The sequence below is a fragment of the Ananas comosus genome, linkage group 4, assembly GCF_001540865.1.
Source record: "Ananas comosus cultivar F153 linkage group 4, ASM154086v1, whole genome shotgun sequence".
Taxonomy (NCBI): Eukaryota; Viridiplantae; Streptophyta; class Magnoliopsida; order Poales; family Bromeliaceae; genus Ananas; species Ananas comosus.
Window position 1 is genome coordinate 1,773,513 of NC_033624.1, and position 121,896 is coordinate 1,895,408.

At 36.7% G+C, this 121,896-nt stretch overlaps 22 protein-coding genes and 2 non-coding genes across 32 annotated transcripts; 9 read left to right on the top strand and 15 right to left on the bottom strand.

Moving 5' to 3' along the window:
• Window positions 1,313-1,810, bottom strand: LOC109708724. The gene is made up of 2 exons (XM_020230543.1): window positions 1,432-1,810; window positions 1,313-1,335 (listed from the first exon to the last, which is right to left on the bottom strand). Exons 1-2 carry the CDS (start codon window positions 1,808-1,810, stop codon window positions 1,313-1,315), a joined length of 402 nt encoding a protein of 133 aa, XP_020086132.1.
• On the bottom strand, window positions 3,623-4,122 carry LOC109708725. Its single transcript, XM_020230544.1, has 2 exons — window positions 3,759-4,122; window positions 3,623-3,645 (listed from the first exon to the last, which is right to left on the bottom strand). Exons 1-2 carry the CDS (start codon window positions 4,120-4,122, stop codon window positions 3,623-3,625), a joined length of 387 nt encoding a protein of 128 aa, XP_020086133.1.
• On the bottom strand, window positions 5,639-10,776 carry LOC109709567 (vesicle-associated protein 2-2-like). Of its 2 annotated transcripts, none has more exons than XR_002216139.1 (8): window positions 10,464-10,776; window positions 8,897-8,967; window positions 8,400-8,481; window positions 7,534-7,649; window positions 7,115-7,450; window positions 6,810-6,872; window positions 6,378-6,511; window positions 5,639-5,987 (listed from the first exon to the last, which is right to left on the bottom strand). XR_002216139.1 is itself a non-coding variant. In XM_020231864.1 (8 exons), exons 1-8 carry the CDS (start codon window positions 10,510-10,512, stop codon window positions 5,877-5,879), a joined length of 906 nt encoding a protein of 301 aa, XP_020087453.1. In that variant the 5' UTR covers window positions 10,513-10,770; the 3' UTR covers window positions 5,639-5,876. The 2 variants fall into 2 exon arrangements, 1 of the variants encoding a protein (XP_020087453.1); XM_020231864.1 differs by having other exon boundaries at window positions 6,378-6,455; window positions 10,464-10,770.
• On the bottom strand, window positions 14,063-15,659 carry LOC109708726 (basic 7S globulin 2-like). Its single transcript, XM_020230545.1, has 2 exons — window positions 14,683-15,659; window positions 14,063-14,508 (listed from the first exon to the last, which is right to left on the bottom strand). The coding sequence occupies exons 1-2, from the start codon at window positions 15,657-15,659 to the stop codon at window positions 14,235-14,237; spliced, it is 1,251 nt and encodes a 416-aa protein (XP_020086134.1). The 3' UTR covers window positions 14,063-14,234.
• On the top strand, window positions 20,214-21,922 carry LOC109708503 (basic 7S globulin 2-like). Its single transcript, XM_020230276.1, has one exon. The coding sequence runs from the start codon at window positions 20,288-20,290 to the stop codon at window positions 21,554-21,556; it is 1,269 nt and encodes a 422-aa protein (XP_020085865.1). The 5' UTR covers window positions 20,214-20,287; the 3' UTR covers window positions 21,557-21,922.
• On the top strand, window positions 25,834-28,989 carry LOC109708436 (acyl carrier protein 1, chloroplastic-like). Its single transcript, XM_020230181.1, has 4 exons — window positions 25,834-26,045; window positions 27,014-27,124; window positions 28,046-28,168; window positions 28,614-28,989. The coding sequence occupies exons 1-4, from the start codon at window positions 25,857-25,859 to the stop codon at window positions 28,740-28,742; spliced, it is 552 nt and encodes a 183-aa protein (XP_020085770.1). The 5' UTR covers window positions 25,834-25,856; the 3' UTR covers window positions 28,743-28,989.
• On the top strand, window positions 29,764-32,998 carry LOC109709550 (protein NETWORKED 3A-like). Its single transcript, XM_020231835.1, has 3 exons — window positions 29,764-29,828; window positions 31,243-31,344; window positions 32,271-32,998. Exons 2-3 carry the CDS (start codon window positions 31,254-31,256, stop codon window positions 32,837-32,839), a joined length of 660 nt encoding a protein of 219 aa, XP_020087424.1. The 5' UTR covers window positions 29,764-29,828; window positions 31,243-31,253; the 3' UTR covers window positions 32,840-32,998.
• LOC109708727 lies at window positions 34,874-37,030 on the top strand. The gene is made up of 2 exons (XM_020230546.1): window positions 34,874-34,894; window positions 36,111-37,030. The coding sequence occupies exons 1-2, from the start codon at window positions 34,874-34,876 to the stop codon at window positions 36,810-36,812; spliced, it is 723 nt and encodes a 240-aa protein (XP_020086135.1). The 3' UTR covers window positions 36,813-37,030.
• Window positions 41,475-63,671, bottom strand: LOC109709430 (serine/threonine-protein kinase RUNKEL). Of its 2 annotated transcripts, XM_020231674.1 has the most exons (11): window positions 63,535-63,671; window positions 62,782-62,965; window positions 48,526-48,615; window positions 48,123-48,175; window positions 47,583-47,658; window positions 46,734-46,795; window positions 46,576-46,654; window positions 46,417-46,476; window positions 44,736-46,337; window positions 43,287-44,156; window positions 41,475-43,124 (listed from the first exon to the last, which is right to left on the bottom strand). In XM_020231674.1, the coding sequence occupies exons 4-11, from the start codon at window positions 48,167-48,169 to the stop codon at window positions 42,003-42,005; spliced, it is 3,918 nt and encodes a 1,305-aa protein (XP_020087263.1). In that variant the 5' UTR covers window positions 48,170-48,175; window positions 48,526-48,615; window positions 62,782-62,965; window positions 63,535-63,671; the 3' UTR covers window positions 41,475-42,002. The 2 variants fall into 2 exon arrangements, with proteins under 2 accessions (XP_020087263.1, XP_020087261.1); XM_020231672.1 differs by lacking the exons at window positions 62,782-62,965; window positions 63,535-63,671 and adding an exon at window positions 48,759-49,161.
• On the bottom strand, window positions 53,416-55,683 carry LOC109708728 (probable indole-3-pyruvate monooxygenase YUCCA10). The gene is made up of 4 exons (XM_020230547.1): window positions 55,621-55,683; window positions 54,302-54,535; window positions 54,038-54,160; window positions 53,416-53,589 (listed from the first exon to the last, which is right to left on the bottom strand). The coding sequence occupies exons 1-4, from the start codon at window positions 55,681-55,683 to the stop codon at window positions 53,416-53,418; spliced, it is 594 nt and encodes a 197-aa protein (XP_020086136.1).
• Window positions 55,841-58,424, top strand: LOC109709432 (probable indole-3-pyruvate monooxygenase YUCCA10; the record flags this gene model as incomplete). Its single annotated transcript, XM_020231676.1, is given in 4 exon segments — window positions 55,841-56,099; window positions 57,185-57,418; window positions 57,560-57,682; window positions 58,131-58,424. Coding segments are annotated over 4 exon segments (594 nt in total). The 3' UTR covers window positions 58,305-58,424.
• On the top strand, window positions 58,872-61,966 carry LOC109709433 (superoxide dismutase [Cu-Zn]-like). Of its 2 annotated transcripts, none has more exons than XM_020231678.1 (8): window positions 58,872-59,004; window positions 60,139-60,226; window positions 60,355-60,456; window positions 60,550-60,645; window positions 60,769-60,800; window positions 60,883-60,958; window positions 61,498-61,551; window positions 61,686-61,966. In XM_020231678.1, the coding sequence occupies exons 2-8, from the start codon at window positions 60,151-60,153 to the stop codon at window positions 61,706-61,708; spliced, it is 459 nt and encodes a 152-aa protein (XP_020087267.1). In that variant the 5' UTR covers window positions 58,872-59,004; window positions 60,139-60,150; the 3' UTR covers window positions 61,709-61,966. The 2 variants fall into 2 exon arrangements, with proteins under 2 accessions (XP_020087267.1, XP_020087266.1); XM_020231677.1 differs by having other exon boundaries at window positions 58,915-59,071.
• On the top strand, window positions 62,963-65,121 carry LOC109709431 (pentatricopeptide repeat-containing protein At1g07740, mitochondrial-like). Its single transcript, XM_020231675.1, has one exon. It carries the CDS (start codon window positions 63,492-63,494, stop codon window positions 64,983-64,985), a length of 1,494 nt encoding a protein of 497 aa, XP_020087264.1. The 5' UTR covers window positions 62,963-63,491; the 3' UTR covers window positions 64,986-65,121.
• Window positions 65,757-69,157, bottom strand: LOC109709648 (SAC3 family protein C). Of its 5 annotated transcripts, XM_020231959.1 has the most exons (9): window positions 68,750-69,157; window positions 68,485-68,585; window positions 67,755-67,976; window positions 67,216-67,431; window positions 67,049-67,134; window positions 66,783-66,879; window positions 66,418-66,510; window positions 66,155-66,309; window positions 65,757-66,069 (listed from the first exon to the last, which is right to left on the bottom strand). In XM_020231959.1, the coding sequence occupies exons 1-8, from the start codon at window positions 68,889-68,891 to the stop codon at window positions 66,157-66,159; spliced, it is 1,110 nt and encodes a 369-aa protein (XP_020087548.1). In that variant the 5' UTR covers window positions 68,892-69,157; the 3' UTR covers window positions 65,757-66,069; window positions 66,155-66,156. The 5 variants fall into 5 exon arrangements, with proteins under 5 accessions (XP_020087548.1, XP_020087547.1, XP_020087550.1 ...); XM_020231958.1 differs by having other exon boundaries at window positions 65,757-66,309; window positions 68,750-69,153; XM_020231961.1 differs by having other exon boundaries at window positions 65,757-66,309; window positions 67,755-67,968; window positions 68,750-68,891.
• Window positions 72,840-81,280, bottom strand: LOC109709175 (zinc finger protein AEBP2-like). The gene is made up of 4 exons (XM_020231261.1): window positions 80,918-81,280; window positions 80,184-80,282; window positions 79,872-80,065; window positions 72,840-73,705 (listed from the first exon to the last, which is right to left on the bottom strand). Exon 4 carries the CDS (start codon window positions 73,483-73,485, stop codon window positions 73,048-73,050), a length of 438 nt encoding a protein of 145 aa, XP_020086850.1. The 5' UTR covers window positions 73,486-73,705; window positions 79,872-80,065; window positions 80,184-80,282; window positions 80,918-81,280; the 3' UTR covers window positions 72,840-73,047.
• Window positions 78,695-79,551, top strand: LOC109709173. The gene has a single exon (XM_020231260.1). It carries the CDS (start codon window positions 78,897-78,899, stop codon window positions 79,350-79,352), a length of 456 nt encoding a protein of 151 aa, XP_020086849.1. The 5' UTR covers window positions 78,695-78,896; the 3' UTR covers window positions 79,353-79,551.
• Window positions 83,400-90,015, bottom strand: LOC109709172 (RNA-binding protein BRN1-like). Its single transcript, XM_020231259.1, has 9 exons — window positions 89,651-90,015; window positions 89,429-89,511; window positions 88,176-88,227; window positions 87,918-88,043; window positions 87,761-87,840; window positions 85,750-85,932; window positions 84,901-85,249; window positions 84,311-84,454; window positions 83,400-83,848 (listed from the first exon to the last, which is right to left on the bottom strand). Exons 1-9 carry the CDS (start codon window positions 89,895-89,897, stop codon window positions 83,721-83,723), a joined length of 1,392 nt encoding a protein of 463 aa, XP_020086848.1. The 5' UTR covers window positions 89,898-90,015; the 3' UTR covers window positions 83,400-83,720.
• On the bottom strand, window positions 93,337-100,084 carry LOC109709486 (protein BONZAI 3-like). The gene is given in 17 exon segments (XM_020231744.1): window positions 93,337-93,753; window positions 94,306-94,402; window positions 94,611-94,724; window positions 94,824-94,988; window positions 95,155-95,292; window positions 95,418-95,494; window positions 95,602-95,716; window positions 95,818-95,917; window positions 96,010-96,071; window positions 96,159-96,293; window positions 96,677-96,847; window positions 97,060-97,116; window positions 98,078-98,126; window positions 98,219-98,367; window positions 99,187-99,234; window positions 99,940-100,021; window positions 100,023-100,084. Coding segments are annotated over 17 exon segments (1,725 nt in total). The 5' UTR covers window positions 100,070-100,084; the 3' UTR covers window positions 93,337-93,634.
• LOC109708731 lies at window positions 101,170-105,598 on the bottom strand. The gene is made up of 7 exons (XM_020230550.1): window positions 105,319-105,598; window positions 103,125-104,710; window positions 102,756-103,025; window positions 102,576-102,656; window positions 102,116-102,227; window positions 101,960-102,026; window positions 101,170-101,508 (listed from the first exon to the last, which is right to left on the bottom strand). The coding sequence occupies exons 1-7, from the start codon at window positions 105,470-105,472 to the stop codon at window positions 101,466-101,468; spliced, it is 2,313 nt and encodes a 770-aa protein (XP_020086139.1). The 5' UTR covers window positions 105,473-105,598; the 3' UTR covers window positions 101,170-101,465.
• TRNAP-UGG lies at window positions 105,790-105,861 on the top strand. The gene has a single exon. It is a non-coding gene; the product is annotated as a tRNA-Pro (tRNA).
• TRNAP-AGG lies at window positions 106,907-106,978 on the bottom strand. The gene has a single exon. It is a non-coding gene; the product is annotated as a tRNA-Pro (tRNA).
• On the bottom strand, window positions 107,129-110,139 carry LOC109708608 (pentatricopeptide repeat-containing protein At4g19220, mitochondrial). 2 transcript variants are annotated; one of them, XM_020230415.1, is made up of 2 exons: window positions 109,060-110,139; window positions 107,129-108,972 (listed from the first exon to the last, which is right to left on the bottom strand). In XM_020230415.1, exons 1-2 carry the CDS (start codon window positions 109,928-109,930, stop codon window positions 107,156-107,158), a joined length of 2,688 nt encoding a protein of 895 aa, XP_020086004.1. In that variant the 5' UTR covers window positions 109,931-110,139; the 3' UTR covers window positions 107,129-107,155. The 2 variants fall into 2 exon arrangements, with proteins under 2 accessions (XP_020086004.1, XP_020086003.1); XM_020230414.1 differs by having other exon boundaries at window positions 107,129-110,139.
• LOC109708732 (pentatricopeptide repeat-containing protein At1g07740, mitochondrial-like) lies at window positions 110,380-111,762 on the bottom strand (the record flags this gene model as incomplete). The annotated part of the gene is made up of 1 exon (XM_020230552.1): window positions 110,380-111,762. A coding segment is annotated over one exon (873 nt), but the record flags the coding sequence as incomplete, so codon positions are not given.
• On the bottom strand, window positions 113,398-114,595 carry LOC109708733 (the record flags this gene model as incomplete). Its single annotated transcript, XM_020230553.1, has 2 exons — window positions 113,398-113,545; window positions 114,506-114,595. Coding segments are annotated over 2 exons (183 nt in total), but the record flags the coding sequence as incomplete, so codon positions are not given.

Below are 121,896 nucleotides of genomic sequence, written 5' to 3' on the forward strand. Positions count from 1 at the left end.
ATAAAAATATGAAGCACTTAGATTTCAAATTTAAAATATTAGAACTAATCGTCAAATTCTTAGCTAAATATGTTAGGTACACTAAGTAATACTTCTAATTTAATGAAGATATACATACACAAGTACATAAGTTCATGAATAATAATAATAATACTATATATACTGTAACTCCCCTACTAGTCTCACATCGGATGGTATATTGATTCCGATCAGTTTATATGAGGTATCGCACGCTAGTAATAATAGCTGGACTTAAGCATTTTGAGCCGGTTGTTTGGGTCTAACCAGTTATTATCGATGGCAGGTTGGATCGTTACATTTGGTATCAGAGTCGAATATTAGCCGGAAGTGTGAGAGCTAAATGCTATACGGGGTAAAGTGCTATACTAACGGATTTGGTGGGAGCCACCTCTTGAACCTGTAGGAGCCACCTCTAGAATCTCACATCGTCTGATAATTATGGTCCTGATCTATTTATCTGTCTGGGTTTAGACCTGACGAGGACGTCAGGGTCTAAACAGAAAGAGTTTGTAACGCCTCCCAATAATCCCACATCGGGTGGGATACTGATGTAAATGACAGAGGGAAGTGAAAAATTGGATTTTGTCGGAAAAGTTTTATATAATTTAGCCATATACTTTTATATAAAATTGAAATGTATTCAAATGGATTGATATTGACGGCTATCTAGCGATATTAGATTAAACTTTTTTTTTTAGAGAGATAGGTACGTAGCACGCTACCCACTTCATTTATTTCATTTAGAAATAAACTTAGCTGGAAATATGAATCAACTAGGATTCGAACTTGGAACCTTAGATACCAACTAGATCTTTGTCACTTGCTTTAGGGATTGTGGATGATATTAGATTAAACATTCTAGAAAAAGAAATATGTAGTTAAATATTTCTCCGTATTCTCATTAAGACCGTACAACTTGTATTGTAGTTGTATTATTAGAAAAATAAAATATTTTTTTGTTGTACTTTTTCTCTGTACGTAATGCTCCCTTTGTGTAATTCCAAACTAATTAAGGGATAGAGAGAGAGAGAGAGAGAGAGATGATTTCGCCAATCCATTGTTCTAACGAAGAAGATTATAGAAACTTTAGGAAACCACCCATACATATATATAAAGATCATCAATCCCAAAATAACATCACAACTTCATAAAAAGCAGGAAGGAAAAAACCAACAATTAAGATTACAACTGTTGATTGAATTTATACTTTAAAAGCCACAGTAAATTATTCTGAATTATAAAAGGCCTCTCTCTCTCTCTCTCTCTGTGTGCCAACCAACTTGATTGATACTCAAATCATGGGAACCGTATAACCTGAAACACAGGCAGTGATATCATTAGTAATACCAAAAAAAGAAACAACACTACTTTAATTGTGTTTAGTAGAAGTTATTGAGTAACTAATCTTACTTCCGCATTTGGTTTTGCTTCGAATAGGCTTTGCGCACTTCGCCGCGACGTACGCGAGCTTCGCCATATCGATCTTCTTCTCGAAGCGCGGGGGGATACTTTGGCAGATGCACAGCATATCTATCGTCTGAATGGTGCGGCAGCAAGGGGCTGCAGGATCGACATGCTGATCCGTGCCCTTCTTTATGCACTTCTTGCAACTGGACGCAAGGTTTTTCAGATCTCCTTTGCAAAGCATCGACTTCTCCGGATCATCATACGACGACGATAACTCCGCTGCAGCAGCAGCAGCAGCAGCAGCTCGGTGACTGTGAAGCTGCAAGACTGAAACGACTAATGCCAATGCCAAGAACAAGCACTCAATCTTCACTTTTCTCATCTTCACACTTATTTCTACTTTTTTAAAGAAAACAATGGACCTTGTTGTTAGTGATTTTTTGTGTGTGTGTGTATTTGGATGTGTGATATGAATGAGGAGGAGTTTTATGTGTATTTATAGGTGTTATTGGCGGCAAAGAGGGAAATATATATCTGGGAATTGTAACTGTATCTGAGATTTGGCCTCATTGAATGAAGTGGAGGAGAGAATATATAGTAGAGCAAAGGATATTTGCCCAAGGAGCTGTCGCCAAATGGTGGAAAAAATAGATTTGTGCAAATGAAGCGTGGATTGTGTGAATCTCATTCAATTAAAATCGCATATTTTTTTTGCCTTAAGAATTAATATTATATATATTTCTGAGCGTAAATGAAAGTAGAATTAATACGATTGAACAATAAACTATATTATCAAGAGATCATTTAAACAACTTAATTAATTATAGAATGATATATGTAAACCCCAAACATAGTAACTACGTACTCTCATATATTCTTAAAAATGGGTTGGACATAGCATTTTTCTTTATTTAGTGAACGTGTGGAGAATATAAGTTCATGAAGGAGTTTGTTTTAGATGTGGAAACAGATTATTTGGTGATAGCTTGTATTGTATGTGGTTAATTTTGTATTAGTCAACACGACATAAAGATTGGAAATAATCTGCTCTCCAAGGAGCTGATTGGAGCCATGATTAATCACTGCATTAAAATTAAAATTTAGAGCTTTGGATTTGAGACTACAAATTAGCCAATCTCTACCTTATTCACAAACAAATTTTGGACTACAATCAGGGGAAAAAATAAAAGCAACTTTTCTTTTTCAATCTGGGTGCTAGGATTGAGTATGGATCTCTCCGAAGTGATCACAAGTGGATAAACTAGTGATTTATCAACATATATGACTTGTTCTTACGAATTATATCGACCATCTAATAAAAACCTTCATATGTTAAGTGAATTGAGCTTAGTCAAGAGAATTTTGACCCACTAGTAGTAGGGTCAGATTTAACTTGTTCTTACATATTTTGAGGGGTTTGCATGCTATTTTGCATTATGTTTCTTAATATTATCTCCAAAAACTTTCTTTTTTTTTTGATTTTTTTGATTAAACAGGGATATATCGTATTTGAAAGCATAAATAGGTACATAGGCGAGATTACACGGGTCCAAAAACTTTTGTAATCACATTTTCTTTTCTTTTTTTTATTTTTGGCATAGATGCCCCTTCGAAATTCAAATGCGTGTGTTCACGTGTACACCTCGAATTTGCATCTACTAATTAGCCTATACAAGACATATATACTTTTATATAAAACTAAAATGTATGTATTCAAATGGATTGATATTGACGGCGATCTAAGATATTGGGTTAAATAGAGTTGGAAAAGAAATATATAGTTAAATACTTTTCCGTTATATTCCATGCAAGAGGACCGTACAAATTGCATCGTAATTATATTATCCTGCAATAGAATACCTTTTATCGTACGTAATGCAGATCCTCTTATAATTCCAATCTAATTAAGGAAGAGGGAGAAAGAGATAGAGAGAGATGATTTTGCCATCCATTAATTGCTCTAATTAAGAAGAATATAGAAAGTTTAGGAAACCACCCACACATACATATATAAAGATCACTTATAATCCCAAAGTAACAGCACAACTTCATGATAAAACAACTTCATGAAAAGCATTTAGGAAAAACTAACAATTAAGATTACAACTGTTGATTGAATTAGTACTTTCTAAGCCATAGTAAATTATTTCTGAACTAAGGCCTATCTCTCTCTCAGCCAATTCTTGATTGATGCTCAAATCATCGGAACCGTATAACCTGAAACACAGGCAATATTGATATCATTAGTAAAACCACAAAAAAATAAAAACAACAAACTATGCTAAGTAATGGTGTTTAGTAGAAGAAAATGAGTAGCTAGCTAGGCTTACTTCCGCATTTAGTTCCGCTTGGAATCGGCTTTTCGCACTTCTCCGCGATGTACACGACTTTCTCCATATCGATCTTCTTCTCGAAGCGCGGGGGGATACTTTGGCAAATACACAGCAAATCTATCTTCTTAACGGTGCGACAGCACGCGGGCTTGGGATCGACCTGGTCTGTGCCCTTCTTTATGCACTTCTTGCAACTGGACAACAGTTTCTTCAAATCTCCGTTGCAAACCACCTCCTTCGCCAGTTCCTCGTCGTCCGATAACTCCGCTGCAGCAGCAGCAGCTTGGTGACTGTGCAGCAGCAAGAATGTAACAACAATTGCCAAGGCCAAGAACAGGCACTGAATCCTCATTTTTCCCATATCCACTTGTTAATTAGTGCTTGAAATTTTTTTCTTTTTGGAAACTTGGTATGAGTGATTTCTTTGTTTTCTCCCTTTTTGTTTGTTTGGTTTGTGTGATGTGAATGAGGAGTTCTATATATGGGTATTTATAGGTGTTATTAGTGGCATAGAGGAAAATATCTGCATGGGAAGTATAACTGTATCTGAGATTCGGCCTCATTGAATGAGGTGGAGGAGAGTAGTAGAGGATGGAGACAAAAGCCAAGGATTTTTGCCCATGGAGCTGTTGCCAAATGGTGTAAAAAATAGATATGTGAAAATGAAGCTTGGATTGTGTGAATCTCATTCAATTAAAACCGCATCTTTTTTAATTTCTAACTTAAGAATTAATATTATATATATTTTTTAGAGAGTAAATGAAAGTAGAATTAATACGACTGATAAACCATATTATCAAGAGATGATTTATATAACTTACATAATGGTGTGCATGTAACGCTCAAAAATAGTAACTACTCTCATATATTCTTAAAAATGGGCTGGACATAGCATTATTCTTTATTTAGCGAGCTTGTCAAGAATATAAGTTCATGAAGGAGTTTGTTTTAGATGTTGAAACAGATTATTTGGCGATAGCTTCTGTTGTATGTGGTTAATTTTGTATTAGTCAATATGAAATAAAAGTCGAGAAATTCTGAACAATGATTAATTAGGAATGTCAATCGATATGGATATTCGAAATATTATTCGAATCCGAAACCGAAATATTATTTACCAATCCCGAACGCGAACCTGATCCGAACCCGAACCCAAACCCGAATAAATTATATATATACATAATTTATTTTTATTTATCTATATAATATATAAAATTTTTAATAATTTTTATTTCTTAGATTTTCATTCAACGGTATGAATTTTTAAAACCCGCCGGATTCAAGTACCGATACAGGTTTTAATTTGGTTTTCGGGTTCGGATTCGAATTTTTAAAAATCCGACCCAATGCAGACCCAGTTGACATTGTTAGTTCAAGAAGCCGCCAAAGCCTGGTCCCAAAATTGGAGCCCAACCAGGCAAAGGCCCACGATCCATCTATCTAACTTCTCCTGTCACAATGCTACAGGAAATTTAAAGAAGAAAAGGCAAACAAAATGTGGCATGGCATGCATGAAGAGAGAGTCAAAGCTGTTTCTAGCGTAAGTGACAAAAAGTTTAATAGTTAGTATCTACATTAGCGTAGGCAACTACTGCTTATTTCTGAAATCTCCTTCAACTTAGAACTATTTTTGTTTAATTGATTTTAATCAACTAACATAGAAATCTTTTTAAATCCAACAGTAATCAATCTAAATTTAATAAATTAATTATTTTTATCAAATTAACAAAAATAGAATCGAGTTTAGTTTTCAAAGGCATCAGAGGTCTCGAGAGGAATTGAAGCTTTTATAAAAGTTGGTGTACAACGCAAGATAAGCCCAGATTTTAAAAAAAAAGATCCGAAGTTCAGAAAAAGCGAAAAAAAAAAATCCGAAGTTAGGGTGCCAAAACATGAACTACTGAATTCTCCCTCTATACAAAATGAAAGGTATTCTTTACATGCAAATGACCAAAACACATGTTCTTCCATCTGATGCAAAACCATCAGAAGTATTAAGATAAAACATGCCCCGATTAGTCGGGGCCGTCGCAGGAGACCACTTAACAATCTCAACTACTGTAGCATAATGCACTGTCCAGATCGGAGTCAACCAGAATCATGTTTCGGCGTTATTTATAACTGCAATAGGAATCCAAGTGTCATGCCGACAAGTGCCATGAATATTGCAAACGATAAAGGAAAGCCGACTTGAGCCCGTGCTGCACACTTCCTTTTCAGAAATACCTGAACGAATTGGGGATGGTATAAGAGACCAAGAGTATAAAACAAGAGAAAAAGAATGAACTGGAAGTAAGAAGAACGTAAATTGTAAGACATTTTTAAGTAAATACTATGTCTACAATCAATCATATTGTGGATCAGAGGCTGATTGACAAGACTGGCTTTCATGTCTTTTTCTTGTGTGTGTGTGTGTGCGCGCACGCGCACGCGCTCGGGGTGATTCAGCAATGTCCTCTTTTAGTCTTCTCATTGTTTGTTTAGGACCCATTGCTGCAAAGCATCATACCTTGACATCCTTATACTTTGACCAGAGTTCCTTTTATACCATGTTTCACTCTTAACCATAGGAAGGTGACACTCTTTAACTTTTTAACACTACATAGAATAACTCACCATATCTCGTTGCAACTTATCCCTCTCCTGAATGGTTGATTTGTTCTCTTCCCTCAGCCTAAAGATCATCTGCTCAGCCTGCAAAGATGGGCAAGTACCTTAGATTGTGCAGATCTTGTTTCAAGATGTCTTCTCTGAAGTGATCACAAGGAGATAAAAGGAGAAATAATTGGGTAAAAATAATCAACTAAGCAGTTGAATAGCTTTGTTAATTGCTTAGATGCCCCGCCCATGCATATCTCACATTACCTGCTCTAACTGATGACATATATGTATTATTCCTAAGCATGAATCCTTACTAAAAGTAACTAAACCACGATATTTACCAGATTTCAAGGTTGGCAACAAGGAATAATACTACCTATTTAATATCAAGGCCGTTGTTGCATTAGAACAAAAAAGAAAACATAAACCGCCGCTTGATCAACTGACCTCATCTAGCTTTGATTCAAGATTGTTAAGCTTTGCCTTCATATTCTGAACATCTTCTGTAACCTGCAAAGGAAAACAGCAAGTTGAAGAGATAAGCAAAAGAACCACATTTATAATTTGTTCAAACTGAATCTTTACCACAAATGGATTTTCAGCTTGAATTCATGCAATCAAGCACAACAATTACCTTCATACTAATTTAACAGAATTGAGGTAACATGCAATTATCACGCTGAAATGAAGCTTGAATTTTTCCCATATAAAGAGAACAAAAGAATGAGAAAAACAAAGAGAAGAGATCTTACATGTGACAGGTGAAAGTTCTCAACTTTGCTCAATGCTTTATCAGTTGAAACAGAAGTTTCTTTCGAAACAGGACTCTCCTTCAAAACAACAGAACTTTGTTTTAAAACAGTAGGAATTTCTTCTGGAATAATTGGAGTTTCTCTAGTTTGAGTTTCTTGAGTTTCTATAGCTGGAGTTTCTTTCACAACAGGAGTTTCTTTCAATACAGGAACTTCAAAAGCTGGCTCCTGATTCAAAGCTCCATTAATAGGTTGTAATACTGGAGAGTGTGGTGGGCTAATAAGGACAACCCTCAATTTACTCTCTTCAATATATCTGCCAGTTTCTTTGGAGAACTGCAAAATGAAAACCAGTGAGATTCATAAGAGGGAAGAGAAAGGAAAAAGAAACGATTTGAAACAATGATCTATGCACTTACGAAAGCAGGTACAATGTCCTCATCTTTACTACCGTATGGGACAACAGTGCACTGAACCAGGAACTTATCTTTCAACTGCATATCAGGTGGAGCTGTCCGCTGCGCTTGCATAGTAACTAGATTGAAATGAATGAACAAATTATGAACAAGCAATGAAGCAACCATGAAGAAGGAGGTCCATTCTGCTTGAATAATAACTTGAGAGAGTTAACAAGAGAAAGCACAACAAATATGGTAACGTTCCCAGAGAAAGAAATAAATTATAAGTTTATTTTGAGGGCAACAATGAGAGCTGACAGTAATGCGAGGAATTATTTACTGGCATTAACTACTCAATAAGAAATTTGGAACAGACGCTTCGTGAACCGTATGACATAATCTTCTTTTGTTTTCTTCCTCCGATGGCAAACACATTTTTGTTGTTTAATCATTTTTCTAGTTCAACTCCTCATCATTGCACCATAGATACAAATCATTTTTGAGGGTTTATGTAACACTAGATACCTTTCACCCAAAACAAAACAAAAGAATGATAGAGACTTTTTTGGTGCCTCATAGTTTTTTGTACTGCAGTGCAAGAAGTCCAGTCAAACCAGTTAAAATATAAATTAGAATGAGGTAAGAACCGCATGGATTAACTACGAGGGTCATGGAAGACAAAGTCAAAAATAAGATATCTTAAAGCTACAAGATTATATGATCAGCACAACATAAAGTAGCTATCATATTATCTGAATGTATTGAGAGTAAATGGGACATCTCCAACTGATCAAGATGCCTTCCAATTAGCAAGAAGTTTCAGCTTCTTTAACAGGAGTCTCCAGTTAAAGTACAAGAGTGAAAACAGTAATACAAGTAGATTCTACCTGTAAAATCACATGTCGACCTCGGAAATATGATCCCTGTATTTGGCCGCACGCAATACCTCTTGGGAGATGTAGTTTTAACCTGGACAATGTAAGATTAATTAGATCCCGAATTCACGATGCTACAAGCAAAATACAAAATTGCACTATATGATTGTGATGATAAAAATTATTGATGAACATTGCATAGACTAAATTCAATCATAAGCCAATGCTAATAAGACAGTAATTTTTAATGCGAAGAGAAAGACAACAGAAACTATAAGAAACATGATGATTGAGCAATTACAGCTGAAAGAAAATCAGGAAGAGTGGTAAATTAGAACTTCAGATTTTGAAATACAAAAATTGAGAAGTTTGCAATAATCATAAGGTTTTACAAGGGACGGCTCAAACTACAAAACAAAACATATAACATATGGACTTCTGCAGGTCCTTCCAGTTGTATGTTCTAAAATGTAAATGTGAAGAGAAGGCAAAGAGAGAGAAACATGAACCTTGAATGCAACATATTCATTGGATTTATTAGAAAGCTGGATAGAACACGAACTTTGCTTCTTCAATTCAACTAGCAACAAAAAAAGCACTATTTTTGTCAGTCATAAATCAAGTTATAAAATGGACACCGAATCCTGATTCCTTGAATAGAAAAAAGATTCGGAAGAAAAGCACATTAAGATAAAATGTTCATGATCTCTGGATTCTCGGCTGATACAACAAGTAAATAAGCATACGACCTGAGAGGATAGCAGAAAAAAATTAGCACCAAGTGAACAGCACTTCCGTAATATTGGCTAAACCACTTGACATAGTATCCATGGGTGAGTAAAAAGCTATTAATAAAGCAAGATTTTTAACAAGTGCAAGCTTCTGCAGCATATCCATTACCGCTAACAAAAGTCTCAAAATTTCCTAAATTGAGTTAAAAAGGACTCTTCCCCTGTTTTCCATATCTAGAATGTGGAACGGATACTGATTATAATTTGTCAGCATGAAATACTGATACGCAAAGTTATGGGATAGGTATCAGAGTCAACTGGATACGAAAGCATCAGAGTGTCTTCCTCAAGCAAGCAAAGAGCAACTCATTCTTGCCCATGCTTACCCTTTTAGCTCGCTGCACACTTTTATTCTTTTCTGACAAAATCTATTTCCATTTTGAATGCACTTCCTTTGCTACTCTCTTTTTTTTCCCATTCAAATACATGCTTCAATATTATAAACGTATATATCTTACTTGCAACATTTATTACGACTGTTTAATTGCTATTCGCGACCAGCATGTGTCAAGACAGTTTGACCTCTCCAAATGGAAAACCAAAGCAAGTAGACCAAGGACGCCCAAGCAAAGAGAAAAATAACGAAAAATTATATAGTTGCTCTGATTTCAAAACTCTGACCCACAGAATATGAATGGTTAAGGAAACAAAGAGATGTTACAATTGCAACAAAGAAAACGCTTTTTGTTAAGCAATTGGTGAAAAATATTACAACTTTTTGATGTAGGATATATGATACTTGGATGGAAGTTTTAAATGAGTAGTCGAAAGATAAAGAGTACAGCTCTTTCTTCACCACTAATGGATTTCTTCTTTCTCCAACGTAATATGTAAACGTCGTCAAAATCGGCTGTATATTTCCAAAAAGGCACAATTTATCATTTACTAATACAATCCTTAATATGTCCAAATTCCTCTCCCAATCACCCCTCTGATACAGAAGAACAATAAATCTTACAAAAAAAATTTAAACAGTTGTAACAAATCATCAATATATCAATCCTAAAGCATTTACTTTAACAAATTTTACTCCTAATATTCAATCAACTCACACTACGCAAATTGCAAAGTGATTCGAGAACAATCCTACAAAATTAACCCAACTATATACCATTATCACCATAAATTCCCAAAACCAAATCAAATAACAACAACAGCCTAACACCACAAGAATCAGCTCCACTCCTCAATCCCCAATCCCCCCCCGAAGCGTTCGCTCACATAAAACACAACTAAATCACCGATCGCTATTAAAAAAAAAACACAGAATCTCGCACCAACTTACAAGTAAACTTGAGTTCCCGAGGTTGGATCTCCACGAGATCTTGCCCCATCTCTACGCTCGACAAACACCTCGTTTGATCCCGATCCAGAGGCCAGCAGAAACGGAAGTGAACGTCTCTTGACTAGTAAGCGAAGGGGATCGATCACGACCTCCCGGCCATGGAAATGTCTACCCTAAATAGTGCTCGAGATGGGGAGAGGAGGAGGAAGGAGACGAAGAGGAAGGAGACGAAAATGGCGAAAGGGGTGAGAATCCCCCAAATTGGAACTGAATTTGAGAGAAACGATGATGCTTCCGACACTTTTATTGCTCTCGGAAATTAGAGAGGATGGGGGGGCGGGATCGAAGTGAATTTTACTGCACGACTTGCCGTTACGGCGTTACCACAGTAAAACAGGATCCGGAGATTTGGCGCTTCGGTGAAACACGGTAGAAATCAAATGAATATTCGACACGTGTAATGAAGGTGGGACCCACATCTGGGTTTTGAATTTTCGTTCGGTGAGAAAGATCGGACGGTAGGGAGAGGCCGGGCACCGGATGGTCCGTTTCTTTACTATTACGTTAGTTTTCGTGTTTTTTTTTAACACCGTAATTTTGTTTTGTCACAGAAATTTTAGCTTAAATTTAAATTTTTTAATTTGAATTGGGCGGTGGGAAAATTACTTGTGTCGTAGGGACTGGTGGAGGCGGTTGCACCAGTCGCCTGTTCCGGACGAGAAGCGACCGGTGACCGGCACGTGTCCTTTTCGTCCCCGTCAAATGACGATTTTGCCCTCCGTGATTCGGGATACGTACCGTCATTTGAAGGGTAAAACGGTAATAGCAGCGATATATGGGTTTGGTGAGCACGTCGTTGTAGGTTGCTCCATCGTCGTATGTAGGAATTGAAGTGTGGTGGTTGGGGGTTTAGACGACCAGAGAGAGAGAGAGAGAGAGAGAGAGAGAGAGGTTGTTTTCTTACGGGTGAGAAAGAGAGAGAGAGAGAGAGAGAGAGAGGTTGTTTTCTTACGGGTGAGAAAGATTTCAATGATGTGGACTACAAAAATTGACGTGTGGACTACAATATGTGGATTGGAAAAATATTAAGCTCCAGCACCGGTTGTGGAAAAATTGCTATAACCTTAGATACCGTTTGGTTCGGATATAAGTAAGAACTAATTATTACAGGTATAGGTACAAGTATGGGGATAAAAAAAATAGTATTTGGATGAAAATTAGGTTGTTCCCGGGAATAAGAACAATTTTAGATAATTTTATATAAAAAATGAAAATGTTGGTAGGGATAACCGAGAATTACTATTCTCAAGTAAAAAAATTAGTGTTTGGATATAAAAAGGGGGATAAGGGCCTATTCCTATCCCTATCCCCTAACCAAACGCTGCCTTAGTCTTTCACACTCACTCATCATCGCTTACTCTAGTTGATTATTATTTATTAAGAATTTATATTTAACTTCACTTTTGAAACATAGAATCAGAAATAACAATTTAATAGAGAACATCCTTGATATATACAAAACTGTTTTATTTGCTGTTCATGACAGTAGCTTCAGAATTATATGAACAATGAATGAAATGCTTTCACGTCAAGAATCATCTCTGTAGCTAGATGGAGAGATTTCACGACCTGTATTTATAAGTCTCTGTAGCCTGCAATTATAGAAAAATAAACAAATAATTAAAAATAACAACATATTCCTCCATTTAACCAACTTATTGCAAACTCAAAAATTGAACATACTAGTGGCAACCACAAAAAAAAAGAAAATGCACCTAAAGTATTGTTTAATTAAGTATTAATTTGGCACAAATTTAGAAAACACTAAATTGAAATCCTTTTAACAACTTTTTCAGGTCTGCAGTGAGGTTCGAAATTCAGAAGTTAAGCTTCTTTTTCAATCTAATAAATATCATTTTTTTTTTCCCTCCGAGGCTCTAACTGCTTTGTCTCTGTAGCTTAGTTTATCAATTCAATAAATGAAGTGGGTAGCGTGCTACCTTTTTTCTTAAAAAAAAATTAAATATCATATTTTTTTTATTTTTTACTGAGCAAATTTTTGGCATTTTTTATTACCAAGTTTAGTGTTAAAAAGACTGCAGGTAGGAGCAAAAGCAAAGGTTTTTTTTGGGAACTAAACATGTTTTTTATTTTTTTCTTATTTTGTATGTGACCAGGAAGTAGTAAAATTCTACATATTGTCTTGTAGGGGATCTACTAACTATTGCTGATGAAGCCAAAAGCGCCTCTGTGGTTGGATAATTCTGGTTGCGGAGGAGAATCGGCCAATTAGGCAGTTTAATTAAGCGAGTGGTTGGAACTTTAATTTGATTTGGATTAGCTTAACCCAAGTCAACAACAAAGGATTTTGATCAACTACAACATATAGTACTTAATTTCTTTTTGGATTTAGTTGTCTTATAACTGGGACCAAGCTGAAACATTTGTTTATTTTGTTTAAAAATTAAGCAGTTAATTGAATAGCAGTAGTAGGATTCTGCAGTTTGTGTGCAAATTTTCTAACTATAATATTTTATTTCAGAAGCAAAACAAATTAAATCATGGATAATGGCCCAAAATTTATCTCCTTGGTGCTTGTAAAGTCACTTTATCTTTCGATGCTTGCACATTTTTTGACCACCAGATTTTTCTGGTAGTTCATAAAGAATATTTTATGATACACGTATATACACTTATGATGTGCACGCATTAAGGTGCCTACTCAAAAAACTTTCTCCGTGGATCTCAAATTGTTCTTAGATTGATTCCAACACACAAATATGATGTTTTAAAAGGAGAGAAACAAAGACTTCGCACTTTTAGAAGCATCTTTTGTGAGTGTTATCATGGATATTGTATTCTAATTATGAAAAGCAAAGAAAAGACACTTAATTACAGTTAAGATAAAAGCTCAGCTGTAATGTAAAGCTGTCTCCTTTTAATTATTCCACCATCCCAATGTAACCATTTGAAGGTTCCAATTAACCATCAAAAGCTGCAAACAAAGTAGATACTTTTTGACACCATATATTTATAGATCAATTAATTTTCTTTTGGTAGTACTTGGATGTACCTACCGAGTTTGGAGGGAAAGTACTATTTTATGATTATCTAAGAATTGAATATCTTTTTTAGGGCCAGGTTTGGGCCAGACGCAATGTGAAGCCCAAATCCATGCCCATTTACATGGATTCGAAGCCGGATTCGAAAGATAAACCCAAATCCAAATTAACCAGGCCCAAATTGGTCCGAACCCCATTCATCAATCTTTAAAACGCAGATGTTATCCGACGGTAGGAAGTGGCGCGCGCATCCTTAGTAAGACGCGTCTCACAAAATTTTATCTTATTGTATTTTCATTACAAAAAAATTAATATTTAAGAATTTTTTTTAGCGTTTAATGATGTTTAAAGGCGTTTCAAAATAGTTTACCATTAATTTTGAAAGCGTCGGTAAATAAAAAGTCGTCACGTATATACCAACACCAGTAAAATATATTCTGATGTTTAAAAGTGTTCGAATTTTTTGAAGTCCTGATGCCGTAGAGTATCGGAAAATTAAAAATAATTATAAAATTTATTGGTATAACAGATGCTTCATATAATAATATTTTTTTTGAAGTGCGGGTATTTATTATATTGTGGATATGTTTGGAGTGTCAACAAAGAGTTTCTTACTCTTCTTGAACCAATCATACAGCTAAGCACATTCCTAACTTCCACGCAACGGCCACTAATGAAAAACTGCATCTTAGCAATTTTATTTTAAAATTCAAACCCCAACGGTAAAATTGAAGCTGGCGCACCCAGTCCGAATCCCCAGCAAGCTACCAGTGAACCCGAGTCTAGACCTGTCCAGGTCAAACACCAGCAGATGGTCTTCTAGCTGGTATCCCCCGACCACCACCGCCTGCTCCGCCCGCGGCCCGCCGTCTACAAACGCCAGACACGCCGCCTCCGGCCCCGCCTGCACCAGCGAGTTCCGGCCGAATATCGTCCACTTTTCCCCTCCCTTCAGCATCACGTCTATTTGAGCTATACCGTATCTGTAAAATATAAAATGTTAAAATATCGTTCTCTCTGCAATAGTCACTTTTTATTTATGGTATCTGAGTAAAAGTTCCGCATTCGAATCTTTTCAACCGCACCATATAATAAACTTTGTAGAATATAAAATAATATAAGTTTTTGAAGAACAACGGTTGTTTTATCGTACGTACCCCATCCGCGTCGATCCCAGTTTACTACTGTTGAGGCAGAGATCGAACGGCTTCACCTTCGGCACGCACTGGATGCGGCTCGTGGCGCGCACGAACGCCTTGAGGAACGGGCGGTAGACGCGGCTGTGCAGCGTCGTGTACGGCACGGTCGTGCTGATCACGACCCAGCCGTGGCCGAGGCAGTCGAACTCGAGAACACGCTCCAAAAACTGCACGGGCTGGTTATTCACCAAAATGCCCTCGACGTCGAGGTAGTAGCCGTTAGGGTTCTTAGGGTTTTTGATCAACGGAGTGTATGATAAAAGCGTCGTTAGATCCGGAAGATCCGGGGGGAGGAGGCGGAACGGTTTCGTCGATCCGAAGAATGCGACGCCGGGGGCGGCAGTCGTGCTCGGGAGGCAGATGGCGAATTGGTTCTGGATTTTGAGCTGCGCAGAGAGCTGCGACGGAAAATTCAGCTGCGAATTCCCGAGGCCGATAATGCCGGTTGCACCGACCGGTAGGGCGGGGTGGATCGCATTGTTGGTCGAACAAGAGGAGACGACAGACGGGCCGGAGAGAATGATCGGGGTCAAGGTTAGGGTTAAGTAGTCCCCGTAGGGACATTTGTTGGTCGTGGGGGCCGACCGATACGCAGTGCAAGTGCAGGGGTAGTGCCCAGCGTCACCGCCGCCCCCCCGGAGGCGAGTGCATTGACGGGGGGCGGCGGCGGCGCATTGCAGGGAGCTGCAAAGTGTGGTTGGATGGTTGGAAGGACAAGAAGACCATAAGGTGGGGGTGGTGAGGTCAATGACATATTGGCTATTGAAGTTTAGAGTGAGAGTGTAGAGAGAGGAGGGGGAGTGTTTGTGTATGGGGGCTACAAGGGTATTTATGGGAATGGCTTGGGCAAAAGTGGGAGGGAGTGAAGTGGAGATGATAAAAAGGTGGAAGGTGGTAAGGGTGAGTAAGAGAGGAGAGTAATGAGATTGAGACATCTTGATGATAGGGGTGGAAGGAATTAGGGAGTCATATATAGAGGGGAGGATATTAATAGATATGCCCAGTTGAGGGTGGTGAGATTGTTGATGGTGATTAAGTTGTGAAAATGTAAGTATTAAAAAAAATACTGTTTTCAAACAGCTTAAGTTTACGAAAAATATTGAAATGCACGTAGGTGGAACAATCTGGTCTTATCATATTTAACCCTCCAAAATCAGCATTTCATGCATGATAATATAGGGGATATATCTTGTATTGGATGGAAAGAGCTAAATTAACTATACAACTATATATATATATATATATATATATAAAGAAAAACGAAAGTCAAGAGTAATGCATGTGCACAATTTGTAGCTTTTAATCCCCAAGTCATTGACATCTATTAGGGCGGAAACTTGAGTACAGAATATGGGCCTAATTTAATAATATAGTGGTTAAAAGCATAATTAGACAGTCTACAAAATTTAAAAGTACTTATAAATTTTTTATACTATAAAATTACAGTTACAATCGTTGGTGGCGATTCCAACCGTAATTTTAAAATGCTAGAAGAGAGAAAAACTTGTGATCGATTTAAAATTTTTTATAGTATAAAAATAATAGTTTTAACCACTATATTATCAAATAAGGTCAGAAGAGTTTATATTTTGTTTTTTTTAAGAGGAAAAGATAATACGCAACCTGCTTCGCTTATTTTTTAAAAAATAAACTTAGCTGAAAATGAGAATCAATTATAATTCGAACTAGAGATCTCAGATACTAATCATTAAATTTTTNCCGGTAGGGCGGGGTGGATCGCATTGTTGGTCGAACAAGAGGAGACGACAGACGGGCCGGAGAGAATGACGGTAGGGTTTTTCCCGTCGGTGACGAAGATCGTGATCGGGGTCAAGGTTAGGGTTAAGTAGTCCCCGTAGGGACATTTGTCGGTCGTGGGGGCCGACCGATACGCGGTGCACGTGCAGGGGTAGTGCCCAGCGTCACCGCCGCCCCCCGAGAGGCGAGTGCATTGACAGGGGCCGGCGGCGGCGCATTGCAGGGAGCTGCAAAGTGTGGTTGGATGGTTGGAAGGACAAGAAGACCATAAGGTGGGGGTGGTGAGGTCTATGACATATTGGCTATTGAAGTTTAGAGTGAGAGTGTAGAGAGAGGAGGGGGAGTGTTTGTGTATGGGGGCTACAAGGGTATTTATGGGAATGGCATGGGCAAAAGTGGGAGGGAGTGAAGTGGAGATGATAAAAAGGAGGAAGGTGGTAAGGGTGAGTAAGAGAGGAGAGTAATGAGATTGAGACATCTTGATGATAAGGGTGGGAGGAATTAGGGAGTCATATATAGAGGGGAGAATATTAATATTTATGCCTAGATGAGGGTGGTGAGATTGTTGATGGTGATTAAGTTGTGAAAATGTAAATATTAAAAGAATTACTGTTTTCGAACAGCTTAAGTTTACGAAAAATATTGAAAGGTACGTAGGTGGAACAATCTGGTCTTATCACATTTAACCCTCCAAAATCAGCATTTCATGCGTGATAATATAGGGGATATATCTTGTATTGGATGGAAAGAGCCAAATTAACTATACAACTACATATATCTATACATAAAGAAAAACGAAAGTCAAAAGTAATGCATGTGCACAATTTGTAGCTTTTAATCCCCAAGTCATTGACATCTATTAGGGCGGAAACATGAGTACAGAATATGGGCCTACTTTAATAATATAGTGGTTAAAAACATAATTAGACAGTCTAAAAAATTCAAAAGTACTTTTAAATTTTTTATACTATAAAATTACAGTTACAATCGATGGTGGTGATTCCAACCGTAATTTAAAATACTAGAAGAGAGAAAAACTAGTAAGCGATTTAAAATTTTTTAAATTTTTTATAGTATAAAAATAATAGTTTTAACCACTATATTATCAAATAAGGTCAAAAAAGTTTATATTTTGTTTTTTTTTAGAGAGAAAGATAGTACGCAATCTGCTTCGCTTATTTTTTTAGAAATAAATTTAGCTAAAAATATGAATCAATTATAATTTGAACTAAAGATCTCAGATACTAGCCATTAAATTTTGTACTACTTACATTAGGTACGGTCAGTATAAGAGTTTATATTTTGTTAGATCTGCTAGTAAAGGTGCAGAGATGCGTGTATCTAATAATGAATGGCGCGTGCATTGCACTGCACGCATTTGAGCTTGTGCCAGGTTGTATACCGCTATAAGTGGTGGCCATGCACCCATCATGCAACGTGTCCAAATTGCCAACTAATTAAATTACTTAATAATTACTTTCGTACATAATAAACCTGCTAGTATTGTCCACTGAGCTTATCCGATTCTGGAGAATTTATTACTGCAGTTTAAAAATACTTCTTTTACAGCAACATAGAAAATTAGGAAGATCAAATACTTCAACAGTATATTTGTGCGTGCAATACACGACATATTTAATTTTTTATATATTTTTAAAAAAATTTATGCATCACAATCATTTAATTCTGCGGGTAATCTTCAAATTGACGAAAGATTTATAAGCTGGCAAGGCCTACGAATCTCGCTCGTGAGTCTAGTTCACGTTTTCGACCTTGATTTGATAGAGCTAGATAGAAAATTATTTAACATTATTATCTTTTATTGACTTTTGACTTTTTTTTGGATACTTGTGTACTACATTGGAATATTAATGCCAAACTTTGACTGATTCCTATGATTGCATTAATAGAAAAAAGAAAAAAGAAAAAAAAGGTTGATATGATATGCCCCAAGAGAAAATTTTGCTATGTATGTTAATCTTTGTTCCACTCTGTTACTCTAATTATTTTTTTTACAGGTGAAAAAAAATTTACAGTTAAAAGTAACTAAGCTCGTCTAAGTTTGTATGTCAAAATAAGTTATTTGAATAAGCATAATTTGTGCAAAAATAATTCGATTATATGTAATTAAATAGCTTNCTCGGAGCGAGCCGATCTCGAGCTCATATCGAGCCGAACACGAGCTGGGCGAACAGCAAACTGAATTACCACCCCTAGGTACGGTCAGTAAGAGTTTATATTTTGTTAGATCTACTAAGTCAAGGTGCAGAGATTCGTGTATCTAATAATGAATGGCGCGTGCACTGCACGCATTTGAGCTTGTGCCAGGTTGTATACCGCTATAAGTGGTGCCCATGCACCCATCATGCAGCGTGTCCAAATTGCCAACTAATTAAATTACTTAGTAATTACTTTCGTATATAGTAGGCTTGCTAGTATTGTCCACTGAGCTTATCCGATTATGGAGAATTTACCGACAACATAGAAAATTACGATGATATTCAAATACTTCAACAGCACATGTGTGGGTGCGATATACGACACATGTTAACTTTTTTTCATATTTTTTTTAAAAAAAATTGTGCATCACAATCAATTAATTTTGCGTGTAATCTTCATAATTGACGAAAGATTTATAAGCTGGCGAGGCCTACGAATCTTTCTCGTGAGTCTAGTTCACGTTTTGGACCTTGATTTGATAGAGCTAGATAAAAAATTATTTAAATTATTATTTTTTATTGACTTTTGACTTTTGGTTGGATGCGTGTGTGCTACATCGGAGTACTTATGCCAAAGTTTGACTGATTTTCATGATTGCATTAATAAAAAAAAATAAGGAAAAAAAGCTTGATATACCCCCCGAGATGTTACTCTAATTATTTTTTTACGGTTGAAAAAAAAAATTACAGTTAAAATAACTAAGCTGGCCTAAGTTTATATGTCAAAATAAGTTATTCAAATAAGCATAATTTGTGTGAAAATAATTTTATTATATGTAAATAGCTTTACATCTTTATCTCGTCTCCAATTAATCTAAAGCCACATTTTTTCTCAATATGTATTCTTCAAATTTCTTATAGTGATGTCATTGGAGGATGTCCAAGCAGGAGATTTGGCCGAAGATGTGCATATGGTTTGGGATAGACGGAGCGGAAGGATAGGGTCTCAGTCCATGAGCGATGGTTTACCTGAACTAATTGTTTGCTGGTGGGTTAATTATTTGGGAGATCAGGAATGGTATAATCTTTAGGAGGAATCAGACTGATCAAATCCGTGGTTGCTATAAGGTTAAACAGCTGATGTCCCTGTGGGAAAAACTTCGTCCTATGAAGAGACACTGATTTTTTTATTTTTATTTTTATTTTTATTTTTTTATTTATTTTTTTTATTTTTGTTCGGCTTTTCATCTCTTTAGAGGTCTTGTTGCTTCATCCATATAGTTAAGTTTATATCCTGAATGAATGAAGCGGGTAGCATGCTACCTTTTTCTAAAAAAAAATAATAATCTAAAGTCACTAATACATTATTCTTCTTCGCTCCTAGAAGCTTCCGCTCGTAATTATTGACTCCACGCCGCCCATGTTGTGAATCTAAATCCATGGGCTCCGCTTCTCCCACCAGCATTTATCCTGCTGTCTCTTCCTTTTTTTTTTCTTTTTCTTGTGTGTGTGTCTGTGTGTGTTAGATGTTGACATTTATATATGGATTAACATTATCCTTACATAATAAATATATACATGCATGTGTTTCCTATTTCCATCTCCATTTTGCTTTGAACGATTAAGTAATCAAGCTAACATAAAAGATGGCCAAAACCCTATTCTTAATCCTCCCTCATATCCTTTATCTAATAACCATTGATGTTTCCTTTTGTACCCTAACAGCATCATCCCCTCCCCCTTACAAAGCCCTAGTTTCCCCCATAACCAAAGATCCCACCACCTCCCTCTACACCATTCCCATCGACAACCGGCGCCCGTCGGTCGTCGACCTCGCCGGCCCCCTCATCTGGTCTCTCTGCGCCCCCGACCACCCGACCGTCGCCTGCGGATCCAAGACCTGCGCAGCTGCTGCCGAATTCCGCCCTCCCAATTGCAGTAGCAACACTTCTCGCCCTCCATCTGATCTCTACAAACCGCACTGCAACTGCACCGCATACCCGGTAAACCCCGTGACGCGTCTCTGCGCCCCTGCTGACCTAACCCTAACCACTGTCACCGCAAACGCCACCGATGGTAAAAACCCGAAGTATTCGATCGCCTTCTCCGACTTCGTCTCCTCGTGCTCGATCAAAAGCCTACTGCAATCCCTACCGGCCTCAGCCTCCGGAGTAGTCGGCCTTGGCAGGTCGGAACTGTCGCTACCGCAACAGCTATCGACCGAGGCCAAGTACGCAAACAAATTCGCGCTCTGCCTCCCGGGCGGAGGAATCGGCGTGGCCTTCTTCGGGAGTGGCCCTTTCTACCTGCTCCCGCCCATACTGCCAGCGATCAGTGACAATTTACAATACACTCCCTTGATAAAGAACCCTACGAACCCCGGATACTACATCGACGTCGAGCACATCGCGATTGCCCTGAAACAAGTCCCGTTCCCGCCCGACGCACTTGCACTCGATAAGCGCGGGAACGGCGGTGTGGCGCTGAGCACCGTGAAGCCGTACACGGCGCTTCGGAGTGACATATACGAGCCGTTCCTGAAAGCGTACGGCGCGGCCACGACGGGCATCCAGCGGATGCCGGCGACGGAGCCGTTCGATCTCTGCTTCAACAGCAGCGCGCTGGCGTCGACGAGGCTCGGATACGGCGTGCCGGAGATCGACGTGATGCTGAAGGGGGGGAAGAATTGGACGGTTTTCGGGGCGAATTCGATGCAGCAGGTCGGCGCGGAGACGGCGTGCTTGGCGTTCGTCGACGGAGGGGCGGCGGCGGCGGCGGCGGTGGTGATCGGAGGGTTTCAGATGGAGGACAATTTCTTGCTGTTCGACGCTGAGAATTCGAAGTTGGGATACAGCTCGCTCTTGTTTGGGAGGATGACTACGTGTGCCAACTTCAACTTCACTTATGGGGTTTGATTAATAAGTATTTAATTAAGTGCATGGGTGATCACGAGCTCACGTGCTTTTGAAAGTATATCACTATTTGTGTTTGTGATTTTTAACCATGAAATCGTCTCAAATCGTATAGTATTATTAACGTACGGTGTGTGTTTCATTGAGTCTCTTTTAAAAGTGCTATATGAATTTTGAGACGATTCGACAATTAAAAAATTACTAGCACAAATGCTCCTATACTTTTGAAAGCACAGAAGCGCAATTCACTATGGTTTGTATATTTTAATTTTGTTAGTTGGTGTTGTTTGGTAATAATTGGAGATGCATGTTTGTATCATGTATGCAGTTATAAGTAATTAATAATTGAAATTTTGCAGTTATAAGTAATTAATAATTGAAATTTTGTGCTTACGGTTTCCTTTTTTTAATGAAAAATTTATTATTAGAGAGCATTTTGTTTTTTCATAAAAGAAAGAAGAAAATGATAAAAACGTATAAAATTTATTCGAACTATGTATTATTTTAAGCTACTTATTCAATTTTTCAAAATTTTAATTTTGCTATCGGATCTTTTAATTTGTTTCATTTGAGTAAGTTAATAATATTTTGACTTCAAAATTTGAATAGGTTATTTATTTTTGTAGAGTGGTAAAATTAAAATTATTAAAAATTAATTAGTTATTTCAAAATGATCGATAGTTCTATATATTTTCATCAAAAAAAAAAAAATAGTAATTTCACCGACACCAAGTAGACATATAATCAAATGGTCATTATTTCTACCTTGGGGTGCATAAAATTATTAAAATTACAAATTTTCCTTTTATATTAGAATCATAAAGTTTAGTGGAGTTTTGGTTTTTAAGGCTCAAAATCTTATGCTAACTCTAGGGCCTTTCTATTTCCAAATTCTCGGCTACAAAAGTGTGTGTGTGCGCGCGCGCGTGGGCCTTTCTATTTCCAAATTCTCGGCTATAAAAGTGTGTGTGTACAACTAGACTAATATACTATTAATAGTATCAAGTTATTGGTACTACTAAGTTTTTAGCCATTGGATTAAGAAATGTGCGGTTAGAATGACGCGAGCCTCCTAGGGTTGAGTGGATGGTTGGTTGAATAGTATGATCTAACGGATGAAAATAATCAAAAGGGTAAATCTAACGGTGGAAAACTTGGTAGCACCTAGTGTTTCATGCTATTAATAGCATAGCAGCCGGACTTGTATATAAATATATATATATATATACACACACAAACACATGTAGCTTAAATTAAAAGTATATATATATATATATATATATATATATATATATATATATGCACACACACAAACACATGTAGCTTAAATTAAAAGTAAAAATTGGACCAAACATGCATCAACTTAGACTAATTGGAGCTTTCAAAGAGTAAATTGAAAGAATATTTTCTTTTTCTCTTTTTAAATGTTTAAAGCCTTCGTGCATAGCAGATCATAATTAATTTTAGGGAAAGCTTCAAAAAATCCCTATGATTTCACACTTTTTCATTTTAGTAACGTATGGTTTAAAGTGTATCAAGTTAGTATCCGGTGGTTTTTCACTTTATCACTTTAGTACCCTGTGGTTTAAAGTGTATCAAGTTAATATTCTGTGATTTTATTTTTGTATCAAGTTAGTATCATGTGGTTTTATTTTTGTATCAAGTTAGTACCCTATGGTTTTTAAACCATAGGCGAAACCACATGGTACTAACTTGATACACTTTAAACCACAAGATACTAAAGTGAAAAAGTGCAAAACCACATAGTACTAACTTGATACACTTTAAACCACACATACTAAAGTAAGAAAAAGTAAAACTACGGGGGGTATTTGAAGTTTTTCTTTAATTTTATATATATATATATATAGCCGATGAGGCAATGACCTGTTAATGATGGAATTATGATTGTTTATATATATACATATATATGGGTGAAGCTTTAATTTGTTAATTTACATGATCGAGGAAATTAATTAACCCCAATTAACACAACTGGACTAATCCAGTGCACGGATTTCACGAGATAATTTAATAACTAGCTAGCTCCATGGATATGTACCTATCTCAGCTTCTGATCTTCTTGTCCCCTCTCGCATGCATAAAATTTTAAACAAATTAAAAATTAAAATCAAAATTTTAATTTCAGGGTTAGTTACTTACAAAATTAGCTACTATCTAATTTGGAAAGTAACAAATTAAATAAGGAGACAAAGTATTGGAAACTATTAATTTGGTATTTGATTAGCATGTATTTTCCAACATTATCCTTACAATTAATTTTAATTGGTAATTAACCTGCTGAGTAGATTACTAATGTTTAAAAGTCAATCATATTCTCTAAAAATAAACGGTCAGATTTAAATGAGCTGGTGTATTGAAGCATTTTTCTATATATTTTGGTATCAACTACTTGATAAATTCCAGCATTAAAAAAGTATGCAAATTCAGATATATGGAAGTTTGAACACTTTTCATTTTTACAAAAAATTCATTGTATTTTTGAGATATTTTTTTTTTATTTTTTGTGATACAATTTTTTTTTTTAATTCAAAAGACCCTTTTATAAATTAAACAGTGTTTTTTCGCTAGAACAATAAACAGGCCCATAACACAAGGGCCTTGTTTGGATACACGAGTACATATGCTGTCCCACATATGTCTTTGGTTTACCTAAACCAAATAAACATATTGTATTTGCTAAATGATAAGTATGATAAATCATCTGAAATGGAATATCATATTTCATCTAAAAATATTTTTTTTCAACATAAAACAAATTATCTTGTTGGTGAAATATGTTATCTTATAAAATTTTGAATAACAAAACTTTTCAACAAGCAAAAAATTAAACCTCTTAGTTTCTATCATCAAAAAAAAAAAAAAAAAATCATACTAAATAAGTTATCCAAAAAATAACTTATTTCGATATTCAAACTGGAGTCTAAATGATTACAATAGTTAGAACACCAAGTCGTTTACTATTTTGTTAGGTCACTCGAACCTTTGTTATACCAACTTAGACCAGTAACCTAGTGGTTTTGGTGTCCGGATGCCGATGTCTTTTGTGGTTCGACCCTCCTTATAAATTTAAATTTGGGACTCGTATCGTTATAATATAACAAAAAAAAAATCAAAATAAGAATTATGATAATTGAATATTTTACAAGGGTTCGTATGTAAAAAAAGTGTCTCTAAACCAAGCAGGAATGTCAACAGGACAGATTCGGGACGGATTTTCAAAAATCTGAACCCGAACCCGACTCCAAACCAATTATTTCTCTTTTCAATATTTCAAATATATATTATATATTAAATCTAAATTTTTAAAATATAAATTCAAATATAATATTAAATTTTCATATATATATTATATATAATATAAAATAAATTCGGATTTGAGATCGGATCGGGTATAGTCAAATTTCATATCATTATTAATATTCATCGGATTTTAATTTTTGATATCTATATTCGAAATTATATTCATTTAGTACCGAATAAATTTGCTCCGTGCGAATTCGAATTCGGATAAAATTTTAAATATTTGTACGATTGAAATCTCTAAAACCAAACCGTATAAATGAAAGAAGGAAATGAGGGTAATAAATTCCGACCCACCAAGTATTAAAAAGTTGCTCAACGGCTCAACCGCCATTGACACGTGCGCCCCACTCCGCACAATTTACCATCGATGCGTACGAAGCGCCATACCCCCCCCTCTCCCCTTTTTACCCCCATAAACGCTCCAAAATTACCTAAAACTCCCACTCAATCAAACTAAATTACCAAGTCTATAGTGTTTTTACTTAGATTTCTAATTAAATTTCTCCATTTTTTTAAAAAAAAATTAAAATCAAAATTTTAATTTTTTATTATTTATTATAATTAATATTTTATAATAAAAAATTATGGAATAAAAATTATGATAAATATCGTATACCCTATCTGAGAATTTTATAGCGGGAATCAAATGTGATTAATCTCTTAATCAGCAATTCAGAATACCAATCAACTGCACTGAATAATAATAGTTTGATTTTTGTTTTATTTGAATTAACAGTACTTTTAACAAATAGGAGCTTTGATTAAATTAAAATAATAAAAATTACAAATCTAATGGTAAAAAAATTTGAAAGTGAGCAGTTAGTGCTATTTTAGTCATTAATGCTTTGTATGAGGGTATTTTGGTCATTTAACATTCGAGTCGGCGAGACCACTTCGATATTAACAAGGCCCTCGTACGCGCCGTGCGCGCGCTCTCTCTCTCTCTCTCTCTCTCTACAAAAGGAAGCGCTCTCTCATGCAATTCGTGCTTCCCCTCTCTCTCTCTCTAGCTCTACTCCTCTCTCGCTCTCTCTCTCTCTCTCTCGCGCGCGCGATCCATCTCGATCTCTCTCGATTTCGATCCCGATCGATTCGATCGATGGCTTTCGTTGCGAGATCGGGGATCTCGATCGCGGCTCCGCCTCAATTCGCACCGAGGAGAGTGGTAATGATCGATCCCTGTAATCTCTCTCGCCTTTGTAGTTTCCAATTTGATGAGTTTCTGTACGTAATTGATCGAATTTGGAACTTCATCATTCGATTTTTGAGAAATTTGCGCCTATGTTGTATAATTTTGTGGATTCTGTGGATATTGGTTCTTAGAGGTGCTCTGATTGTGGTTAGAATCAAAGGTGAAGCTTGCATGGTGTTTTGGTTCGATGATTTGAAGTGTTTTTTCGTATGTGTGAAATTTGATGGTTTTATCGATATAGTGCGGCGTTCTATGTGGATTGTGTGGATCGTTGAGTAGTTGCTAGTGTCGAGGAGCTTTTACAGCTCTTTCTTACTCAACTATGTAGAATTTGGCTATAACTGGTGTTGATAAAAGAGAAATGATCATCTAGGTGATCATTTTTCTTTTCTTTTTTTTTCAGGGAAATAAATACATGTTCTAAGTTGAAATTTTGGTCTCATTGTTAAGAGAACAATGACAAATTTACATTGGAAATTGGTTTTTGGCTTTTGTTTTGTGTTTGCGTAATTATGAAATATGACCACCTAGGACTCACCTGGAGGTTGAAAATAAATAAATAAATAAATAAAAATAAAGGAAGAAGTATTTGAGCTAGGGATTTATGGACTTAAAATAATTGTTGTTTCTATTTTATGCAAGTATGTGTGAACAAAAGGAATATAAAGTTAGTATTATGAAATGCAGAAAATATATGCGACATGTGCAAGTTAGTCTGAAATGCAAATCTGTATATTGCTGAAATTGCATTTCTCTTCTTTTTGTGTTCCATATTATTGCGAGCCGTATTGTCGAACTGAGACTCTCTTGATGAAAACCATGAAAAAAGAAATTATAGTGGTGACGCCGGATGATCTCTTACTAATGCTCTGTAAAATTTCCTGCCTATCAATTGGTTATTTAATGTTTAAGGTGAGATTTTCTTGTTATTTGTTGAGCAGGAAGTTAATGGAACTAATGGATTGAAATCTCTTTCCTTTTCTACCCAAAGGAAAAGCTTTCCATCAATTCATTTGCGGCAAGCCAACATGCGCTTCCGTGTTTCGTGTGCTGTAAGCTTCTTCTCGTGTGGCTCTTTATATTATTTCATGTTTTGTGCTTATGCTGCTATATTGTCATTTTAGTTCTTTATCTTTTCCAACACTGCTTTTCTTTTTTTTTTGCAATAACTATATATCTTTGGATATGAATATTCGCCCTGTTATATATTTATTCCGAAACTTGCCTATATATATTGTTCTGGATTTGGGAGAGCTCCATTATATATCAGTTTTTAACCTACTTATACAAAGGTCAAACCACTCTTGTATTAGGGGTAAGCTAGGATGCAGGTCCTTAGTTTTAATTCTTGTTACTCTCATCACCTCCACAACTGTCTTTCATTCAACATTGTTTTTTTTTTGTTTTTTTTTGTTTTTTTTGAGAGTTTAGGGTTTAAGATTTAGGGTTTAGGGTTTCATTCAACATTGTTCAGCGGAAAATTTAGCAGATGTTGAAAGGACCTGAATAATGCTAATGTCTCATGAAGTTGTTTACATGAATTTTACTCTCTCATTCTTATCCAAGAAAGATTTGGTAGGCAAGTTCCGTTCCTACGACATTAAAGAACAAAGAGATCTCTCACATTACATTATAGAGTTTTCTTCTGTGTGTTTCAAATGCTTTTTCTTCCAACTGTTCTGTCAATGTTATTAGCAAAACAATCATGTTTAGAGGTCCAAACTAGACAGGCTAAGACCTTTTTGATGCATCCTGAAACACAGGGAATGGTTTATCACTCGAGGATAATAAGTTTGAATGGCCAATTTGATGAAATGAGAGGATGGGGTCATCACCGGAAGCATCCCGGTTATGATTTTGTTCTCAGACTATGACGATCATGATTCACCCTACAAAGCATGTGAATATTTTTGGTTCTCAATTTCTTTTATCATTGGTCAGCGATTTTAAAGGACCTTCCTCTTTTCAAACAGGCAAAGCCCGAGACTGTTACAAAGGTGTGTGAGATAGTAAGGAAGCAGTTGGCTCTGTCTGATGACTCTCCTGTGACTGGCGAATCAAAATTCTCAACACTTGGGGCTGATTCGCTTGACACGGTATCTTTCTGCTCGCTTTCTTCAGCGATGATATCTTTTTTCACCTACACCCTGATGCCAGCTCCAATTAGTCTTGTCATATGAACAAGTGTTTCTGTCGTGAAAATTGACTTGGAGCCCAATCAACTATAGGCTGTTTTGAAATAGACACCCCCCGAACACTAAAACAATCAACTGAGTTGGAGATTTGTTATAGTAAATGGCTCTCTGTTCAGCTGACAAAATTGTCGATTTCCTCATGATGGCTAACAGGTAAAAGAGCTCTCTTCACTTTCACAGTATCCCTAGTTCAAATGACAGATACTTCAAAACCAAAAGGAACAAAAGTTGCGGGGGTGTTAATAGGGAAACAATAATTATAAACAAGGTAGGTTTATTACATCTCTACTCAAAAATCACAAGATCTAACCGATCAACTCTATGGGAACTCTATTTCTTGGTGTAGGTTGAGATTGTTATGGGTCTCGAGGAAGCATTTGGGGTGAGCGTGGAAGAAGAGAATGCTCAGGGAATCACTACGGTGCAAGACGCTGCAGATCTCATCGAGAGGCTCGTCGAAGGGAAATCTAGTTAGATCTGTAATGCGGTCGAATAAATTAGAAGGTTTTCTATTTACTATTTCTGCTATTCCAGTGTTCTTTTAGTCATTTGATCTGCTAGCTACGGAAAAAACCTAATGGATGTTGGTGTAATTCCGCGAGATCTTCTTTATATATATGCATGAAATTTGACTCTTGAAGTTGATGTAATATGTTCAGGTGCATTGATTCCTTTTGAATCTGCAAAAGAATAAATATTATGATCATATTACTTGTGACGAATGATTTGGATAGTTAACTAATCACTGCGTTGTTGTAAGTTTCCTTGTCTGCGACGATTACAAATTTATCTTGATATTTGAAATGATTTGGTTTTTTTTAGCTGATTTTTCCATTCTGCTAGTTGATTTGTTCGTTCACTGTTCAATGAGTTTTCTTTTTCCTGCTGCTCTATTAAGTGCTCTGTTGCACTCAATATGCAAAGGCGACTAAAATGTTGATGAGCGAAAATAAATACACACAGGTTTGAATATCTGATCTTATGCTCGTCTACTAAATATCGTACTACCAATTTTGTTTTTTTGTTTTTTTGAGAGATAGGTAGCACGCTACCCGCTTCGTTTATTTTATTTATAAATAAACTTAGCTAAAAATATGAATCAACTAGGATTTTAACTTGGGATCTCGAGTACCAACCACCGAGTCCTCTGGCACTTGCTCTACGGACAGTCGGTGTACTAACGATTTTGTTAAGAAAATTTTTTTCTTAAATCGCGTGATTGCTTTCACGAAAAGAAATACACTCAAACGGGTAAAAGCTCATTACAATTAACAGGCAGAAAAATTGAAAGAAAGGAAAATTGGAGCTCCATCAATATATATAATAATAAGTAGATGAGAAATGCTGATATAAGTGGATTTAGACGAAGGAAACAGGGTATTAACTGCGTCTTAATTTACTCTACACGTGTCTTGTTCCTATTGGCTAGAAGGAGATCCACAAACCGGGTATTTTTGCAGCAAAGCCCTTGTTTCTTTCCGCGCGTTCAAGTGAGGGTTCGCCGTTCTCATTTTCTCTGCTTCCCGGAGAAGCAGCGGAGTTGGAGAAGCCACCGCGCAAGGTGATCCCTCTCTCCATCTCTCTTTCCTTTTTTCTTTTTTTTTTAAATCTTTTTGAATTACATCCACGTACTTTCTCTAATCATGGGTGACACCAATCTTAGGGTTTACTTTTTTTCCAGATTTTTTTTTTTTTAATTCTAAGGCGCCAATGAAGAGCCAAGTAGAAGAAACTTAGGACTCGTTTGGTTCAAGGGTGGAATTGGAATGGATAATGGAATGGGAATGAATTGGAATGGTAATTGGAATGGCTTACTCCCGCAAGACGTTTGGTTTATTTGTGGATTGGGAATTAGAATGAATTATTCACATTTTATTGTTTGGTTCGTATAAACTAAAAAAATTATAGAATACTATAATACTAATTTTACTCTCAAATATAAATTTATATTATTTAAAATTTATGAAAAATATAATACTATTCTCTAATAAGTTTTTCAAAAAATATATCAAATTTATTTTTAAAAACTTTTATTGATATGGGTTAGGAATAGGGTTTTGAGAGAGAATAGGTTTTTTTTTTTTTTTGATGAGAAAGGGGTGAAGAGAAGGAGGGTGAGATGGTCACATNAATAATAAGTAGATGAGAAATGCTGATATAAGTGGATTTAGACGAAAGAAACAGGGTATTATCTGCGTCTTAACTCTTAATTTACTCTACACGTGTCTTGTTCCTATTGGCTGGAAGGAGAACCACAAACCGGGTATTTTTGCAACAAGGCCCTTGTTTCTTTCACGTCTTTCAAATGAGGGCTCGCCGTTCTCATCATCTCTGCTTCCCGGAGAAGCAGCGGAGTTGGAGAAGCCACCGCGCATGGTGATCCCTCTCCCCATCTCTCTTTCCTTTTTTTTTTTTTTTTTAATCTTTTTGAATTACATCCACGTACTTTCTCTAATCATGGGTGACACCAATCTTAGGGTTTACTTTTTTTTCCAGATTTTTTTTTTTTTAATTCCAAAGCGCCAATGAAGAGCCAAGTAGAAGAAACTTAATGTTGGTTATAGCCTGATGGTATTAAATTTCGTCGCAGTAGGAGAGTGAAAAACTTAAGCTATCTGAGAACATCAGTACTTTTATATTTTATATTCAATAAATGACGTAGAAGTTAGGGACTGCTACATGTACACAAGCCTCAGGGAGTTTTATTAGCTTTTCTTTTTTTCTGTGATATTGATTTAAAACAAATTTTGGATGATTAATCAATATATTTATATTTTTTTTCCTATGTCTTGTTTCTTTGCTGCAATGAACTCCCACCGGAAAAATTTTAAAAAAAAAAAGAGCATATTTCTGTATACTTTTCTTCCAACTTTATTTGGTAGTGTTGAATGAGCCTCGATACTAAACGGACCCTAATTCACATGGCTCGCACCGTTTCTTATCGAATTCATTAAAAGTGATTTTGATTGGTGCAGATCAAGCAATAATGATGACGCGAACCGATCTCCCCCAAGCATGGTGGTTCGATAGACGCAGCAGTTCGAAACAGTCTCCATGGTTGTTGTCGGCACTTTCAGGTTGTTCTCTCTTTTCTATAATGATCACAACTGTATGTTTCTTCAATTTCTTACTTCCCTTTGTAGTTGGTGAACTTCAAAAAGATTTGCTTCATTTACGCTAGCTGCGTAAACGTCAAGATGTTGGAATAAGATATCCAATGATAACTTATTGTGTGTGTGTATATATATATATATACAAAAGTTGTGTGATTGGAAGTTATAAATTTGATATTTGCTCCTTGGGTGATCTTGGCATTCATGATTTTACCTACGAGGTGATTTATTTTATTCCAAAAAAGTAATTTGAAGGTCGAATATGGTACCTATTTTAGATATTTGAATACATTTCTTATTTACTAAATACTATAAGATTTTTGAAAAAAAATTAAAGGAACATTCGAATAAGATATTTTTACATCCAAACAGGACCTTAGTTATCATGAAAAACCAAATAAGAGTCCTCTAACTATGGCTGCATAAATATCCTTATTTGGATGCATAAGTATCTTGTTCGATATATCTCTCTGATTAATTTGAGAATTTTGCACATTTCGAAGATAAGGTGTCTGATCAAATATTTAGAATTAGATATTATATTAGGCCTTCCAGTTATTTTTTTCGAATAAGACAAATAATCTCATAGGTAAAGTATGCTATCATATCAAACTATAAATATCAAGATCTTTAAGTATCAAAAATCGAACTCTTTTCTTAAAATCACATTGGAAAATTCTTAAACCAAATAAGTTATCCTTGGATAACTTGTTTCGACTTCCAAACAGGCCCTTCGTTTCTCTCCTTTCTATTCACTTTTATAAGATAGCCTATCCAATACTAAAATTGAATACCTAAAGTAAGAGATTAAGATACAATTGTTATCATATAGGTACATGATTAATGGCACAGCACATATACTGTACATATTTTTTCCCCCCTATGTGCAGGACTAGAAGAGAAGACCAAGCAAATGCTGGAACTGATCGAGGGAGATGCCGATTCATTTGCTCAACGAGCCGAGGCGTATTACAAGAAGCGGCCTTTACTCGTCGACATGATCAGGGAGTTTTACCGAGCTCACCGCGCATTGGCCGAGCAATACGACCAGCTCAAATCAGCAGGCTCGACGCATCACAATCTATTCGGTCCCTCTTTTCTAGATGGAAGCTTGTCACCGAAAGTATGCAACAATGCAACCGATGGATCATCGCTCTTCTCCTCAGAGTGTTCTGAGTCTGAGGAACCTGATGTTGACGACACAGAAACAGAAGCAGAAACCGATCGAGTTTCGCCGAACAAAAGATATGAAGAGAATGAGAGAGAATTACAAGTACTTCGCGAACAGAATGCGGCTCTTAAGGCCGAACTAGATGTAAAAGACGAGGAGAAGAGGGAGGTCATCAGGCAACTAGCTTTCGCTATCGATATACTCAAGGAGGAGAACGCCGATCTACGAAAACATGTCAACGGTTCGAGAAAAATGAGCAAATATCTTCGAATTCGAAAAGTTGACTAAGGATTCACTTTGCAGAAAAGTTTTTAGTAGGCATTCTAATTCCCAGGATATAGTTTTGGCTCAGTATTTAGGTGGCTCTTGATTGCTAAGCTTTCTAGTTAGTGTTAACTCATAGTACCATTCTTTTTAGTAAATGATACATGTTTATCTTTCTTTAAACTTGTTGATGTAACTAAGATCTTCGAATCTATTACCAATGTATTTTGAGAATTCTATGCTTGCATTCGTACCGTGGCACTGCAGCGAGTATCGAGGGCGGATTTGTTGATCGTATTATTGTTGAGCTAATTACATTAGGCCTCTTTATTATTCGGGTCTTGTTATATTTGGGCTATGTAATTTGGTGATGTAAAATCTCTTATTTCTATGTTTTCTTATTATGCATATGGGCCTCCTACTTGTAAGCCTTTGGGTCATGATTCTTTTGATCCAAAGGCCCATATTTGATAGCTTCTTCTTTTGAAGGCTAAAGTGGGGTATTAGAATATAAGAGAAAAAAAAGGGTGAGAAAAGAAGTGAGAGATTAAGAGAGAAAATCTTAGATCTTGGTTTAATCTTAGCTTTATCAAGAAGAAAGTGGGATCTTCCTTATGAGGTGTGGTTTACACCATTTAGATAAAGTTATAGATTGTTGGAGCACTCTTTATTTTTGGATTGAATATGATATCTCTTCCATTTGTATATCTCTTGTAATCTCCAAGTTTTATAGTGAAAACTTCTTTTGTATTGTTCTCGTATAAATATAGGCATAGCCAAATTATATAAATCCTTATATTTTTGTGATTTTGTTTATTTTATTATTATTCTTATGCTTGGCTCTCCATTGGATGCTCATCAGCTCATAGAGAATGGATTGTGAAATTACACCAAATATTTGCGAAATTGTTATCAATATTTTTTACCCTCATTTTACAACAATTATTTGAAGCATCAAAATCCATGCAAGTAGGCAAATTCTTGAGTGTTTGTAATGTAGATGTTTTTGTTACTGCATTTTGCCATGATTGGTGGATTGGAAAGTGATAGTGTATCTTAATACATGAAGTCACTGTCACTGATCTTTCCATTCAAAAAGGAACGTGCTGTTTGAGTATTTCACATGAAGTCACTGTCATTGATCCTTCCATTAAAAAAGGAAAATCAACAGCAGATATGCAGGCAGTGATATTAACAGAGCGAGTATATTTGATATACAAAACAAATACATTGAATTAGTAAACCTATCATGCGAAACAGTGAATTTCTGTCAATAACGATTTCTATCATGTAAAATATCATTGTTTTTCAACTTTGTGAATTCAACCGACCGTCCCTAAAGCAAGTGGCAAAAGACTTGATCGTTGGTATCCGAAATCCAAATTCGAATCCTAGTTGATTCACATTTTTAGCTAAATTTATTTTTAAATGAAATAAACGAAGCGGGTAGCGGACTACCTATCTCTGAAAAAAAAACTTTGTGAATTCAATTATACAGTGCTCCTTTTCTCCTTCACCTGGCAACTGGGGTCATCCTTCTTGGCCAGCTGTAAATGTTCTTTATGGGATCATAGATCCTATTACCTTTCTCATCAATGAGACACTCAAAAAGTGCATGATTCCCATTCTCTTCTTCTTCTTCTTCTTCTAACCTTGTTAGTTTACAGCTTTTTTCCCCTCCTTTTTTCCCTAAAAATCAGGAGTTTTCAGGTCCTATAACAAGAGAGAGAGAGAGAGAGAGAGACACACACACACACACACACACACACACACAAGCTTCATCCAATGCACTTGGAAAGCACTTTTGGGGCCGCTTACTTTTGAACAATGATTACCGACCGTTTTTAGAGTAAGTGGTAAAAGGCTTGGTGGTTGGTACCCGAGATCCCAGTTCGAATCCTAGTTGATTCACATTTCCAGCTAAGTTTATTTCTAAATGAAATAAACGAAGCGGGTAGCGTGCTACCTATCTCTCAAAAAAAAAAAAAAAAAAAAACTTTTGAACAGTGATTTTTTATATTATTAGCAACTTTTTTGTGAAGAATAGGCAAAGCCTATATGGGGTGGTGGTCCACTATGGTTTTGTCATTCATGTAATCTATCAAGCACTAGAAGGACAGGAACATTTCATTTTCTTTTGACCTATAGTCCATGTTGCATATAACTAAAGAGAATATGTGGTTTACACCAAGGAAGAGACACTGTTTAAGTTACTAATAGACAAAGGAAATAGCAAAACCAACCAAAGAGCTATTAGCTAGCTCCTAAAAAATAATAAATAAATAAATAAATAAATGCCTTCTATCTCCTACATGTATAGAACAACACAAAAGAACAAGCAGTAAAATTTACTTGAGCTTCCAAGGCCTGGAATGTAGTTTCAGCTTTCCACCTTTCCCTCATTTGAACCTAAGTGCCCATTTGGCGCGACTTTAGAATAACTCCTCTAATTCGAGACGGAATAATCTTCTATTTTGGCAAACAAAATGTTTAAAGCTTTTGTAGTAGCAAGCGATTGATCGGGTGTCTGAGGATATAAAAAAATAGAAATTTTAGTTTGAATCTTCTATTTCTGTCACAGTAAGAAGTACTAATATAAATTAGAAGATGCTAATATTTATTCGTATAAAACTTTTTTAAAAGCTCCATTGTGGCCCAACTACCTAGCATACGATAAAGGGGTGAGGAATGCAACTTTTTAATAGCTTTAAGACGATGATGTATTAATATTGACCGTCCAAATGCATTAGAAATGTTTCAGAGCCTAATTAACTTTATTTGTTACAATAGAAGCAAAAGATCAAGAATAAAAACATTTGCTCGTGAAATTCGAAAACTTTATTTTACCTTTCTGTCATTATAAAAAATTCTAAATATTTTAATTTTGCCGACGCATAAATCTTATTTTTCGAAAGATTCACTTGAGAAGTCCGATCAAGAAGAAACTAGATCTACAAAGTAAATCAATTTATCTGCCCTGTTTCTACAAACAAATTAAACATGCCTTTTTTTTAAAAAAAAATTACAATTTAACCATGGATTAAGCCAGTTATTAATTACCGTCTACATCATTCGAATCCTCCTCGCCGCACTAATCACGCATCAACCTCAATTTCAAAAAAAAAAGAAAAAAAAGAAAAAAAAAGAAAAAAAAGATTGTGGGCCACCACAAGCCCATGTTATTGGATGCCTCCCCTCTTGTCCCGTAGCTCTAGCACGCCACCCTGTCCGAACCCAACGTTCCTCCAACCACGACGCGCCACGTGGATCACAAATCCCTACTGGGACTTTTTAGGTGAAAAACGTACGGAGACCCTCAACTATAGACAGTTTAGAATCAGCCCCACCCCCACATAACTTTCAAAATTTTGTTAGATTTAGTAGTTGTTCGTTTGAAATTTCACAACCTTTAACTAAATTTTTCAAGGTGTGTAAAGATGAAGGGGTAGTTTCAGATGAGGCTATCGTTGAGGGGGTATGCATACAATTTAATCGTCTTCTTAATCCTACCACGCACACTCTAAAACCCTCAGTTCGAGACCCGCACCTAATTCCTCAAATCCCTTCGACAATGGCGATCGCCCCCTCCACTCACGCGCAGCTCCTCTCCTCCTCCCTCGCCTTCTTTCTCCTCTTGTTCATACCATCTCGCTCCTCCGCTCTAGGGTTTAGGACCTCGGCCATATCGTCGGCGCCGAGCGCTCTCCCGCGACTCCCCAGGTACGTCGCGCTCCCGCCGACTCTGGCCCCGGACGTGATGCCGCGCTTCCCCTCCCCCGGCGCCGGCGGTGGAGTGGGGGCGGCGCCGGCGAGCTCGCTCCCGACCATCCCCTCGAGCCCGAGCCCGCCCAACCCCGACGCGCTCCCGCAGCCCGACTCGGACATCGCCCCGCTCGGCGCCGCCGCCTCCGCCGCCGCGGCGCCCGCCGCGGGTGGGGCGGCGTTGGCCGCCGCGGTGGTGGCCGCGTGGTGGTGCTTGGGGAACCACGGGAGGTGAGGGTTGGGTGTGTCGGGGAGCTTTTTTGTGATTAGATTAATCTTTTTGNTTTTTTTTTTTTTTTTTTTTTTTTTTTTTGAGGGAAATGGGGGTTGGAGAATGTTATAATTTTGTTTGATTGAGTATATGGTTGGTTGGAATAAAGTTGGTGAAATTGATGTGTTTGTAACCGCATGCGGATTCAAATATATTGTTCGGTTTGATAAATTTGAATTTAACTATAGCCGTTGAAATTACATGCTCAATTGCCGCAGTTGAAATTACGTCCAAGTTGATTATAGTTTCAACTATAATTATTGAGAAAAGAAAAAACACTTTGAACAATACATAAGCTTAATTTTCTAATTATTTTTAAATATTTTTTTATATTAGGAATTATTTTATCACCTCCATGTATAGAGTGATAAAATTTAGAAATGTAGCTTTTTAATTGTATGCAATAAATATATTATTTATAGCTACAATATTTTTAATTATTTCACCCACACAAGAAACAGAAGGTTGTAAATGTTGCATTTTCAAATGTATATATTTTTAACTATACTATATTTATAACTACAATCAATTAAATAGTGCCTAAACAGTTAAAAGAATTATTATTTGCACACTCAAAAGTTGGGTGTAAATTTTACAGCAAATCAATCCAAAATTTTTAGATTATTTTTAAAAACTTTTAGTATTAAAAAATAAAAATTTGATAACATTAGTGTGAAAAAAATTAATCCTTGAATTAAGAAAAAGCGAGATTTAAGAACTACTTTCAAATGAACAGGTAGAAATGCTCAATGGCTAATTATTTATCTTTTCTAAAAATAATAATGTATGTTTCATTGAGTGATAATATTTAACTTGCACATCTTACCCTTGTGAATCAAATATTCTTACTATTTGAATCAATTGAATTATTTTTTGTTGATAATTAATGTTTTATTATTTGATTATTGGTAGCAATGAATGTTTTTAGTGGTCTATTCTAGAGAGTAGCATTTCTTCTCTAAAAATATGCTTTATAATTACTTCTACTATTGTGGGCCACACTCCTAGAAAGGACATTTATACTTTTTAATAATAGCTAAAAGTGAAAAAGTTTCACTAAAAGAAGTCTCTCATAAAAAAAGGGGTGCATTCTCTCTCTTTCTCAACACAAAAAAAGAAAAAGAAAAGAGGAGTTGTTGATCCATTTTAATGATGGAGAAGACCCCTGCTCCCTCTAACTACTAAATAAAAATATACATATATAACACCAAAAGGAAGTTTCAATTTAAAAAAAAAAAAAAAAGGCCCATCCTTATGAGTTATGGCTCCTAAACTATTGAAATTATTATACTGTGGAAAACTGGTCAATCATGGGCTAATGCTAATGAGCTGGTCATGGGTTAAATAATTCTAAATTTAAAAAGAAAAATAAGGGGTGGTATGGGTGGTCACATCCAATTGGTGAACTAGGTCCAAGAAATAATTTACCAATTGGCTATCGTTTGGTTCGGGGATAAGAAAAAAGTGACTATTCCAGGGATAGGTATAAATTAAGATATAAGCGGGAATTAGATCAATTTTACGTTTGGATGAAAATTAGATTATTCCTGCGAATAAAAAAAATAGCGTTTGGTTAGGTAAGATGGAATAAGAAAGATAATGGGTTTTGTAAATAAAAAATAATGATATTATCCACTTATTATATTTGAATTTGAATTTTTAAATTTTTAAATTTATATTTCTAAATTTAAAATTTTAACTTTGAAATTTAAAATCTCAAATTTTAAATTCAAAATTTTAAATTTTAAATTTCAAACTTTAAATTTAAGATCAAATTTAAATTTGAAAAATATAAAATATCAAATTTTAAATTTCAAATTAAAATATCAAAATTTAAATTTAAATTTTTAAATTATAAACTTTAATTTTGAGATTATAAATTATAAATTTTAAAAATTTAAATTTTTAATTTTTAAAATTTTAAAATAAGAATAGGGGTGGGAACAATTAATAAAAATAATTTATTATAATAAATTTATAAATTTTTTTAAAATTCTACTTAAACTTAAATTTAATAAAAAGAATTTATTATAATATTTAAATATAATTTATTATAAATTTTATTATAATATTTAAATATAAATAATATGTAATATAGTACAATTAATAATTTTATAATAAAAATAATGTATTATAATATATAACATATTATATTTATATAATTTAGTTTAATTCAATTTATAATTTTAATTAAGTTGAAATTAAGCATTGGAATAGCACTATTCTACCAAAATGGTAGAATAGCAAATTTCTTGCTATTCCGGAATAACCGGGAAATGCAAGGTTTGACCGGAAAAATATCCCAGCCAAATTTTACTCCGTTTGGTGGAATAGCGGTGATAACTTTCGTTATCCCCGCTTATCCTGCGATCCAAACGGGCCTAAAAGGACACAGTGAGAGCTCATTTCTTGATAAAATAAAATATGCCTATATTTAATAATTCCAATTTAACAAATAGCACAGACAAGGCCCATAATAGATGTTTGGTACTGAATAATAAGAGTGTCATCACGAGGCAATCATAAACATGGCTTCTTTTTTTTCTTTTTTTCTTTTTTTTTTTGGCTTGGATTCATCATCATTGTCCCGTTTTCTATTTAACTATAGCTTTCCACCCCAAGTGTTCATTTTTAATAGTTTATATCTGTTGCGCACATGAGAGTAGTTTAATTCAATTATTTTTGGCTCAAGTGTCATGAGAATGCAAGCAACCCACTACTCTCCTATCCAACTTATTTAATATCACATTTCAATTGCGGTTCAACTTCTCCCATTTTTTTTTGACTCTTTTTCAACCTCGCACTTTTTGGTTTCTAGAGATACTTATAAATTAAAAGGCAATTAAAAGAGTTTGCTAATTTTTGTATTTCGTTCATATAAAGGCTATTGTTGGACCCTTTTCTATCAAATTTGGATTTTTAGTAACACAGTGCAGAGTAAATCCTGAACCTTCTCACTTCTAAGAAAATCAAAGTTCAGATCCACTAATCTCCGTCATCTATACAATTCAGAACAGTTAAAACTATTTTTGGATCATTTCGTAGCAGATTGATATTTTGATAACATTCTCATCTTCGAATTGCATATTGTCCAAAGAAAAAGTGTTTGAGCTACAGATGATAATAAAGGTATATAATAAGTTAGGCATGGAAAGCCCAAAAAGATGGAGGCTCCAATGTTTTGTTTTTTCTAGAGAAAGATAGCTCGGTGGAGGCTCCAATGTTGCTAAGCAGTAATAAGGCAAAAACAGGAACACACTCATGGAAATATGCCCCCATAAGTTTCCTACATGTGAACACAGGAAATTGTTGAAGTTGCAATGATAGGAAAAGGACATCATCGTAGTTTGAAATCATTCTGATGGATTCATGGGTATCCGTCTCTTTCTGCACGTGTAGTGTCTAATTCTCTCAAATCCTTTACTCGTTCTTTGAATAATTACGGTTTGTTAAATGATCTACCGTTTATTTTATTATTATCTAAAATTATTAAATTAGTTATTATTTATTGACTGACTTTAATCATAGTGTGAGTGACTGTACTAAGGACAAAAAACTTCGAAAATTACAGGAGCCTCCTGTAAATTATTCTAATTATTACTATATATATACCTTAAATAATATTTATAAATATTATTAATAAGTCAGTATAATTATATAGTAGTAAATTATTAAATAAATTATTCAATTCGGCAATCATAAAAATTGATCACGATATCTAAAGTATTGCTCTCATTCCAAATCATGGAACGTTCTTTTCACTTTCTCCTACATGACAACTATATACAAAATACTAACTTCTCAACAGCATTTGAGGGATCTACTAGGATACCTAAAGTTTTACTCTTATTCAAAGTCATAGACGATACTCTTTGCTTTCTCTTGCATAATTTATGTAAAACCCTAAAGGATTTAGTGAAAAGATTAAGGCCTTAGCCTACAAAAGAAGCCAAGGAAAAACTGAGGGGGTAGTTAGTAGGCAGGAAACCCAAAATCAGCAAACACATGGGAAAGGTATAGACGAGAGAAAAAAAGTCCAACAATCAATAGAGTTCAACTATTTCTAAACATTATGTTGAGAAAGGCACGCTCCCATATGATATACAGCTCTCCTATGTCCTATCTAATATAATAGACCCACATTTTCTCCCTTCAGTTTAAAATTTTCTTCTTCACCTTTTTATATGCATTTCATTTTATTTATTTTCTTTTTGTTTACTTTCTTGTGGTCTCTGCAAGATTTCACTATACCTCCCTTTTGATCGCCACTCAGATAGCTCCTAATAACTTTTTCTTTCCGAAGTTTTCCTTTTGCTATTGGTTAATCATTCTTTCATCATGCTCAGCTAGGTTTATATTATCTCCAAGCTAATCCTGCCCCCTTTTTGTAGTGGCACTGTTAATTAGATTAGGATAAAGATAATCCTCTACTTTCCAAAACTGTTCAGAACCTTTTATCTAAAACGAGTCTAAATACATTACCATGATAAAAGGCTAGCATTACTCGAAATAATTTATTAACTAACTACAATCACCTACTTTCGGCTTTTTGACATACCTTATGCCTAAAGTATATAAGTGATCCGTCTAGTTATATCAACATATACGCTGGCAAGGAAATGCTTCTTGCAAGATAAGCTCCCTTGTTTCCTTAAACTTGGTTATTATCTATTCAGGAATCTCTGAAGGATAAAAATATAATTCAAGTACATAGCTATACTACATGTGAAATATTACTAGTACAGAATTATATGCAACAGACTGATAATACCATTATACTAACCATTGTGGGCAGAACAAATAAGAGTTTCGAACTCCATCTGTTCTCCAACTTTGTGAATGCTGATACAATAGCTAAACAATGCGAGTAACACTGTATACTTACTTCTCGAAGAAGTGCGTTGCAGGATAACGTTGGATGATGAAAGTGAAAGAAACACCTTGCCCAGATTGTCACATGAAGTCAAACTCACCAGAAGACAGCTAGAGGAAACTGAAGCGCGGTGCTGATAGCAAGATCAAGTTTCATGAAATTATTTTGGCCTTTTCTTTCCGGTTCCAACATAGTTGTGAGCGATGAAAAGGGCATCCACACTATCACCTCATATACAATTGCAAAGTTAAATCATAGAGATCTTCACCATGATTTACAGATTAAATGCCGCGAGGCAGTCGTTGCAATTGAACACCTAAATGAGCAGCAGCATCTGCAACACCAGGAATGCTCGAGCTCTTAATAGCTGAAACAAGAGCTTCTACTCGCATCACGGCTGTTATTGGTATCGATAGAATCATTGCCTGTGACAGGTACTGTTTGCAAGAAAAGGCAAGAGCATACAAAAGGCGTAGCAACTGCAATCCAGAGCCATTATGATGCAACGATTCCAGGAGAGTGACTAACTTAGGAAGGTTTGTCAAGAGGCCCATGGTAGCTTCTCGAGGTGCTGCTTTAAGCAATAAGACCAAACAATCTGATGCCAAGTCCGTAATTTGTGTTTCGGCACTTCCAACCAATTCAAGAAAGGCACCTACATTGCTACCAAAGTCACCAATATCTTTGATGCAGCACTGTTGATCGACAGCAATGCTCATGTCGAAGGCATTGTCACCAAGAAGGGCCGGCTCTTTAGAAAGGTCTATGGCTTTATTGCTACCAATGCCACGCAAAATGAAAGCCTTGCAAAGGGCCAAGGTTGGTTCCAGAAAATCCTCCATATCCTTTGCAGTCACAAACTCAAGGAGATTGCCGATTTTTCTGATTACATGAAGATGAGATAGGACCCTAGTGTCCATCTCAGGAGCAGAAGCAAGAGCAAGACATAATTTAACATTGTTCACATTTGCATTTGAAAGATCCCCAAGCAAGAACTGGAAGCACTGTGAAACTGTCTCTATGTGAAGAATATCAGAGACTTTGACATAACTATATTCAATGAGCATTACCAGAAGCTTCTGAGCATACATTGGAATGGGATCATCATCTTCAATGAACACAGGATAAAGAGGAAGAAAATAGTTATGAGATATTTTTTTCAAGCTCTCTACAGTTTGCTCATCAACAGTTACCGGGGAGTCACTGAAGATCACAACAATCACATCGAATAATACTTTCAAGCACAGGAACCTAGCATCTCCATCCTTGTTGCCCTTATACAACGTGCACAGACTTGGAAGGATCCGGCTTGCAAATATTTTATGGTCATCAATGATAGTAGAAGGTTCCTCCGTAACTGACTCAAGTACCCGCAGCAACGATATTTGGAAATCATCTCGACCCTTCAGTATAAGCAAAAAGAATATGAATAACCCTCAATTGTTTATATTTTATATAAAGAAGAAAATTAAATCAGGCATTTAGAGATAGAATTGAACCAAATTTGTTCGACCAACTATTGTAAAAGAATGACAAATGTAGAAGCTCCGTACAATCAGTAATACCTGAAATGGTGCCTCTAAAAGCTTTGTGAGATTTGCTAATTGGAGCATGACATGGCTGCTTACTACCCTGTGCTTAAAGGATGAGCTTCCAAGAAGATGAAGGATAACTGGGAATAGATGAACAGTACTCTTTGGATTACCTCGTCCAGATAAGGCAGCAATGGCTCCATGGCGTTTACTGCCCATCATTTGCTGTACATCTCCAGCAACCAAGTCAAGTATGCCTGGAACTACAGAAATAACTAACTGTACAAATGATTCTATACACTGACTAATGAATCCATCCTTCTCTTTCCCCAATCTGTCAACAACAGAGAGGAATTTGGCATTGCAGAGGAAATGTGGAAGCCATCGTCGGCTGTTCTTACAAAGAAGAGCAATAAGTATAAGAGCTTTTCCACGAAGAACCTCACTTCCCTGGTCTATAAGAGAGAGAAGACCTGGAACCAATAGCTTTTCCTCTGCCAGAGACTGCATAAGGCGGCTTATGTTTGTTATAGCATGGCTGTTAAGAAAAGCCAAGTTCAGAAGATTTAAGCAGATCTGCTGCTCACGTTGGTTGCCCTTGGTGAGTGCAGATGAAATGTCCTTAACAGGCAATTTCTCAAACATCAAGTGGATGCATGATGGGCTGAAACGGGCTAGACGGACTAAACAAGACCCAGCAATAAGCCTTGTGCTCTCCTGCTTTCCCGTTGCTTTGTATATGTAACAGAGATTTCCAATCACATCCTGGCTAGCAAAGCGCGAAGTCCAGTCCCCTCCTTGACTGCAGATATTCTCAATTGTTCTTAAAGCATAAAGCTGTGTTAGATCATCCTCGCCCTTGCGTAAGATAGATGAGACCAATTGAACCACAGAATTTGAAACCTATAATTTCCAGTTGAATGAAGGAGGCCAAAAATGTAAATAAAGTAATGGAAGACTAGAAGCCCAGAAAGGTATTGTATAACATTAAAAGAGACTATTACAAAGTTATGCAAGGAAATTCTTCTACCAAGCTGTTAACAACAGATCTCAAAAAAGAACAAAAGAAAATATGAATTTGATTCTGGAAAAAATCAGAATATTCACCCATGTAGTTTTTCCACCTTATTATACGCCTTGAAATATCTACTTGCCTATTTAGGCAGTAGCAAGAGCAAACATGGTGCATGCACCAGAAGGGCTAATGATACCGCAATATGGTATTTTATATTTCACTTTTAAAATTCTTTGCAAGCTGAAAGTGTTTAGATCATACAACGAAATTATTACATTTTATTTGAACATCTGACTCTTGATTACGGTATTTCATAATTTTTTGAGGTGTACACTGTATTTCGTATTTACTGCATGCTTCAAGCAATCTAATTTACATCACAATAAAAATGTCCACTGTAAGAAACTACGTACATATGAAATAAACATGAAATACGTTAATTACGAGAAAAGCTAGAGAACTTTAACCTGCCAACTAGCTGTAGACCGACTGTCCTTTGAAGGAGACTCGAGGGCATTGCTATCTTTGGCATTCTGATCACCCTGAGTCGAAATGTAAAAGAGCAATTCCCCTAAACCAGCCATACAATACCTCCTAAGTTTATCCTGTTTATCCCTCAGACCATCTACCAATGCATTTATAATCCCAGAATTTGCCAACTCAGCTTCAATAATAGTGGAGTGCCGTATCAGCAAGCCCATCACTGAAGCAATTTGAACTCTTAAGGTCGATGACTTTGACAGTCGCAGCATTTTCACAAGCAACAACATCACTGGTCCATTAGTTATGATATTTGCAGCATCAGTATTCCCACTTAATATCTCTAAGTACTTCATGACATTCTGTTTCTCTGAAACTTGGGAGCTTCCACTCAGAGATTGGACAATACGACTGTTGAGTGCATTCAACTGCTCCGGTAGCAATTTAACATAATCACTAGCAGGAAGAGCTTCAAATGGAAGGTGGCAAACTGTATCCAAAGCTTTATCACCCTTTCTACTAGGCATTACGGGCTTGACTGAAAGATCTGATGGGTGCCAAAATACTTGAGAAGCAATGCTCGAGTCTGTATCTGGTGCACTCCCAGAAGCTGCTTTAATACGCTGAGCTTTTCTAAAATTACTACTAGGTGGAGTTGCAGCCACTTCTAGCTGTTCAGAACATGCATCCTGCTGGCTTTTCTTAACATCATCAGGCCCAGCCGTGTTATCATCAACGAGCATGTCAATCTGGTTATTGTTTTCTGCTTCTTCACTTGTTTCATTAACATTTTGCGCAAGTCTTTCTGCAGTATTACATGAAGGAGTCTCAGATCCTTCAGAATCATCGGGTCCATCTTCCTCAGGATTCTCACTGAAGTCGAGTTCCATGTCATTATTCTCGATTTTAACTTCAGCCTCATTCTCGCATGTCTCTGGCAAAGGCCTCCTGTAGTTTTCCTTTTCATTCTCTCTTTGCAAATTCAACTTAGCCATCCTCGATAGTCTAAGAATATTCACACCTTTTGCAGCATCAACTCGACCAGAAGGTTTTGCGTTTGTTTTTCTGCTGCTTTGGGCATTCTTAATGGGTGTTTCAAAAGCCTTAGCAGAATTTTCATCCTGCTTGTGAACTCCGTTTCCATTATGTTGATAGTGTTGGGCAGGTGTCTTTGTTCGCGAAGGTCTATCACCATTTCTCTCTGAAAGGCATGCCTTAGCAGAAAGCTGAAGCATATTACTAAAAGCAGCCTGAGGTGGCAGGGGTACTATACTGATTTTTACTCTCCAAAAACTATGTTCACAAAGTTCAGGCCACTGTAATCTTTCAGCAGGATCCTTTATTAATAGACTATTAACCAAATTTTCAAAGGACCTGGACGCGTTATCAGGAAGTGGTGGCGTAGGATCTGAAATTATCGATTTCACTAATTGAGTGAATTCACTTCCTGTAAAGGGAGGTCTTCCAGCATAGCATTCATATAACACACAACCCAGGGCCCATAAATCAGAAGCATACGAGTGGGATCCACCCTCTTGAAACAGCTCAGGAGCCATATAACAGGGTGTTCCTCGCTTTGATTGAGGCAGCTGATAAGCATAAGATCATGTTACATTCTATTTGCAAAGTTGATGTTGAGTATGAGAGAAAAGAGATTGAGCAACAAACCGCAGCAAGAGAACTTTTCTCTATATCACTGAATCGCCTTGATAATCCAAAATCACAAAGCTGGAGAGAATGCAAGCAAGAAAAGTTAAGTGTGAACCGCAAATATTATTAGTAAAGCACAGCCAAGGAAGTGGAATTTGTGCAACTTCAAAGAACTACCTTCATAGATCCATACTCATCAAGTAAAATATTTGATGGTTTCAAATCACAATAAATGATTCCTTTGGAATGCAAGAACCTAACAGTAGCATGGAATTAGGTAACTCAAACTTAAATGATGTTTGAAAAAGAAAAAAGTGTGCTGAAAGAGTATATACTGGAGAGCTTCAACAAGGTCACAGGCCAGGTCATGTATAGAATTCTCTGGTAATCTGCTATCCTGCAAGCAAATATAACAATTTTACCATTAACTAGAAAGGCTTTAAGTGAAGGACCAAACAATTCTGTCCAACTACCTCAACAAACAGAAAATGTGCCCTTAGGGACTAATAATGTGTGCAAACAAATCTGCTACAAGCTAGTGACTAGGTTTTATATAATATATTTAACACCGATGTGGATGATCAAAATGGTATCAGCCACATAAGAAAGACTGCCCCACCATATAATTTCCATATAAGAACGAGTGGACTGTTATTTACTTACCTAGAAAAGAAAACCTACCTTCTTTATCGACTTTTGTATGTCTACTTCTACCGAAGGCTAAGCACTGTCCTATGCTATTCGTGGTTATATGCCGCATGAACCCACCATGAAAGATGACATGATTTGACAAAAAAATCAATAAAATACAATTGCTCGTTGAGTAAATAATTGTTTTCCTCCCTTCGTTTATTGCTTCTACCATATAAGACCCAATCTACTCAACTAAATGTTCAAACAGATGGCCGCAGATCCAGGATCAGATTTCTCTGTTTGTTTTAGAATATGGATCCTACAAATATTGATTCTAGGACACTTATCAAATCAATTTTAATTGCACCTGCTAATTATTGTAGGGTAATTGTACCCACAATATGCTGCTGTTGCAACTTTTAGCTCATTAACAAAAATGTCAAGCATGTAAAGTTAACTGATAACATTGCAGCAGTGATTAGGACCCACTTAACTCCGTTGTCTGCAACCAAACATATGAAACATGAGCACACAAGACCACTGATTGATACCTGCCGCAGTAAATTCATGAGGTTTCCACCAACACAGTACTCCAAGACCAACCACAAGTGAGCAGAGGTTTCGTACCTGGGGGAGGGATAAAAATTTAGCTTATTACATTGCAAAACACAAATAAGAACCTACCAAGGGCTTAATTCACTAGGCTAGAGCTTTTGCATAAATGAGAAGACGTGTTCGAAAACTCCAAACAACTTTCCACAGTATTGTTGCCAAAAATCTGTTGGCTGAAGTCAGAAGCAGATTTTTTTGGAATTGGAGTTTAGTTTTGGGATTTAGAAGCTTCTTTCAGCTTCCAGCTCAAACCAAATGCCGTAACCCTCGCTTTGTTCTAGGCACATTCCTTTGGCTTCTTGAGTAGAGAATGCATCCCATAAGCCAGGCAAATGACGCACTAAATTACCAATAGTTCTAGACTCTGTTTACATTTAAGGAAGAAGCACCAACATAAAGTGTCACCAGAATATCTTATGGCTCCATAATCACTAGATCAAATAAGTTGAGATGCTAATTGACGTTCATATGTGTCTTACCAAGAATAAAACTTCAGCACATTTTGATGATCTAGAGAATGAAGCATCCGAACCTGCAAAATTCCAAGACAAAATCGACAGTGACTAGCCCAAAGGCACAAAAGACAACTGAAATAGGAGCAATTAGTCATTTGAAAAATTCATTCCTCTATAAGCACAAATATAAGTATAGCACGCTATAACAAGCAACTACAGAGAGAGAGTCATATTACTAAATCCAAACAAATCATAGAATAAAATCTGTTACCAACACTGTTCTATCACAAGCGTAATTAATGGACCACCTAAAAGCGAGCAACAAAAGGGAGCACCAGAGGAACAGAGATCTATTAAAAGAGAACACGATCAATTGGATCTATATAAGCTAAATTTGAAACTTAAGGTGCAATAAATGTGTTCTCACTTCTTGTAGAACCTTCGATCTCTGGGACTTCTCCACGCTCTTGATGGCATAGTACTCGATCGTCTTCTTCTTCCTCCCCTTGTAAACCGTCTAACCACAAAAAATCTCAGATAAACAACAAATTCCTAACAAAAAAACTCAAATCGATCCGATTCAATCGATTCTCGGGAAAAAAAAAAAAAAACTAAGAAACACAAACAGATCTACCGAGAGAGAGCGGAGAGAGATGGTACCGAGTACTTGCCGCGGCCGATGGCCTCGTAGACGTGGAAATTGTTCATGGCGAGGTTAGGGTTTTCGCCTTTTCGAGCTCGCGAGGGTTAGAGGAGGGAGAGGAGAAGAGAAGGGGAGAGAGAAATGGAGAGGAGAGATTCGAGGTTTCGGGGGGAATTTGATATATAATATAATAGAAAAATTAATTTGAAGTTTTTTCTTTTTTTTTGGGGGTTTTGCAGGAGAGAGGCGGGAGATGCGGAGTCGAACGAAATTGAAAAGAGATGCGCCCCTGTTGGATAAATGGCTTTAGTGATGATGGGATATCGACCGTTCATTTAAGTGGTCCGAAACTGAATGAACGGTGGATTATCCCACTTGGGCCTTATTTTGAATATATAGGGTTCGCTTTCGGAATATGCTTAATATGTGCGGAAAAATTATAGCCTGCACCCGGTGTATCAGGCGCCTCATGCACCACACGGTCCACACCCAATTTTTAAATGATTAATATCTTTAAGAAATCAATGTAAGTCACTATTTACATAACGCTAATTAAATTATTTGAGAATGCATCACAAAGCATCAGCGAGGGTCTTCTACCTAAAAGTTTTAATTTTAGAAATCACCAATTTACTTTTTCATATACTAGTTGTACTAATGGGCAATGTTAAGAGAATTATAAGCAATTAGGATAATAAAAAATAATCTAGTTTTTTTTTCGGATAATAGTAATATGCTATTTATTTTGTTTATTTTTTAAATAAAGACACTTGACTGAAAATATAAAGCAATTTTTAGCTTCAAACTTATAACCGTGGGTATTCAATTATTAAATTTTTTACCACTTATACTAGAGACAACCATCACAACTGGTAAAATAAATATTTTGAATTGTTAGCGAGTTTATCAAGAAGTTTGTCATATCCCTCCGAGGAAATTGATGGGAATGATTAACACCTTAAAATTTAAATTTAAATTTAAATAGCAAACACTATCATGAAAAGTTACACACCAGGTGCAGGCAATAATTTATACTTTTTAAAAGTACACGAGAAAGTTTTTGAATATTTCAAATCCTATTATCACTCATGCCTTTTTAATCTATGTAATCCTGGAATGCCGAGAGTTTTATGGAGTTAGATCAAATAGTAAGAGATCCAGAGATAAAAAAAATTAGAAATATATAAATAGTAATACTTTTAGAAGTATTATAGCTTAAATCAAAGTTTCCTACATCAAAATTATATCTCAGAAAAATTATAATATTTTACATTACTTAACAGAGATTATTTTTTAAATTATTATAGTATAAACTTATTACATTACTTTTGCTAGTTTTTTTTTCTATCATATTATAGACAATTCAATATATATTTTCTATGATATAATTCAATATTTTATCTGTCCCATTGTCATAGCCATATCTATACCATAGCGTGTCGATAAAATATTAGGAATACAATTTTCTTACCTATAGCACAACTCAAAATAATATATATATATATATATAATAAAAATATATAATATATTATTGTTTTTTTTTTAGAGATAGATAGCACGCTACCCGTTTTGTTTATTTCATTTAGAAATAAACTTAGCTGAAAATATGAATCAATTAGGATTCGAACTTGGATCTCAGATACGAACCATCAAGTCCTTTGCCACTTGCTATAGAGACAGTCAGTTATAATATATTATTGTTAGAAAATATATATTGTAAATTATAATATATATTAGTATATGCGTATTTTTCGTAAATGATATATATTGTTAGGAATAATTTCATAGATGCCCTTCTAGAAACTATTAATTTCATCAATACCCTTCTAAAATTGATAATATCACCAATACCCTCCAAATATGTAAAAATTATCATAAATGCCCTCTATTAGTTTAGATCCGTTAGGTCCCATTTGAAACGGAGTTAAATTTTCAAAATACCATTTTTACCCTTTATCTCTTATTAATACTTAATAATAAAAATACTAATAGGTATTTTAAGATAATTTTGTAAATCTAAATTTGAGTATTTAATATATACATATTAAATTAAATCATTAATATATATTAATTATTAAAAAATATATAAAAATTATATTTTATATATAGTATGTTTTTATCTAATTTTGGTTTTGTTTTTAGTTTCGGATTTCGGTTCAAGTTCAGTTTAAATATAGACCAAATGCATAACTGAATTTACATACGATGGGATTTTATTTTTTGATATCTATAACTGAAACTATTCCTATTCAGCATTGATTAAGCTTACCTCATTTTAAATCGAGTTAGATAAAATTGCGTATCTTTATCAATTTATATTCCTAATTAGTAATAGTAATTTTGAAATAAATTATAGATTTTATTTTTTTCCTATTTAAGCAAAAGTAAATCACATAACTATATGCATGAATTATTCTGTCGATTGAAACAAAAATAGAGTTTTTGTTCGAAAGCTAAAATATATTATGTTTCAGTTTTTTAATGCATTTAATGCAGATAAAATTATCGAGAATAATTTTGATTAAAAAAAATTTTAACTTTCAAAATTAAAGAAAGATCAGATAATTTTTTAACATTATTTTCATTTAAATTTTTATATATAATTATTTATTCGATAAAATATAAATAGAGCGACTAGATTTGGTGAAATTATCAAAAAAAAAACTAAAAAATTCTCATTTTTTTCATACACTAAAATGGATATCAACTAAAAAAATAAAGTTGAGGGAGCAGTTTCAAAATGGCATAAGTTGAGGGGATCTCCATACATTTTTTCTTAAAAGAACCTTGAGGGTAAATGAGTCATTTTAAAAGTTAACCCATCTTTAACCCTTTAATAACTATGGTAAAACTAACTTAACTAACCGTAAGGGTATTGATGATAATTTTCTGTATTTACAGGGGTATAGGTGATATTTTAAATTTTAGAGGGGCATCTATGATATTTTAGACTTTGAGAGGGGTATCCATGAAATTGCCCCATATTGTTATTGTGTGAGTAGCTCTCTAATAAAGGCTTCGCTCAGGCTTACATCAATTTTCGTGGGTCCTTTTAAATTTTGTCTCTTCTCAACAGCTAACGTTACACGCGTCTTTCCCTCCAAGGGGAGGAGAAGGAGGTGGTCCGTTACATAGTAGTAGTGGAAGAAGCACCAGATCATTTATATCTCAAATTATTTATTTTTTTAAAAAAACTATAATCGGACGAGTGAATCACAAAGGTACAATTTCTCGTCCCCAAAGTCCCAGATAAAGTGTACAGTGGACACTACTCCTTGCACCTGGTGCATCCGTACTATCCTCCACCCAACACTTTCCCCGCTTCCTGCTCCCTCGCGTCCCCGAAATGGCGGATGCGGCGGAGGAATCGTCGTCGTCGGCGGCGGCGGCGGCGGCGGAGGAGGAGGAGGCGGAGGCGGAGGTGGTGNAGCATAATACAGCAAAAAGCAACATATTCACCAGCCCAACGATTTTCACTCTTACAAGTAGATTCTCTACCTAGCTTAACTTAAAATTCCAAACTCTTAATCCCAAGCTCTCAAAGCAGCTGTAATCTAAACTTAGAAGCAAGGTTAATCATATTCAAAACCTACCATCTATTGTCCATCATTTTTCCACCATCTATCTCATTCCAAACTCTTAATCCCAAGCTCTCAAAGCAGCTGCAATTTAAACTTAGAAGCAAGGTCAATCATGTTCAAAACCTACCATCTATCACCCATCATTTTTTCACCATCTATCTTATCAATCCTCTATTTAAACACTACCAACCAATTGGCTAAGCAGAACGAATTCCGTCAACAGAACCTAGCTTTTACAGCATCACTCAATCACAACATCGTCGCTGATAATTCTAATCTCACAATTACCTAGATGGAATAGGCTTAACTTAATATGCTCTTGAGATCATTTTATATTACTTCCCAAAAAAAAATCTCCATATTTGATGATTCAGCTATTCCAAAACCTAAAATCAAAATCAAATTAGAAAAAAAAGAGCGGGGAAATCGACCGATCCACCTACAACGAAGCGATCGAAGAGGCGATCGAGGTGTCGCAAAACCTAAATTTAGTGGAAATAAAAAGAAATTAAATTCGCCAAAAATAGGGAAAAAAAAATCTCTCAATCGATACCTCAGGCGACCCCTTGGGGAGGAGAGAGGAGAGAGGAGAGAGGAGAGAGGAGAGAGAGTCACTTTACTCGAAGTCTCCAGAGGTTTCGGAAGAAGAGTTGAGTATTCGTTACTTCGTTCTCCTGCTTATAACTTTATATCCGTGCGGTGAGTGGTAGGTGGGGAGCGACGTGCCCTCACTTTGTTTCAGGAATGATAACATATATAAAAGATAAAGGTTATTATCTCATATTGATAGTAATGTACTTCTATAGATAATAGGTTATTAAGTCAATCTTCAAACTATGAATTCAATCACCAGCTTTGACATCTAAACAGTTTGAATAAGATCTCATAGTATAGATTGCAGCCACAAAAAACCTTTCTCATAGCGCACAAATTATCAATGGATAACTTGTTCAGACGTCCAAAAGGCCCCCAGTAAAGTACCAAAAAATCGCGATTGGCAATCAAATTGATTGCCATTTTAATTGGAGATTTAGTTATTCATTGTCACAAAATGATTTTGCTAACAAATGTTGCCTCTGCACTATGTTTTAAGTTATTCACAACAAGAACTCTCATAGATGTCCTTGGCTATCTTCAGTGCATCCTCTGAAGTTCCAGGAATCCCTCTTCTTCCAAGCCCAGCACAGTAAAGACCATTCTTTCCTTTCCAGTTGTTTGGATACTTTTGCTTAGCCATGCTGTCGTCGTCAATAAGATAGTCATCACCCTAACAAAGATTAAGAACTGAGGATAAGTTTAGTCAGAACAAATAGAGAGTCAGTGTCGGTCTGGCTTCGTTCTTGGATAAGCTTCTCAGCTGCGAGAAGATGTTGAAAGGCGTTTGCCAAACAAAAGGTTTCAGCCTTTCGATGCGGCATGAAGCTCAGATAAGAGTTTTGTCATTTCGCTGGCTTCAAAGCATAAGCTCTAAATTGAAATTTCTATTTCCACTGCAGCATTTGGCTTTTACTTTCACCACAGCTGGAAGCCATGTTTGGAATTTAAGGAAAAAGCTATTATTAATGCTTTGAACCCTGCTACTCAAATAACATTTTGTAGAAGCTCCAGTCCAGCCAAATGGACATATGATATCTCCAACACATCATTTACTATGTAATTTATAAGCACATATATTGTCTCTTTTCCCATAAGAAGAAAAGGACTGACCCTATTACCTTTAGCCACTCTTTCGTCGTAGCTCGATAGCCCGTCGCAAGAATTATGGCATCGAAGTATTCTACCTTGCCGTTGGCAAATGTCACGCTATTGCTGTTTATTCTGGTTATGGAAGGTAAAACCTGAAAACCATTTGAAGTGTCATACTACATTCATCTAAAATGAATTTTAGGATAATTAAAATCTGAAGAAGTTAAATCTACTTTTTACTCAACACACTAACTTAAGCACATAAACACTGCACTCAGCAGTAAATCATATACCTGAATTTCTCTGGCCTTGATCTTGTCGAATGTGCCAACATCCATAACAGGAAATACGGGAGAGTTTGCTTTCAAATAAAAGGGTCCTTTGGTTGGTCTATGTATTTCATACTTGGATGTATCCCCAAACTTCAGATAACAAAGGAAAAGAGCGAGTGCATCCACGAGGTACAGAGGAAGGAACTTCCTCAAATGCATACCCAAGAGCCATATCTCCCTCGTAACCAAATGAAGCTGCATCCACCACAAAAGTATGTTACCTCAAATTCTTGTTTTGTTTAGTGTATGACCATCTCACAACTAAAGAATATATAGGATCAGAAGGTAAAAGAGATATAATTAGAAACAAAGGCATTCTCATGAAAAGACAAAGACCGTTTGATTCATCTTTGCCACTTTGGACAATGTGTTTCCATTTTCGCAATTTTTTTCCGCTGGAATAACTTCTCATGGAATGTAGGACCCTTGCTAAAATCTCTATATGCACCGATTGCAACAGAATCATTCCCTCTGGTAAGATGAGATTTTTGTTCAGCTTTGGAAAAACAAAAATATGGATCAGAATTACAAAAGAAAAAGAGGACAGCTGATTTTGCAAAGACCTCAAAGATAAATTGATTTATTAGTCATCTTAACGCCAATTTCCTTAACTAGCTATAGTTAGATGCAAAATTGAGTTCCTTATCCAGCATGGAGGTCGTCAATCCATTCTAGAAGTTGGAAGGAAATGACTGCAAAGCTTACAAAAGTTGTAAGAAATTGCCAATATTTTTTTGAAAGGCAGTAGATAGCAAGGAACCGTGAACTAAGATATCTGATGTAGCGCTAATTAATTTTTCATTAAAGTTTCTGCAGCAGCTCGCCATATGGCCTACAGTAGGAGCTTCAAGTTGGATTTCTAGTTTCTACTTTGTAAGGTGCAAAACTCCTTTCCGACTTCCTACGAAAGCAAATTTCTAGACATTTATTTACAAAGTAGATAGTGATTGCTTCTTGGAGTAGAAAAGCCGATTGGATAGCCGAGCTACAAAGGCACTCAACAGCAATATGTAGAGGACAAGATGGAACTCCATTCAAATCTGAATCAACCTCATTGACCGGACAAGTAACCAACCAACTTAAAATAGCAATAAATAGTATTTAAAGCACTTTATCACAATAGCCCGAACATTGCCATAAGCCCACAACTACATGGAGTAATTGGCCTTTATAAAGGAAAAACCAAACAAACGCATATTGATGATAAAATAAATCAAATAAAGATAATTAGAAACAGATACGATAATTTTTTAAAAAAAAAGTGCAAAAGGGAAGCTCACCGGGCTCCGCACTACGATCGAGGTTTTCGCCCCGGACTCCGCGAGATCCAGGGCGATCTCCATCCCGGAGTTCCCACCCCCGACCACGAGAACCGCTTTTCCCTTGTACTCCGAACCGGACCGGAACCGGCTCGAGTGGAGGACCGGTCCGGGGAACCCCTCGAGCCCTAGAATCTCCGGCACCACCGCCTCCGCGTTCGCCCCCGTCGCCGCCACGAGGTCTCGCCACGGGGGCGAAGGAATCGTACGCGGCGCGGTACCTGGTTGCGGCGACGGGGGCGAACGCGGAGGCGGTGGTGCCGGAGATTCTAGGGCTCGAGGGGTTCCCCGGACCGGTCCTCCACTCGAGCCGGTTCCGGTCCGGTTCGGAGTACAAGGGAAAAGCGGTTCTCGTGGTCGGGGGTGGGAACTCCGGGATGGAGATCGCCCTGGATCTCGCGGAGTCCGGGGCGAAAACCTCGATCGTAGTGCGGAGCCCGGTGAGCTTCCCTTTTGCACTTTTTTTTTAAAAAATTATCGTATCTGTTTCTAATTATCTTTATTTGATTTATTTTATCATCAATATGCGTTTGTTTGGTTTTTCCTTTATAAAGGCCAATTACTCCATGTAGTTGTGGGCTTATGGCAATGTTCGGGCTATTGTGATAAAGTGCTTTAAATACTATTTATTGCTATTTTAAGTTGGTTGGTTACTTGTCCGGTCAATGAGGTTGATTCAGATTTGAATGGAGTTCCATCTTGTCCTCTACATATTGCTGTTGAGTGCCTTTGTAGCTCGGCTATCCAATCGGCTTTTCTACTCCAAGAAGCAATCACTATCTACTTTGTAAATAAATGTCTAGAAATTTGCTTTCGTAGGAAGTCGGAAAGGAGTTTTGCACCTTACAAAGTAGAAACTAGAAATCCAACTTGAAGCTCCTACTGTAGGCCATATGGCGAGCTGCTGCAGAAACTTTAATGAAAAATTAATTAGCGCTACATCAGATATCTTAGTTCACGGTTCCTTGCTATCTACTGCCTTTCAAAAAAATATTGGCAATTTCTTACAACTTTTGTAAGCTTTGCAGTCATTTCCTTCCAACTTCTAGAATGGATTGACGACCTCCATGCTGGATAAGGAACTCAATTTTGCATCTAACTATAGCTAGTTAAGGAAATTGGCGTTAAGATGACTAATAAATCAATTTATCTTTGAGGTCTTTGCAAAATCAGCTGTCCTCTTTTTCTTTTGTAATTCTGATCCATATTTTTGTTTTTCCAAAGCTGAACAAAAATCTCATCTTACCAGAGGGAATGATTCTGTTGCAATCGGTGCATATAGAGATTTTAGCAAGGGTCCTACATTCCATGAGAAGTTATTCCAGCGGAAAAAAATTGCGAAAATGGAAACACATTGTCCAAAGTGGCAAAGATGAATCAAACGGTCTTTGTCTTTTCATGAGAATGCCTTTGTTTCTAATTATATCTCTTTTACCTTCTGATCCTATATATTCTTTAGTTGTGAGATGGTCATACACTAAACAAAACAAGAATTTGAGGTAACATACTTTTGTGGTGGATGCAGCTTCATTTGGTTACGAGGGAGATATGGCTCTTGGGTATGCATTTGAGGAAGTTCCTTCCTCTGTACCTCGTGGATGCACTCGCTCTTTTCCTTTGTTATCTGAAGTTTGGGGATACATCCAAGTATGAAATACATAGACCAACCAAAGGACCCTTTTATTTGAAAGCAAACTCTCCCGTATTTCCTGTTATGGATGTTGGCACATTCGACAAGATCAAGGCCAGAGAAATTCAGGTATATGATTTACTGCTGAGTGCAGTGTTTATGTGCTTAAGTTAGTGTGTTGAGTAAAAAGTAGATTTAACTTCTTCAGATTTTAATTATCCTAAAATTCATTTTAGATGAATGTAGTATGACACTTCAAATGGTTTTCAGGTTTTACCTTCCATAACCAGAATAAACAGCAATAGCGTGACATTTGCCAACGGCAAGGTAGAATACTTCGATGCCATAATTCTTGCGACGGGCTATCGAGCTACGACGAAAGAGTGGCTAAAGGTAATAGGGTCAGTCCTTTTCTTCTTATGGGAAAAGAGACAATATATGTGCTTATAAATTACATAGTAAATGATGTGTTGGAGATATCATATGTCCATTTGGCTGGACTGGAGCTTCTACAAAATGTTATTTGAGTAGCAGGGTTCAAAGCATTAATAATAGCTTTTTCCTTAAATTCCAAACATGGCTTCCAGCTGTGGTGAAAGTAAAAGCCAAATGCTGCAGTGGAAATAGAAATTTCAATTTAGAGCTTATGCTTTGAAGCCAGCGAAATGACAAAACTCTTATCTGAGCTTCATGCCGCATCGAAAGGCTGAAACCTTTTGTTTGGCAAACGCCTTTCAACATCTTCTCGCAGCTGAGAAGCTTATCCAAGAACGAAGCCAGACCGACACTGACTCTCTATTTGTTCTGACTAAACTTATCCTCAGTTCTTAATCTTTGTTAGGGTGATGACTATCTTATTGACGACGACAGCATGGCTAAGCAAAAGTATCCAAACAACTGGAAAGGAAAGAATGGTCTTTACTGTGCTGGGCTTGGAAGAAGAGGGATTCCTGGAACTTCAGAGGATGCACTGAAGATAGCCAAGGACATCTATGAGAGTTCTTGTTGTGAATAACTTAAAACATAGTGCAGAGGCAACATTTGTTAGCAAAATCATTTTGTGACAATGAATAACTAAATCTCCAATTAAAATGGCAATCAATTTGATTGCCAATCGCGATTTTTTGGTACTTTACTGGGGGCCTTTTGGACGTCTGAACAAGTTATCCATTGATAATTTGTGCGCTATGAGAAAGGTTTTTTGTGGCTGCAATCTATACTATGAGATCTTATTCAAACTGTTTAGATGTCAAAGCTGGTGATTGAATTCATAGTTTGAAGATTGACTTAATAACCTATTATCTATAGAAGTACATTACTATCAATATGAGATAATAACCTTTATCTTTTATATATGTTATCATTCCTGAAACAAAGTGAGAAAAAAAGGAAAAACGGATTTACTGAATCCCATTAAATTTAATTAATAAAAACATAACCAGTCGATGTTAAAATCACAGTTCAATCACTCATTTTATTACTGAAACAAATTTTATTAGTAACAAAAAATTATTAAAATTTTAATTTAATATTTTAAGAATTTTATAATCGATTAGTTATTTAGGTTGAATGAATTAGATTTCTCACTCTAAAAAAATAAAAAGTTATGGCACGTCGCTCCCCACCTACCACTCACCGCACGGATATAAAGTTATAAGCAGGAGAACGAAGTAACGAATACTCAACTCTTCTTCCGAAACCTCTGGAGACTTCGAGTAAAGTGACTCTCTCTCCTCTCTCCTCTCTCCTCTCTCCTCTCTCCTCCCCAAGGGGTCGCCTGAGGTATCGATTGAGAGATTTTTTTTTCCCTATTTTTGGCGAATTTAATTTCTTTTTATTTCCACTAAATTTAGGTTTTGCGACACCTCGATCGCCTCTTCGATCGCTTCGTTGTAGGTGGATCGGTCGATTTCCCCGCTCTTTTTTTTCTAATTTGATTTTGATTTTAGGTTTTGGAATAGCTGAATCATCAAATATGGAGATTTTTTTTTGGGAAGTAATATAAAATGATCTCAAGAGCATATTAAGTTAAGCCTATTCCATCTAGGTAATTGTGAGATTAGAATTATCAGCGACGATGTTGTGATTGAGTGATGCTGTAAAAGCTAGGTTCTGTTGACGGAATTCGTTCTGCTTAGCCAATTGGTTGGTAGTGTTTAAATAGAGGATTGATAAGATAGATGGTGAAAAAATGATGGGTGATAGATGGTAGGTTTTGAACATGATTGACCTTGCTTCTAAGTTTAAATTGCAGCTGCTTTGAGAGCTTGGGATTAAGAGTTTGGAATGAGATAGATGGTGGAAAAATGATGGACAATAGATGGTAGGTTTTGAATATGATTAACCTTGCTTCTAAGTTTAGATTACAGCTGCTTTGAGAGCTTGGGATTAAGAGTTTGGAATTTTAAGTTAAGCTAGGTAGAGAATCTACTTGTAAGAGTGAAAATCGTTGGGCTGGTGAATATGTTGCTTTTTGCTGTATTATGCTCCACTTAAGAAGAAGGCTAGTTTTATGGAAAGCTTTAATGTTAATGAGAATACCTTTTTCATTTTGATATTGTCTATTTATCATGTGTCTAGATGACCAGTAAGTTCTTTCGATTGTATTATGCCAGCTTAAATTCAGATGAAAAATCTTCTTCTTTTTTTTTTAACTTTGGTAAATGGGAAGAAATCCAGCTACTTTGATCTCTGTGGGTATATCTCTGTTTGTCAAGCATATGCAACATGCTGAGTTTCACCTGCTTTACTTTTCAAATAGTCTGCACAGTTTCATAATGTTCCTCGCCAACGATCTTATGTAGCCTCTGGCTGTAATTTTTCCCGTTGAAAATGTTTGTGATTTATAGATCACACAGAAGATGGGGAAGGCTGTTGCTGTTCTTCAAAGCAATGAGGGTGTTAAAGGCACAATCTACTTCACCCAAGAAGGACATGGTAACCACTATGGATATAACACTAATGACTCGACCATGTTGTATTTGATTTGTTACTTTCTGAAGTTAGATCACCTCAGATGCCAAAATTATTATTATTGTTTTTTCCCCCCCTATTCTCTGTTTCAGGTCCCACAACTGTAACTGGAAGCATCTCGGGCCTCAAGCCCGGGCTTCATGGTTTCCATGTTCATGCACTCGGTGACACGACAAATGGATGCATGTCAACTGGTACTGGTCCTTATTTTTGACTCTTTCATCTAGAAAAAATTGATTTAAATAAATTTTGACATTTTGGTTGCATGATATCATTCGAATAATCAGGCCCACATTTTAATCCTACTGGGAAAGAACATGGGGCGCCAGAAGATGAGAATAGACATGCTGGTGATCTTGGAAATGTGACAGCCGGAGAAGATGGTAGTGTGTCTAGTACAATTCTATAGGCTGAAAGAGCATGTTATGTGTTATTAGGATCTTTCTTATCTGCTTCCAATCATTCTGTTGTTGATACCTCTGACATTGGATCTTTACTTAATGTAGGTACTGCTAATGTTAATATTGTCGACAACCAGGTGATTATTTGTAAATTTTCTTCTCATATTCCCTTTTCTTCTGCAAAATTTCCTCAAAGATTCTAATTTGTTCTCATCACAGATTCCCCTTACTGGACCAAATTCCATCATTGGCCGAGCTGTTGTTGTCCATGCCGACCCTGATGATCTTGGAAAGGGTAATCCCTCTTCACTTTGGCATTCGTTTGAGGATTTTGCCTGTTGTTGTGATGCCGTATTTCCTAGCCTCCTTAATCCTCTACTGTTTTGTTCCTTTTCTCAAGGTGACACTGAACTTATACTAATGATGCTAATATCTGAAAGATGAAGGTCAACTTGGATGAACTATTACAGTGGAGAAAACTTAGAGACTTGTATGTTTGAATAAACTACCCTGGTGGAGGGGTTTTTTTGCTTTTCGCCCCCTCAAAATATTTTTTTCACAAATAACCCAACAAAATTTATATTTGCAAGATTGGTCCTATTCCCGCCATGCAAGCGCTACGAGAGTCTGGCTGGCTGCCCAGAATTTAAGTTGAACACGGATATGGTGAATAATTCACCATATTCAACTTAACTTATACAACGTTTAATACAATAAACACGATGAGTGTGAAAAGAAAATAAAATGTGGAAATGACACACCGAACCATTCACCGTGTCCATTATCTGTTTTTAGCTACATGGTTTCTTAAATAACATGCTTCTTTCTTTTTAGGTGGACACGAGCTTAGCAAGACCACTGGAAATGCTGGTGGAAGAGTTGCTTGTGGTAATTATCTTCTGTTTTCCATTACACATTCACCACTCTATTATTACTGGAAATGCATCTCCAATTTGCCGTTTGGCGCTAGCGATCCTTGGTATTGTAAATTTGATTAATTTTCAACATCATTTGAATTCCAGGCATTATCGGACTGCAGGGGTAAGATAATATGGAATCGAAATTACCTCCTACCTGGGTCACTGTCCGGAGTTTTCATAGTTTTCGGAATAAATAATCCTTGTGGTAGTTTCTGTTTCTCTGGTGTTATTTAGACACATGATACACAGTATTATATGTTGTTTTATATTGGCTTCTCTTACTTTCGCTCTAGTAGTCTAAAATATGAACTCCTGATCTGTTAGCTTGTGTGATAGAAGCTGGTTTAGCGAATTTCGGTTTATAAAATGCTGTGCTTAACTGATGGAATAGTGCGAATAGGTAATGTTGAATTTGAGGAAAAACCAGCATTATGAGTTAGCCATTCTGTCTTGCATAGATCAAAGTAACCAAGCAATATGTTATACCTGTAACTAGTAAGTTAAATTATGTTTCATATTTAACCCATCATAGCATGTGATGGCGGCCGATGCTAATGTTAAGAATGATGCATCTGAAGCATTTTTAGAGGGTTGGCTTAGAAACGTTGCTACAGAATTCCTAATTTCCCACTTTATATATAAAAGTAAGACATCACATTTTCACCATCTTAATCATTGAAGCCCGTGGTAGAGTATGTAAAAACAATTGTTAGATTTGGACAAAACAAAGCAGAATGTTTTGTTGGCTTTTGGTTCTTCTTTACTGCAAATATTTGCAGGAACTTAACAGATTTCACTTTTAGAAGCTGTAGAGGGAATTGGTCTCCAAACAATAGAGAAACTAAGCAAAATGAAATCCGGTGCAGGCTACTTAATGCAGCTTCATGCGTGCTTAAAGAGTTTTATGTTGAGCCAATGCAGGTAAACTGCGATGACTATTATCGGTATTGTTAATGGGATGAGCAAGCAATAGTACCTGTTGAAAAGGAATTCAGATAAATGTTAATAAAACGAGTCATAGAAGAAATATGAATAACCACGCATGATTATAGTGTCAAAAAAAAAAAAAATCATTTGAGAAAATATGGCTAATCTGAATGCTGGTGTATATATGTGTAGTTTCCTAGAGTGGTTAAAAATGCTAATACCAATATTGCATGGACGTATCAAAAGCAAGAAAATAAGAATTTTTACACACCTGTCATTTTGAATGGCAGCCAAAATCTGGCTTTGGTATGGTGGAAGGAACTTGGATAGGATGGCAGCATAGCAAAAGCCCAGAAATGAAATGAAGCCAGTCGCAACAAAGACCGATCCTGTTGTTGTACTTTCTCTCGAGTACATCTCGCTGATGAAAATCGACCTTCTAATATGTTAAATCCCTGTAATCAATCAGAAGAAATCCAAATGAGAGGTTTCTTGGCGGCACCACAAGAATCAGATCTGATTCTTACATTCATTCTGATAAGATAATGGGAAGATCACAAAAGCAACAAGAAGTGTAGAAAACAGAGCAGGTAAGATTTAGCCCTGAAAACACTGAAATATATGATCTTCTCGGCTTCTCCCCATTACTGAATTGGCGTTTACATCACATCCAAAATATAACATATTTTTTACATGGTTATGCAATGGGATAACCTTACATCTCGTCTTCTCGAAATCTTTGGAGAAGAGCAAATATTGAAAAATGAAAGGTAATAGAACAATGGAGTATAGAAAGCCCTGTAACAAAAAAGTTCTTTAGGCTGTATTTATTTAGAAGGATAGAACAAAAGCTAATTGCCCTACTGTTCCACTTCTCTGAGGCATTTCAACAATCAATTGGTAAGCAATTCCAAAACAAAACCAAATTCGCCAATGCTATGAATCGCAAAGAGATCGTATACCAACAACTCAGATCAATCTATGGATCATCAAAACCAAAAGCTAGGGCAAAGAATCACAGTACCTGGGCTCTTTTATAGGATCAAGGAGGACGAAGATTATGGGCGACTCCACCACACAGGAGAGAGAGAGAGAGAGAGACCTGCAAATATAGTAGTAGACACTAGACACATGGTAAGAATAAGAAAAAGGAGTACTACAATGCAACCAACCCCTTTTAAAAAGAAAGAGGAGAAGCAAAAGGAGAAGAAGAAGAAGCCCCCAAGAGCACCCCACACCTTCCTCGCCCACCTCAAATCCATCCCCTCCCCATCCGCCGCCGCAGACTCCCTCCTCCACCTCCTGGGCTCCTCCTCCTCCGCTACTACGAAACCCTACCTCGTCGACTACCCCGCCGTGTCCTCCGTCCTCCTCTCCCTCCTCGACGCCCTCCACCTCCGCCGCGGCCCTCCGCTCAGGGACTCCCTCTTCGCCTCCCTCATCCAACACCTCGGCCGCGCCCGCCTCCCCGACGACGCCCTCCGCCTCTTCCTCTCCATCCCCTCCTTCCCCTGCGCCGACAAGTCCCCCTCCACCCACACCCTCAACTCCCTCCTCCACGCCCTCGTCGACAACGCCCGCCTCCCCGAGGCCCGGGCCCTGCTCGCCCGCTCCTCCTCCCAACAGCTCGGCCTCCGCCCCAACGCCGTCTCCTACAACGCCATCCTCAAGGGGTGCTGCTCCTGCGCTTCCCACGGCGCCCTGGCGCGCGCCCGAGAGGTGCTCGACGAAATGGCCCGCAGAGGCGTCCGCCCCTCGGCCGCCACCTACAACACGCTCATCAGGTTCGCGATCCGGAGCAAGCAGTTGGACGCGGCGGTGCGGCTGAAGGAGGAGATGGGGAGGAAGGGGGTGAGCCCCAACGCCGTCACCTACGCGATCCTGATGCGGGGGCTGTGCTCCGAGGGGCGATTCGAGGCCGCGAAGAAGATGATGTTCGACATGGAGTACCAGGGCTGCGCCGCGTCGGCGGTGAACTACGGGGTGCTGATGAGCGACCGCGGCAGGAGAGGGGACGTGGCGGGGATGACGGAGCTTCTCAGGGAGATGAGGAGGAGGGGGATGAAGCCAGACGCGGTGACCTACAGCATCCTGATCAATTACATGTGCGCGAAGGGGAGGGTCGGCGACGCCTACAAGGTGTTTGTGGAAATGCAGATGAAGGGGGCGTGCGAGCCGAGCGCGGCGATGTACCGCATGCTGGTGGACGGGTGCTGCAGGGCCGGGGAGTTTGAGATGGGTTTAAGGATTTCGACCGCAATGTCGGCCACCAAGCACCGCCTACGCCCGGAGTCTCTCGAGCGGTTGATAAGGGGACTCTGCCAAATTGGTAAGGTCGACGACGCTTGCTTCGTTTTGGAGCAGATGGAGAAGATGAGCGTCGGTTTAGGCGCCGAGGGATGGGCTGCTCTGATAGTGGCCGTCGGCGGGAGAAATTGCGATGCGGTGCAGCTTCTGCATGAGCTGCTTCTATGAATTTTTCGCGGCGCTTCATGTAGGGGAGAGAACCATGGTTGTTGTATATAGATTCGATTTATTCGAAACTTCTCAAATCAGGCGACTGGTCGCCTCTATGATCTGCAATATACGAGCTTTGCTTTGTTGCGGAAGTTATTACGACTCTTATATTCCTGGCAATGCTAAAATCAGATTGCTCTCATTATAAAGTTTCTTGTCTGAAGAATGTACATTGTTGTCCGAACTCATCTTGAGATGAAAAAGATATTTGAAAGCCATGTTTTTCGCTTGCTCACGCCAGATCCACGATGTGAACTTAAGACGTTATTTATCGTTATCATTAGAGAGAAATACAAAGAGGGAGGAGTTTGAAGAAATTTTTTTATGAGAAAACAGAAAATTGTACGGGTAGTGATTTTCATACCACCTGTTATGGTATGTCTTCTTTTGTACAATTTTGCAGGCAAAGCTGCTGCAGTGCCATCTATTACACCTACTGTGGCGACTGCAATGGTATTTAACCAAATTTATTTTCGTTCGTCCTTACCTTCATTTATATTGGATTTGATAAAAATAAATCTGACATTTCCATGATGATTCTTCTAACGAGAACTTAACTTAAAACTAGCATTTTTCACAAAAAACCGACTTGGCAATTTGACACAAGCATGACGACACGTCTAAAATCGATAACAAATTTTTACTATATAAACAGAATAGAAAGCAAAGCATAATTTCTGTAATAAATATCAACACTAAATGCAATAAATTTGAGATTTCCATACTACATGTTAAAAAGAAAAATATACTGAAAAAGATGGTTCATTTTTTAATACACAAATGTAATACTAAGAGTTTGACTTGCCAAATTGCATTTCTTCAGGTTAACCAAGCACCAAATAAAATTACATCTCCTGGTATAACCAAGTACCATATAAAATTACATCTCCTGGTATAACCAAGTACCATATAAAATTACATCTCCTGGTAGAGCCCTAAACAGCAACGCATTAAGTGGTTTACTTCATAGAATGTAAAACAGGTATCTGATCAAGTACTCAGATAGGTCACTACTGATCAAGTACTCCAACATTCTTTTTCCCTACTAAAGTACAACAGGTATCTGATTTACAAATTTTTCTGAATTTCAAGATGAATGGCCACGGTAAGTAAATGATTGTGATTACCTTTAAACTTTCTCAGATGCAAGACTGCTAGAAGTTCGGAAGCCTGCTTTGGGTAGACAGAAGGATGTCTGTTTAGCTGGTAAGAACTTCGAACCTGACTCGTCCGTGCTTGTTTCAAGGCCACACTCTACGCATAGAGTTTCTAGATCTGACTCCTACTCGGTTTAGAGTGGTTCAAAGACAACTAGTCAAGGCGATGTTTACCAATCTTCCCAGCATTAATAATCTAAAAATTCCAACTGAGTGCCAAAACAACTTCGTACCTTGATCATTAGGATTTTCGAGAGGTGTGTAAATGGATAGGGTTGAAGTTTGTAGCCCGCATAATTGATGTACAATATTGCCTGTGCACGGACCTTCAACAAGAGAACAATGGAAACATCTATTATTATGGTAAACAAGTTATTAAGAGGGAAATTTTTATTCTTTTAAAAGTTAATCCTAAAAGATGCAGGATTTCAATCATCCTAAATAGGAAAACTAGTGCTGATATTGTGCTGCTCTCCAATGTTGAAAAAGAAAAGTTGAACTAGGTAACAGTAAACCAAGAACTCCAAAATAATAATGTAACCATCTGAGAATCCAGAACAGAAAATATAACATGAACAATCTGGTTTGCAAAATTGACCTCATTTAGAAATGGTTCAGCAAGACACAACTGCAGATCAGTCGCTTCAGACGCTAGCAATGCAAAGAAATGTTTGAAGTTTCCCAGTTGGGAGTACCTACGAGAAATAGATAAGTTCAGAGAGTTATTCTGTTAATGAGTTACAAGATATCCATGAAGAAATAAACAGGGACAAACGGAGGGGAAAAAGGGCATGATAACATAAAATGACGCGTCACTAAGGGATTACACAGGATTTGGTGTCATATGATTTTAACATAAATTACCTCAACAAAGTCCGAGCAAAGCGCATTTGCTCTGACCGGAGAATTGAAGGTGATAGTTGGCGGTACCACAATGAGAGTGACTCACCCTAAGGTTCAGTGCAAGAGTGAAGATTAATCTATCAACAAGCCGCTGAGAAGCAGTAACTACCAGAAAGCCAGAGACCGACCATTTTTGGTATCTTACAGCCCAGATGCAGCAGCACATACAAAGAATGAAACTCAGCTTCATTCTTCTTTATGGACTTTCGATTAATACGATACAAGTCAAAAAGGGTCAATAAACATTTCATCATCTGCTCCATGTTGAGGTAACACAAGGATGATACATCAGGCTTGCTCCAACAGCTGGCGAGTTTTCGATGCGATGTAATGTGAAATTTCACCTGCAAATTTTCAATAGGTATTAATTGAACATATAATTTAAAGTTCCCTAACAATGTAAGATGTAAAAGGACATCTTTCTGCAACAGGAAAAGAAATGAAAAGGAGTCCTCTTTCAGAAGCTATAATGGAAAGACAGCCAAAGCCTAGCCCAGATTTAGTAGATAGGGAAGCATAAAGTGACAAAGTCCTCACAAACACTAAACACTAAACTCCTATGCTTAATGCGTATATCGAAAGGTATATTAGTATATTACACATTTTACTTGCTAGTGTAAAACTATAGCTGAGGATACCAAAGGAGTTTGACAAGATAAAGTGGTACCATCTCCTCGTACATATGAATTGCTTGATCATTAACAATATTCTGCATACTAAGGTCTTGCCGGATAGATCTTGTCCTATCAAAGACGAAATCATGAACAATTTCAAACGGATATGGCGAAGAATCCAATAAGCTCAGAAGATAATCCAATGTCTTTTGCAACACTGGCAGTGGCCGCATATCTGACGCCTGTACATCCAAAGTAGAGATAGTTCTGCAAAACTAACAGAAGACCGAATGTTAGAAAATACAACCAATCATCAGGAAGTATAGCAATATTAACCAGCTAAGAATTCTAAAACCGCAATCCAGCATCACATTAGATCTCAAAAATACAATGGAATTCAAGGTAACAGCGAGTATCCGGATAAAAAATGAGCTTGTTAGACCCAAATCACTATCCTGAATGCTTAAGCCCAAGTTACTCGAACTAGGGTACTAGTTTTTATATACCAATATATAAGCCCTTTTCAATCCAACATGGACTACCGGGATGCCACAAATGTAACCATAGTGAAAATTGATCAGAGAAAAATAGAGAAAGTACTACAAATGCAACTAATCCATGAAGATTTCGTACAAATTAATTCTCAAAGCAATAGTAAAAGCGATCGATCTCTACAAGACAAGTACTCGATCACCAAATTACATCGTATCGACAACAAATCATTCCCTATCTAAAAAATAACAAAAAATTTCACGGAAAAATTAACAGAGATTAATAATTTACCTTTTTAACGGCGAGATCAGGAGAAGTTCTTTTGGGATTCCCATCGACCCTTTCGAACACCGAGAGGTCTCTCAGCCTCTGTCGCTGAGCCCTCTCCTTCGCTGCTTATAGGAAAGGAAAACCAAATTCAAAATCCTACATCCCCATAGCACAAATTCCTACTATTACTGCTGCAAGAGAAATCACATGACATGCGATCACAAAACGCTAAGAGCTAGGGTTTTCCCAAGATGGGGAGGGGGAAGAAGAGGAAGAGGAGATGAACCTGGGCACATATCGGGGCAGGTTCCGACGAGAGAGGCGGTGTTGGGGGAGAAGTGGTCGTCGCCATGGGAGCGAGGAGCGTTCGCATCACTGGATGAGGGGAGAGGCGATTGGTAGGTTCCCTTCCCACTTCTCCTCTGCATCCTCACCTCTCTCTCTCTCTCTCTCTCTCTCTCTCTCTCTCTATCTCAATCGACTCAGTGATCAAGTTCCCAAACGGGCGCTCTCTTGAACATTTTTCAAGAATTGTTCGAGGGGACGCTACACACCAACCCTATTGATTATACTTATATTTATTTAATTCCGAAGAAAGACGGAGCTAAATGGGCGGATGATTATCGACCTATAAGCCTGCTGAACGGAATTCATAAGATCCTATCCAAAGTTTTAGCCAATCGACTGGAGATGGTTATGGGAGATCTGATATCACCCACCCAATCGGCTTTCTTGAAGGGAAGAAATATCACTGATGCTTTCGCGACGGTTCGTGAGCTGATCGGCTGGGAGAGTAAGCTGGAAACTGAGGGAGTCGGGGTAAAAGTGAATTTGAGAAGGCATACGACAGAATTTATTGGTCGTTTCTTCTTCGCATTTTAGACTGGTGGGGCTTCGATGATAAGTGGTGCAACTGGATCAAACTTTGTGTGTGCAACGCTAAGATCGTTGTTTTAGTTAATGGCGTACCAACCAAGTGGATAAAGACAAAGAGGGGGGTTCGGCAAGGCGACCCGCTTCCCCCCTTCATCTTTTTACTCGTAGCAGAGTGTCTGGCTCGACTGACGAAAGAGGCAATCTCCAACAATCTTATTAACGGCATTGGCCCTTCTGAGGCTTCCAGGGTTTCCATTATCCAATTCGATGACACTTTTTTCTTCTGTGAGGCCAAGAAGAGATGCATGCGAAATCTGAAATTTCTATGGCAACTTTTCGAGTGGGCATCCGGAATGAAGGTCAATAGGGAGAAATCGGAACTATATTATACTGGTCAAGTGGAAGGAAAAGCGAGTAGGCTGGTACACATACTAGGTTGTAAACTCGGTAGCTTACCCACCAGATATTTAGGCCTGCCGTTGGCAACCAGACCCCTGTCCAAGGAGACTTGGAGGGAAATCATCTACAAGGTTCAACGTAGAATTGATGGTTGGCAAGCAAAACTTCTATCGCGAGGGGGTAGACTTATCCTAGTAAACACCGTTCTCACTAATCTACCTCTTTATTTTCTTGCTGTGTTCAAGACACGAAAATGGGTTATCAAACGCATTGAGGCTCTGCGTAGAGATTTCTTCTGGAGAGGAGGATCCACTTCACCCGGTAAGGGATGTCTTGTTTCCTGGAAGAGCGTCTGCAGGAGCAAGAAAGAGGGAGGCCTCGGTGTCCTTGATTTAACGGTCATGAATCAAGCCCTCCTTGCCAAATGGTGGTGGAAATTTTTTACGGCGCCTCAGTTGCAATGGAACAAGATAATTCGTGAGCTGTTCTATCTTAGAAGAAGACTACTAAAAGAGGGCAGGTGCTTTCGATCATCCTCCTTTTGGTGGAAGGGCATTCTAAGTCAAAAAGATATATTCAACTGGGGAGTCTGCTACAAGTTGGGCAATGGGTGTATTATCGACTTTTGGTCAGACCGGTGGTGTGGGGAAACCACTCTCTCTTCGACTTTTCCTGAGGTGTTCCGGTCATCGACTCGTAAAAGTTTGAAAATCAGTGAATGCTCAAATAGTAACGACTGGCACTAGGACAAGATTCTAAGTAGCACCAGCACTAGTGACCACAGGATGACTGCATGCATCTCGGCCCTCAAGGCACGGCTCTCCTCCTTCAAACTTGGACTGGGACCGGACAGTGTGCATTGGAGGTGGAGCCCTGACGAGCGTTTTACTGTGAAGTCAACGTATTCGGCAATGTGTGACGGGGGGACGAGAGATGGACGGACCTGCAAAATTTGGAAGATCTGCATACCATTAAAAGTTAAAGTGTTCTACTGGCTTGTCCTCAAGAAAAGACCGCTTACTGTAGATAATTTATTAAAAAGAGGATGGATAGGCAACACAAATTGTGTGCTGTGTGGGTCTGATATGGAAATGGTAGACCACCTTTTTTCTCAATGTGTATTCTTCAAATTTCTTATGGTGATGTCATTGGAGGATGTCCAAGCAGGAGATTTGGCCGAAGATGTGCATATGGTTTGGGACAGACGGAGCGGAAGGATGGGGTCTCAGTCCATGAGCGATGATTTACCTGGACTAATTGCCTGCTGGTGGGTTATTTGGGAGACCAGGAATGGTGTGATCTTTAGGAGGAATCAGACTGATCCAATCTGTTGTTGCTATAAGGTTAAACAGCTGACGTCCCTGTGGGAAAGTTTAGCCCTATGGAGAGACACTGATTTTTCTTTTTTTTTATTTGGTCTTTGTCCGGCTTTTCATCTCTTCAGAGACCTTGTTGCCTCACCCATATAGCTAAGTTCATATCCTGAATGAATGAAGCGGGTAGCGTGCTACCTTTTTCTCAAAATTTTTTTTTTTCCAAACAGCTAGCAAAAAAATAAATAAATAAATAAATCCTAAATTAGATTTTCTCACATATTTTATTATTTTTTTAATAATAAAAAGTCACGAAGGGTTTTTAAATCTAATGTACATCCTTAATAACAGAGTATGCAAATATTATTTTAAAAAAAATAATATTATTTGTACAATGTGGACTGGATGTGGATTGCACACTCCTACCCATCCAAAGAATCATAATTCTCTACTGATTTTATTTTATCAATTTTTTTTAATTTAAAATTTAAAAAATTATTGCAAATTTTTGAATAGTATGATATAAAATTTACGCCCTATCAACGAAATACACATGTAGCATTTTTCTTAGAAGCATTAAAATAGCAAATAAATAAATAAAAGAAAAACAACAATAATAACAATTTTGTTATATACTGTAGAATATTATATTTATACGTCATTAATCTATTAATTATCCGTCAGTTGATATCTTTGTTAGTTAATTCGGAAATTATAAAAAATTTGAATTAAACGGTCCGTCTACGAATTTATTTCAAAGAAAGAGAATTATTCATGCTGAATAATTCACGAATTATTTCCGAATTATTAAAAATCTGAATAAAAAACTTATAATTTTTATATTTTAATATAGATTATTATTTTATATTTTATATTTTATACTAAATCTATTTTTTAAGCCGAATTTTTTAATTAGAAAATAAATTTTATGCGTATTATACCCGTACCAAATTTTCACTGAATCCGAATTAACTAACTATCAACTTGATATATGCAGTTCCAGCAAAAAAAAAAAAAGCATTTTGTAATGCCTAAAATTTCTGCGACGATAAGAATAACAACAATTAAATGTATTGAGTTTTGATTAACTGATGTACACGTGTTGAACACACACAATGTTTTGGAAGGTCGAAAGTATTTGTGAGAAGAAAATTAATTAACATTCGATTTTAGTTCTTAAATTTTAATTTATTATATTTTATTTTATATTTAAAGTTTGAGATAAGATATAACCAATATCTATCATTATATATATTTCGGATCTGACTAAATATCCCGAGGATTATTGTTGTAATTTTCCTGGCTGTTTGGTTCATTAGGTTGAGCTCGAGAAAAACCTAGTATGAGCATATATAAATTTACATATGTGACATTGGTTTTTATTTTTTGCCCTTTTTATCTTATCTGAAGAGTTGATAGTTAAATTTACATATGTGAAATTGAAAAATAATAAGTTTATTTCGAGACTAGTGTATGTTTGCTAAATATTTACAAGAGAAATGCTCTTGATCGTTGAAATTTTCTATAGATTATTAATGTGCTGATAAATTATTGTAACACGGCAAATTATTTGTGCGAAGCGGTCAAACGCTTGCTTATCATGTTTATCACTATATTAATAGCTAGTTAATGCAAAATTTCCGGATAACCCATATCTTACGTAATGATCAATTGGATCAAAATTTTCCAACTCTCTCTCTTCTTTTGACATTGATACTTTTGGTTGCTCTGCTTCACCAAAAAAAATAAAAAAAAACTCCCGAAACAACCTTCGAAACCATTGACTAATTCTTCTCACGTCTACATGCGAAATTTTCTTCATAAAAGGCATTTTTACAGTTCTTGTAAATTTATTACACATGATCGAAACCATTCTCAAAAGAAAACATAAAATTCATGTGAGAATTTCACAATAACAAAGAATGTAATTAAGAATTGTTTTCTCACCTATATATATATATATATATGTATGCTGCTTATTAGAATCCACACTTATTCAGGAAGTGGCGCAATCTACGAACTGCGTATACTCATCAGCCAAGCAAGCCTCCCAGAATCTCCTATTATCTTCCAATTCATTCTCCGACTCCTTTTTCGCGGCATCTTTCCCGCCCTTTTCGCCCTCCACCGCCTCCGTCGCCGCCGCAGCATCTCCTCCGATCGCCCTGCGGTGGTTCTCCGCCTCCCCCGTCCCGATCACCCCCCTCCTTTTGAACCACATCACTCCCTCGTCGGCCTCCCAATCGCCGCCGCCGCCACTGCTCGATTCTGCATCGTCGTGTTCGTCCTCCGCAACCTCAACATCATCGTCATCATCACTAGGAATATCAATCACTTCGTAGAGTTTATCTTCCGAGTCGCCGCTCGCTTCGTAACCGATAAGCGAAGGACCAACGCCACTGCCGCCACCGCCGATTTGAGCGCTTCGACTCATCGCGATCGAGCTCGAAGCCGACCCATTACATCGCCGGGCCCTCGAGGCGATGATTTATACTATATACACACATATACGGATGGATCAGCATGCGGTTGGTGTAGGTTTCCTCAAATGTGGAAATTCTATGCGGGGAAAGGCGTGGGTGTGAGACACGAGCGGCGTGGACGCGAGGAAGTGTTCGTTAGAAATGTTGACGGGGGAGCGGAAAAAGTATTACCTGCGCCGAGTGCATCGCTCATATATAATTCCGTACAATTTTAGCAGATAATAGTTCGCAACATGGTTGTTCGCTCGCGCACAGTTGCAGCTGCACTACAGTTGTAATTCTATATAAACTAAATTTGTTGTTTGATTTTGATACATTTGAATTTGACTGTCACAGTTGGAACTATCTGAGGAGGCTTAACTGCAACAACAGTTGGCGAAAGTAACTTTAAAATTAAAAATAAACTTACTTTCCTAATAACCTTTCTACCACACATAATCGAACAAGTTATTTATATATAGTTGTCTTTCAACTTTATATCTAACAAAATAAAATGTATACATTTATAATTGTTGTGTTTTCAACTATACTACATTTACAATTACATCGCGTTTTCATTGGACCAATCAATTTCGAGCCCTCCATAGTAGTGTTTTAGGGCACATATAGGGTTTGCTAAAACTATTCTTGAATCAATTAGTAATAAATAGATTATTTTTAAATTTTTATATGGTATGAGATTTAGTTCAAATTTTTCTATTTTCAAAGAGCTCTAAACTCAATTCTTCCTATCAACACACGTGACATGATTTATCTGGTCTCCACCTAGCAGGAGTCCAAAAAAATATTAAGGCTTCGTTTAAAATTGCGAGGAGATTGAGTTATGTGCGGTGAGAAAGTACGTTGGAAAAATACCTCATTTTGTTCCCGTACGTAATATATATATTACGATGAGTCGATTATAATATATTTTTTGCGGATCTACAGAAGAACACAGAAGCGTATCCCTATACACTTTTATCCCAACTCTATTTTATCTAATAGCGAGCGTTAGATAGGCCTTAATACCAAACTAAGTCGGAGGCCATTTCTGCATCATTTACGAGTGCAGTGCACGGTACACCGGGTGCGCGTAACAGTTTATGGAGGGGGGTGGGTAGTTGGTACAGTGGGTAGAGCGGCGGTGTTCAGTTTTTTCAAAGCGAGTTTTTGGTCTCATGAAAACGCGGGGCGGTGGGTCATCGTCAATCGCCGAATCGCCGGCCCAGGACGGCTTCCCACGGATCTTCTAGAAGATAATAATTCGACTTTTTATTTTTTGTTTATTTAAATTTTTATTTTTATTTATGCTTAACTCTTTTTGTTTGGTCAAACATACATGAAGTCCCCCCTTCAAGTACTGGTGTTGTGAAATGGCCCCCTAGATTATTTATTTACTTATTTCCTGTATTGAGATCTTCTCCGCTTCTGATTATTTTTTTTTGTTTTCGGAATTAGTTGACTTTTGGGCAAATAAATTACAGATCTAACCGAATTGACCGGTAATTTTGTCACATTTAAAATTGAATTAATTAGCTTTAAATCGCTAATTGAGATATGAAATTTAGTCAAAATTTAAATAAGAAAAGCACAGAAGTTAAAAGGGTGAAAACCAGAAAAATTAAAACTGAGGGGTCTGTTTCGAAATAGCCTCTAGGGGGGCGCCAAACATTTTGACTTTTTTTAAAAAATTTTTTGGGTGCGTGCAACGTCAACTCTCCCCATCTAGAGACGGAGAAATTCTATACTATCATACTTGTACCACATTATTAACAATCATCTTTTTTTCTTTTTAAACAAAAGTACAATAAAAATATATTTTTATAATCAGGACGGGATATATATCTTTAAAAGAAGATTTTTGATTGGTTTGTTACGTTACATTACCAATATACCTGTTGTATTCTAGAATTTTTCCTAAAAACAGGGTTGTAGAGACGGGGTTGGTGATCCTCCACAAGCGACTACAACTCATACACTTTTCCGTACTATGAAATTGGACTTTATTCATTTAATTTGTTGGTAAATGGTAACTATCTTTTTTTTTTTTAGAAAAAATAATAAATTATTTGAGAAAACTCATGAAGTAACGTGTTTCAGTCGTGACGTGAGCTTAATATGAATTAGTATACGTACACAGGTACTTCGGGAGGGTTTGGGATAAAGACAAATAAGTAGAATCATTTTTTTTAAAAAAAATGAAATTCTATGAAAGGGGACAAATACCTACAGCCTACTCACCATATTTTTTATTTTTTAATTTATTTTTTTTCTGTAGTCGCAGGTTTTTGTTGTCTCATCTTTGTAACTTAATTTATTTTTTAATAATATTTTTTTCTCAAAAAAACCTATTTAACTTTTATATTTATTTCTAAAGGCTTAGATGATCAAATTTATTCTTTTATTTTTATTTTTATTTTTGTTATTTGTCTATGCATTTTTTGTCGGTTGATCTCGGGGTTGTCTCGGACCAATCCCAAATTAAGTCCAACCACCGAGTTAAATGGGGATAAATTTAAAAGAAATTAGAACTTCAATATTAGCAATCCCAAATTAGGGCATAAATTTTGTCACTTAAATTTTCTAGGGAGTATATTTAACAACTCAGATGACTCTTTTTTATAGAGGTAACGGCTATTTTTAATAATAGTAGGCTAGCAGAGTTTTAACTCTAAAGTCGTGTTTGTAGTCGAATAAAATTTTTTATCATACTTATTCTGCTAAATACACCCAAATATGTTAGAGATAACTTATTTTGGTCAAAAAGGATTGTTCCTTATTATTTTGAAATAACCCGTTAAAGAACTATTCTCCCTAATAGGACTATTCTTCAGCTTATCCTTCGTCTAATTGTTCTCTCTCTTCGCAACACTTTCCTCTATTCTTTACTATAGTTAAAACAAATAACCAAACATAATTTTGACTATTCTAGGCCCCCTTTGGTTCAAGGGATAACGAAAGTTATTCTCACTATTCCGCCAAACAGGATGAATTTTTACCGGAATACTTTACCGGAATATTATTATTTTTTATTTATAAAAATTTACTATCTTTCTTATTCAATCTTACCTAACCAAACGCTATTTTTTTTTATTCTCAGGAATAATTCAATTTTCATCCAAACGCAAAATTTATCTAATCCCCGCTTATATCTCAATTTATACATATCTCTGCAATAACCACTTTTTGCTTATCCCCGAACCAAACGATTCCTAAAAGTAGGAATATGTCAAGTCAAACATAATATTTCTTGTTCCTCCCTATCTTATAAGTTATTTCAGGAATAAAAGTATCGATTCCTTCAAATATTATTCCGTGACCAAACACAATGAACTCTGTGAGGATCTAACCAGTAAGAGAGAACTATAATAACCAGAAGAGTAAAGCAAGGAGTAACGACTAAGTAGAGTGACAAAGTTTGACCAAGCCAAGCCCAGTCCAATAGCCCCCAGGACTTCACAGACTGAGGCCCAATTGGCCCATTTACCAATTTATTATTTTTTCAGTCCAATATTTTTGATATTTTGTATTTTAGTACAATCTATTCTCAAATTCTCCAATGCAAGTCACACCACATCCCCACGTCTCAGAGCAATCTCATCATCGGCGGGTTGCGACAGGTCCAAGTCATTACGGGAATAAGCGAGCATTGTGAGTTATTCCGTAGGATAGACTTAATCCCATCCTGTTGGGGGTTTCTTGTGTCCACGTCGAGCATTATTTATAATAATTTTAGATTAATTTTTGTAAATATCCTTTCAAATTGTAAAATATAATTGATACCCTTGCACACACTAATAAAGGATTTAGGATTGGGGCTTTGGATTTAAAATTTAAGAGGGACATTTGTCATAAATTTATATATTTAGAGAAATATGAATGGTAGATTAGATTTTGAAGAAGGGAGTTGGATGAGAGAGGTTGTAATCATAGCACTCATAATTTTATAGCTTGAGCGAGATTAATGTTCAGTGTAACAGATATTTTATACACTCATTGATCATAACATAGGTGACAATAACTTTGGAAAGCCTACAGTTTTATGTCAAAAAAGAAAGAATTATATAGAAACAACAACATTCAACTAAATATTGCAATTACAGGCGGAAAAAAAAAAAAAACCTAAATATTGGCATCTGATAAAAGTAGATAGATAGATAGATCGTAGTACTCTTTTTTTGTTTTTTTTCAATATCTATTTTACTGGAAACAATTATAGTATTTACTGAATTTACCTTCACAATCACAGTTTGGTATAATGAATACTTTCTCCAAAAAATAGTTCGAAAAGATCAAATATCGTGAATGAAAAAGGAGACAAAAAAAATCTTTTTATAGTTTCATTGGGTAATCGAGTGCTTAATTTGAATCACAATAAGTAAGGTTGAAGTCAAAAAGAGGTGACTGATAGTAATTAATCTATGATTATAATTAAACTAACAAAGTTTATAAGCTCCTTTTTGGTCAAGCTCATCATAATGATCTTAATTTGTCCAACCATGGTAGTCATGAATCCAACCAGTTTGGCAAAATTAACTCTAATATGGCTTATATATATAACAGAGTTATACAATTATAGAAAAACATCAATCAGCTTCATTAAACGCGATGTCTGTTATTTTGTGTAAACTCATGCACAAAGCCTGGGGATCGTGTTACTTAGACATTCTAATCACACTTAGTTTTCAGTTCGAACCGTAGTGATTAATCTATGATTATAATTACATGTACATCATAAGGGATGTACATTTTATAAGCAACGACTCAAAAATTGATAAAACACTATGAATAGGATGTATGGGTAGCATTGCTCTCCCTTTTTTCTTTTTCTTTTTCTTTTTTTTTTCTTTTTTTTTTGAGAGAGAGATAGGTAGCATGCTACCCGCTTCGTTTATTTCATTTAGAAATAAACTTAGCTGGAAATGTAAATCAACTAGGATTCGAACTTGGATCTCGGGTACCAACCACCAAGCCCTTTGCCACTTGCTCTAGAGACGGTGCTCTAGGGACGGTCGGTCATTGCTCTCCCTTTTAAAGAGCACCAAAGTGGAGTTCATGTAACTCCCAATACCCTGGTTCATGGTCGACTTGGTAGACTGGGTCCATTTACTATTATTATTAATATTATAATTATTTGTTCTTCTCCCAACAAGAGGATCCACCCACATCCAGCTATCCAACCTCTAGCTGAAGTAGCTCAAGCATTAAAAAACCCAACAGCTTCTCCCCCAACTCCTCTACACCTTCATTATGACACAAGAGGGGCAATCACAAAAAAGATGATGTAGACCTCTTACATGAAATGGATGTAAGTCGGAACCCTCCTTAGTTCTTTCCAAAGAGAAGCCAAAGCGCATCTAGCTCACTGTGGTGGCTCAGAAAAATGGCTTCTTCCCTCAAACTCTCCTACCAAAGGCTTGAGAAGCTCCCTCTTGAATCAGATGAAGATCATAAATTGATTAAAAAGAACTACTTAGAGGATCTTATGGTTGTTAGGAGGAGCAGAAGATGTGGCAGCAGCAATGGCGGTCGACAATGGTGGGGGTGGCGGCGAAGCAAGCCGAGGGTGAGAATAGCAGGGCTTAGAAGGCTTTGTAGGAGGAAGGGGAATCTAGTTGCTAAAGCATTGAGAGTGACAATGGCCAAGGTGGTGAGGAGGTTTAAGGAGGGAAAACCATACATTGGAGACTTATTTGCAGGGAATTACATGTTCATGCAAGTAGCTCCTTCACCAACTATGGGCTCTCTCAAAAAGTCCTTGCCAAACTATTACTACCACCACTACAACCACCATAATATCATCATCCCAACACCTACTGTGAGGTTTAATTATATCTGAAGAATTCTATCTAATCGTGTTCTTTTTGCATCTATATTGACTATGATTAACTGATTTTTGTTGTTGTGTTTTAATTTCTGGTTCAATCAAGTGTATGTGAACAGGTATGTGTTCAATCCTCTCCATCAAATGTTTTCCATGAGTACTCTGGAAATAAGATTGTATTCGAATAAATTATTTTTTTTTTCTTGAGTCTCTATTTAAATTAGCTCAGTTCCGTCATCTGGTGTTATGATCTCTTTCTTCTCAAAGAAATGCTATGCTTACAAACAGCTTTACAAACCTTTTAAAAACTCGCTAAGGTAAGAATTAAGTTCAACCAATGAAACCCATGGTTTTGTAGAAAACTCGTAAAAAATTTGTAAGCATAGCATAATTCTTTTTTCCCCTGCAGAAAATATGCTCTAAAACAGGAGTGTCGGTGTCGGTGTTGCATTTAATAGCTTGATTAACAGATGAGAAATGATGTGGAAGAGCAATGCAAACAATAATTTCTCCTTTTAGTAGTTAGGTACTCACCCATTTATGTAGTGGACAAGTCATGTGCTCTCCTCGTGTTCCCAATAAATGATGCACTGCTCAGTAGCACAGCTCACGAGATCATTCAACAAACTCCAAACTTTTTCAGAGCATTAAGTAACATTGCTGTTGCCGTTTCCACGAATACATACGATCGATATCTCGCAGAAATAAGTTATTCAGTGTGCGTTTCCCTAAAACAAAGAAAGCAGAAAAATAGTTCAAATGATGTGCGAGGTGTGTACACTGATTTACCAGCATGAAAGTTTTCAACAGAAATATCTGTAAAAAACAAAAGTATAGAGATCGCACCGCGGCAACGCTTTTGAAGCCAAAGCCAGATACCATCACCCTCAATAGAAATGGCTGAAACAGGATTTTCCAGTGATGCTCATGGCTTACATTGTGATCCTGTTGCAAACACAGAGAGAGGGTAACATTTGAGATGATCAATCAAAAACTTTCTACCTTTCAGAAAATAATAATCAAGAATTTCCTGCTGCCTTAATATAAAATGACATGACTCACCATTTTTTTAAATTTTTTTACTCCTAGACTATTACCACCTGTAATGCAGGCGAACAGGGTTTGTTCCCAAAACGTAAGAATAAATATATTTCAAGAAAACACGAGAGCAATAAGGTAAAACATGTTGGAGTCCCCCATATTCGTTACTCTTATAAGTGGTGATGCTGATAAAAAAAGAAGATCAAGTTCCACAGTCACGAACATAGTTTAAAAAGTGAAAATAAAAACAACCTACATCAAAATCTTCGCCTAAAAGCTTGCTTTCAAAAAATAATAATAATAAAAACAAAAGAGAAGGAAGAGAAAATGTTTCCTCAATTCCTAGGGAAATTGTTTGCAGTGCATATGAAACAGTATATCCTTTATAGTGAGTTGTTCAAAAAACTAGATTATTGCTTGCCTCTCAAAATAGTGGTGCCAATTTTGCTCTAACCCGAGTTTATCTTGGATCTCCTAATCCGAAATAGTTTGTACAAGCGATGTGCACCCGGTTGGTCGATTCGACCAAATTGTTCTACCTTGTGGCGAGGAGTTTGTAGAGTTTATTCCTTCTCCAATACCTCCATAGAATTTTTAAGTCGGGAATGGGGACCAAGCTCTCTTACTAGCTTCCAAATGGAACGGCATTATACCCACTTGCAGTCCTTTTGAATGTCTATTCTCCATGGTTCCTAATGTGATGCTCACTGTTAACAAATGCTGAGGCAACAGTGAATGGATACTCCAAGTACGATGCCATCTCTCCCTCAGAGCTCACTGTGAGATATCCCCACTAACACAAGTACTTGAAGACACTGTTTTATCCAACAACTCAGATGAAGGTTGGCGGAGGAGTAAAAATAAGTGCTTCTCTGTGCTGTTGGTGATTATTCAGTCTTTATCTCTTTTTTTAGGAGGGAGAGAGAGCTTTGTATGCTGCATNGGGGGGGGGGTGTGGGATTAAGGATGCAGCTACTCACCAAGGACAAAAATCTTAACAGCCGCAAACTTACGAAAGTGGAAGCAGAGGCACAACGCTGCGTGTATCTTTTGCAATGGAGCCTTTGAGAGACCGACCATCTCTTCTTGTGGTGCCCCAAACCTGGAAGCTTCTTACATCAAAGCAGGACCTTCCTGCATCAACCAATGAAGATCTCTATGAAATTCTTGGATCAACATGACTCAGTTAATGAGAAAAGAGGATTAAAAAAAAAAAAAACCCTTCAACACTCTTCGCAAGCTACTGTTGGCAGTTGTGGTTGATGAGGAACAGGTGTATTTTTGACCATATGATAGCTCGTGATCAAAGTTTCCCAGCTGATTCGATGTGAGGTAGTGAAATGGAAGAAAGCAGCAAAATGCAAGCAGAGAAGTGATACTTGTACATCCAAAAGTAGGGCGTAAATCTTACAGCCACCCATCTAAGGATTTAAACATTCCTTTCAAGTTTTTAATATTGAATACAAAAAAATGGTAAGACCATTGTGAAAATATTGACCCCCGGATGGGTAGAACGTCATATTTACAACTACTTTTTGGGTGTTTAGGTAGCATTGCTATGCAAGTAATACTGCATGCATGAATATTTCACATCACGACTTGTTCTCATGATTGACATTGTTACGTGGTTCTAATCACGGAGTACTAGCTCTTTTTGGTTTTCTCATGACTTGGCCAAACTTTCGTGGGGCCCACTTGTACCTTTTTAAATTCCTATCTTTTAGTGAAAGATTAACCCAATTGGTTAAGACATTCAAAAAAAAATGGAAAAAGAAAAAAGAAAAAAGAACCAGACTATTTGTCATATAAATTACCATTACTCTCATCCAACTTGTAAATTTGTGAGATTTGTGAGGAAGCGAATTAGAATTAAAAAATGGCTTTATCTCATAAAAGCTATTGATAAAAACATTCCGTTAATCAAAGGAGATAGCCACCTTGAGGTAAAGAGAGTTTCTACTATCAGCAAGCCTGTAGATGAAAAATAAGTAGCAGGAGATTAGTGGATCCAAGCAGCAAAAAATATGGTAGGAAATTACTAGAGTACATAAATGTTCTAAAGAAAGAAGAATATATAGTTATTGTTAAAAAAGATGATGAAGAGCGTAATTTAGTGATTGAAAAAAGGTTTTTACAAAAGAATGCCAAATATAAACAGATTAACACAGAGAAACCTTCACACAGAATAATAACATAGAACAATATAAGACACAAGACTTCATTGTAAAAACTTAATGAACATAAGGACAAAATTCCCTTACAAATAGAAATTATTTTCAATACCTGGCGTTTCTCAAATGCCAAGGAGAGGCACCCCTAATTGCTTTAGAAAGACTTCTTAGAGCAATTGTGATGAACTGTCTCCCGCATTACTAAATCCGAAAGGCTTCTTCGAGAATTTCACAGATGAAACAAATAAAAATACAAATAAGAGGTAATTAAATAAAGAAAAATGACTGCCTAAAAAAAAACAGAACTGAAGCATTAGGTAAGGATACGAGATCACCAACTTCATTCATCACCCGAGCTTTCTTGCTAGTCCTGAACGAATGGGGGATGAAAGGTGATATTAGAAAAAAATAATAATAGAAAATATTAAAAAAGAGTGATAAAAATGAAAAAAAAATGCAAATACCTTACATATTAACTGCACTCTGAGATGTGTCCTTGACAAAAACAGTACAATGAAACAACAATGTGACCCTCACGACTATGGCATATCTTCGACAACTTTTGCAATGAAGAGGGAACAAAGAAAAAACACATATACATCTGAAGGATTCCAAAAAAATATAACAAAATAAATGTGTACAGAAGGCTGAAAATCAGATCCAAAACAAAAAAAAAACACATACACATCTGAAGGATTTCGAAAAATATAACAAAGTAAATGCGTACAAAAGGCTGAAAGACAGATCCAAACAGGATAAGAACACTGAGTACTACTTACTGTATCCCAGAACAACAATTACACAATCAGAAACACTTTTTATAAATAACTACAAGAAAAATCGTCAATCATCACAAGGTAATTGGAGTGCATCTTCATTTTAAGTGAAAAATTAAATAAATTGATAAAGTTCTGTCTAATGGGATTTAATACAAAATACATGTTGCAATAAAATACAATAAGTGGAAGAACAAGAATTTGGATCTAACAATGAAGCTACTAGTTCCGACATTATAGACATGGCAGGATGGAGTATACATATAGTGGTGTGAAAATATATTCCATCCATCCATTTGTACTATAGCCTGATCATGCAGTCAAAAGAATTTTGCAACTACAAGGGAGTATACATAATAGACAAAATGCTACATCCTGAGAAGCAACTTCTTGCATCAATAAGGTTTACTATGCTTGTTCTCTCTCTTGAGTTGTACCTTAAGCTTTTTAGTTCCTAATTGGAAACCATTCATCACATTAATGGCCTCCTGGGCAGCTGCAGGAGAGTCATAACTTACAAAACCTGCATCAAATAAAGAACATCTGTAAGAGAGAGAGAGAGAGAGAGAGAGAGAGAGAGAGAAAGAGATCAGATCATAGTTAGTTAATTCGGATTCGGTAAAAATTCGGTACGGATATAATACGCATAAAATTCGTTTTCTAATTTTTAAATTCGTTGCAAAATTCGGCTTAAAAAACGGATTCGGTATAAAATATAAAATATAAGATAATCTATATTTAAAAATAAAAATTATAAGTTTTTATTCATATTTTCAATAATTTGGGAATAATTCACGAATAATTCGGCTGGCCCAAAAATTCGCGAATAATTCTCTTTCTTTGGAAAAAATTCGTAAACGGACCGTTTAATTTGGATTTTCAATAATTCGCGAATTAACTAACTAGGGATCAGATAGAGAACATCTATAAAAGAGAGAGAGAGGCATCAGATAGAGAACATCTATAAGAGGGCGAGCGAGCGAACCAAAGCATTTACTAACACCAGTCACTTTGTCTACAAAAACTTTAGCACTCAATACCCTGCCGAATCGCTGAAAGGCGCTTGAGAGGTCTTGGTCGGCATATTCTTGTGGAATATGATAGATAAACAAATTAGCTCCAGGGGGCCCTATATCAATATTTGTTAAATGAAAATCGTTATAAGAAAATCAGGAGGCCCAAAATAAACCCAGCAGAAATAACGCCAAATATTACACAAACACACCAATAAGAAAAAAGAAAAAAAAAAGAGAGGGTGACATACAAGGATAATCATGTACTATCCTGACATCGCAACTTAGTCCTAGAAGTTTTTCACATAGACATTATAGTTCGTGAACATTGCAATTTTATACCTGACCATCAAAAGCAAATCTACGTTTTCTAGATAAAATCACCATTTTACATAAAATCACGTGTTGTCAGAGCCTTTCAGAGGTGGAGCTGCAATATATGAGAAACTTCAAGAGTTCAAGAACTGAACTGTTTGACCAAGAAGTTCAAGGACTAAGTCACCATCAGGATAGTACAAGGACTACACATACATTTACCAGAAAAAAAAAAGGCAGTCCTAACCTTCTATCTGACCTCCGGAGGTCATACTGGTGCTTGTAGATGTATCAGGGTTGCTATTTATGTTTACAGAATTTGCTGCATCATGGGAATTGCCCAATGGCTGTGTGTTTGTTATGTCACTCGGATAAGATATAGGATAATGTTGACCTGGCACAGCAGGATATGGAGAACCTATATATCTGGCAGCCTGCATTGTACTAAATGTTCTAGGAACTGTGCCAGGGGAAAGATCAGCAGTGATTCCACTCAATGTATTTCCTTGATTCACAGGTGACAACATATTGCGAAAAGCAGCCTGGTTATGCATTGAAGCTAAAGGATACTGCATAAGCCCATAAGTTCCCGATGGCTGTACATCAGCAATATAAAGATTTACATCGCATCATGGGAGAAGAACAACATCATTATTAGTCATAGAATAAAGTGCAACATTAAGATGAATATATAGGAATATTTGACGTTCAGTTACACGGAAGCTAAAGATAATTTTTCTAAAGAAAACACAATCATTTCTAAAGAAAACATAAACTTTTAAACAAAAAGTATCAAATATATAAAAAGATATGAATCTATGAACTTATAATTATGAAAAAGGATGAAATGGCTCCAATCAACAAAAAGCAAATATTGCAACAATGACCAAGATCAAACTCTAGCAAAGGTAGTCAGCAAACAATTCAGTGAGCTGTAAGCTAATTTGAAGTAACAATTCCAAAGTTGAAACCAAGAAATATCATGTTGCACAGAAGTATATCACATTTCAAAAACATCACAACTGGAAGACATTTTAACTCTTTGTGAAAGAAAAAAAAAAAATTCAAATGATCAGATAAACAGAGCATGTCTTACCTGATAGCTATATCCGCTGTACTGGGGAATACATCCCATTGGTAAAGCTCCAAATAATGAAGGCTGCTGCATTGGATTTGTGCTCGGATCATTAGATATCTGAGATTTAGCTTTTTGTGCCCTTCGGGCTTGCCTTTCCTTTTCAGTGTCAGCCCACTTAACAACTAAAGGCACATTTGAACCCTAGCACACGTAGATAAGCATGTTTACATTTGTAACATTTATCTGAAGAAGAAAATTGTGCATGTACAATAAGCAGAATATATTTCAAACTCCTTGCTCGAGCTATGGACAGTAAAAGGATAATTATCCAGCAAGTATAAATAAACTTCATACACTGTAGCCAATTAATATCTGCTGGAATGCAAATTTATTCATCTTCATTTTGTCTAAAGTTTTGATTGAAGGCCCTTCAAATGAAAAACCATTACTAAAAGATCATTAAGCTAGATACATATAGATCTAAGTGCTGAAGCTTCATGAGATTTGGTCACGTTATAAAGTTCTAGATCTTTCTGCATCAGTGTACCAAAGCTAACAATCTTCCCTCTAGTACACCTTAGTGAACGGTCCAAAGGAAAAAGAAATTACATGCATCTAAGTTTTAATTGCGAGAACATATTTATTATACATATTGATAAAATCTGACAATGCAGCTCCGGATTACATAGCCACGCATGTTAACACCTACGGATCAGAGTTTTGGAAGTCTCAAGTGCACTCAAGAGGCACCAGAACCATTGAACAGGCTAGTTCCTTCACATTATATTTATCCAGTTTGGAGTTTAATATTTTCGAGACGTTTTTATTTACATAAATTTAAGAGGCCCAAGTGCCTCAGAACTTCAATTCTTGTGCATATAACAGGTCCAAGGTCATAGATCCTCAGTTGAAGTTCAGGCTTATTAGAACTCTTGTTTTACAAATAGTTAAATGTCCCTTCAACAAGATGAGTACTAACCATAATAGCAAATCTTTCTACAACTAAGATTCCTCATAGTGCATGAAATAGGTTAATTTTTGACCCATGGTCACTTTTGGGTGGAACCCATATATCTCTCTTCTACTATTGTTATTCTCTTATTTCTCTCCTTATACCTTATCTTCTCTAGCCCTTTATTTTTTCCCCCTTATTGTTTGATTAAATCTCAAGCAAATGTCAACTCTTGCCTACTAATCAAACTGAACTTTATTACCAGTATTGTGCCATTGACTATAGAATCCAACCATATAACTGTAAGGTATCACAGCCTGATATGACCTTAAGTCCTATACAGACATAAAACAGGAACAAGCAAGTTAATCCATCAATCACAGAACACAAAAGTATGACATTCCACTTACGATAAGTACTATGATGATATTCTATTTGTCTAACAAAGTGCCTATTCCGTTAATTGTCTATTGCATTATAGTGTTACCACACGAGACTAACAGCTTTATTATAATGCAAGCAACAACACTGACCTTAGTCCCCTCTACAACTCTCTAAAATTGTCTCTCGTACAGCACATCAACACTCACTCATGCCTTGATTTGTAAATCAACAGTTTTACTGATTTCAACCGTGATGATGCTCTCTCATTATTAATCTACTGTTCAACTTGCCTTGATTAGTATCAATAGTTTTACAGATTTCAACTGCAATGACATTATTAATCAACTGCTCGACTTTGCAAAGTTTCTAGTAATTTTTTTTTGTAGTCAGAATAATCTTTAACCTCTAGCACCAAACTCCAAAGATATTATGATATAGTGTTCTAAGATCGTGTTGCTTATGCCTATTTCTCAACAAGGCTGTTGCTTTAAAATTGAATCACTGAAAACTTTGTTCACACCACACTAAAGCGTAGTAAGATTAATTCCCCGAAAGACTTAAAACTTCCCAGAAAGCTTAGTATGATCCTCTTCTTATCTTTCTGTTCTCAACATAAATTGACTTCAAAAAGGGAAAAGAACCAATTTGATGTAATATCTATCAAGAAGTTTCAAGGATGAATAAGCAGCAAACCTCCATTTTGTATATCCCATTTAAAGCATCAAGGGCTGCAACAGCTTGCTCTTTTGTTTCATACTTCAAAAAGGCACAGCCTGTAATAGTAATAGAATTAAAAAAAATAAACTTATTAAAGAAATACTGACCCAGAAATGCAGAAATTTTTTTTTACCTTTGCTCGTTTGCTGCGAACCTCTAAGTATATGCAAGTCTTTAATGTTACCATACTTGGAAAATATTGCAGAAACTTCGGCATCTGTGACATTCTTGGGAAGCATACCAACGAAAAGTTTGTGTTCTGAACATAAGTAGAAAGTATAGAGAATGTTATGTTGAATATATCAACATGATGTAACAGTTTAGGGACAACCAGCTATATTTCTATAGTACTAGAACATAACTAAAAAGAGACGGATATCTAGTATTATACCTAATCTTTCCAACTCGCCATCAGCAAACTTTACCTGCATTGGACTAGAAGCCTGAAAAAAAAAAGGAAGAAGGTTTGCACATACTTTGTTCAGAATTATCTAAAGCTTACATAGGTAGAACGGGATGAGTCATATATTTTCAGTAAGGAAACAAACAAAGATGTCATGAATGCAAAAGTTATGAACTAGACTCAGAGAAGTGGAGAACCGCATAGAATAATTTTATCCAAGTTTTTCCGAAAATAAATGGTCAGAATAGTTGAAAACTGAATGTAATTGGTACAAGCAATCCTACATCTAATATATTTCTTTGTTAATATAGCGGAAGCACAAAGTGATACATTTTCTAGCATAGTAATGTTCTAACAAATAGAGTACTTCTAATCTTCCTTTTAATCCCTTGTTAAAAGATAGGAATTCAGCCAGATTATTTACAACATTTTGACACAGGATGAGATTGGTGATCTGAAGTGGATCTAACAGGATATTGCATGGTACTATATCATTATTTGAATCCTGTGATCGCATATTTCGACAGTTTTGATGAAAAAGAATATTCAGCAATAATCAACAATCATGTTTAGAATGGACCGAGTAATATTCAAGAAACAATTTCTTGAAACATATTTAAGAGTGCATGTTAGGCAGCTGATCATACTGTTCCAATGATAGCTAATAGCCTAATCTCAAATTTGCTCAGAAAATGTTCGTCCTCTTGCTCTCTACATTGTTCTTATATTTCCATATTGTCATTGAAGCACAATTTCTCTCCTAATGACAAGCATGCACTGATTTCAAACAGATCGATGCAAATTTCCTGAGGATCTAAACCTTCCAAGAAGATATCAAGAAGTTCCTAATGAAACATCCCTCTATATTAGTCAAAAGTCAACAATTTAAAATATTAGCTCCAGTCTAGCACAAATCCACATGGCCAGTATCAGATTCCAGATCCTCCCCACCATCCACGATCCAAAACACCCTTTAATTCACCAATGCAGTCAAATACATCCCCAATTATCAGTCAAATTCTCAGTCATTTCTCAAATCCGAGTAGGAAACAAATATTTCGACTCAAATTCGCACAAGAATTTCAAACTACAAATTTTTTTTTTAAAAAAAAAACCTAAAATTCAAATAGATAGCTCTTAACAGATAAAGAATCATCATTATAACAGAATCATAAGCACAGATCTGACACATCCAATGTAATTTAGAAAAAAAGGTAAAAAGAGAATGGACCGGGGCATACTCCGGGCATCGTGCGCTTGTTATGGCAAGCATTAATCGCCTTGTCGGCCTCCTCTCTCGAAGGGCAGATTAAGAAGCAGCAACCTAGAATCGGTCAAGGAGGAGACCAAATTTTACCCCAAAAAACCCCTAAATTCGCAGCAGCATTACCAAGATCCAAACACCAAAAAAAAGAAAAAGAAAAGGGAAATTAAAAAAGAAAAAGAAAAAAGGAAATCGAAACCTCGGGAGGCTTTGGTGATCTTGTCCCTGATGATGTTGACCTCGTCGACGAGCGCCACCTCCTTGAACATGGCGAGGAGCTCCTCCTCCGTGACGTGCTTCGGTACCTGCCCAACGAAAAGCTTCACGCTCTCTCCTCCTCCTCCTCCTCCTCCTCCTCCTCCCCCCTTTGTCTCCTCGGCGCCGCCTCCTCCTCCGCCGCCGCTTCTCTCACCTCCTCCTCCTCCTCCTCCTCCTCCCTCCGCCATTACCCTCTCTCCTCTCTCTCTCTCTCTCTGATGACGGTGATGATGATGTTGATGATGATCTAAGTTAGCCGTTTGGGCTCTGTGACTTGTTCTTCCTCCTCATTGCGTTTTGTTTAATTATTAATTAACAAATGGTTATATTTTTCAATTAGTTAAATAAATAAATATTTTTTAAAAAAAAGTTACTCAACAAACACCGGCTTGCATTTAAACCCAAGTGTGGACCCAACGGCCTACAAGTGGGGCCCACTAGTTCCACTTGGCGTTGGCAAAATATTGCGTGAACCATGTCCATGTTGATCTACGAAGAACCGGATATAATTTCAATTTCACATTCTTATTTAAGCATAGAGATTTTAAAAAATATTTTCCTTGCCATAAATATTAAAATCTTAAAATAAAAAGAAAAAAAAGTACTTCCCCTTAACATTTGACTCTTTAGAGAACACATTCGATTAAAAATTTTCATTGTCAACTTTTACTCATTTTATTTTTAATGCGAGTTATCTTTTGAAAAATTTAAATTCGACCTCATTAAAATTAACGGCTATGGTAAATTTACGACGAAAAAAATTCACTTTAAGACACAAAATTAATTTAAAATTGAAGATTTGAAGAAAATTTTAAGATAAAATATTTTTAAAAACCGGTTCATGGTGCACCAGGTCCATACACCAGTTACTACAGGACATGGGATTACTCTTGGGCTCGGTTGTTTCAAACATGTCGTGGAGGGAGGGAAGCGTAGTAACAGGATAAAGATGAGAACAGATTAAGAATTTTTATTTTTATTTTTTTTAAAAAAACTTAAATAATATAATTAATTTTATATAAATATATAATTCTTTTTTGATGTACCGAAACTGCCCACTGTAGGGATCGGAGCAAAAGGAACGACCACGAGAGTAACGTGGGGCCCCCACCTTGCGGCGCGGGCTCGTGCTCGCCACGTGGCGCGCGGAGAGCGATTCCTGGGGCAGTTTCCGTTCGCGTCCGTACAGGAAATACACGGGACGTAGCTATTTTTGTAGCTCGTTTATTTATAAAAAAAATAAAAATAAATAAAATGGGTAAAATTTTTTATTTTCCGAAAATAGTGATAGAAAAAAGCGAGAAAAAGGGGGAAAAAAAAAACAACGGTTTTGGGAGGGCGAGCCCCCCGGATTCCAAGGGGGGGCGAAGATAGGAATAGGAATGGCAGTTCCGTAGTTATCTCGTAATTCGGGGGTGAAGTGGTAGCGGGTGCCAGGCTGTCCCCCACTGCTTTCCTCGCACGTGCCGTGCGACCGGCACGTGCCGGTTGGCGAGAACAGCGCCGAGCCAGGGAGAGGACCCATTTCAAAGACAAATTAACTTTTATTATTATAAATAATTAAAATTTGTGTGATAAATAATATGATTAGATTTAATAAATTTATTTTGTTTACATTAAACGTGCTCTTCTTGTAGGTTTCTAAGGAAGATTTTTCTTTCAAACTCAGAAGTTTCTCTCAACTTTCAACAAATAGCAAAATATCGAAAGCCCTACCTTTTGTAAAGATACAGATGAAAACCAACCGTGAGATGGACGTGAATAAGATTAAATGATGTGGACCCTACATTATTTTAACAAATACATGGCAGCAGCATTTTCCTTCCAAGTTGCACAACTCTCACTCTCTCTCTTTTCTCTCTATCTCTCTCTCTCTCTCACTCTCTCTCTCTCTCTCTTATGCTTTTAAAAGCGATGAGTCACTAATGCTCTTAGGATTTTGGTCTTTGGATAAAGATTTATAAATTTAGGATAATAATAGTCCTCTATGATTGAGTTGGTTGTTGATATAATACCATTATCTAAGGAATAGAATTGGTCAAAACAATCTCTAACAGTGAAAAATTTATAAACACCAAATATTTAAAAATTTTAAAAGCACCATAGTTGTACTATATATATATAGTAGAGATACTATACTTTAGAAAGTATAAAGAAATTGATGCTTTCGATTTTTTAACTCTTAAATAAAAAATTATAGAATTAAAATGATAGTGTTTCCCCTTAGGACTTAGTAGAATGTGTATGTATATATATAAGAGACAGAGAGTTGAGCTGGAAAACTATAAGTAGCAAACGAACTTCGTTGTCATCCATTTATTTTCGATGATGAAACCTTCAAATCGATAATCGGCATCGTTGAACATAATCTATATCACTTGAAATATCTAGAAATCAAATTTTATATTTTTTCAATATTGTTCTCTTATCCATCAAGCGGACGTAAAAATAAATGGCGGAAAATAAATATCCTCTAAAAAATGATGATAAAAATTTTATAATCAAGATAAAGAATATAGATCTTGTTCTAAATAGTTTAAAAAATTTTCTAACCAAAATTTAATTGATTTGAATAGCTTTACACCATTAAACGAGAAAATGTCTCATATCTACCATTAAAATTATAAATATTAAAACCATTTGATCATTAGGTCAAAATGTCAAAAAGATTCAAAATTTAGTTTCTAGATGCTTCAAGTGGTATAGATCATGTTCAACGGTACCGATCGTTAATTTAAATACTCCATCATCGTAAACAAATGGGTGGCAACGGAACCAGTTTGCTACCGATAGCATTCCAACTAAACTCTCTCTCTCTCTCTCTCTCTCTCTCCCTCTATATATATATATATATATATATATATATATATATATATATTCCTAATTGTAAATACTTTTTATCTTTGAATTACAAAACTTGGTCTAATTGACATTCATTTATTTATTTTTCTATAGGAAACTAAATTACAGAAAAAGAAAGTACATAATAGTAAACGAAGACATTTCTAAGTGGCGCATAACTCATTGTAAAAACAAAATTTTCAGATCACAGGAGCATATACTCAATCGAAGTAACCTCCTAACCAAAAGAAAAGGACACAAACATGACATAAAAATAGGTATCTTCTCAATCATTTATTAACCCCACAGCTACATTTGTTAAAGAGTAATAGCAATTTTCTAAGTCCAACACAGTTCCAGCTGTTGAAAAGAACAAAAAGAATAATGGTGCTCGTTACTGCCACATCCCTTCGGCTACTACCACCACCTTTCACATGCAGTGCTTAATGCTTATGCATATAGACAAGTGGGGCACATTCAGAATAGACTTTAGTCAATGTATAAAACCTTATACAACGTTTCTCACAAGATATCCAGCAGGATATAGATTTATTTTTAAGCCACTTGTTCCCAGCGACAACTAAGCTTCTCATTCTAATTTTAGGAGTGTAATGCTCAACCCCAATTAAAGTTGCTATTATGCCTCATTGACCAGGGAGTTTGGTAAACATAAAATCTACAGCTGCTGAGAGCGGAAAATCTAACAATGTCTCGAGCCCAAACATCAGCGAGAGTGTTACATATAAATAAATATTAAACACCGAGGAGCGAACAAGGATGACACCATGCGAGCACCTACCACAGTGGAATATCATTTGTCTGTTGTACCATCCTCATATAACAACTTATCCATTCAATTGCGAGAAACAAATGAAACTTCCATGATATATACGCACCAGTTCAACTTAAACTATTCACAAAAAGCACTTTACATTCAGCTTCTACGGTTTGACACCAAACTAGTAACACTTCTGTACACTATATCAAGCAAGAAAATGTTAACACGAGGTTGTTAAGGAGAGTTAGCAAAAGGAAAAGATTTCATTACCACAAGGTCAGGGTCAAATTTGGCTCCATCTTTGAGTTACCTAGATGTTTCACCGCACCGAGCAAATTGGGGTTTGATATCCCTGCTCCGCATGTACGTCAAGAATTGTCCTGGCAGCTCTTCAAGAAGAGATTGAACGATGGAGACCTGACCACCTGTATAGCATAAGCATATAGGTGTAAGATTAATACAATCCACATCATTAATTTAGTCCCTGAAGATCAGCCCTAATTCCACTTTCGTCCTTTGAAAATTCAATTTCGTCCTCATATTTTCAATGTTAAAAATTATTCCGTGAAGTCTGACCCCAATTTCAAAGGGTTCGATTCAAAGGGCTTAATTGTTACATACAGCAAACTTAACAAACTTCAAGCACTTACCTCAACAAAAATAATAATAATAATAATAATAATAATAATGATCAAGCATTAAAGTGTCAAAATTGGAATTATGAGAACGAAATTGAAATTGGGGGTCAAACTTTAGCCACTTTGTAACTAATCCTAATCTATCTGTTGATGATGCTTCAACAGCAATAAGCATGGTCTCTTTGATTTGAATTTCCTATCCTTGAATGAGGCAGATTACAACTTTCTCTTCAAAATAAATTGAAGAAGAGATTAAGAGAATTATATAACTTAAAAGCTGGTACAGATCAGTACGGCAACGACAGAAACTCAGAAAAGTACATTGTAATCACTACTCACCCTGGACCTCCCGCATAGGAACAAATTGTACGATGTCTCGCGTAGCTACCCGTCCAGTAGAGCTCTCCAGCCGTTTTCCATTATCAGCATCAAGGATCTAATCAAATAGAATTTGCAAATGGAAAATTATTATACTAAAGAGAGGAAATTTAAGAGCCAAGGAATTACAGCGTTATTACAAACCACCAAGCGCATACCAAAGGGAAAATGATATAACAATAGTACAAAAGTTACTGACATTGCACTAATAAAAGCCATTCTGAAATTAACCTTTTCCGCGCAATGAAAAATAACTATAATTATACCTCCATATCTTTGAAATCAGCAGTTCCAACACCTACTATGAGAATCGATAATGGCAAATCAGATGCCCTTACAATAGCATCTTTCGTTTCCTGTGTGTCAGTGATAACTCCGTCCTGAAAAGGAGATAAATAACTAAACACTAGAAACAAGGGGAAAAAACAGAAACAGGTAGAGATCCAGACAACTAAAACTACACCATATATAGCTCTCACCGTGATAATAAGTAAGATGAAATATTTGTTCTGGATAACTGCTAGGGATCGGCTAGCAATTTCTGCAGCTTTGTTGATCACTGGCCCAAATAAAGTCGGCCCAGCAAGAGAAACACTGTGTAGGGCGGATGAGTATGCCGACATGATGCCCTCAATTCCCACAACCTGTGGCAACAGAAAACTTTATTCTGCAAAACCGTTGTTCTTTCTTTCTACTTGCAATAGTCTTATGCTATTCTTAATAGGCTCAGTCTATTTAGTCACTACATCATGGAAGAACTATGTATTGTATAACAAAAGGTATGAAAACATTGAACTTTGATGCTCTGACCTCACACTCAGAAGCCATTCCATTCAAGTTAAAACAATGAGAGACTGAGCCATCAATAGTTCTTCCTCCAAAGCCCCATGCAGGAAAGTGCCTATCCGAGTCATAGAATTGTAAAACCTCCCCAACTCCCACTATGGCCTTCAAAGAAAGAAGAAAATGAAAAAGAATAAAAATGAGACAAAAGAGATGAATCTTAACCATTAAATTAAAGATGTGTAAGCTGAATATGCAATTAGCCACTAGAACAAGAAAGGAAACTTCACCTGCTGATATGAATTCAGTCTACCAGAAGGATCAATGTAGTGCAAGGATTGGGGCATTCGAGGATCACCATTTGAAGCTGAATAATTATAAGTATTAGCAGTAAGCCAATGCACACAGGATACCTTGGTAGGAAAGAGGATTATAAATGCAAGCAAATAACTACGCAAGTAAACAATTGCTTACCAGTAAAATCTATGGCAACCATAAAGTTAAGTTCAAAGCCACTGGAGATATAGTCCAAGAAACTATATAGAGTTTTTTCAACAAATTTATCCACAAAAATCTGCCCCTTCAGCATCTGCAACAAATTCAAATTGTGAAGCAGATTAAATATTTAATCTGCCAAACAAAAAACCTGCAGAAAAAAGTTCTCAGAAAGCAACTGTAATTACCGAGTACCTTTGTGTTGTCATGACGAATGGACGATGGAACATAAAAATTTGCTCCAATCTTTTCTCTGCTAAGCCTTTCTATTTCTGCAACACTTGCCTGAAATTTTCTGCTCAAATGATAGGACATAACATCTAAAGTGGAAAGCAAAGGAGCGTACAAAAGAGCATTGTATCGTAGAGAGTATAACTAACAATTTACCCTAAAAGGTCATGCTTGCCATTGGCATTGAAGTCAAAACACTCGATCATCAGTGGGTTCTCCTGCAAATGACCAAAAGTTCACAATAAAGCTTACACCTAAGATACATGTGAATTATTGATTTCAATCAAGACGTGTCCATGCATTACCTTGCTTCCAAACTGTTGTGTCATCAGTGTCACGGGCTTCCAGATGGGGTTCAAGTTATCATTGATCACTTCTGTCTTGCAAATAGGAATAGAAGCACCTGATTCCACTATTCTAGATATTCTTAAGAAGGGATCCTACAACAAAAGGCAGATATACTTGAGAGGCCCAATTAAAAGTAGAATTATGAAAATAAACATTTATATATCAGTAAAGATATATACATAAATACAATTCCATAATTATCTATTCACATACGTACGTATTTTGGAAAAATCTGAATTTTCTTATATACTCCCCGAAAGTGCAATCTAATTATTTAAAAAAATGCCCTATGGTTGAGAAGTCGTCCAATTCACGGAGCAAGTAGGTTTGCAACAAGTAAAGTCTTTAAAAGGGAAGAGTGAGCATGAGAATTCAGACTTTTGAAGGGTATATGCACATAAATAGATGATTTCGCAGGAAGTGTACGTGTAAAATCCCAATCCGATATTTATGTGAAAAGAATGGTTTTTTATACACTTTTTGAAAAGAGATCCTTATTTTCCAGGTTTGAACAGCGAAATATCAATTCCACAGCCGTCCGTGACGCGACTGTTTCTTCTGCATGGACCATTAGGCTGCCCGAAAATGTGCCTGCAGGCCCACTTTGAAGTTTAAGTGCCAAGCTCCGCTCAAACTTGGTAACAATCTGCACAGGGCAAAAAAAGATTAAAAAAATATTACGAGTAAACAGGATTGCCATAAAGAAGAAACAGGTATTAATATAGAAGACGTTCTAAAAGCTAGGCCGAACAGACACAAAGTAAATTTGCACATCCTTCAACAGTACTTAATTAACTACCAAATTATTCTGATCAACAAAATGAAAAGAGGGTTTCCTTGAGAGATGGAGTGCACAACCTCTGATAGCACACAAGAAGCTTCGCCCACATAATCTTGCTCGCTCAATTTCAGCATCTGTACAGGGTAAATAATGGTAAGTATCTGAATCCAGGTATAGTCCTGATAAATTAATTGATCTGACATGCATAGGAGGGCCAAATGCTTGCTTATACCTTTAGTCAGAGAATTAAGCTAATAATTAATAAGGAAAAAAAAATGGTAATATGAAAAAGATGACAAAAGGCAACAAAACATGTAATGCAATGCGACACTTACTATTTTTCTTGCATTAAACGTGTGATATACTAAACAAAGACCAAAGTCCTAAACTATTACTATTGCTATTGAATACTAGACCGAAAAGAATAATGGCCTGAAAAACGTTTAGAGATGATTTGTAATATTAAATAAATGTTATTAACACGCTACAGAATATATACATACATACACACACACACACACACACACACACACACACACACACACATATATATATATATATATATATATATATATATATATATATATATATATAGATATGAACTATCAAAAATCTACTAGGTTATCATGCTAAATAATTTTAGAAGGAAACTTTCGGAACCAGATATGCAGACCCCTTAAGATTCTTACTGGATCACAGCAGAGTGAAGATAGCGATGACAACAGTTTACTTTGTAGATTTAAACAGAAGCATGATCAAGCTAACAGATCGACTAGCCGAGAAATTTTATATCTCCAGCAATTGAAACTTCTAGTTCACAAAACATACAAAAGAATTGTCATAAAGACAAAAAAAAGTTTAGCTTAACAAATCCAAGATGGAACAAGAAAACTTTTACAGATAAAAAGCTCATAGCAAGTCAAATAAGTACTAAAAGAGAACGGTAAAAGAATATCTGCAAGTATATTTTAAAAATAAGGCACTACTTTATTGGTTATTCGTATAATCCACTAAATTGAATTCTCATAAATATATTTTTTATAACGCGATTGAATCCCTATAATAAAGCACAACTATAAAAGAAGCAGCCAATACCTTCACAGGTGTGCTGTGGTACTTAGTGTCAACATCATAGACCTGAAAACTAACGGGCAAGAAAAGGAGATAATAAGGAAAACACGCAATAAGAGATGCAAAATGACAATCTAAAGAAACTTACACCGAGGAGAAACTTACACCAATGGTTGAACAATCTCAAACTGATAATTGATAAAAAATTTAGTAATCCAGGAAGGATTCAACGAATTCAATATAACTTCAGTACGGCCAATTTCTTCAAGCCTTCCATCTTGTTTCTTTGCATATAGTACAACCATTGGATCACTCTAGAGTGAAGCAAGAAAAATAATCAGTGCAGTCAAGAACCATTTAATGAAAAAGATGAAAGACTTGTACTTCTTGGCAGTGCAGCTAACAACCAAAGAGAACTTTAGGTACAATTAATTGACAAAGCAACACAAGAAAGCTACAACAAGGCAAATGGCCATATATATTCAACCTCTTCTTTCTTGGCATATAATACTGCCGTTGGATCACTCTAGAGTGGAGCAAGAAGAACAATCAGTAAAGTCAAGAACCAGTTAATGAAAAACATGAGAGATTTGTACATCTCAGCAGCTAAGCAAACAACCAAAGAGAACTTTAGCCAGCGAATTAACAAATCAACAACGGAAATCTACAACAAGGTAAAAGGCCATATATACTTAGGAAAACGAGTATCTCTCAAATCTTAAGTTAATGCAGTTATCTATCATGAAGATTGACCTTCATAGCTCAGTTAATAGCAGTTGCAGAATAAAGCATTACTTCCCACTCAAATGACTATGTAATATGAAGTCTAAATGAGTAAGGCAGACCTCATTAGTGATTTAATCCATGAAGAGAAGACAGAGCGACAACAATCTTTCAGCCAAATGCAAGATAACATTCAACATAATTCTGAAGTAAAGTTACTATTGACATAACATTCAACTAAAAATGCTTTAACTCCAACTACATGGTCAAAAACCATACGAACTTCACACAAACAAGGATAAAACTAGATAGATAACCTGGCAGCATTAATTTAGTAAAAAAGATACACCCAGAAAACACAAGGTAGTTCATAAAATGTATATACTCATGGATCAAATTAAGAAGCACACCTTTGAAAGTATGTCCAGGTTCCGCAACTTTGAAGCAGACAATGATAACTGAACAACAAATATTATCAAGAAAAATGTATAAGAACTGTCCGTTAGTGGCAAAGAAAGTGCAAAACTCCCCTAATCACATTGTTAATTATTGTATATTTGTCCAGATACAAAGAAAGAGGAACAATAATTATCTTCAGCAAATCAATCAAAACTATATGATCTTGTGACACTCCCTTTTATCAACTATGGAAACCGTCAACCTAGTCACAGTCATGATCTTTCAATGCGTATTTCATTTCAACATTCTGAATAGACAAAACTTGGTTCACTTCATCAAATCTCTAAGATGACTATAAAACTAAAACCAAAGAAAATTCAAGAAATTGATAAATAGAGACCTGCATATGATCAAATATTATCATCAAATGAATCAAAAGCTAACAAATCACGCCACATAATTTAGATCGGTTGAGGCACTTGATGAATTTATCCAAGCCCACACAGCATGATCAAGAATCGTCAAAAAACACGTTATCCCAACCAACCAAATGAATTCTTCAACCGTACAGCTCATCCTCGAACCAAAATTCGCATGTTTCGAGGGCACTCCCCACAAAGACACATTCCAATCCAGTACTTGAAACTCACAGAGAGATCCACTCCCACTCCCCCACTCATCAACTATTTCCGAGCTTAATTATGGTGCAAGCACGAACGCGAAGAAGCGTCAAGAATCTAGGGTTTTGGGGGGCGCGAGCTCACCTCGAGGGGGACGTAGAGGCCGCGGAGGCCGCGGGAGCGGAAGTAGTGGTCGACAGCGTCGCTCGCCTCGCCCTGCGCCGCCTCCGGCGGCGGCTGGGCCCCCGCGCACGTCGGAGAAGCACCCACCCATCTCTCGCTACTGTGTACTTCGTTTTGCCACTGTAGTTTATGTGAGTTAGATCTACATTCGTTAGATTATACTATTCAACCAACCACCCACACAATCTTAGGGGCCCACATCAATATAACCATAAATTTCTTAATCTAATGGCTAAAAATATACAAACACAAATAATTTAATATTTTTAAAAGTATAAAAACTCAATTTTATATATATATATATATATATAAAATTGAGCTTCTATGCTTGTAAAAGCACAAGTCATTGGTGCTTGTAAGTTTTTAGCTTTTGGATTAAGAAATATGCGGTTAGGATGATAGTGGTCTCCTAAAGTTGAGTGGTTAGCTGATTGAATAGTATGATCTAATAAATAAAAATGATCAAAAAAGTAGATTTAACAGTAAAAAACTTACAAACACCAATGGTATATATATATATACATAGACGAAGTAACGGAGGAGATTTGGGAAAATGAAAGGAAAATGAGGAAAAGCGCGTCTAATTGAATAAAGCTTCCTATTTTAGGGAACGCGTGTTTACTGAGAGAGACGCTGTCGGAGAAATTTAAATTTGGGAGTGTACGTTTAAACCCTATGTGCTTGATTACCATTAGTTGTTTAGGTTTCAAGAGTTGATGTATAAATTTCTTGGAACTTGCTTCGTTGAACTAGATATATGAGATCAAAAATAAGTTTGGAAGAAGGGATAAAACATACATTTTTTGTTGTATTGGTTTTTTGGGGAAGGTTTAGGGGTATAATACCAAACAAAGTTGTTCCCCACAATCGGAAACTGAGTTGTAATCAATATCAAAGAAATAGCGCAAGAATTAGATGTGACATCAAAATCCCTTTGAAATAAAAAATGTACCTTGAATCAAATAGTAGCGGCGCGCAAGTATAATTGCAGTTTTAGACCTTCTCATGTATCTAATCCAACCATACAGGCACAGCATTATAATTTGGGTTTGAGGGGTTCATCCAAATTGTAGGGGAGCACGTACTTATTTTGATCCAAATGGAGTTAAAGGCAGAAGCACAAAAAAATATTCTTCTTTTTCACCAAACCAAAACAGCATGGCGCAATGTTACTTTCGCCAATAAATAAAATGTTTCTCATCAAATTTTGAGTAAGGTTTGCAACGAATCCAATTTTGCAAGCTTCGATTAAAAGCTTCACACATTGACACCCATTATATTCAGCTGCACAAAATAAGCAAAAGCTTTAAAATCCGCTTCTTACTTCTGATGTGTACTATAACTTCTATATTCAGCAGCTCAAAAATATCTGAACGACCGACCAAGTTCGTTTACTATCCACTTGCACCCAAAATGTGGTATGAAACAAGCTATGTGCACTTCAATTGTAAAAGAGCTCTCTAATCCTCCTGCACTGTAACTGTTTCCTACTGAGTATATCTGCTCATCTGATCCAGAAAAAGACGATATCTGCAAAACATTAATGGAGAACAAGAAAGAATAAATAGCAGCTAACTTACTCAAATATATATATTGAGACTTAAATGACTATTTGGCAGAGCTTTTGGAACAACTTTTTGGGCTTAGAAAATCGAGAGCTTTGTTGTTGTAGAAGCTGAAATGAGCTTCTGAACTCTGAAAGCAAAAAGCTCCAATTTGGTGATTTTGTTCCACTATAGTGGGAATCAGTCGGCGAAGCATCAGCATAAATGGATAAAAACTGCAGTTTGGAGGTTGTTTCACATGGTGGCAGAGCCGGAGTTTTCCTCCCATTTGTTTCAAAAATCCGTGCATTGGGCTTGACTAAAATCCACCAACCTATGAGGTGGAATATGAGTACAGATAATTAAATCACCGTTCTCTATTAAGCGTGAGCTTGTAGAGAAAAAATAGTTGTTTCAAATGGAAGACGTCCACCTACCTCTCAAACTCCAACTTCTGAATAACAATACCATTCAGTAGAAGTTCCGAGCTAAATGCTTTCACGCCTGTGAAATTCATGAAACATTAGCTCTATATTTCTGAGAGAGGAATTTTCACTCAAATGAGCAATAGTTGAAGGACATATGAACACTACCTTTCTTGACAAGAGGTAAGCATATTTTATAATCTTCTTCACATGAAATGATGAAAAAATCTTCTGATACTTTTTGATCCTTCATTGCAGATCTCCCCATTCTATCCAGTGGCTGAAGAACTGGTAAAGATTATTATAACTGCACAACTTAACATGAATATGCAATTTATATGTGTGAAATATAGTTAATGTGAGATATAGTTAATGCATAGACGAGCCGTAACATGAAACTAACTTGACTCCTTGCCTATTTTGTGTCATTATCTTACAATAATTAGCATCTTTGTCTGTTACTTCCTAGACTACCTGGTTTGTAAGCATTTGATAGATATCTAAGGTTCATATCTACTTCATGGGTTGACGCACAGTTAGAAAATAAGCAAGCAAGAGACTTGAATAATGCAAAGGGTGGAATGCAATTGATATTTTCTACAAAGAGAAGAGTCATGTGAACACATACCCAGCCACAAGCCGCCTTAACAAGACTAATAACAAGCTCTTGATCAGGTTTAACATTCGGAGTGATCAATACCCTTTTGGCCTGCATTGAATTTCAGGCAACAAATGTATAAACTGTAAGGTAGTGATCAATAAAAATTGCAATTCCAACAGATCAATCTATAAAAGATTACATTATAACCTGCAAAAGAGGATATTGGCTTGCACGAGTTAGTGAAACAAGCATGTTGAAGCCAATTTCCTTTTCCTTCTTTAGATCTCTTAGTACGTATCGCTTTTCGTCAACAAAACAAGAAGCTTGTCCACAGCTTTCGAGCCACATACTAGTTACCACCGGTTTACCCATAGCTATTGCTTCTAACATATTCTTTGTACGTGCAAACTTATCTGCAATGAAGTGTGTGGCTTCTATTATAGATGATGCAGTCAGAGCTCCAAAGCGTGCCAGAATCTATCAATCGGAACATACCAGTTTCCATGTACTAATTGTTAGCTTGCAAACTTCAGTGAATAGAAATAATGTAGAGAGAAAGCAAGGCAGATGGTTTACCTTCTTCTGCTGCTTTATTTTGTCCTGGTTCAAATGTTGGCTGAAAAGAACACAAACACTGGCCATATCTTTCTTTTTCCGCCTTGTAAACATTCTGTCTGAAGATCTTTCATTTTTTTCTAGCCTAATATGTTCTCTGGAAGCTGATACTTTGGAAAAGCCTTTCTTATATGATGCTGTCACTGGTGCTCTGCGTGTTGAAATGTTCTGTTTACTTTCATCAGAATTTGGCTCCTTGACATCTTTGAGAAGTGCTGGGTCATAAGGAACAATTCCCAAACTGTTATCAAAAGCATCATCTAGATTGGATGGAGAGATCCTCAGCTTTGTAGATCTTGTTTCCCTTTTCGCTTTATCTAAGATATCAGGAAGTCTTCTTCTAATGCTGTTGCCAAAATTTGAGTTGCCTAATGGAAATACATGTGTTCTCCTCCTTTTAGGGTGTCTGAAAGAATCTTCTGCAGAAACAACCTGAGCAAGTTCCTTTTCACTTTTGCACCATTCATGTAGCATCTGAGGATTATTGACATCGTTCATATCGACTTCCTTAGATCTTTTTGAACGTTTTGGAAGTGACGTTTTTACTGGAGTAGCTTTTTCCCTCCTACTACCTTTGGTAGGACTTGTACTTGGAATTTGATTTAGCAGACTTGAATCCTCTATTGACTCTTGGTTTAGAGGAGGCCCATGAAACAAAACCTCCATTGCTTCAGCAGCCATTTGGGTATTAGGGCCAATATCAAATGTGTCATAATTGCCTCCTAAAACATCAGTTGCCTCAATTTGCTGCTCTATAAATCCCAAGCTAGAGTTAGTATCCATATAGTCAGATTGTTCCTTCAATTTTGCTGCAGAAATGTATGGCCTTTCACTTCTCTCTAAGCCATGTGGGAGTGGCATTGAATTCGAGTCAGTTAAAGTATTTCTTCTTCGATAGGTTTCAAGGTTTTTAGTCTCCCTGTCTTCACAAGTATCAATTTGCTCATGCTTTGGGAGTTGGTTTTTTGATTCCAGAGCATTTATCCTGTTCTTAGAGACAAATGGTTTTCTTTTGCTGAAAAAACCACCTCCTGCTTCATCCTCAGGACTATCAACCCACTCAAAAATTCTCGCCTTTCCAACCGAATAATTGGGATTCTCCCTATTAACCAAACATTGAGCAACTTGTGCACTTAAACTTGGAGCTGATTTCATTTCTGTGGCCTTAACAGTACTAGTCTCTTGAGATAAACCTATATCATCATCGAATACTAACTTATCCACAACATGCATTGCATTTACCTGGGATAACTCGCCAGGATCTTGAGACCCCAGATAGTTTAATCCTCCGTAATCTGTTCTGCTAATGCTTTCATGGATAGAGTTATCCTCAGACCATTTAAGGGACATATTGACTTCACAATCACAACTGAATCTATCTAATATAGTGTGAGGAGTTGGATTACTCAAAATATTTGGCTGTGTGTCCATTCTAATTACTTCATCGGCAGGTTTTGTAGCCACAACATTTTCTTGGGTTTCATTGGAATCACCAATTTCCAAAATGTTTATATCATCAAGCACCTCAGGCATCATTTCACGAGCAGCTGAAAAACCATAAGAGCATACAAACATTCAACAAAATAAGGCACCGTTGAAGAACTGAATCACACGTCACTAAATTATTTGCTAAATTTCCTAAGTGTCTTACACTCCCATGCAAAATGACTTCACAAGATTATAAAAGATTTTAGATGGCACGACATAACATAAGGTGACACCACGAAGTGGCACAAAAAGATAACACCTTCATAAACTAGGAATGTGTCAAGCTTCTTCTTTTATTTCTTTTTTCTTTCTTTCTTTCTTTCTTCTTAAGTTCTCAAACAGGACTAACTACTGTTTACACATAATAGTTTAAGATGAGAGTAAAAGCAGTGAAGCAATGAGATTATGCAAAGAGATTTCATATACCGACACCTGATTAGACCCAGAAAAAAATAGTTAGGTTTTTTAGATCCATTTTACAACAACTTAGCGATGTCATTTCCATTAGATGTTCCTCAGGAGAATGTTTACTGCATTCCCTAATGTTTCGTAAAGAGTACAGGATTTGTGCTACCAAAGTCACCAAAGCAAATAGTTAGACAACAAATGAAGGCATATTAATACAAAAGCAAATCAAATGAACAATGAATCAAAAGAATAAAGTGACCTTCGTGATCCTCTTCATCCGTTGACGCATCTGAATCCGCCACAAAGTCCATCCTTCTCCGATCACTCTTCAAAACCCTAATCGGAGGAGAAGGAGGAGGAGGAGGAATCGAACAATCCGACAGACCTCCATCATCGATCACCACCTCACTCATCTCCAATCCCTCACAGGCGACATCGATATAAATCGATCGACAGAGCTCTCGACCGCTTATGGACGAACCCTAGCGCATCGATAGCGAGAAAACCACCATGATCGAGGGTTTTGGTAACGATCGCGAATGCATCTCTAGAGAGAGAGAGAAAGAGAGAGTGATGATGCATGAAGAGACCATCGCAGTGGGGAGTATAAATAGTAAAAATTTGAAAAAACGTGGGGTTTTGGAGGTAAATTCCACCAGCGGATTTTTGGAGGGAAAGAAAGTGAGAACTTATTTAAGTTATTTAATATTGTACTCATCTTTTATGCATCGGGCATTTGGTCTAGTGGTATGATTCTCGCTTTGGGTGCGAGAGGTCCCGAGTTCGATTCTCGGAATGCCCCGAGAGAAAATGCCTAATATTTTTAAAATTCAAATGATTTGTTAGTTTTTACTGTTAAAAAGCAAGGCACTGTAACGGAGTAATTAACAACTTCATTATCAACAAATAATGATGTTTAAGGAGGTTTTTTTTTGCATTTGGCCCCTCATAAAAATTTTTCTTTTACAAATTTAGCCTTTTTCCCGCCATGCAGGCGCCACATTAGCCCGACGCAAATAGAAAGGGTGTTAAGTTGAACACTGTAAATAGTTTACTGTATTCCATACTTATTTTTCTAAACACCATGAATTATTTATCGTGCTCAAATACTGTGAATGATTCATCGTGTTGCGCACTTATATTTTTCATGTTTCCTCTTTTCAATACTTATATTTTTTCGCAATACATATATTTATATTTTTTTCAAATACAGTAAACCATTCATCGTATTTAGACACAGTAAATGAATTACCGTATTCAACTTATTCCAACACCTCTCCTTGCTTACGTGGCATCTACGTGGCAGGGATAGGACTAAAATTGTAATTATAAATTTGATGAAATTATTTATAAAAATAAATTTTTTTAGATGGCCAAATACAAAAAAAAAAAAAAAAAAAAAAAAAAAAAAAAAAAAAAAAAAAACCATGTTTAAGCATCGACATGGTAAAAATGATCTTTGAAATGGAGGAAACAGACGGTAAAAATTGACGACACGATGAATTCACACTACTTTCAAAGTTCCAATAGTTGGAAGGAAGAAATCAAAGGACAAAATAATTGTGACATTATAATTATAAAGTTATAAAATCCAATGCAACCACAGCTCGTAACTTTGCATCTCACCTGCTCGTTGTGGAGATAGACATACAGCCAAAAGTCGCCAATTCATCAAATATTAAAAATTTTATCCCACTAAACACGCTATTACTGTATTACTCTAATTTAGCTGTGGAAGGCTAAAATTGAAATTATAAAACAAAAATAATGTAATAAGAATGAAAAGTAATTAGCAAACTAATCACCAACAATTAACCGGAAATTAAAAATAAAAACAATAAAAAAAAGGGGCATTCCGAGAATTGAACTCGGGACCTCTCGCACCCTAAGCGAGAATCATACCACTAGACCAAATGCCCTTTGATGTTGTCTTAGAAAATTATATATATATGATTCACTTATGTAGAACCAAGCAGTTTTGAGTTAAAGATCATGAGAAACAACATATATTAAACAGAAGCAAATTTTGATTAAAGGAATGGTGAAGAAGCCTTTTTTCACAAAGCCAAACCATGCAAGCAAACAACTTCAGTTATCTACACATTCGAGTAAACATCAATTACACTGCAAGCAGGAGGTTTCACAAGTCCTCTATCTTTAATATTGCTCCTAATTTCTACTGAATCCATCCACATTCCATGATGGGCATATAGATTAGAAAGAGTAACATAATAACCAGTGTTTTTAGGTTCTAAGCTAAATAAATGTTTCGAAATAGATCTCCCCATTTCTAGATTGGAATAATCTTCGCAAGCGCTTAGTAAAGCTCCCCAAACTCCATCTTCAGGTTTTATGCACAATTTATTGACAAATTCGTGAGCCTCTTCAATTCGCCCTGCACGACCGAGCATGTCGACCACGCAAACATTGTGTTCACAAGTTGGTTTTATCCCAAATTTTTCTGACATGAGGTTGTAGTACTTCCATCCTTCATCAATTAAGCCGGAGTGGCTACAAGCCGACAAAAGAGCTATGAAAGTGCTCTTAGTAGCTTCTATACCCAAATGAACCATCTCCCAGAAAAGCTCGATCGCTTTTCTTCCGTTTCCATGAAGCCCATAAGCTGATATCATGGAATTCCACGAAGCAGTAGATCTCTCAGCGGAATTTTCGAATACTCGAACAGCAATATCCAGCCTTCCGCACTTGCTATACATATCAACAAGCGCTGCCGATATATAAACATTCTTTTGTAGCTCAAATCTGAATACGTGACCATTAATTTCCATACCATGTCTGAGATCTCCTAATTGAGAACAAGCACAAATAATACCAACTATCGAAATTTCGTTAGGTTCAAAATCTTCCAATTGGCGATATAACTCTAAAGCCTTATCACCTTCCTCATTCTGCACTAAACCCGAGATCATGCAATTCCAGGAGCACAAATTTTTATCTCCGCCCATACAAAAGACCGAATCCGCACTGCTTATATCCTCACATCGAGAGTATGAAGTTATTAGGGCATTCCTAACCTTAACATCGGACACCATTAGATGCTTCAATGCAAACCCATGCATACTTTTCACAAGGTAAAGCAGGTTAAGATGACCACAAGCTGCAATAGTACTAACCAATGTGATAGGGTCAGGGTTTAGAAGCAAAGAGGAATGCATGAATACAAAAGCTTCGATCGCATCCTTGTAGCGCTCACTTTGTACGCAGCCTACTATGATTGTGTTCCATGAAACAATATCAGACATAGATATATTACTTTTCAATAGCAAGAAAGATGCTCGGAGGTCGTCGCAATTAATATACATGTGCACGAGAGCATTGATGGCCAAAACACGGCTCTCAAATCCGTACTTAATTGTCAAGCAGTGAATTGCTTTTCCGAAGGTAAGGTCTTGTGTGCAACTGCATGAAGGTAGAATAGCCAAGAGAGTAATCAAGCTGCAATCAAGCCTAGTTCGGAGTAGTTCGCGAAAAATAACTCGAGCCTTGTCTCTCAATGAATCATTTCGTGCGTAGCCGGAGATCATTGTGTTCCAAGAGATCAGGTCTCTATTTGGCATTGCATCAAACAGAATGTCGGCAGATGCTGGGTCACAACATTCAAAGTACATATTCAGTAAGCTGTTTCCTATTGAAGAATCTGAACGATAGAGCTCCCTCCGAATTGTGTATCCATGAATAGATCTTCCTTGTAGAAGTAGTTTAAATTCACCACATGCCGGGATTATTGTTACCAAAGTGGCCACATCAGGCTGATTTGCCCCAGTTGATTGCATCTCTTTAAAAATATATATTGCTTCATCAACTCTTCCATTTCCTACCAAACCATTGATCATTGCATTCCACGAGACTACATTCTTATAAGAAACAGCGATAAACACTTGTTCTGCGGCTTCTGCATATCCAAACCGAGAATAGAATGATATTAGAGAGTTTGAAACAGAAGAAGAGATTCCATCGTAACCCAATTTAATTATCGAACCATGGATTGATTTTCCGAAGGCGAATAGCTCTTTCGAAGAAGCACAAGCAGAAATAATACAGGACAAGCTTACTTCATCTGCTCTAGTAATCGAACGATTCATTTCTCTGAAGTAAAAAACCGACCTCTCAGGTAGTTTGTTTAAGAGGCTTCCGCGTATCATAGAATTCCATGAAGCGGCGTCCTTGCTCTGTATCCTCTCAAATACAAGCTCCGAAGAATCCAAGTCGCCACTTTTTGCATAGATATCGACAAGAGCATTACAAAGGAAACAGTCCATGTCGAAGCATCGTTTTACAATGGTACCATGTAGAATCTTCCCAAGCTTCAAGTTACGATCACGAGACACGGCCGATAGTACAGTTACGAGTGTCGTGGAATCAAATGCCCCGAACTCTTCTAACATTTCCCGAAAGAGCACCATAGAGGTGCGAAAATCACGATTGAGGACGCACGCATTGATGATGGCGTTCCAGGAGATTAAATCTCGAGCGAAATTCTCATCGAAGAGACACAGGGAGGAATCGACGTCACAGGCTCTGGCGTATGCCGTGAGGACGGCAGTACGTACCGAGAGTTCCGAGATCGAGTTGGTTTTAAGCGATAGGCAATGAAGAGCGGCGACGGTGTTTGGGTATACTATGGAATGTTTGAAAAGATTGAGGGCGTGAATGACAAAGTCAGCTCTATAAGGCATTTCGTCGAACGGGTAGCAGGCGGGAACGGAGGAAGGACGAATTGATACATGAGGAAGGGGTTTCGAATTAGGGGATTTGGAAAAGAGGTGTGGATTGGAATATGTTGTGATCGGTATAAGGTATTTGGGAAGACGAATGAGTTTTCTATTGAATCTTCTTATTGTTATCAACATTACCCACCATGTAGTATCCGTTGCCTCTCGACCGTTGGCTCCCGCCAGATTCTAAGTTTAAAAATCTGAGAAGGGTTAAGAAAACGTACGGTTTGGATATGGTCGCTTCTTATTTTTGGTAATTACTAACATAGTGAAATAATGAGCCGTTTTTCACGCCATTACTTTGTGTTCACCATCACAGGCAGTTTTATACTGTCTCAAACAGTTCTTAAATGACAAAAAAGAAAAGAAGTAAATAGTGGCATTAACAGTTGAATAAATACTGGACCACAATAAAAATCCAAAACATAATAAAATATTCTAACGGTCAATAAAAATCCAAAACATAATAAAATATTCTAACGGTCGTCATCTTAAATAGAATTAGAAGCCTTGGGACAAACTCTGCTTCTCAACACTGTTAAGTATCAAAATTTAAGGTAAAAGGCACTATTGTATATTAACAATTAATAAACAGAATAGTGCGATAATGTTTGGAGCATCTGATGATCAGAGAACAACAAGCCCCAGTTGACGAGCGGCAATGGCGGTGAGTCGACATCCAATACTTTTTGAACAGAAAACAATCATGTATAGTAGATTATACACAGGCCATCTGATCTGAGAAAGAAAGAAAATTTTTCCTAGTTCTTGTCATTTAACGGAAAGATTGAATAAATTGAATCTATATACAACAACCATAGTTCTCCCCACTCCATCAAGCGCTGCGGAAAATTCATACAAGCACCTCATGCAGAAGCTGCACTGCATTGCAATTTCTCTCGCCAACGGCCGCAATCAGAGCAGCCCATCCCTCGGTGCCTAAACCGACGCTCATCTTCTCCATCTGCTCCAAAACGAAGCAAGCGTCGTCGACCTTAACAATTTGGCAGAGTCCCCTTATCAAACGCTCGAAAGACTCCGGGCGTAGGCAGTGCTTGGTGGCCGACATTGCGGTCGAAATCCTTAAACCCATCTCAAAACTCCCCGGCCCTGCAGCACCCGTCCACCAGCATGCGGTACGTCACCGCGCTCGGCTCGCACTCCCCCTTCATCTGCATTTCCACAAACACCTTGTAGGTGTCACCGACCCTCCCCTCCGCGCACATGCAATTGATCAGGATGCTGTAGGTCACCGCGTCCGGCTTCATCCCCCTCCTCCTCATCTCCCTGAGAAGCTCCGTCATCCCCGCCACGTCCCCTCTCCTGCCGCGGTCGCTCATCAGCACCCCGTAGTTCACCGCCGACGCGGCGCAGCCCTGGTACTCCATGTCGAACATCACCTTCTTTGCGGCCTCGAATCGCCCCTCGGAGCACAGCCCCCGCATCAGGATCGCGTAGGTGACGGCGTTGGGGCTCACCCCCTTCCTCCCCATCTCCTCCTTCAGCCGCACCGCCGCGTCCAACTGCTTGCTCCGGATCGCGCACCCGATGAGTGTGTTGTAGGTGGCTGCCGAGGGGCGGACGCCTCTGCGGGCCATTTCGTCGAGCACCTCTCGGGCGCGCGCCAGGGCGCCGTGGGAAGCGCAGGAGCAGCACCCCTTGAGGATGGCGTTGTAGGAGACGGCGTTGGGGCGGAGGCCGAGCTGTTGGGAGGAGGAGCGGGCGAGCAGGGCCCGGGCCTCGGGGAGGCGGGCGTTGTCGACGAGGGCGTGGAGGAGGGAGTTGAGGGTGTGGGTGGAGGGGGACTTGTCGGCGCAGGGGAAGGAGGGGATGGAGAGGAAGAGGCGGAGGGCGTCGTCGGGGAGGCGGGCGCGGCCGAGGTGTTGGATGAGGGAGGCGAAGAGGGAGTCCCTGAGCGGAGGGCCGCGTGGTAGGGTTTCGTAGTAGCGGAGGAGGAGGAGCCCAGGAGAAGGAGGAGGGAGGCCGCGGCGGCGGAGGGGAGGGGATGGATTTGAGGTGGGCGAGGAAGGTGTGGGGTGCTCTTGGGGGCTTCTTTTTCTTCTTCTTCTCCTCCTTTTGCTCTCTTTGTTTTAAAAAAGGGTTGGTTGCATTGTAGTACTCCCTTTTCTTATTCTCTAATATATTTGTAGGTCTCTCTCTCTCCTTCCTGTGTGGTGGAGTTGCCCATAATCTTCGTCCTCCTTAACCCTATAAAAGAGCCTAGGTACTGATTATTTGCCCTAGCTTTTGGTTTTGTGCCATGTAAGGTGAGATTGTGCCCTTGGATCTGACCCATTGCTATACACTTGCTTTACTCCTCCTCGTAGGTGGCATGAGTTTCGAAGTGTTTGTCTTGCTAACTAATTGTTTGATGAAATGTCTCAAAGAACTGTAGTCTGAATTTAGTGACTTGGTTTTGGTACTGCTGTAATGCTCCGGACTCGTCGCAACCGACGAGAACTTGCCGAGGCGTGGACGGCGACGAAGATGATGGTGGATCCCGATCGTGATTCCGAGGTAACCGAGGCTAGAAGAGATAAGAAATGGAGAGATAGAGATAGAGAGGTGCGGATTGGGGGATTAGAAGTAAATAAGAGAAGAAAAAAATTGGAGGAGAGTAGGGAAGAAGATGCTAATTCATTTCCTTGATATGCTGTTGCAATTACATTCTTGTATATATACTTTTTACAACTTAGTACTGGAATTAAAGTAAACAATCCTACGAAGGCTAAACTGCAAAATAGGCAAAAATGGGAGTGAGGCCTGCTGGGCTGATCGGCGAGTTGATGGGCCTCGGGTGGGCTTGACTGTCCATGAGCGTCACTGCGGTTCGGTTGGCGGACACCGGGTCGCTCTTCTTGTCCGCTCCGCAGAAGGCGGGTAGTGGGTCCGCCTTTTGCCTCAGCTCCGGAAGTCCGCAGCTTCGACCCGCAGGGAGCTTCAGTTCTTCCATTCCCCCAAATATCCAGATCCTCCCGTCTCTCCCTCAGTGCTCCGACGATGCCTTAGCCCTGTCGTCCCGCCGGAGTTTCGCCCGCACAACCTCTCGCCGGATCGATGCGCCGAACTCGCTCCCCACCAACCTGCTGCTGCCACTTATCTCTTGCCTACCTTGTAAAGTTACTGTTTTTACTACCTTCCTCTGCTAACTACTTAACTACTTATACTTCAGGTTGTTACAACTGCTTTATCAGATTTTTGTTGGAACAATTTCTTTAGGTGGTTTGAGTTTGAGAACTTGGGTTCGTTATTGCTTATCAAATGTTTGCCAAAATGTCATAAAGAAGTGTGGTTAGGGCAATTGCTTTGAGCGTCATACGGCAATTTTCCTAAATAGATTAGAAATCTGATTGTACTGATGCATAACAGTGTGAAATACCTATAATTTAGGGTGTGATGAAAATGAAATATAGAAAATCTGGAGAAGAAGCATATCTTTAAACGCTCTTCTTGCTGCTTTTGTACTCTAAGCTTTTGTACTCTAACAATTCATTTTTCACCCTTTCCGTTCTTTGATTATACTGGTCACCATTGATTGCTGCTTGGTAATTTGGAGAATTCTATGTGTGTAAAATATCAGAAAGTCAACTTTCATCAGCAATGGGCTCGAAACAGAATCTGATAACTGGATCAATTTTTGTTGCATTTGGCATCGTATCATTTCTGGTCTTCTTCTACGCTGCTATCATATCCAAGTTCCTTCCACCATATCAAAACCCAATTTTGGCTGCCATTCAAAATGACAGGTGCGTAAAAAGTAAAAATTCTTAGTTTCAAGTTTCAGTCACTTCCGTTGAGAAATAAAGCATTCACATTCTCCTGAATCTATATACTTTCAATTTGCTCGTATGTTTATGGTTTTTTTCCCATAAAAAGCATATACTTCCTTAAGTGTGATAGGTTTGTTGAGAAGGCAGTAACAGGACGGTCCATGACCTTGATGACGTGTAATGTTACCCAATGAATTTAGGCATTTAGTAAGTTGAAAATTGTTGTGCGTTAAATCAAATACAAAATGCGGCACCGCTCTATACTTTCCTTGGCGAGAGCATGATTGCTTGAAGTAACTATATATTTCTGGATTTGCATTGGCATTTGTATAGTTATATCTGCACTGTCTGAAGCTAGCTTTACTGATATTTAAATGATTGTTGGTGACAGATGTGTTGGTATGTGCTTAACAGGGCATGGCAATTCAATAGTTCTGCCAAGCTCTCATTTTCTGCATTCTTTACCTTTCGAAAATAATTTCTGCATTCTTCGTTGCCTAGTTGGATAGTTAAGAACATGGGATCTGTTTCGAGCTCTTGTTGTTTCCGAAGTGGCATTGGTAAAATAAGGATACTTTTGAAGAAAAGCTCATATGTTCATCATTTGTCGCTTTCTTGCAACATCTCCTGCATATTTTTCTATTTGAGATGCTTCAATGATTATTTTGCTACGTAGCGTAAGTTGCTTGCATCTATGAATATTCTACAAGATAGAATCTTCCATCAGATGTTAGTACTTAATTGTTCTTAAATGTTGAATGAACTGTACAATATTCCACAATTCATAATCAAGAAGCTTTTCCATTCCTGCTTGCTCTCGTGTTTGGCAAATGTTTTACTAGCTTTTTCTTCTTTTTCTTTTTGCATTTACTTATCTCGCGGTTTGTTTTCCTTTGCAATACTTGATCTATCTACATATGAATTGCTCTTTGACAGGTATTACTGCTTGCTTGTGCCGTTGACAATCCCTGTGATAGTTGTGGCTGTTTATCTGCACTGGCTCAGCATGAAACTCTTCAAGCACGCATAATTAGCCTCTTGGGTAAAATTTTTCGATAATCCCTGTACTATCCTGATATTGCTAGTCGGTACCCTCCCAACTTCCTCTTGAACACTTCAGTCCTTAGAACTTCCAGAAATATTGTAGCTTAGTCACTTGACTGTAAGAAATTCTTTTCTATGAAAGAACAATCCTATCCTTCTACCTGGAAATAACTCAGTCTGTTTATGATAAACAGGGTTTAAAGGTCATTTTACCGTAGTCGTAGATTTTTTTTCTGCACTAGAAGGACTAAAATGCAACGTATGTGAATGTTAAGGGACAAAAGTATTCACGCAAAACAGTACAGGGACCCCATTGCAGTATTGGGATAATATGCTGCCGACCCGGACTGTTTGTCCTTATATATATATGTATCATTATCAATTGCTTATTCTATTTGTTTGTATGACATGTTAGAATGAAATTTGTGAAGTTTATCATGAAGCGCACAGTAAATCAGTTACTAATTTAACCAATCCAAACAGTAATTAATATGAGTTCTTTAGCATGGCAACACTAGATTCAGTTGTATTTTGCAGGCACATTTAAATGGTTGAGTTTGATCTGAAACATTTTCTCCTTTTCTGTTATTTAGTTTATGAGTCATATGGGGATGCGGCTTACAGGTGAGATGAAATCATGACCGTCCTCTTTGCTTTAAGAGTTGAGCCGCGCAGATTAACGGAGGTACATTCCATTTAATTTGGGTGTGTGTACATTTATGCATGTGTGCTTTCACTTTATTGCCTTCGAATATACCGAAAAAAAGAAAAAACTCAAAATATACCACTGAATAGAAAGAACGAGGAAAATGCTGTAGGTGCACGTGTACATCTTACACTTTGAGATTTTAGGATTTAGAAAAATTTTTTGGATAAAATATTTGATAAAACTAGTAGATGAATCCTAGCCACACAAAGTTTAGGGTGTAATATTTACACTTTTTGTGGTGTGTCGGTAACAGTCCTCCATATTTATGTACCATCTTACCAATTCCCTCCAATCTCGGCTGCTGAAGTTGCAGTCGCCGTGGGTTGTGTAGACGAAAAAGATTTTTTAAAGTAATTTAAAACGCACTAATAAATTTTGCTATAACAATTAAGTGAAAAAAAATAAATACTTTCATTCAAAAAAATTTAGTTCATCAAAGTGTACAACCAAAAGACTTAAATAGAAAAAAAAATTTGAGCTTCAAAAAAACATAACTCAATACATGTTCTCCACTGCATCCACTACACACATGTTCTCCACTGCATCCACTACACGATGATTCTAAAAATTAGCTATCATGAATTCCACATTACCCACTACTTAGGGTACCATCCTGGCCAGATGGTGGCAGCAAATGTCGCCACTCCTGCAGCGGTCATCTCGGGCTCATATCCTTCGCAGGTATCGGAATTGTCGGCATTCTCCTCCATTCGGTAGCCGTTGTTGTATGCAGGCGGCTGGAGATTGACGGCTGCAGCCGAAGCTGCAACACCTGCCAGAGCCGATTCTGGTGGCGACATCAGAATAAACGGTTCCCATAAGCCTACTGAACATAACAGTGAAGAATCCGTGTGCAGCGACGTCTCCCAATTGAACGCCGGCAGCGGTGGCGAGGACCCCGAGTAGTATGTCATCCAACCCAGATTGTCAATATAAGTGGCGCTCATCCTCTGTTGATCACCTTCCTGACCGGACAGTGGCGCCGAAAGATGTTCTGCTGTGGCCACCACTTCTGCGGGGATCACATCGAGCTCATATGCTTCGCTAGGATAGAAAATGTTGTTATTGGGCATCTCCTCCATCCAGCAGTTGTCGCTGCATGGAGGCAGTGACGACATTATCTGATCGGCGCTGGCAGAATTGATGGCCTCGGTGTGCGCTCTTCCTTCCAGTGATGCCTCTGCCGCTGTGAAAACTGAAAAGATGCATCGGCCGCGTGGCACTACAATCAGCGTCATAAATCGAAAAAGGCCTGGCGCTACAATTGGCAGCGGTGATGCCAAAGGCTACCGAAGACTTAGAGGTACCCTATGGTTCTTGAACAACCTATTTTTATTTATTCTCGGTATAGGTATAACTTCTGGGATAAATAGAAATTAGTTTAATTTTATGTTTGGACGAGAATCGAGATATTTAGAGGAATAACAAAAATTACATTGGGTTGGAATAGTAGGGATAAGAGTAATTATGATTGAAAATAAAACTAATTTATCTAAATATTATACTAATTTATCTAAATGTTAGTAAATAATATTTTAATAAGTTAATAAATAAATTAATCAAAATTACATTATAAATTAATTAAAATTGCTATATGAGATGACAAAAGATGACATTAAAATTAGTAAATAACTATGAAAAATAAGTCAACATGTTAATAGTAATTAATTATTTAATCATTTATTTTTTAGTTAATATATTATTTAAAATACTAATTATTTAAATAATATAAATATTAGTTAACAATTGAATATATGGCTAACTATTTAATTAGATAAATAATAATAAATTATAAATAGATTATTATTTAAATACTTATTAATTTAATAACTTAAATAATTAATTAGTCAATTATTAAAAAAATTTAATTACATTAATTAATTATAATTTATAATTATTTATAATTTAATTAGTAGAGGAATAAGATAGAGAATAGCATGTTCCACCCAATAGGTGGAACTACTATTCTCCCCTCTTAACGGATTATTCTGGAATAACTCGCTAAGAGAAGAATAATAGTTTTTGATAATTTTTGACACCGTTTGGAAAAATAAGGATAATAAATTTCTTATTCTTTTTTTATCCTTCGAACCAAATATAGCCTTACCGTTCAAAGGGACAGAGCCAGCAGCAGCGGTGGTGACAGCGACCGCAGGGCGTTTACAGTCGCCGTACTCCGCACCGATCTCGATAGCCCCGTCATGGTGAGCCTGTTTGCTGCTGACCACGGGTGCCGCCACCGCCAGCCTTGCTGCTTCAAGCTGCTTTTTCTGGCTGTCTTTCCGCGGGCTCTTCTTGACACAGCACAACACCCATTTCTGCAGCTGCGCCCCCACCTGTGCTTTATTCAAAACCAATTCGACCAAAGGGACAAAAAAGTAAGGCTTCTTCGTTTGCTGTGGGTATTAGCAAAAATTAGCTATTGTAAAGATTGATACAAATATAGGTATAAAAATAATAAGAGTAATTTTTTATTTGGATAAAAATACATAGGCAAGGATAAAAAAAAGTGTTTGAATGGTTTTTGAGATAAAGAGGATAGTAGATTGTTGAAATTTAGAAATACCGAAATTACCCCTCACTCAAATTAATAAGGAGAAGACCAATTTTGATGTTTTAGTTTTTTCAAAAAATAAAAATAAATTATAAATTTATCGATTAATTAATTAAAAAAATAAATTTAAAATCTCAATTTTAAAATTTAAAATTTAAAATCTCAAATTCTAATATTTAAAATTTAAAATTATAAATTTTAATTTTGAAATTAAAAATATATAAAAAATAAGATGTTTAATTTTAATTTAGTTTTAAAATTTAAAATTTACTTTTCAAATTTTAAAATTTTAATTTTAATTTTAATATTTTTAAATTTTAAATTTTAAAAATAAAAAAAAAGGTGTGGAAATAGATTAATTAATAATTTAAATATATTAATTAGATTAATTATTAATCAGAGTTTAATTAATCTTTATTTTTACTTGTTTGAGGATTAATAAGGGTGGAATAGTAATTTCAGATTTATACAAAATTACACCAGCCAGCATATTTAAGATACCCAAAATTTTTTTTTTTTTTTAAGATATGAAAAATTAGTGTTCGGATATAAAGCTGGATAATAATATCGGCGAACGAAACTGCGTGAAAGAAATGAAAAGAAAAAAGCACGTGCGTACCTGCGGCATGCAATTGTTAATAAGGTCCGGAGAGACCTTATACTCATCCATAGTATAACCGCTGCTGTTATCACTGACATAGTACGACAACTTGGTCTTCAAGCCGATGGCCTTGCCGTCAGCTAACTGGATAGAATTTCCCCCCTTCGTCACCGACCACGTCCCAGCGCCCACGGCGCGCTTCACGCGGCTCCCCTGCATCGTCCTTGTAGTGAAAAGGTACCTGTTGTCACGGTGGGGGCCGAGGAGCTCCCATGGCTCCTTCTCGTAGACCTGCTCCTCGACGACGTGGTCCCAGCGGATTGGCCACCCGAGGGCGTAGGGGATGAGGTAGTCCAAGATCAGCTGCCCCTCGGTAGGCGTGAAGTTGAAACCCGGTGGCACGCTCTCCTCCGTCGCCGACTGCCACCACCGTTCTGTTCGGCTGTACAACGAATCCGACGGCCACAGCCGTTCGGTTTCACCGCACGACGGATAATGCTGCTGCGCCATGGAGTGCCCAAGACTTAATCTTAAGCTCTGTGTTAGATCAAGAAGCAGAAGAGAAGAGAGAGAGGGCAATTAATCTTAAGCTCTTGTTAATTCGATGAAACCAGAAGCGGGGAAGATAGAGTGTACTGAGTACGAGGTATTTATATCTTATGAAGTTGGGGATTTATCTCGTCTCGCTGTTATGTTCCGACATGCTTGCCCTATTCGGATTCGGGAAGCTTCGATCAGTGGACGAAGGAAAAAAGAAAGGGAATTTAGTCGCTTTGACATGGACTGAATACGATTGCGATTGCGGTTGCGGTTGCGGTTGCGGTTGCTTTTGCAGTGAACAGTGACGAATAAAAAAAAGAAAAAGAATAACATACGAGATAGTGATAGTTATATTTAATTATATTACTAATTATTTTTTTATTTAGTTGAATATTTAAAAATATTATAAAAGTTGATTAGTTAAGTTTTAATGTTTTCTTTATTTAGTTTGTAAAATTAAAATATAATAAAAATTAATTAATTAAATATTAATATTTTTTTTACTTTATAATTTAGAAAGGAAAATTCCCAATCTAACTTTTTTTCCAAAAAAGATTCTAATCTAGCCTTCTTTTGATAGATCAAAAAATAAAAGATAGCTTTAATAATATTTATAGGTAGCACGCTACCCGCTTTTGAGAGATAGGTAGCACGTTACTCGCTTCGTTTATTTCATTCAGAAATAAACTTAGCTGAAAATATGAATCAACTAGGATTCGAACTTGGGTCTCAGGTACCAACCATCAAGCCCTTTGCCACTTGCTCTATTGTGGGCTGATGCCAGTTAAGTGAACAGAGACGAAAAAAAAAAAAAAAAAAAACATACTAGATAGTGATAGTATTTTAATTATTTACTATTATTATTTTTTATTTAGTTGAATATTTAAAATATTATAAAAGGTTATTAATGTTAAGTTTAATGCTTTTTTATTTAGTTTGTAAAATAAAATATAAAAAAATTAATTAATTAAATATTAATATTTTTTTACTTTATAATTTATTATTGTATTAATATAATTTATATATAAAAAAATAATTTAGTTATTTTAAATTATATTTTAATTATATAAAAATATAATTATATTATTTTTATTTATTAAAATATTTATTATTTATACGTAAATTTTAATTTTACATTATATACTTCAAACCAAATAAATAACAGAATTAATAAAATTTTGTTTCCATAACTACAAAACAAATTGGGATTTGGAATGCTTTGACCGTACGAAGTAAAAAGTGTAGTTGATTTTAGTGTGGCCTTATTAGAAAGGAAAATTCCCAACCTACCTTTTTTTCCAAAAAAAAATTCTAATCTAGCCTTCTTTTGATAGATCAAAAAATAAAAGATAGCTTTCATAGTATTATATACTAATTAGGAGAGAGAAATTTTTTCTCTCTCTCCTCCCAACCTACTAATATTTAAAAATAAATAATTTTTATTATAATAATATTAATAAAAAAAATTAATATTTAATAATACTAAATATTATTATTACTGAATGTTTTTTTTCAGAAAGATAACAGGATTCTACCATCTTTGTTTATTTTTTTTAGAAATAAATTTAGCTATAAATATGAATTAACAGAGATGTGCATCAACTGTGATTTAAACTTAGAATCTCAAGTACCAATCACCAAATCCTTTACCACTTGTATTAGAAATGGCCAATTACTAAATAATAATAATTATAATTATTATTACTATTACTAGCATTTAATTTGACTATACAAACCAATATTATCAAATTTGACATGTATAGTCAATTAAATATTAGTAGTAATAATAATAAAAAAAAATTATCATTCAGTGATAATAATATCATTATTATTAAATATTAATTTTTAATTATTTTTATTATTATAAGAATTAATTATTTTTAAATATTAGTATGTTGAGAGGAAAGCGAGAGAAAAAATTTTCTCTCCTAACTAACATTTAAATGCTATTAAGTCACTTTTATTTTCTAACCCATCAAAAACAAAGCTAGATTAGGAATTTTTTTTAAAAAAAGGCTAGATTGGTAAAAAAATATATATATTTTCAATAAGGCTAGATATGGGCATATGGCATTAAAACTTCCAATACCCCCACGTGGTTTCGTACTTTCTCATTTTAATATCCTATAATTTAAAGTGTATCAAGTTAGTACCATGTGGTTTCGCACTTTCTCACTTTAGTACCATATGATTTAAAGTATATCAAGTTAGTATCATGTGGTTTCGCAATTTCTCACTTTACTACCATATGATTTAATATTTCGTTAAATTATATACAAAAAACTTCATATTAAATATTCATTTTAGTACCCTTTAGTTTTAATTTTGTCACTGATTTAACGAAAACAATACCCCGAAATGGATAATAAAAAAATAAAAATGAAACAATATGGTACTAACTTGATACAAAAATGAAATTATATGGTACTAACTTGATACATTTTAAACCACATGATACTAAAGTAAGAGAGTACTAACTTGATACACTTTAAACTATAGTGTACTAAAGTTAAAAAGTGCAAAACCACTGGGGGGTATTTGAAGTTTTTTCTTTTTTTTTCCTGATTAAGTGGATAGATTAATTCCGCTACTCACTTGTGAAAATTTGGTTTTTCTAATTTTGGTAATTAGTTGTGAGAACATCAAATAAGAAGCTAGGCCGGTATACTATAAGTAGCACGGAATCCTCCGTGCTAATAAGTTATTTTTAATGATGCGGCTTCTAAATCGACGATTGACTCCGTTAGACTTAATCTGCAATATTGAAAACATTTGGAAACTAAATTTTATAATTTTTAAGCATTATTTACCTATTAAGCGAGTAGTCTAAAAATGAACGGCTAAAAAAAAAATCTCATAAAAAATTATGATAAAAGACTTGAA

Coding starts and splice junctions, on each gene's coding strand:
- LOC109708731 (XM_020230550.1), bottom strand. CDS start 105,472: ATGAGTGAGGTGGTGATCGATGATGGAGGTCTGTCGGATTGTTCGATT. Junction 103,026..103,124: donor AAATAAAGCAGCAGAAGAAG/GTAAACCATCTG, acceptor TCCGATTGATAG/ATTCTGGCACGCTTTGGAGC. Junction 102,228..102,575: donor TTAAGGCGGCTTGTGGCTGG/GTATGTGTTCAC, acceptor CCAGTTCTTCAG/CCACTGGATAGAATGGGGAG.
- LOC109709431 (XM_020231675.1), top strand. CDS start 63,492: ATGGATCATCAAAACCAAAAGCTAGGGCAAAGAATCACAGTACCTGGG.
- LOC109708724 (XM_020230543.1), bottom strand. CDS start 1,810: ATGAGAAAAGTGAAGATTGAGTGCTTGTTCTTGGCATTGGCATTAGTC. Junction 1,336..1,431: donor AAGCAAAACCAAATGCGGAA/GTAAGATTAGTT, acceptor CCTGTGTTTCAG/GTTATACGGTTCCCATGATT.
- LOC109708725 (XM_020230544.1), bottom strand. CDS start 4,122: ATGGGAAAAATGAGGATTCAGTGCCTGTTCTTGGCCTTGGCAATTGTT. Junction 3,646..3,758: donor AAGCGGAACTAAATGCGGAA/GTAAGCCTAGCT, acceptor CCTGTGTTTCAG/GTTATACGGTTCCGATGATT.
- LOC109708726 (XM_020230545.1), bottom strand. CDS start 15,659: ATGTCTCAATCTCATTACTCTCCTCTCTTACTCACCCTTACCACCTTC. Junction 14,509..14,682: donor CTGGGATCGACGCGGATGGG/GTACGTACGATA, acceptor TATATTTTACAG/ATACGGTATAGCTCAAATAG.
- LOC109709173 (XM_020231260.1), top strand. CDS start 78,897: ATGGCTTCTTCCCTCAAACTCTCCTACCAAAGGCTTGAGAAGCTCCCT.
- LOC109709172 (XM_020231259.1), bottom strand. CDS start 89,897: ATGGCGGAGGGAGGAGGAGGAGGAGGAGGAGGAGGTGAGAGAAGCGGC. Junction 85,933..87,760: donor ATGGGATATACAAAATGGAG/GTTTGCTGCTTA, acceptor TACGTGTGCTAG/GGTTCAAATGTGCCTTTAGT. Junction 84,455..84,900: donor CTCCGGAGGTCAGATAGAAG/GTTAGGACTGCC, acceptor ATATTGATATAG/GGCCCCCTGGAGCTAATTTG.
- LOC109709648 (XM_020231959.1), bottom strand. CDS start 68,891: ATGCAGAGGAGAAGTGGGAAGGGAACCTACCAATCGCCTCTCCCCTCA. Junction 67,977..68,484: donor CTGATCTCGCCGTTAAAAAG/GTAAATTATTAA, acceptor GTCTTCTGTTAG/TTTTGCAGAACTATCTCTAC. Junction 66,511..66,782: donor CTGAACCATTTCTAAATGAG/GTCAATTTTGCA, acceptor CTCTTGTTGAAG/GTCCGTGCACAGGCAATATT.
- LOC109709175 (XM_020231261.1), bottom strand. CDS start 73,485: ATGAGTCGAAGCGCTCAAATCGGCGGTGGCGGCAGTGGCGTTGGTCCT.
- LOC109709567 (XM_020231864.1), bottom strand. CDS start 10,512: ATGGGGCAAGATCTCGTGGAGATCCAACCTCGGGAACTCAAGTTTACT. Junction 8,968..10,463: donor TCGGGAACTCAAGTTTACTT/GTAAGTTGGTGC, acceptor TTTTGTTGCTAG/TTGAATTGAAGAAGCAAAGT. Junction 7,451..7,533: donor AGGACATTGTACCTGCTTTC/GTAAGTGCATAG, acceptor TTCATTTTGCAG/TTCTCCAAAGAAACTGGCAG.
- LOC109708503 (XM_020230276.1), top strand. CDS start 20,288: ATGGCCAAAACCCTATTCTTAATCCTCCCTCATATCCTTTATCTAATA.
- LOC109709433 (XM_020231678.1), top strand. CDS start 60,151: ATGGGGAAGGCTGTTGCTGTTCTTCAAAGCAATGAGGGTGTTAAAGGC. Junction 60,457..60,549: donor AAATGGATGCATGTCAACTG/GTACTGGTCCTT, acceptor TCGAATAATCAG/GCCCACATTTTAATCCTACT. Junction 60,801..60,882: donor TTAATATTGTCGACAACCAG/GTGATTATTTGT, acceptor TTCTCATCACAG/ATTCCCCTTACTGGACCAAA.
- LOC109708727 (XM_020230546.1), top strand. CDS start 34,874: ATGGGGTGGTGGTCCACTATG. Junction 34,895..36,110: donor TGGGGTGGTGGTCCACTATG/GTTTTGTCATTC, acceptor GGGACTTTTTAG/GTGAAAAACGTACGGAGACC.
- LOC109708728 (XM_020230547.1), bottom strand. CDS start 55,683: ATGGAGATCGCCCTGGATCTCGCGGAGTCCGGGGCGAAAACCTCGATC. Junction 54,536..55,620: donor CGATCGTAGTGCGGAGCCCG/GTGAGCTTCCCT, acceptor TGGTGGATGCAG/CTTCATTTGGTTACGAGGGA. Junction 53,590..54,037: donor CGACGAAAGAGTGGCTAAAG/GTAATAGGGTCA, acceptor AATCTTTGTTAG/GGTGATGACTATCTTATTGA.
- LOC109708436 (XM_020230181.1), top strand. CDS start 25,857: ATGCAATTCGTGCTTCCCCTCTCTCTCTCTCTAGCTCTACTCCTCTCT. Junction 26,046..27,013: donor AATTCGCACCGAGGAGAGTG/GTAATGATCGAT, acceptor TTTGTTGAGCAG/GAAGTTAATGGAACTAATGG. Junction 28,169..28,613: donor GGGCTGATTCGCTTGACACG/GTATCTTTCTGC, acceptor TTCTTGGTGTAG/GTTGAGATTGTTATGGGTCT.
- LOC109709550 (XM_020231835.1), top strand. CDS start 31,254: ATGATGACGCGAACCGATCTCCCCCAAGCATGGTGGTTCGATAGACGC. Junction 31,345..32,270: donor GTTGTTGTCGGCACTTTCAG/GTTGTTCTCTCT, acceptor CCCTATGTGCAG/GACTAGAAGAGAAGACCAAG.
- LOC109708608 (XM_020230414.1), bottom strand. CDS start 109,930: ATGTTGATAACAATAAGAAGATTCAATAGAAAACTCATTCGTCTTCCC.
- LOC109709430 (XM_020231672.1), bottom strand. CDS start 48,806: ATGAACAATTTCCACGTCTACGAGGCCATCGGCCGCGGCAAGTACTCG. Junction 46,796..47,582: donor TCATGAATTTACTGCGGCAG/GTATCAATCAGT, acceptor ATTTGCTTGCAG/GATAGCAGATTACCAGAGAA. Junction 46,338..46,416: donor AGAAAAGTTCTCTTGCTGCG/GTTTGTTGCTCA, acceptor TATGCTTATCAG/CTGCCTCAATCAAAGCGAGG.